Genomic DNA, 116,055 nt, shown 5'->3' with positions numbered 1-116,055 from the left:
CAATCTTATCATATCTACACTGGCTACCTGTTAAGTTTCGAATCGACTACAAACTACTGCTACTTGCTTACAAAACACTAAATGGTTTGGTTCCCATGTACCTATCCAGTCTTCTAACACATTACAATCCGTCAAGCTCTTTAAGATCTCAAAACTCTGGACTAGTAGTATTTACTAGAATAGCAAAGTCCACTAAAGGCAGTAAAGCATTCTCATATTTAGCTCATAAACTTTGGAATAGCCTTATGATAGTGTTTGGGACTCAGACACACTCTCCCAGTTTAAACACAGATTAAAGACGTATCTTTTTTTAGCAAGTCCTACACATAATACATATAACTTTGTGTTCCAGTACATCTGATCAAATGCACATTATCAACTTGTGCTTTCTCTACCCATCCCGAGGCATCCTGAGATTGCGCCAGCTCTAGTCACGTCCCACCTCATGAAGGTTACAAACCTTCAAAGAAGTAGATACTGACCCAGCACACATCCTGAACCATCTAGAGACGTACCAGTGCCAATTGGATCCCACTTAATGCAGAGTTTGTGCATTGGACCTCTTTGAATGTTTAAAAGCTCTGGCATGGAAGATTTGATGTTGGATCTATGATGATCTCAGATGTTAAGCTATTTTATGAGTTGCTCAGTAGCTCCTGGTTCCACATCATCTCACTGTATAAGACTGTAGAAAGGACATTACTTATAATCTTACACTCGCTCATGTTAGTTCTCACTCTCCAGTGTTTTGTATTGTTTTGAAGATTTATAATTACATCCTTTGATCCTTTCACCCAAATGAGGATGGGTTTCTCTTTTGAGTCTGGTTCCTCTCAAGGGTTCTTCCTCATAACATCTAAGGGAGTTTTTCTTGCCATTGTCACCCCAGGCTGCTCATCAGGGATAAATACACACCGTTCCCTTTAATTAATCAATTCTGTAAAGCTGCTTTGAGACAATGTCCATTGTGAAAATCGCTATAGAAATAATCTTGACCTTGAACAATTTTTGCTCTGGCTCTGTGGTACACTGGATATGAAATACAGAAAGGTGTGTAAAGGTTTAAATGCTTAATGTTAGTAATAATATTTAATTTGAGCTATTTAAATTTGATGAAATAATGCATATTAGTCTTTTTTTTTTGCACGCTAATTTTTATTGAAAAGACTGCCGTTTTAGACACAGACAAAACAATTTGTTGTGATGCAGATCAATCATTAGTGTCAGTTTATCTGTGAAATTTTTTATAAAGGTAATAGCATCAGTCAAACAGTGATATTTGGAAAGACCAGAAGTAATACAAAGCATGATGAATATACTGATAACCAATAGGGAAGGATAATTAATTCATGTATATTTTTGAGAAATAACAGCTGCTATTTCACAGCCAGATGTCGGAGGTGCAGTCTCCACCAGGGTATCGGACTTCATGAGCAAGAACAGGACCGTTAGGTTCCAGTCCAAAGTCCACCAAGAAATTCTCATTCAGAGTCAATCCACCTTTCACTGTGTCCACATCAATCTGAAGCATGACTGAGCCTTGCCTACAAACAGAAGCAACATTACATTAGATACTCAAGCTCTTGTCCTGTATCTGTATGATTTTATGCATTACACTGCTGCCACATGATTAGCTTGTTGGATAACCGTGTTAAGCTGCCTAATACTGCTTTGAGAAAATGTCCATTGTGGAAAGCACTATATAAATAAACTCGAAACTTGAACTTAAAGTGCACATGTTCCTATTAGAGTGGTTGGTAAATCTATGTGTGTCTCACTTTATCATCTCAGGGTAGAACTGTTTATCCCATGCACTGTATAGAGAAGTAGTCACATAAAGTCGTTTTCCATCCAGGCTCAGCTGCAGCATCTGTGGACTCCCTGGTATTCGCTTGCCCTGATTTCCAAAAAAAAAAAAAAGATTTTTATTTACAATACCAAATATTCAATTTCAAAAACAAATGGCATATTGTTTTAGGATTGTATTTTTTATAGAGCCTTTAATATGATTCAATTTTCCTTTTTAATTCGTGACCAAGCCCATATAAGTATTACATGCTATATGCATAATGTCTCAAAAACACTACTATTTTTTGTACCTCCAATCTGCACTCATGTCAAATGAAATTTTATTCATATAAGCATGCTTCTTAAATACCTTCAATATACGTGGGGCAGGTTGCCGTTTCAGTTCTTTGTCCTCTAGCACTTTAACAGGACCATCATTTTGAATGCTGCCTCCCAGAAAGATCTTATAACAAACAGTTTAAGTTCATTGATAGAAAGACCAAGTAAAAAAAAGCTGAATTTTTCATAAATACGACCATTTATTGATTCATTCATTCTCCTAGTGCTTTCATACCTGGCCCACCATACGCGGATTCCTCTTGTCAGTGATGTCATACTGTCGAATGTCACCATGTAACCAGTTGCTGAAGTACAGGAAGCGGTCATCCAGTGAAATTAAAATGTCTGTGATGAGACCTGAAGCAAGACACATTTACAGACATAAACACATTTTAACCCATTAGCACTACGTTTTTAAATAGTCTAAAAAATACTCACTTGGCATCTCAGGTAGGATCCAACCTTCTACTTTTTTACTAGGAATCTTGATGACTTTCTCTGCAGCCCAATCGCCTTTCTAAGAAACAGAAATCTTACTGGTAAGTTTAGCCATTAAAACCTTTACATAATGACCATAGTGAGTTTTAAAGAGAAGAATTTGCTGGAAGTTTAACGTTTGCTTGCCGGAGTCTTGTAGAAGCGGAACACGGTGCCCTGCAGTGCGCAGCCCACGTATCCCTCAGCTGCAGCAGGGTCATGCAGAAAGCGGATCTCCAGAGGGATTGCACCCTCTTCTCCCAGATCCAGTGTCTGCAAATGCTTGTGAGTGGTCCAGTCCCACACATGGATACTTTGTCCATAGTGACCTTCAAAGTCAAAATGACATTTTAATCAATTCATAGTGGCCACCAATCAATGAACCTTTAACAAAGAACACACACCTGCTTTGATATCTTCAGGATTAAATCCATTGGCGAGTATTTTGGGTGCTCCCCATTCAGTGCTAATCATCACATTATGGCGCGGTTGGTACCAGAAGTCATATCCAAAGGGTGCTGTTTCACCGGGCAATTCCCAGTTTCCAATCACTTCAAATGTCTCACCATCCAACAACACAAATCCACCTACAGAGGTCACACATGTCGAATGTACCCTTCATATAGTAAACATTATTAGGTACTCATACAATATAATATGTAAAATTAAAGCTAATTATTAATTGTTATTCTTTACTCCACTGTAATTATAGCATATTCATTACTAGCTTTATAAGAGCTATTATATACAGTATAACAGTCCTTTAACTGCCCACAGTGATCTATTACCCTTTCCATTTCCAGAGGGGTCGCCCAGGGTACTGATCATAATTTGGCCACTTCCCAAGCAGTGAGACGTATGAGGATTAGCCAGGCCACATTTCCAGTACATCTCCACAGGTTCTACGGTCTGTTGGAACAAATTGTTTAATAGGAAATAGTATGCCAATTTAATAGGAACACCTGTGCATTCATGCAGTTGTCCAATTAGTCAATCATGTGGCAGAGACACAACACATAAAAATCATGCAGGTTCAGGTCAAGTGCTTAACTTAATGTTCACATGGGGTAAATGCATTCTCAGTGACTTTATCCCCCCCTCAAATTAGTATCAGATATGCTGGCAGAAATGCCTTTGAAAGGGTCAGAGAGAATGGCCAGATTATTTTATGTGCTGAAAGGAAATGCTGTATCTCAACCACTCTTTAACACCATATTAAACACAAAAGGTTTCATTTGTTATGCATTCTAAGATTCTTCTAGCTGGACAACAACAATAGAAGACCACATTAAGTTTGACACATCAGCCAAGAAAAGGAATCCAAAGCAACAGCAGGCACACTCTTGGTTTTTGCTAAATTAGATTTTAGTTTTGTGACTAAGCACAATGTTTTAAATTATTATCACATTGTTACCTAAATGAATATTACTGCTCCAGCACACATTTTCTTTGCTAAAAAAAAGTTTTATGCAATTTATCTTGATACAGTGGCACTTTGCATATTGTACGCTGTACTAAAAACAAGGCATTAAACATTCTTAAAATTATTTACACAGAAACCTCCAAAGCATTTATTTTGAACACTACTGTAGAAAAGGTAATTTTTATTTTTCAACAAAGAATTTGGCAATTTTTATTCCTTCTGCACTTCCTCACCTTGTGAAGTCTTGGAGCACGGGCATCTGTTCCTACATCGATAACGTAGATCCGGGAGGATATCAGGGAGGGTAAGATAAGTCGGTTGCGTTTTTTGGAGGCATCACCAAAACAGCTGCTGCAGGCATTCCATCCAGAGTGGTGCAGCTCATCTTTCATATTAGGCATAGGCAACCTGTGAATCACCTACACCCCCCCCAATGCACACACAAATTACTAACTTTTGAATGATAAAATTAAAACAAAGCTTGGTTAATAAACAAGCAATTACTTAATCAGTAAAGCGCTGCACAGACCCAAATCTTTCTGCTAAATTTGTTTTACCTTGCAATAAGTGGGAGATTTGGGATCGACATCAACGGTTGCAAGATAGTCAGGCTTCTGGATTTCAGTATTACGGTAAATACATGGCAAGTAAACAATCTCCTCTCGAGGACCTTGGGGAATGTTCATGTTACAGGTTATTATCTTGTACCTCTTTCTTTGGATGGATTCAGTGATACCAAGCTTTATATTGCATTACCTTTCATGGCATCCAGAGGACTTTTGTAACCTGGTCCACATCCTGAACAGGTTGATGCTGTGGGTAGAAGAAAGAAAAACAACCTAATACTACAGCAAATCCACAGCAAGGTTGTCCACTAATACTTGAATAAATATGTGACAAATAAAAAAAAAAAGATTAAGGGTAAAGCACTGTGCCACCATCAGCCTCCAAAACAGTTTTAGTTAACCTAGGCACAGATTCTACACATTTCTAGAACACTACATAAAATGTTCAGAAAAGATCAGCTTAAGGACACATTGGTTTCTATAAGAGAAGCAACAGATGTGACATTTCTAAATAACTTGCAAAAAGACTACAAGGCTTGCCAAAGTATTTACAACTTCCTTCCTCTAATAAACAAGAAAAAAAAATCCACAACGGTTATTTTCTAGGCTCTCCCAAATATTTCTGGTTTTTATGCAAGTAGTCTTTAGAAAGAATTAAAAAACAATTTACAAATAGTAAAAATCTTTTTTAAGGTGTATATTCCCAGTAAGTACTGCAGAGGACATTTGTACAATTCCTATGTGCTTCAGCTCCTGCCAAAATTTGATATCAATATAAGTACATGGTAAAGCTATGGCATAAAGTACCAAGCAGTGGAGTTCTTATCTCTAAAAAAAAACAACAGTATGCAAATATTTGACACTTGTGCATTTGAAAAGGAGTATTTCACAATTTAAATGCACTGATTAAACATTTGTTAAGACCTAATGGCAAAAGCAACAGTTATAAGTAGCTCTTATAGTTTGACCATTTGGTCATGCTAGGCATTGCCTATATGCTGATTGGCATATATTGCCAATATGTGCATATCAACTGTAGGCAGTCAGGATTTATAGAAACAATAGTGTGTTTAACAATGTTTAACAAGTTTATGCCACATTTTCATGGAAGTTTTAACAGGGAAAGCACATTAGTCACAATAATTGTTTAAATTATTTATAGCATTTTTTTAAAGCATTTAAATAATTGTGCAAAGCATTTCACTGCATGTCGTACCCTGTATGTATGTGACAAATAAAATTTAATTGATATGTTTACTTTCTACATATTATAAATAATCTGTATTTTCTAATACGGGAAAATATCATTTGTTAGGTGACTTTTGCCTCAAGCAACACATTCCTTTAATGCATATATTTCTATATAAGAGATACATTTTGTGTTTGGCTGTTTGCCAAAATAATTGCACGCACAATTATTACACTTAAATAATATAAGACAAGAAAACAATACAGCCCTTAATTTTGAAGAACTCGCCATCAATTTATAAACAAACATAAACTCGCCCATATCTTAACATTAATAGACCAGATGAGTTACATTCTATCCATATTTTATCACAGCTATTAGATATTACAATTACTATTTTATACAAAGTGAAGGAATGACTATCATTAGGTAGCTGCATTTCAGTGATTTGTTGACATGCATTAACATCAGGAGCGCAAAGTGTTCGGTTCCTCTTTTGTGATTCTTTCTTGTAGCCTTTATTTTAAAATGTAAATAATAACAAACAAATTGTAAACATTTTAGATATCATAATTGTTGACATTACATTTTGCACCTCTGGCATGATTAGATTATTAGCAGATTAGTCTACATGTATCTGACATTTAATGTTATTTATCTCCAAAAGGAAATTCACTTGGTGATGTGACCATCTAAATCAGAGGTACTTCTTATAAAGGACCAAAACTCAAACTTGCTTGAGGGCTAATAAAAGCATTTGTTTATTATATTCAAATTAAAGTTTCCATGATTCCCCTGATTTATGATGTCATAAAACTGAGAACTGCATAACAAAAAAAAAAAAAAAAAGATTCCTGAAGGAATCAGTGTATTGATCTGTTAATACTGTATAGATCATGGCAGACATCGAAGATCACTACTGACCCACAGGTCCTAGTTTAGACATTTCTGATGTAAATCAATAAAAAAAAAAATGCAGATTTTCCAGGATCCAATATTGGGAGCATGATTAATAAAATCCAACACTAGCCTAAAAAACAACCCCATTTTAATTTCGAGTATTTTATTTAGGACGAAACACCATTAAAGAAACTCAAACTACAGCTCTGCCTGTACTAGTCGCAAAATGTCGCGAAAGTGTGCGTGGGGAAAGAAAAGACCTCAATCATCTAGTGTCTCGGATACAATTAGTCGTGTACTTACCCATTTTTATCAAACTCGTGAAAGAGTTTTCTGAATTCAATGAGGCGCGAAAGAGTGGCTGGATGTAGTAGAAAGTACTTGTGAAGCAGTGAAATGAGGCGCGTCCTGGAGCCTGGAGAGGAAACTAGCGGTTATGTAACAACGAGTTCTGCTAATCATTTATCAACCCAAAGCTTTCACACCAGCAAAGTTTACAGTCCTCTGTCCTCTGACTACTTTGGGCTGGGTTTTCAAATGCAAATGTCATAAGATTATATATGAAATGTCATAAGATTATATATACAAATAAATGAATACTGGAATGCAACCAATGAATAAACTTGCAAAACACAAGAAAAAAACAACTTTTCATTGATAAACTATTTTGATTTCATTAATACATTGATCTATGTTGTATCATTCAGCCATCCTGGTCACGCCATGGTGAAGTGGTAGTGTGGTTAAACACCTTGATGATGGTCCTTAATGTTTTATGGCTTAAATCCATCTTGCAGTGCAACTTGTAAATGATTTATTTAAACCCTAAGCTCTCTGTGAGTATATTCATACACTTCACAGCCCGTTCTGTTTGCTGCAGTCGTGTAAATACAATTGCATCATAAATTCAATTCAATAAATTTTTTATTTGTATAGAGCTTTTAACAATGGACATTGTCTCAAAGCAGTTCTATATAAGTGCAAGTTTGTCCATAAAAAGCAAGCCAGTGGCAGCTGTGGCAAGGAACATCTCCCCCTGAGATGGCATAAGGAAGAAACCTTGACAGGAACCGGACTGAGGTGTGCAGTGATGGTAATCAAATGCAAACTGTAGTCCTGAGTCACTGTAGCAGACTGTTGTCATCAAGTAGTGTCTAAATCCATCCTCATATCTCCTGTGTTACTCCCTAATTTCATGGATCCCCAGGTCGTTGATGTGAATGATCCCCAGCTGCACAGGGAGGCCTCTAATCGAAGAGAGCATCATCCAGAGGCAGACCAGGACCAGGACAAAGGTCCAAGGAGAGGAGAGGGGCAGGAACACTGGTCACTGGTACACCAGGAGCATGTTTAACTGGACCAGAAGTGAGAGAGAAGCGGGATGACATGTAGAAGGATACGAATTATTAAGTATGCTTATTTTTGTATAAAAGTTAAGGACACTGCAGTTAAGGACTTCTGCAAGAACAGCTGTGGCAGCATAACCAAAAGGGAAGCGCTAGAAGGTAACAAGGACATGAAGGATCTCTGGGATAAGAGTCAGATTAGGTACAGAAGTTCACTCAGATACTGTGGCGCAAGTTTGAAAGTGCTTTATATGTCAGTATTAGTATTTTTCAAACAATGTGAGATTTGATGGGGAGCTGGTGTGGACTGATTAAAACGGGGTGGTCCTATTTTCTAAATCTTATAAGGACTTCTGCTGCTGCAATGTGGACCAACTAAAGCTTATTTATGCACTTACTCAAACACCCAGACATGTAAGCATTACAGTAGTCTAATCTAAATGTAACAAAAGCATGAACTAGTTTTTCTGCATCCTGTAACATCATCATATTTCTAATTTTAGCAATATTTCTAAGGTCATGAATGTTATTCAAATGAGCCTTAAATTAAATACAAGCTCTTTGACTGCTATACACATTAAGATGACCATCCAGAGATGCTAAATAATCCAAAAGTTTACTTCTAGCTGCATGTGTAGTAGCTCCTAGTTAAAGTACTTATCAAGCATCCACTTCCTTTACACACTTCTCAACATTGTTAAGATGATTTTGCTAATCTGGCTTTGCTGAAATTTACAACTGTGTATCATCAGCATAGCAATAAAAACTAATACCATGTTCACATATAATTTCACTCAGAGGCAGCATATATAAAGAGAAAATCAGTGTGCCCAAGGTCCTTGCTGAACACCAAACTTTACTTTAGAGTGTGGAGAACTCACCATTTACATAAAAAAAAACTGATAGCAATCAGTCAAATAAGACTTAAAGCAGGAAAGAGCTGTTCTCTTTATTCCAACATTTACCCTTTAACCTGTCTCTGTGCTATGATGAGAACTAAATCCTGACTGATACATTTCCAAAATGATATTCCTAAATAGGTGTGAGCATAACTGCTGTGCTACAACCTCTTCTAGAATCTGGAGATAGAAGGAAGTTATGATTTTGGCTTTTAGTTGGACAGCTGACATGGGTCACGGTCAGGTTTCTAGATTTGGGGGTTGATAACAGTTTGAAAGATTTAGGTACATTACCAGTGCTTATGGAAGATTTATTTAGTATTATTAATATTATTTTTTAAGAACAGGTTCAATTACTTCTGGAATTATGTTTGAAGAAACTTGTAAGCAAGGGATCGAGAATACAAGTTGATTTTGATGAGGAAATAAATTAAATTAAGTCATTCTCTTAAATAGGAGTAAAACTTTGTAATTGAATGTCGGAATGTTGAATGAAGGACTGTTTGGGCAGAAAATTCGGAACACAATAGTAGGCAGGTGGTCATAATGTTATGCCTGGTCAGTGTATATCTAACTTATCTTAAAAGTGTTGCCACAAATCTGAAAGCATAACATTGTTTAGAATGTCGTATTCTAACATTAAGATTTTCTTTCAATGGAGAATGAATACCAAATATTATTGTGTTGTAATAATCTTGTGCACAAAGGTTCATAAAAACATGGTTTGTCAATGATAGTGTAAAACAATTCTAGTGGCTTGCCTAAAGCCCTGACCTTAAGCTCAATGACCACCTTCGTCCGAAACTTTAAGACCATAAGGCAAATTTTGAGCATGTTTTTGGAGGAACGGCCACAAGAAAACCCCCATGGATGCAGGAAAAATAAAATAAAAATCAGGCAACTCCAACAGAATGTAGCCAAATTTAGGATTCAAACACAGACCTATGAGATGAGAGCAATCAATACTCTCTGCTTTACCACCATGCTGACCAACTTAAGACATCAGGTGAAGTAATTGTGTATGTGGTATATGATGAACTGGTCATGTATAATGGAAAAGAAAAATCTACTATTGGGCTACACAGGTTCATAGAAAGACACCAAACAAAACATTTATAATAATTACAGAAACTAAATTGGCACAAATAAAACTAAACTCAAAATAACCTACATGTCCTACAAACTTAAGGAACAGGGGGTCATCCTCGGAATTATTTGTCCAAAAATCGTGTCATCCACAGAATTATTTGTTCAGAAACTGGGAAGTGAAGTGGGAAGCATTATTCAGTGATTAGACTTTTTAATAAAAGGTTGTCAAATCCCAGCAATACCAAGCTGCCACTATTGGTCTTTTGAACAAATCCCTTAACCCTTAACTTAATGGCAGCATAAATGACATTGCCTCTCTGGATAAAGACAACATCTAAATATCATAAATGTAAATGTATACTTTGCATAATGATAGTTGAACTCCATGTACCTTTAACAATGATAAGTTTGGATGTTTTAAATAATCTGTTTATTTTTTAAATAAATAAAAGCAAGCAGAAAATAACTCGTTTAGAGGAAGAACTGTAAATGTTTCTGGCAAAGTAAATCCAAAGCAAATAAAGTCTCATCTCTTCACATTTCACTATTTCAGTTTACACCCAGTGGTCATTATGATCATTAGCACAAAGACATATGGGTAAAAAACATGATCCATGTTTACTTGGATGGATGAAACAAACCATTTATATACAAGAGATTCACATCCAATAGCATAAATGAAAAAATAGTTACAATCTGGAAGGAAGTACAAATAGTTTAAAAAAGGATCAACACATCTATTCTCATCAACTATAGTCTTATGGAATAAAATTTGAATGGAGGTTAAGACAAGTTCAGCTCAGAATAATTATTAGCCATAATTTGACATTAAATAATTACTGGCTATGTTAACCATTTCTTTAAAATACCTGTAGCAAATTATCAATTTGATCAAACATCCATCTGTGCTAGAACAATGTCCTGACAGGGTTCTAAAGTCTCTGCTTTCTCAATAACATGAGGTATGACTGGTGACTGTGAGGAGTTTTCTGGAAGAAGGGGAAAATGTCTCTCTGACGTCTCACTTAACAACTCTAATCCAACTTTTTTCGCTTCCTGTGCTTGTTGTTCAGTCTCTATTTTCTCATTTTGTGTTATTCTGTGATGTGATTCTTCAAGTCCTTTTTGCTCTGCCTGTTCAACACTGCTTTTATTTTCACTGATTAGGTTTTCTTTTTTCTCTAGAATGCCTTTGACGTGTTTCTTTAAGGACTCCTCCTCTGACTGTGACTCAGAATCGATTGCCTCAGGCCCAAGCATGGCTTCTGTCAATGTATTCAGCAGTTTCAACTGAGAATCAGCCTCTTTTTTACATTCTTCGTGTTCTGTGATAAGTCTGGAGAAGCAGAATGAGTGCTGAATTATTTGAGGCCTGCCAGAACAACAAGCCAAGGCCTCCTCTAACCAAGACATAAGTCGTCTAGCCAGGTCTTCAGGCTTTAGATCAGCTGTTTTGTTTTGGGTTATAAAATGAGACCAGCGACACAGCAAAAACTTTTTTAGAACTGGGCGCACACACATTTCCAAAGGCTGACGTTGACTGCTGCACCCGGATGGAATTACCATAGGTAAGGTCTGGGTTCCACTCAAGGTAGACAGGAAGTCTTCCGTCATATGGCTATGATGGCTATCAATAACTAGCATGGCCTTATTTCCATTCTGAGAGTTTAAATACTGCTGCCATACGTTAGCAGTCCAGATCTCTAATTCCTCTTTTTCTGAGAAACCTCCAACTCTTGCTTCAAGTTTAACTATGTCTGACAGCAATTTGCTACAACCTTCTAAAGAGGTGCCTTCAATAAATAGCATTGTGGGCAACACTGTACCATCTGCCAGCACTGACAGATAAATGTTCATCCATGGTTTTCCAGTGCCTTCTAATTGGAATGCAGTGTCTTTGGAAGTCGATGTATCAACAAGTCGGTCAAAGTCAACAAAAATCGAAAGCTCATCCATAGTACCAACAGCAGAAAGAGGAATATTGTGTGCTTTAATCTGTTTATGCACAAATCCTGTGAAATCCCTGCAAACTTCCTCCATTCTGCATGGTAGCTGATGACCAGGTATGCCAATATAATGCAAGCCCAGCTTGTATTGAAGCATAAAGGTCACTGCCCATTCATAAGAAATACGAAAGGAACTGCTTTGATTAGTTTGACTGTGGATCTCAGAAGCTTTCTGAAACAGGTTCTCCTCTCTGATAGGATGCTGCTGCTCTCTCTGGACTAGTACCCACTCCACCAAATGATCCAAAGCATCTCCACTGTTACTGCCGAGACCCTCACAGTCTAGTCTTTTCTCTTTGTCTTGAAGCCAAGTCCTAATAAGCTGAGGTTCTATATCCATATCCTTGGCTGCTTTCTGGATTCCAGAACACAAAGCAAACAGAAGAATTCGGAGCTGATGCACAGACAGCATGTCCCCAGTTTCTTGAACAGGCTTTGGAGAATTAGGCATTGCTGCAGACTCCTTGCCTTTGTCTTCATCTTCATTCTCATGGGGCTCTTGCTGACTACTATCATCTGTCTCAAACTCTGAATCTGATGACCCCAGAGGGGCCAATTCCTGATCAATGTCTTCATTCATCCCTGAGGAATCCGCCATTAAAGAGTCACAGGGAAGGTTTTTAGGAGAAGTGGTGTCCAATGCAGGCTGATTGTGTTGCCTGAAAGAAGATACAAATGTATTATTGTATTTTCTGGACTGAGGTCTACAGAGCACTCACCTAAAGTCACTTGTATGTTTGGAATGATTAAAAATTCAAATAATATTAAGTCAGTAGTGATTTTGTGTATATGTCTAATTGTGTTCTTACAATGTGGACATAAAAAAAAACTGGCTACACATTGTACATCACCGTTTGAAATTTGCTTTATTGTCATATGATTTTTGCTTTGGCAACTAAGCTAGCATAACTAATTAGCAATATGGGTTATTATACACCATTTCTATTTAATTACTCCCATACAAATAGCAAAGATGTACCTGTTAGGCGCCACAAACTCAATTTTAGGATTACCTGTGGGGAAAAAAAGGTAAAGATATCATCTGGTAATTATTAAATAGAAAGTGTTATTACTTTTAAACTTTGTTACTTATACATTGATTTTCAGACATTAATGCAATTTGAAATCTGCAGGATAACCATGGTAGTCCCAGAAGCATCAGGTACGCTTGCAAAGCCATACACACTCTCATGACGCTGATGCTCTGGGTATCAATACTTACATTATCTTGCCCTAAAATAACTTTTGTTAAAATTGTCTGACCACCTAAAACATTTTAGAAGCTTATGTCCTACCCTCAAGTCTCCGCTGAATCAACTGGTCAGTGTTTATTTCCTTCTTAAGAGCTTGTCTTTCCGCACATTTGGCCAGCTGGTATCCCAAGCGTTTTCGGTAGTTAGCCTGAGAAAAGTGGCCTCCCTGAAGCCATCCGGGTGGGTTGCCTTTCCGAGTCTCTCGTAGTACAATAAAGGAGTTAATGATGCTCAAGTTGACAAGGAACCAGAAGAGACATCGCCAGTTTGTGTCCAGGACCAATCCTCCGAGCTGGTTGCAGGCCAGGAGCTGACTGCAGATGTCCACACCACGCATGTTATCTTGCAGCAGCTTAAAAGCTAGTGGTCTTGAAATGGTAGAGAGTTCCCCTGCCTTACTGGTGGATCTTCTCCACACTTTGTCTGGCTGGCCAGCCACAGCATTTGTAGAAATGCAGACCATTTCTTTTGCATCCTTCCATCTAGTAACCAGCACAGGGGGGTGCTCCAATTGAACATAATCCCCAGTGTTCTTCAATGCAGGCTGATCCCAGAAGTCTCCTGGAAGGACTGTGTCACATGTGGAGATGGAGCTGGAACAAAATATGTTCTTTTTGTGTAACTCCTTCATTAGGGGAAGACTTGTTAGCAGGCTTGATATATATATCTGATGATATCTACTTTCAAGGCCCTTCACAAGATATGGTACAACCAAACTCCCCAAGTCTCTGTTCTTTTTCTGTTTCGTAAGGATTAACAATTTATGACAATACCCAGACTTTGAATCACATAAGAGCCATATTCGTGGTTGAGAGTTTCTACACTTTTCCCATTCAGCCGCATTCTCATGGGATCTCAGTAAAGTTCGATCAATGGTCAAACATTTGTTTGGTTTGTAAGCTTTGCGCATGCTGGTTTCCAGGATTTTCAACATTGGCTGGAAGAAAGAAAGCTTGTCCAAGTTGTGGTGGTCCTCCTTTGCAAGCATGCTGTGCATCCGAATATGCAGGCTGATCTGCTTGAAGCGTGCTGCAGACATAGTCCTGTAGAATGTGGAACAGCTATGATAATGCTCCCAGGACCAATACATCTCTGGCTCTGGAAGAACTTGCAGCCCCATCAGAATGGACAGGCCTATGAAACCTTTGACCTCGTCACTCGTAAGTGACTGCCAAGTGGGGTCACCTCGGCCTACATAGCGCTGATACTCAGCATAAGAATTGGTCTCTTTAGCAATCTGCTCTATGAGGCCATCAGGGAACAGTAGCTGGAAGTACTCAAGGACATCACTGCTTTTAGACATTGAATGCTGTGGCCCACTGCTGTCTGTGAATTCTGGCACAGATCCTCCATCACGTGGAACACTCCAGTTCTCCAAAGATAACCAGTCAGGCTTTGCCTCAACATCATTAGCTCCTTCCACTTCCTCCTCCTCCTCCTCCTCCACCTGGCAGAACTCAATATCAGTCTCCAGACACTCTGTAGGGGAGGGGAGGGATCATAGGAACACACAGTTAGTCTTCTTTTTGGAGCCTTATGACAACTACTACTCCACTTTATAATTATATGTTTAATGATAAAGTGGTTCCCATGTGCCAGTTAGGCCTTTTTTTTTTTTTAAGAATTAGGAGTTTAAAAGCAGTTGAAAGTTCCTCGATGTACAGTCCTTTTTTAAAATTAGTCACTGATAAAGTATTTTTAGAAACACTTGTGGCTTTCTTCATTCTGATGGTAAACAGCAGGAATTGTATAAGCAACATTTTTACAGTGTATTTTACATATAGTTATGCTACTATATTATGATGCTTTTCCACTAGGATGCAGAAAATTCATGCCAATGTATAAAATTATTAAATAAAATATATTCAAAAGATGGACCAGAAACAGTAGACATCTAGTATGGCATTAACAATTTTTTTGCGGATCAGCCCAGCATGAATAATGCACAATAGTGGAAAATGTCATTAGAAAATACTACAATTAAGCTACACCTAATAACTACAAAAGGCAGAATGCATGCAAAGTTCCACAGTAAACCAAATAGTGATTCCAACAAACAGTGCAGTCTGTACATGAACAGTGCCATTGTGTTCTTTACTTGCAGAAAACAAAACAAAAAACAAAACAAAATACTCAGCATGAACAATTAAAATATTCATAACTACACATTGACCATCATAACTGACACATTTGTACATAGAATCCAAAATGGTACATTTGTAAACTGAACGCTTGTAAATGACATCTGTACATTTATTTACCATTTTTACTCTGTATATATTGCATTATTTAACTCTCTGGTTTACTATTCTGTACTACATTGTGTCTGTACTTCTCCTGCACTAGTCAAATTCCTTGTGTGTGTGTGTAAGCATACTTGGTAATAAAGCTTTTTCTGATTCTGATTTACATGAATTATTAGTGAAAAATACAGAAAAGCAGTTTACCATGATACTCAGAGAAATAAAAAAAATAAAAATATTGCTTCATTTACATTTGTGGCATTTAGTAGACGCCCTTGTCCAGAGCGACGTACAAAAGTAGCTAAGTCTGGTGCATTGTGGTAACAGTCTAGGAGATTCAGGCATGTCAGCTCAGATTTAACAAAATCGCTATAAAGAGAAACTTATTTAACTGTTTAACCTCCTTCCATCACGAAGGAGATACAGGAACTTGGGCACCAGAACCAGCAGGTTCAGGGACAGCTTTTTTCCATCCACCATCACACTACTGAACTCTACACTACACCACTAATCACTACAAAACAAAACACTGTATATAACCTTTGTACTATACATGTACATATTACATACTTTTCTATTACTCATTACATCAGCACTATTTTTAGCTATGAATCTTTATATCATTACTGTATATTCTGCCCAACATTTCATTCATTTGTGTATATAACCTGTGTATATATATATATATATATATATATATATATATACACACACACACACACACACACACACACACATATATATATATATATATAGTAGACTGTTTATTTGACTTGCTAATTACTCTTCAATGCCATAGCCTTAAGAACCATTCCTGTACTTCTTAATGATGTCCACACATCTCTGCACTGTTACTGCCTTATATTTATTCACTGTACATATGCTTCATATTATATATATATATATATATATATATATATATATATATATATATATATATATATATAGTAGACTGGTTATTTAGCTGCTAATTCTTAAATGCCATAATTTTTTAACCTTCACTTCTGCACATTACTCTTTAATGCTATAGCCTCAGAACCATTCCTGTACTCTAAATTGATGTCCACACATCTCTGCACTGTTACTGACTTTATATTTATTCACTTTACATATGTTTACATATTTATCACTTGCTGTAAATATGCCATATATTTATCTGTACTTTTGCACGACTGCTACATTTTTGCACTTCTGGTGGATGCCAAACTGCATTTCGTTGCTGTGTACCTGTACTATGCAATGACAATAAAGTTCTATCTATCTATCTATCTATCTATCTATCTATCTATCTATCTATCTATCTATCTATCTAATGGCAGAATAAACTTGCAAAATTAAAGTCGAGCTAATGTGCGAAAAAAAAAAAATCATATTAAAGTAATTGCTTTAAACTGCTGAAGCAAAATCACCCCAAAGACTGCACCAAATGTTCAGTTTCTTAAAGAATGAACTGTATGTTTGCAATATCTGAAATCATACTCACCTTTTAAACTGAAAACACAGCAAGAGTGACTTGGGAATTGGGCCAAGTGTTTGGCCATCAGATCTCCCTCAGTAGTCTTGTAGTTACACCAAACACATGTTAGCTTTAACCAACTGCAATATAAACCAACCTTCAGCAAACACATCAGAGCTCAGTTTGTTCATTTACACCTACTAAAAAGATGACCATTAAATGAAAGGCATTACCTCAAAGATCCTTTTTTAGAACGAGCTTTAGGTGTTCTGCTTGAAACATGATTGCTGAAATAAAGTTGAAACAAAACTCCAGTTACCAGACGAATAACCTGAGTAAAGATCCTCTACTTATTTATGAACATGCCATTAAACTACACAGTAAGTAGTACAACAAACACAAATGTGATATTTATGGCACAGTATAGAGGCACATAGTATTTGGTTCTTTTCTGATATTTGGTAACATGCACAACACAGCTACACTGACTTACTTGATCATGTGGTTGGCATATGCACGGGAGCAGCATGTGCTGTATTTGCACAATGAGCAGTGCACGTATGTAGGATAGTGATTGGCAAAATCAGGGATGTCAAAGGTGCACTCAACACACTTTTGTCTCCCTAAAAGTGCTCTATGGAAACAAATACAATAATCAGTTTATTAAGGAGTACCCATTCTCTCTCTCTCTCTCGCTCACGCACACGCACACACACACACACACACACACTAAGCCATACCACATCTTGTCACAGGAGAATTGGGTATCGCTTTAAAAGGGTACAAAATTTGGACCCTAAAGTAAATCCAGCCTGAGCTGGATATTAATCTGTTTAACTAAAATCTATAATAGTGTTCTAAATGTCTTAAAAGTTTTATGTTTTAAAGCATTATATTACATTTTTAATAAAAGATATAGTAAAGTATACAAAGACATACCCTTTAATGTACCACCTCTGTGACAAGCAATGATACAGTTTAATACCATATTTTCCTGAATTGTTGGGACACAACATTAAATATTTGGAGCAATATGCAGATCCTCGTCGTCTTAAATTGTAGTAGTGCTGTACTAATGAAGGAAGCTTATATCTTGTTGGAAATTTACTTCACTGTAAATTTCAACCACAACAATGCAACATTTAAGAACTCCACATGAAACAAAACAAAATAATCAGAAGATATGGGTTTAAAGAAACACATTTTCTGTTTGTTTTTTGTTTCTACAAAAATAAAGCAAGTATAAATGCTTACCCTTTTTGTCTCCTTGCTAGTCACTTTTATTATTACATCATCTTTACTTGCTGTTGTTCTCAATAAAAGATATTATGCCTTTGGAATATTACTTCATTCAGCTTTTAAAAGCTATTTCTGTCTTTCTATTTACTACTTCCTATATAACGGTATCCTGTTACAGAGGATCTTGGACGAAGAAAAATTTAATCAGGCTGCTGCTGTTGGTGCTATTTTATAAATATACACTACTAATGTATATTTTAAATAGCATTGAATTCAATGGGATATTAAAGTCATTTGAAGCAGAGAATACAGTAGGACTTGTTAAACATCCTGATATGGTCTCAGTATTAGTTAAAAAAAATTAATAAACCACTCTCAGATTAAACTACCAATACGTTTAAGTTTAATAATACATAATTTAATGCCAACCACATTTGAAGGACAAACGTATATTGCTGCCAGCCTGTTGGGATTGTACAGTACTGTATTGTATTGTTCTCCCTTTAAGACCTACAGCTCCTTCTAGTGGACAAGACCTTAACAGCACATCTGAAAGTTTGTCATTATATTTAAAAATATATGAAATTACCTATATTCCTGGAACTTGGTGAGGAAGCCATACATTTTGGTGATCTGCTTTTTGCCAGGTCCACTGCTCTGTGTTGCCAGTGAATTCTGTTCAGTAGTAGCTTCACAAGTGCTTACATTCTCTCAGTGCCTTGACTTGTTTTAGGACTTGTTAGACCTGCTGTTTTTCGGTGCCCTGCATACGCTCTAATGGTCACCTAAACAGACAGGACAATTGAAAACCCTAGCTACAAAACCAGAATAAATCCCACATACATCTCCCCAGGCTGAAATACTTTAGAATATTAATAATACAGTATGTGATAAAAAGAATATAAAACAATGCTACTGAAAGTTTAGTGTTTGGATAATATTTTGGGTATTAACACGTACTTTAGTCCCAGCCTGAAGCCCTTCCAGAGGAGCTGGCTTACGGAAAGTCTTGTGGTGATTGATTTTATGGTCAACCTTTTCTTTTGTGAAAAGAAACTGAAGTCGGCATTTGTTGCAATGATAAACTGAAGATTTCTGCAAGCAAAGACAATTGCCAAAAAAGATATACTTTTATAGGGAAAACGTTGCACCCAATTTGTGTATTTTATTTGTTGTTACAAATAACAGTTTATTTGTAAAGCTATATTTACCGTACACCCATATTTACCTGATGACGAGCAAAGTGCTGCTGGTATGTACCCGAGTTCTTAAAGACCTTCAGACAATAAATGCAGAGCAGGTAGCGTGTGTCCTCATGCCATGTGCAGAAGTGATTGTGCACATCAGAGTAGAATGAAGATCGATACTGGCACAACTGTTTAAAAAAAAGAAAAAAAAAGAACAAGGCGGTTTTTATCTATTTAAATAGATAAAACACCTACCAAAATGACTATAGGAAAAAAAACAACAACTACTTCTTCATGAAATGTAGCTCACCTGACAGACATATGGCATTTCTCCAGGTTTGTGAGTGTTCTTCATGTGCTGTAGGAAAACAGGCTCACTCTCAAACGCCCACTCACAAATTTTACACCTGGCTGTACAAAAAGAGACCCAATCATGACTCCAACAACAACGAAACAAAAAACACAGAACACCAGTGATTTACACGTGAGGTTTGAAATGATCTTAAAAAGTGGAAGACCAGAACATGATGTTTGATAGATCTGCATGTAGATAATTGAAGGTCGTTCTTTCAAACATTAAGCATATTATATAAATATATAGAGTATATAAATCGAACCCAGCCATTAGGGGGGCACAAGCCAGTGCACTCTTAGTGCCGGTCCCAAGCCCGGGTAAATGGGGAGGGTTGTGTTAGGAAGGGCATCCAGCGTAAAACATGTGCCAAATCAAATATGCGGATCACAAAGGAGAATTTCATACCGGATCGGTCGAGGCCCGGGTTAACAACGACCGCCACAGGTATCGTTAGCCGACAGGGTACCGGTGGAAATTGGGCTACTGTTGGCCGAAGGAGGAGAAGGAGAGGAGGAAGGCGTCTACAGAGACGGCAGGAAAAGGAGCAGTGTAGGAGAGTAGAGGTTCGGGTTGGTACTTTAAATGTTGGTACTATGACGGGTAAAGGGAGAGATAGCTGATATGATGGAGAAGAAAGGTAGATATGCTGTGTGTTCAGGAGACCAAGTGGAAAGGAGTAAGGCCAGGAACATTGGAGGTGGTTTAAACTGTTTTATCATGGTGTGGATGGGAAGAGAAATGGTGTAGGGGTGATTCTGAAGGAAGAGTACAGTAAGAGTGTAGTGGAGGTGAAGAGAGTTTCTGATAGGGTGATGATCGTGAAGGTGGAAGTTGAAGGATGATGATAAATGTCATCAGTGCCTATGCTCCACAAGTTGGCTGTGAGATGGAGGAAAAGGAAAGATTCTGGAGTGAATTAGATGAAGTGGTAGATGGTGTACCTAGGAAAGAACGATTGGTGATTGGGGCAGACTTTAATGGGCATGTAGGTGAAGGGAACAGAGGTGATGAGGAGGTGATGGGTAGGTATGGTTTTAAGGAGAGGAATGTGGAAGGGCAGATGGTGGTAGATTTTGCTAAAAGGATGGAAATGGCAGTGGTGAACACGTATTTTAAGAAGAAGGAGGATCATAGGGTGGCGTATAAGAGTGGAGGAAGGTGCACACAGGTGGACTATGTGCTATGCAGGAGATGCAACCTGAAGGAGATTGGAGACTGTAAGGTGTTGGCGGGGACAGTGTAGCTAGACAGCATCGGATGGTGGTCTGTAGGATGGTTTTGGAGGCGAAGAAGAAGAGGAGGAATGTAAGGATTGAAAGAAGAATAAGATGGTGGAAACTGAAGGAGGAAGAGTGTAGTGTGAGGTTCAGGGAAGAGGTCAGACAGGGGCTCGGTGGTGGTGAAGAGGTGCCGGATGATTGGGGAACTACTGCAGGAGTGATGAGGAGGCAGCTAGAAAAGTACTTGGTGTGACATCTGGAAATAGAAAGCAAGACAAGGAGACGTGGTGGTGGAATGAGGAAGTGCAGGAGAGCATTAGGGGAAAGAGGTTGGCAAAACAGAAGTGGGATCGACAGAGTGATGAGAAAAGTAGGCAGGAGTACAAGGAGATGCGGCAGCAGGTAAAAAGGGATGTGGCGAAAGCCAAGGAAAAGGCATATGAGGAGCTATATAAGAGGTTGGACACTAAGGAAGGAGAAAAGGAGTTATACCGATTGGCCAGGCAGAGGGACCGAGCTGGGAAGGATGTACTGCAAGTTAGAGCAATAAAGGATGGAGAGGAAATGTGTTGACTAGTGAGGAGAGTGTGTTGAGAAGGTGGAGGAGTATTTTGAGCAGCTGATGAATGAGGAAAATCATCTCATGTGGAGTTGGTGAAGCAGGATGTAGATAGGATTAGTAAGGAGGAAGTGAGAGCAGCGATTAAGAGGATGAAGAATGGAAAGTCGGTTGGACCAGATGACATACCGGTAGAAGCATGGAGATGTTTAGGAGAGATGGCAGTGGGTTTTAACCAGATTGTTTAACAGGATTCTGGAAGGGAGAGGATGCCTGAGGAATGGAGAAGGGTGTGCTGGTACCGATCTTTAAGCATAAGGAGATGTGCAGACCTGCAGTAACTACAGAATTAAGTTGATCAGTCACACCATGAAGTTATGGGAAAGAGTAGTGGAAGCCAGGCTGAGAGAAGAGGTGACCATCTGTAAGCAACAGTATGGTTTCATGCCGAGGAAGAGCACCACAGATGCCTTATTTGCTTTGAGGATGTTGATGGAGAAGTATAGAGAAGGACAGAAGGAATTGCATTGTGTATTTGTGGATTTAGAGAAAGCGTCGACAGAGTGCCAAGAGAGGAGTTGTGGTATTGTATGAGGAAGTCAGGTGTGTCAGAGAAGTATGTGAGGGTGGTGCAGGACATGTATGAGGACAGTGTGACGGCAGTGAAGTGTGCAGTAGGTACGACAGACTGGTTCAGAGTGAAGGTTGGACTGCATCAAGGATCGGCCCTGAGCCCTTTCCTGTTTGCAGTGGTGATGGACAGGTTGACGGACGAGGTCAGACAGGAGTCTCCCTGGACTATGATGTTTGCAGATGATATTGTGATTTGTGGTGAGAGTAGAGCAGGTTGAGAAGAGCCTGGAGAGGTGGAGATATGCGCTGGAGAAGGGGAATGAAAGTCAGTAGGAGTAAGACAGAGTACATGTGTGTGAATGAGAGGGAGGGCAGTGGGTGATGCGGTTGCAGGAGAAGAGGTGGAGAAGGTGGAGGTTCAGGTACCTGGGGTCAACAGTGCAAAGTAATGGAGAGTGTGTTAGAAGTAAAGAAAAGAGTGCAGGCAGGGTGGAGAAGAGTGACAGGAGTGATTTGTGATAGTAGGGTATCTGCAAGAATGAAAGGAAAGTTTATAGGACTGTGGTGAGACCTGCGATGTTGTATGGATTAGAGACAGTGGCATTGAGTAAAAGGCAGGAGGCAGAGCTGGAGGTAGCAGAGCTGAAGATGTTAAGGTTTTCGTTGGGAGTGACGAGGATGGACAAGATTAGAAATGAGTTTATTAGAGGACAGCACATGTAGGATGTTTTGGTGACAAGGTGAGGAGGCGAGATTGAGATGGTTTTGACATGTGCAGAGAAGGGACATGAATTATATTGGTAGAAGAATGTTGAAGATGGAGCCACCAGGTAGGAGGAAAAGAGGAAGGCCAAGGAGGAGGTTCATGGATGTGGTGAGGGAAGACATGCAGGTAGTTGGTGTGAAAGAGGCAGATGTAGAGGACAGGGTGGTATGGAGACGGATGATCCGCTGTGGCGACCCCTAATGGGAGCAGCCGAAAGAAGAAGAAGAAGAAGAAGATAGATCTCTGGAGTTTCATAGCTACCCATGGGACACAGCTTTTGCCACTATCCAGTTGAAGAAAAGTATTAAATAAGTGTAAATAAGTCTTCTTATCTCAATAGAGTAGTGAAAATAAAAAGGGCAGTAGGATTGGCTTATCCTGACTGCTTAGTCATGTGCAAAATAAAGGAAAGAGACAGTATTGTTTAATCAGCCCAAAAATACACTGGATTTCCTGGCTTGAGGTCAGAAATTACAAGTTGTGACCTCCAGCTGAATGCTGTATTTTTGTCTTTTGCTGATCATTTTCAGTGCATTTGCATATTTGTGTGTCTGTACAGTTTTCAACATTAATAATACTTATTGAATTCAGAAAACTTGATTTCCAGCCAATATAATTTACACTCCGTTGTTTGAAGTACAAACGTGCGTTGTTTTTACATACTTCCCACGTTATTTTTCCTTAAATTTTAGTTCAATATTTCTGCATTTATATCGTACAAAACATATATTTTAATAAGTGAGTACAAATTTATACTGCTTGTTTTTCTGTCTTTACAGAAACAGGTTTGAAACAGGTTTAAACTGAGATCTGAGCTGAAATCCTCTGAATATATCCTCTGCATGCGCGCACACACACACACACACACACACACACACACACACACACACACACACACACACACACACACATATATATAGAGTACAGACCAAAAGTTTGGACACACCTTCTTATTCAAAGAGTTTTCTTTATTTTCATGACTATGAAAATTGTAGAGTCACACTGAAGGCATCAAGGGCTATTTGACCAAGAAGGAGAGTGATGGGGTGCTGCACCAGATGACCTGGCCTCCACAGTCACCGGACCTGAACCCAATCGAGATGGTTTAGGGGTGAGCTGGACTGCAGAGTGAAGGCAAAAGGGCCAACAAGTGCTAAGCATCTCTCGGGGAACTCCTTCAAGACTGTTGGAAGACCATTTCAGGTGACTACCTCTTGAAGCTCATCAAGAGAATGCCAAAAGGTGTGTAAAGCAGTAATCAAAGCAAAAGGTGTATATAATTCCATATTTAATTCCACATGTGTTAATTCATAGTTTTGATGCCTTCAGTGTGAATCTACAATTTTCATAGTCATGAAAATAAAATAAACTCTTTGAATGAGAAGGTGTGTCCAAACTTTTGGTCTGTATTGTGTGTGTATATATATATATATATATATATATATATATATATATATATATATATATATATATATATATATATATACACACACACACACACACACACACACACACACACACACACACACACCTCTATCGATAGATAGATAGTCTTTTCCCATCCAAGATCTGTTCACAGTATCTCACAAAAAGTGAGTAGACCACTCACATTTCAGCAACCACTGTAGTATATCATCTCCAATACTATAAGAAAATACTATAGAAATAAAACACATAGTAATAAATATATTTTGGAGTGGTCAATGTGTGGCTTGTATAGCAGTACAGATTTACTGTTCTCTAAAAAATAACTCAATATACAACCATTATTGTCAAAATAGCTGGCAATAAAAGTGAGTACACCCTGAGTAATAATAACTGTTGCTGTGTAACCATGCAAACGTACTATTATTCATGTTCATGCTTTTGTCTTCTTGACAGGACCATACAAATCTGTGTATCTTGTATTAGAGCAGTTAAATTTGATGCTTTGAGTACAGTTCTCTCAAAGAACTCTGAGGCTTTGAGAATTAGAATTGTTGCTCTCCACAAAGATGGTAGAGCCTATAAGAAGATTGGTAACACCCTGAAACTGAGTTACAGAACAGTGACCAGGGACATACAGAGGTCTTCCAAGACAGGGTTTCAATCAGAGAAGGCCTCACAAGGGTCGATCAAAGAACTTAACTCCCCGTGCTGTGCATCAGGTGCAGCACAAGTGCTGCCAGCATTGCTTTAGAGTTTGCAGAAGCGGAAGGTCCGCTTGTCAGTGCTCAGACCATATGGTGCTTAATGTAACAAGTCAGTTTGCATGGTCATAGTCCCAGAAGGAATCCTCTTCTGAAGCTGGTTTAAAAAAAGCCTGCAAACAGTTGCTAAAGACAACCTGCCCAAAAGCACGAATTACTGGAACCATGTCCTGTGGTCAGATGATACTAAGAAAACACTTGTTTGGCTCAGATGGTGTCCAGCATGTATGGCGACGCCCTGGTGAGGTGAACCAAGAAAATTGTGCCTCGCCTCAGTCAAGCATGGTGGTGGTAGCATTATGGTCTGGGGCTGCATGAGTGCTGCTGGTACTGGGGAGCTGTGGTTCATTGAGGGAAACAAGGATTTTAACATGTACTGTGACATTCTGAAGAACACAAATTCCTCCCTTCAGAAACTGGGCTGAAAAGCAGTTTTCCAACATAATAACGACCCCAAACAGACTACCAAGATGAGAACTGCCTTGCTGAGGAAGCTGAAGGTGCCAGTGATTGAGTGGTTGCTATACCTGAACCCTATTGAGCACCTGTGGGGCATCCTCAAGCAGAAGGTGGAAAAAGTGACATGTGTCTAACATACAGCAGCTCCGTGATGTCATGATGGAAGAGGATCCCAGCAGCAACCTGTGCAGCTCTGGTGAATTCCATATCCAGGAGGATTAAAGCAGTGCGAGATAAAAATGGTGTCACACAAAATATTGACATTTGGACATGTTCATTCAGGGTGTACTCACTTTTGTTGGCAGCTAAGTATTTTGACAATACAAATGCCTATATGTTGAGTTATTAATTATTTAATTAATGTTGACTGTAAATATATTTATTTATTTATTTTTACTATTAAAAGAGAGAGAGGAAAAATAAAAAGATCGTGGATAGTAAAAAACAATAAGTCAAAACTGAATGAAAAACCTATCATGCGTGCTTTAAAATGGGTACATGTATATGTATCTTAGTAGTAAGACATTTTCCTTACTAGTTGACTCTAAAACAGAATGAACGCTCTCCACGTGACACTGAAGGCGCAATGGAGTTGGAAACTGGCGATAACAGTGCTGGCAAGATGTGTTTTCTTCACTCTGCCGTTTCACGTCTACATGGAGCTTCATGTGGTTCATGAGCCTGCAAGGAGATAAGAGGTTTGAAGTTGCTGCAGTTGACCAGACAAAGAAAACGTCACAGTTCTAATGATCGTCGTCATATTTCATACTTTTTAGCCAAAACACATTTTAATCCCTGCTTGAATTAACAATTACATCTATTTCAAACCTGATATTGTTCTTCTGCTTTTTGCCACATGTGAAGCATCTGAAGGATAAAGTCTCTTTTAAGTTGTCTGTGGGCACATATTCTCGATTTCCCTCATACGTCCCATAATAGAAATCATCCACCAACATGACAATCTTGGACTGATGTTCTCCTGGACTTTCAGTTTTTATTTTCACAATGGGGCTGCTCTTATTTTGCTCTAATTTTGTGGGTACTTCACTCTTTACACTTGTATGAGTCATGTCTGGACAGCAGAACTATGGGGAGAAAAAGAACATTTATAAAAAAAAACCCAAACAAAAAAAACCATTATGATTAACGTCTTTCACCAACCAAAACGCTATATCTAAAGTCAATCATGCAGTAGGGTACTTACACACATATGCCCCCGGAGTGCCTCCACCATTTTGAACTGGGCTCCACATCGTGGACAAGCGTAAGATGCAGATACAGAATTACCTAAAATAGGTCATTGTCACACATTTAGCTAGTTACACATATCCATGTATTAATGTTCCAAACTGACAATATATCAGACCTGCCAACTCTATAAGGCGTGGTCTGTGTAAGCCATTACTTTAACGAGATAGACTGTGATTGGTGGTACAGACTTTCCTCCTCAAAACAGTTAATCAGTGTTATAGATTTAACAAGCAACCGTTGGTTTTGATCTAAAGCACACTTTATTTATACAGTACAACTTTGTAAACATGTGTGGAAAGGAAAAAAAAAAAGAGAGGGTTTCCAGGGGTGTCAGCTAATAGAGCTAAAAATTCCTACGCAAATTTAAATCATTCCAGATTTGCAAGTAAATTGCACTAATTAAAATTTTTGAGTTATGATTCACACCAGTGTACTCAAACATTAAAAAAAAAAAAAAAAAAAAAAACCTACGGTTGTATTAACAAATACCCAAAACTGGACTTTCAAAAAAAAATATGTGCAGTTGTGTAAATACAAAATGGCAGATCTATAATTTACCCCATACATACCTTGAACAATGCTGCTCTGAGCTACAGGAATAGCTGCATGGACAGCAGCAGAGCCCGAGCAATTAGTCTTCGGATTTCTCATAACGACAATGGTCTGAGGCTGACTCACAGTAGGGATATTGACGGAGTTCATGATGTTCATCAGATTCTGCATGTCTAAGTTGACACTTCGTGGTTTGACAGTCACTGTCAAGAACATAAGTTAAAGAGATTAACATTGCACCAAATAGTTCACATGATGACCATCACAACATGTGTGTGTAAACAAGGCTCTGTGTGAAGATTGGCGTAATACAATCTATGCACGATCGCTTCAGTGTTTTGTCTCAGCCAGCTCAGTTACATCCACTTGTAGTGCTGTTTTCGCTATTGATAATTGTGTGAAGATGGTTAAGATAACATCTTACAAGAGTTTTCAGTAAATTATGTTAATCGTATCAGGAGGCAGTCATCTGTCACACCCAATCTTAAGAAAAAGAGAATTACATCGACAACTTTAAGGGGGAGATATATATATACAGTACAGACCAAAAGTTTGGACACACCTTCTCATTCAAAGAGTTTTCTTTATTTTCATGACTATGAAAATTGTAGAGTCACACTAAAGGCATCAAGGGCTATTTGACCAAGAAGAAGAGTGATGGGGTGCTGCACCAGATGACCTGGCCTCCACAGTCACCGGACCTGAACCCAATCGAGATGGTTTAGGGGTGAGCTGGACCGCAGAGTGATGGCAAAAGGGCCAACAAGTGCTAAGCATCTCTCGGGGAACTCCTTCAAGACTGTTGGAAGACTATTTCAGGTGACTACCTCTTGAAGCTCATCAAGAGAATGCCAAGAGTGTGCAAAGCAGTAATCAAAGCAAAAGGTGGCTACTTTGAAGAATCTAGAATATTACCTTTTTCAGTTGTTTCACACTTTTTTGTTATGTATATAATTCCATATATAATTCCACATGTGTTAATTCATAGTTTTGATGCCTTCAGTGTGAATCTACAATTTTCATAGTCATGAAAATAAAGAAAACTCTTTGAATGAGAAGGCGTGTCCAAACTTTTGGTCTGTACTGTATGTAATATATATATATATATATATATATATATATATATATATATATATATATATATATATACACACACACACATACACATACACACACACATACACACACACACACACACACACACACACACACCAAATCTAGCTATTTCAGCGTTTCTGACAATTCATACTTTTTTTCGGATTATTTGCATTTATTTATCTTTATCGTTACATTGTTTTTTTGCATATATTGTTTGCCTCTTATGTGCTTGTTTATGTAAAAAAAAAAAAACTGACAATAAATGTTACTAACCAAGTTAAATTCTCAGTTTCTAGTAATCAGTTGAAAGGAAAATCAGGATAAGAGAACATGTTTCGAGTCAATAAGGAATACGGAGAAGCCACTGAGCTGTAGGACACAAAAAAGGCATTAGCCAAATGCATGTTTTAAACAAGTGTTTTGTAGCCTCTACATCTGTACAACTACAGGCATGGTCACTACATGGCCTCATAAGTGAATAAGTTTTGAAATGTTGGTATAATAAGAAGTACAATATATATGTTTGAAAGCTATGTTTAAAATTTATTTACAAAGGATATTGGGTCGTTCTATTGCTATTGTTTAATTCAATTACTTATAATCAAAAGATTGTATTAAAAGGACTCTAGTTCTGTAATGGGGTCTCACAGCATTTGTTCTTGTAATGCTGGGACAGCAGTGTGCAACAACACTGTTGCGCTACTCTACCTGGTGCCACAAACCAAAACCAGGGTGTTTCAGCTAATCATCAATTGCTTATTAGAATTATATATTAAATAATAATCAATAATGTAGTACAAACATTATTAAATACAATACTCAAATATTTAACATTATTTTATGATCTGTGATATAAAGAGAATTAATAAGAAACAGAACACAGTCCCTGTTCCACCTTTCTTGTCAGTTTCTACACTTCTTTAAGGAGATCTTTAGTCTAATCTAGTGCATTACCAACCGCCACAGGTTCCAGAACTGAACAATAATCAAGTTACAAATGCTAGGCATCCATTGACACAGGGCTTTCTTTCTACTCCAGTGGAAACCTCCTGGCTCTGCCTTTAATCTGCAACAGAGTATTTGTTCCAGTGGAATAATAAAGGTCCTGCCCATTTCCTCAGCAAGCGACGCCCTTCAGGAGTTGACGGCTCGATCGGATCATCAGTAATGAAGTGACAGCTGCAGACTTTTGTATTCAGTTATTTTAAATCTCTCATGTCAAATGCTGCATATCCACTTTCTGAGCAGTTCTTCGTCCACAGGAAAAGTGTAAAAACTTATCACAGAGTTCACCTTTGAGGAGGTCAAAACAATGTTCCAAAGGCCAAAGTCTTCAGACCGTAGAACTTTCTGGAAGCCATTACTATAACGATATAAATATGTGTGTGGGTGTGTTGATTTATATAGTTTATATAAACACTATTCAAGTATATAATACTTAAAGTGTGTTTAAAATAAAATAAGTTGTATCAAAGCGCTTTGCTGATAGTACGCCACGCTATAGGAACGCACTATATGGAAGTTAAGTCGCTGGCTGGGATTCTACCGGAAATACTTAAACGTCTGTGCTTATAGTTCATTAATGTCTTCAAAGAAGTACCAACTACAATAGGATACCATTCAGGATAACAACCTAAACCTCCTAAACTTCAATATCATGCACAATACATATTAAGAAAGACACCCACATTTAAAGGTTGCTCACCAATTTTAGTCTGGGTGGTAATGGGCAGTGACTTCGGTTGAGTGGAAGGCTGGGAGCTTGGGACAGACGCTGCTTTTGGCTGGCTGGTTGGAGCTGTGTTTCTGATGGTGAGGGTGGCAGGAATCTGCATGGCAGTGAAGGAGCCTGGTGCCTGTCCCCGCGTCACTACAGGAGTGCTAGGCCTCATCTGAGCTTGAGAAGTTATTATTTGAGTTGTTCCCACTGCTGGTTTAAAAAGTCCAGGTGCACCAGCTGTTGCAAAAATTCAAAAGTTCAAACAAAAATCATAAGCAAACAACTAAAGCATGTACCAATACTACTAATAATAAAGGTAACAATAAATACAGTAATAAAACAAACTTTTGTCTACTTCTCACAGTAAAGCAGCAGAAATATATATTAGCCCGATATTACAGAACTACCATACCTTGGACCAGAGTAATGGGTCGAACTGTTTGGCCTTGCTGAACATTTAACACAATGCTCACTGGGCTTTGGCCTGACTGGATATTCTGTACAGGAAAGCTCTATCAAACCAAAAAGATTGCAAAGCCATTAAAAAAACCAAACAAACAAACAGATATTTTGCAGGCGATTTAACTAAACAACCAATGCTTCTACATTGTTCCATTAAACTGATGTGTGCCTAATTGAAAGTTCAATATTAGTCTGCACCTGTGTGGTCAGGTAGATGGGCTGGCTGCTACTAGCCCCAGATGAAGTGCCAGGAAGAATCACTGGGGATAAAGCCACAGATGTCAATCCACCAGTACCTTGAGTCAGGATCAACTGCTGCCCTGGTGTACCTTTGGAGATGCTTGCAGGTAAAGCTGCTGGCACTGGAAAAACAATAAACAAACAAACTCAAACATTGCACGTTTCTGTGACAATAGAGATCAGTCTAAATGTGCCTGAATGGGAAACTTACATGGATTAGTTAGCATCTGGACAGTATTCACATTAGTGCTGGCTGGTGAAATGCTGGAAATCACAACTGGTTTGGACGCAGATGGAGTTACAGATCCTGAGGGTATACAAAAAATGATGAAAAATTACTTCAGTGCAAAGAAAGGAACAATTAAAAACTTTTTAAAGAACCATCAGAATTGCTGATTGAAAAGAAAAAAAAATTACCCGATTCTGACTTTTAAAAGATGCTGTAACATGATGTATTATCTCTAAATCAATGAATAAATACTAATGAAATCCTGCAGGACAGAATCTTACTTTCAGCAGCGTTAAGTGAATCATGAACCCCATCCTGATTGATTTGCTGCCATGGCTCTAGCTCCTCCTCCTCACACTCCATAAACAAATCTGCTTCCTCCATTTTACTGCAATGAAGAAAGTAAGTGTCAAAAATGAACATGCATTTTAATCATTACACTTTGTTTCTGCCATATATTGTAATACTTAAACTGAATTAGAACATCATTGGAGAATATATATAATACAAATTATTACTGTATTGTGCCACTCAACACAAAATATATTCCTAATTATTGTACTATAACAAACTTACAAAACATCACAAAAATTGTTCCTAATCATCTTATTATAATAAAAACAGTCTTAATTAATGCAAATTAACTTTGACACTTTCCATTGTGACAGATTGAAATGCACACATTTATTATTTTCTTTTATTATTTTGACATTATGCACTGAACAGCACAGACATTAACTAGATTCCTGCAGCTCTCTGCATCGACCCTTTACTGTAGTCAAATCCATGGGAAATTCTGAAACGACAGAGACTGTAAAGGGGCGGAGAAAAAAGTAGTTCCTGTCCTGTATCACAATAACACAACAGAAGCTGTTATGAAGGATTTAAAAGCCCGCCAGTGTAACTTTTAGGTTGTACAACACAACGAATAAACAAGTGCTTTCTTTCTTTCTTTAACGTGTCGGAACAAGTATGTGACTCTTCCCGAAAATTGCACGACCTCAATTGATTCGCACGGCGGAGCAGGAGCCAGCGGCCGCTTTACACCGCTGTAACCCTCCGCACTTTGTTCAATGCGCAGGCTGGATAAAATTGCGAATTTGTAACGCGCGCGCAGCAGCCAATCCCCGTTACAAACAGCGCGTCGTGGACCGTTACTCACTTTCCACACGCGTGTCTGCGAAAGCACCCCACACTCGATCATAACCAAGAAGAAACAACCGGCACGTCACCGACCAGACATCGTGATGATTTTCCGTTTTCAGGAACACCGACCGACGGTTGCGTCTCCGCCTGCGTCACATCCGGCCCCGGCGCCACGTGCTGATTGGCTGCGCGCTCGCAGGAAGCGCTATTAGTTTGTTTAGGGAACAATGAACCACAATGGAAGCCTGCGCGTTAAATATCAGATTTCCAATAACCATTGTGCAGTGCACATATTCTACATGTGTGTGTTTAAATCCTCCTGATACAATCACACGGCTCTGCTCCATCACACTGTGTGTTTATAATTAGACCAGCACACCTTCCTGTGCTTGTACAGCCAAACAGCGAGCTCATTAAGACGCCATTAAGGGATGGAGGATTGTGTGTTAGGTGTGCAATTATTGGCTGAGCAATGGCGGGCCATCTTTCGTCCTTTTGACAGATACGCGTCCTGGGGTTAAAATGGCGCACACTCGGGAAGATGGTGTCTGATAGGACGAGGTCAGGCGCGACAAGAGAAAGAAGCATGCCGTTCTTCTAGTCCTCAGAGCAATCAACTGTACATGCAAATGTATACTTAGCCTGATATATCTCAATCAGAATCGTATTCAGAATCATGGCTCTCATGCGTAGACATATTTTGCATTACAAAGTATTATGCAGATGCATTAAAACCCATTAAAGAATAACAAACAATACAGTGCTAAGATGGTGATGTTTTGGAAGCCCTTTTAGCACAGGCTGATTGAATACTGTGACACAGTTGCACAGGGGTCACCAACCTTTTTGAAACTGAGAGCTACTTCTTGGGTACCGATTACATTGTAATGTGAAGGGCTACCAGTTTGATACACACAGTTTTCAGTTTGATCTGAAATAACAAATTTGCTCAATTTACCTTTTATTATATGTTATTATTAATAATTAATGATATTCATCTATGTGAAGACACTGATCATGTTAATGATTTCTCATAATAATTGTCAACAATGATTTAAAGTAGGAAACAGCTATTTTTTTTAGAAAACTCATGTGGTCCTTGCAGGCTACCTGGTGCACAAAGTAATGGTCTATGTGGGCATGGGGGGGGAAAGTATATATATATATATATATATATATATATATATATATATATATATATATATATATAATGGTTTTCCTCATAATGTATGTATTTTTGTATATATGTATATATACACACAGGTGCATCTTAATAAATTAGAATATCATTAAAAAAATTTTATTTTAAAAATTCAATACAAAAAGTGAAACTCATTGTATAGATTCATCACACACAGACTAATATATTTCAAGTGTTTATTTCTTTTAATTTGATGATTATGGCTTACAGCTAATGAAAACCCAAAATTCAGAATCTCAGAAAATTAGAATATTGTAAAAAGTTCACTATTGGAGACTTGTGGCGTCACACTTTAATCAGCTCAGTAATTCCAAACACCTGCAAAGGTTTCCTGAGCCTTTGAGTGTCTCAGTCTGGTTCAGGTGACACAATCATGGGGAGTGCAAGACACAGGCACAGAATCCAACTTGCTTGAGGTCCAGTGTAAAGTTTGCACAGTCAGTGGTGGTTTGGGGAGTCAGTAAGGCAGTAATTAAGGCAAAAGGACCCCCTTCCAAGTATTGAGTTCATATACAGTAAAGGAACATACTTTTTAGAAGGCCAACAATTCATTAAAAATGTTTTTTTGACTGGTCTTATGAAGTATTAAATTATTTTGAGATTTGAGCGAAAATCACATTTAAAAGAAATAAAAACTATATCAGTCTGTGTGTGATGAATCTATATAATATACAAGCTTCACTTACTATTATACTACTATAAATTTGTTTTACTTTCTCCTTTTGATGGTTCATTTTTCAGGGGGAATTGTACATACACTGTAAACTCAAAAAAATTGTCATTGTTTTATTTACTACTTTAAATAAATAATACAATGACAATTTTTTTTTAGTTTACAGTGTAAACAACTGCAATCAAGCATTTGAGATAATTTGCAATAAGTCTGTTACAGCGCTGTGGAGGAATATTGCTCCACTCATCTATGCAAAATTGTTGTAATTCAGCCACATTGGAGGATTTTCGCCTTTGGAAGGTCATGCCACAGCATCTCAATAGGATTCAGGTCAGGACTTTGACTAGGCCACTTCAGTCTTCATTTTGTTTTTTTTCAGCTATTCAGAGGTGGACTTGCTGGTGTGTTTTGGATCATTATCCTGCTGCAGAACCAAAGTTTACTTCAGCTTGAGGTCACGAACCGATGGCTAAACATTCTCCTTCAGGATTTTTTTTTTGGTAAACAGCAAAATTCATGGTTCTATTTATCATAGCAATTCTTTCAGGTCCTGAAGCAGCAAAACAGCCCCAGATCATCACACTACCAACACCATATTTTACTGTTGGTATGATGGTATGAAATGCGGTGTTACTTTTACACCAGACGTAATGGGACACACCTTTCAAAAAGTTCAACTTTTGTCTCATTAATCCACAGAGTATTTTTCCAAAAGTCTTGGGGATCATCAAGATGTTTTCTAGCAAATCTAAGATGAGCCTTTATGTTCTTTTTGCTCAGCAGCGGTTTTCATCTTTGGGTGTTGTTGTGGGGTCTTTTGTAATTTGTAAATAATGGCTCCGACTGTGGTTCGCTGGTGTCCCAAAGCTTAAGAAATGGCTTTATAATCTTTTCCAGACTGATCAATCTCAATTACGTTCATTCTCATTTGTATACGTGCAGAGTGTCTCAGCGCTTGCGATCATAGTGGTCGGTAAGTCATACACACTTCTTTGTCTTTTAAATCATGTACTGTAATGAGCACTGTGCCATTAAGAGGAGGATAAAGTTATGTTTTTGTACATATGGAATACACTTGTATTTATTAATCATATAACAGGCTACTATTATCTAAGCACTGGCTGCACCTAGGGCCCTTTCTTCATATATCTCTAGCTACATCCAAGATCAAATTACACATCCAAGATCATCTAATCATGGTAATAAAATTCTGGCTATTTGGGCTTTTAGAACACACATGCAATATAATAATCAGGATTAAGCTGTTTAAGATATTTATAATAATATTTATAATAATATATGTCAAGAAACCACGATCGGCATCTCTATGATTGGCTGGTAAATAGTACAATACCAAGGAGTCCAGTTTTTTACTGTTGTATAAGTGTAAAAGTGAAAATATTTGTAGATTGAATTTAAAGAATGCTTTAAATTAAGAAAATCGTTTACCTTGTATTTTGACACTGAAAATAATGTATTTCTGGATGGACTTGGATTTTGAAGGAATGATGCGAGCAAGCAGGGTCTCTTGGGGTGTGCAGAGGAGGACGGCGGATTAAAAAAAAAGAAAATAAAGTTGGAAAGAGGAGCTTGTTGGTGTCTGTAAATGTTATTAGAGAAATAATCTCACTTTAGTATCCACGCACAATTCTTACATTAATATAATTTCTAAAACATTTTTAGAGTTATAGCTCAAAGATTTTAAGATTTTGAAGCAAAAACTGGCAGAAAGTTACTGATAAAAGTAAATGAATAATTATTTTCACCATGTTAATTGAAATTTTGTTACATATTACTTTTTTAACATCAGAGCCACAACAAGACCCACTCAAACATGTGAACAATTATCAAAGCAACAGGTCTAACTCAAACCTGCTCAGGAACAGGCCTGTCTTAATTTAGCCACATGTAAGATAGGCCTGTTCCTGAGCAGGTTTAAGTTTGACCTGTTGAGTTGGACATGTGTGTATATATATATATATATATATATATATATATATATATATATATATATATATATATATATATATATATATAGCAGGGTGTTTAAATACTTAATTTCCTCACTGTATATATATATATATATATATATATATATATATATATATATATATATATATATATATATATACAGTGAGGAAATTAAGTATTTAAACACCCTGCTATTTTGCAAGTTCTCCCACTTAGAAATCATGGAGGGGTCTGAAATTGTCATCGTAGGTGCATGTCCACTATGAGAGACATAATCTAAAAAAAAAAAATCCATTTTTTTTTATTTGCATGATACAGCTGCAAATAAGTATTTGAACACCTGAGAAAGTCAATGTTAATATTGAGTACAGTAGCCTTTGTTTGCAATTACAGAGGTCAAACGTTTCCTGTAGTTTTTCACCAGGTTTGCACACACTGCAGGAGGAATTTTGGCCCACTCCTCCACACAGATCTTCTCTAGATCAGTCAGGTTTCTGGCCTGTCGCTGAGAAACACGGAGTTTGAGCTCCATCCAAAGATTCTCTATTGGGTTTAGGTCTGGAGACTGGCTAGGCCATGCCAGAACCTTGATATGCTTCTTTCAGAGCCACTCCTTGTTTATCCTGGCTGTGTGCTTTGGGTCATTGTCATGTTGGAAGACCCAGCCTCGACCCATCTTCAATGCTCTAACTGAGGGAAGGAGGTTGTTTCCCAAAATCTCGCAATACATGGCCCCGGTCATCCTCTCCTTAATACAGTGCAGTCGCCCTGTCCCATGTGCAGAAAAACACCCCAAAAGCATGATGCTACCACATCCATGCTTCACAGTAGGGATGGTGTTCTTGGGATGGTACTCATCATTCTTCTTCCTCCAAACACATTTAGTGGAATTATGACCCAAAAGTTCTATTTTGGTCTCATCTGACCTCATGACTTTCTCCCATGACTCCTGTGGATCATCCAAATGGTCATTGGCAAACTTAAGACGTGCCTGGACATGTGCTGGTTTAAGCAGGGGAACCTTCCGTGCCATGCATGATTTCAAACCATGACGTCTTAGTGTATTACCAACAGTAACCTTGGAAACGGTGGTCCCAGCTCTTTTCAGGTCATTGACCAGCTCCTCCCGTGTAGTTCTGGGCTGATTTCTCACCTTCCTTAGGATCATTGAGACCTTTGGCCTTTTGGTACTGTAGCTACTCCAAACAATGTTGGATGACCTAATCTAGGCAACGTGTTGGTGGCACGAGTTTTCTTCTTAGTGATTCTCTGAACAGTACACAGAGGCACAGCTAAAGCCTTCAAAACCTTTTTGTGGCCTTCTCCTAACTTGTGCCTTTTTACAACTTTATCTCAGAGGCTTTCTTTTCCAACCATGGCAAATTCTTTGTAGTACGAGGCACTACAAACAGTATATTCTTCAAGAAACAGCTGGTTTAATAAATGCTTTACTAAACCAGGTATTTTTATTATTTCTTAATAATTTATATTTGTATAAAAAAAAAAAAAAAAAAAAATATATATATATATATATATATATATATATATATATACAGTATATCAGAATGACAGGTGTTTACAGGTGGTATGATAAGTAAGAATCTTTATTGTTTTTTAAACTATCTAGGCCCTTTTCCCCCTCTAGGCATTTTGCTGATGCGAAAATGGATTGCTGGTGGCATGTGCAAAAGTAGAGCACGTCTTGATGGAAAAACAGTAATGATTACCGGAGCCAACACTGGTATTGGCAAGGAAACAGCAAAGGATTTGGCTCGTCGAGGTGAGAGACATAATTTAAAATTCATACAGATGCTCATCATGCAATGTTGTCATACTCCTCTGTCCCATTATTTGTGTATGTATTTAAGGTGCTCGAGTTGTGATGGCCTGTCGGGACCTGAGGCAGGCTGACATAGCTAAGCAAGAGATTCGGCAGGTCACAGGAAAGTGATCATTTGGCACATGAATTTAGCCTCCCTTTATTCTATTCATGAGTTTGCCAAAGAATTCTTAGCAACAGAGGAAAGACTGGATATTCTGATCAACAATGCAGGAAAGTCCTGACTGTATATATTTAAAAATTGAATTATAAATATATAAAAACTGTTAGGTATTTCATTTAAAGCTGTGAAAAACACAAGTCAATCCACATTTAAGCTGTATAAAATGTACCAAAATCCATAAATTTCCAGGCTGTATTTGGGTGCAAATTATTTGTTAGACATAATATTAAAATAATGCATTTTTATATAAACAATAATTAGCAATATCTATTAAGGTCAAGTTAGTAGTTGTCACAGATATAGACCAGGCGTCAGAAACCGGGAGTAAACCACAATGTCTTTACTTAACATGCAAACACAAACTTATCTTGAGTAGCCAGGAGCATGGAAGCGTAAGGAAAATGAGTGGTAGGCCGTCTGGGTGATCTATGAAAGCAACAAGTAGACCCGACAGTCAGTGAGGGGGCATTGGGACCTTATAAAGGGGATAGGAAAATGGGAAACAGGTGTCGGTGAGTGAGAGTGTGAGCCTTGGAGGGAGGCGTGGCTAGTGGTTCCCTGACAGTAGTACTACATAAAATGTATTCCACTGAAATGACGAATCTACCTGGATTTTACCTTTAGCCTAATTACCTTAATATTGTATTGTTTGACTAATAGGTCAGGAGATGATCTGTAAATCTTTACAGAAGTGTTTTTTTGTAACAGGTGTAATGCTGTGCCCCAAGTGGATCACAGAGGATGGATTTGAGACACAGCTAGCCGTCAATTAGCTAGGCCATTCCTTACTTACCAATCTTCTGTTGGGAATTCTCAAGATCTCTGCCCCGAGTCGTGTGGTGAATGTGTCCAGTATTGCACATGCTGGTGGTAATCTGTTTTTAATTAAAAGCTCAGTGAGGACAACATTCCTGACAAATATGTTTCTAGGCTACACTGTCTTAATAAACAGACCTTACTTCCATAATTCTCTGACAGCACAGGGAGAAATTACCCATATGAATAACATTTATTTTTATGTGATTATTTTTGCTTAGGAAAGATTCATATTGATGATCTATTTTTTGACAAGAGGCCATACAACTCCCTGGAAAGCTATAAACAAAGCAAGCTAGCCAATGTGCTGTTCTCCAGAGAACTTGCTCGGCGGATGAAGGGTAAAATATAGCTGAGCTAATAAGTGGTTACTGCCATAAGTTTTGTGTTAATAATATGTGGGCTATTACTGTTCCAAGAAATTGTTAGAAAGCATTTATGGTACTAAGCTTTACCTAAAATAATGCTGTTATTATTGTATGTTTACACCTTTGTGGTTTTAAAGGTACTGGGTTGACTTCCTACAGCTTGCACCCTGGAGTGATTAATACAGATCTGATCCGCCATGTGAAGTCTAAGTTCCCCCCGCTAAGTTCTGTGCTGACATTCTTTTCCATACTGCTAATGAAGACACCATGGCAGGGAGCACAGACATCCATCCACTGTGCTGTGACAGAGGGCTTAGAGAAAAAGTTTGGCTGCTATTTCAGGTAATTTCAGGTAATACTAATAATAATGTAAAATTGCCAATATTGTGGTAACACTTGGAAACCTAGACCAATGAAAACTTCTATTTAACAATTTATGAAATGATTGGTTACATAAGATCTGTCTTCTGGTACAGTGGACATATTGTTTATGTTAAGTTGGTTAAGCACAAAATCATACAAAGAAATGAAAAAATCGTATCACTAGGTTATCAACTTATTAAACGATGTATTATTTATTTAGTTTTGGGCAAGGATTTGAATGTGATGATTCTGAGCTATTTGCATTCCTACTTAGTCTACTTGTTGTGACCTGTTTTTTCTGCCTGTCCTATATTTTGAAAATTGTTCCGCCTCTTTATGACTTTAACAAAAGCCCAAACTGCATCTTTGTTCCTCTGCCAATTAACCACTACAGAAGAATTTTCAACATTACATAGATGCAGCATGGTGTCAGGGAGTTCACTACTTAAGGGCCTACAGTATAGTGAGTGAAGTGAACTGAAGCATATCTGTGTTCTTAATACCAGAGTAAGGGACCCTAGTCAAACTACTTCTCAACCTGAAAAGAAATGAAAAAGATCTGCGTAAATAGCAAGGACTCCTGGAACAGTACCCATTACTTTTCATCACAAGAAATTGAGTCTGATAGCACCCGGTCTGTCCATTGCCAAAAGACCCACAAATGTAGCTTGTTACCATAGCAACAATCCCAATAGAAAGCCCCAATCAGTCCACATTGATTCATAAATGTTGCTCTAAATTCTAAATAAAAAGTCAAATCCAAGTCTGCCTGCATACCTTTTGACTGAGCAACTGGCCTTCTCTCTAACATAACCCAACTTGGTTTTTCAATAATCTCTCTGAAAAAAACAACAAAAAAAACAAAGAAGGGAAAAGGCCTTCATCAAATTACAGAGATGGGAAGTAACGAAGTACAAAAACTTATTTACATTACTTAAGTAGATTTTTTTGGTATCAGTACTTTAGTTTACTATTTAGTTATCTTTTTAAATTTACATTTTGACACAATTATTTTTATTATTATTGTTGTTATATTTGGTGAAATAATATTTCTCTTCTCATTGCATGCCGTTTTTATCCTATCAACCTATTTCCTGTCATTGTGTTTTTTTTTTCATTCTACCACTGGTGTATCATTTTCTATCACACACCACAGATGTAGACATCACACATCTCCACATAGGCTAACGTGGATGAGACAGAGGGAGTCAGTGATGTAAACATGACTGAGAACAGAGACATTCCTGATCACCTGATCATCATCATCTTTTCTCTGCTTGTGTTCTATATAGTGGATGTTCAGCCTGGACACATTAATTAAAGAACACAATTTTTTATTTATTTTGTATTGATATATTGATTAGGGCTGTCAATATTAATTATTATTATTATTCACAGTTGGTTAATTAGTTAATCATTAGTTAAAAATAAAGATAAATAAATATTAAAGAGGCTAAATTAAATGGAACACACTCAAAACAACCTGAATCTCAGTGAATACTTGATTCACAGGCATAATATATATATATATGAATAGAAAGCTAAAAATGTCTACCAGTTTACATTTAAAACAAATATTTTCTGATTATGTAATCAATATTATGTAATTATAACCTCATTAACTGTCTGTGTGGAAACATAGCAAAGGTTCTGTTTGGTGTCCTGATGATTTACATAATTGCTTGAAAACATTTACAAGAAAATTTAGTCGTCATGCTCTATGTTGAGTCTGGTTTCACAAATAATAAAGATTCATTTGCATAAAGCATAACCCAGCCATTAGGGTTGCACAAGCCAGTGCACTCTTAGTGCCGGTCCCAGGCCCGGATAAATGAGGAGGGTTGCGTTAGGAAGGGCATCGAGAGTAAAACATGTGCCAAATTAAATATGCGGATCACGAATCAGAAATTAATACAGGATCGGGCCAGTCCCGGGTTATCAACGACTGCCACAGGTTTTGTTAGCCAACAGAGTACTGGTGGAAATTGGGCTACTGTTGGCCGAAAGAGGAGAAGGAGAGGGGGAAGACGTCTACAGAGACGGCAGGAAAAGAGTGTAAGAGAGTGGAGGTTAGGGTTGGTACTTTAAATTTTGGTACTATAACTGGTAAAGGGAGAGAAATATCTGATATGATGGAGAGGAGAAAGGTAGATATGTTGTGTGTTCAGGAGACCAAGTGGAAAGGGCCAAGAACAGGAAAGGCCAGGAACATTGAAGGTGGGTTTAAACTGTTCTTGATGATGTGGATAGAAAGAGAAATAGTGTATCCTGACGGATCTTGAGGAAAAAGTTTAGTAAGAGTGTAGTGGAGGTGAACAGAGTTTCTGAAAGGGTTATGAACGTGAAGCTGGAAGTTGGTGCCTATGCACCACAAGTGGGTTGTGAGATGGAGGAGATGGAAAAACTCTGGAGTGAGTTAGATGAAATGGTAGAAGGTGTACCTAGGAATATACGATTGGTGATTGGGGCAGACTTCAATGGCCATGTAGGTAAAGGGAACAGAGATGATTAGGAAGTGATGGGTAGGTATGGCCTTAAGGAGAGGAATGTGGAAAGGTAGTTGGTGGTAGATTTTGCTAAAAGGATGGAAATGGCAGTGGTGAACACTTATTTTAAGAAGAAGGAGGAACATAGAATGACATAAGAGTGGAGGAAGGTGCACACAGGTGGAGAATGTTCTATGTAGGAGATGCAACCTGAAGGAGATTGGAGATTGTAAGGTGTTGGCAGGGGACAGTGTAGCTAGACAGCATCGGATGGTGGTCTGTAGGATGGATTCAGACAGCATCGGATGGTGGTCTGTAGGATGGATTCAGAGGTAAAGAAGAGGAGGAGAGTGAGGACTGAAAGAATAATAAGATAGTGGAAACTGAAGGAGGAAGACTGTAGTGTGTGGTTCAGGGAAGAGGTCAGACAGGGGTTCGGTGGTGGTGAAGAGGTGCTGGATGATTGGGCAACTACTGCAGAAGTGATAAGGGAGACAACTGGAAAGGTATTTGGTGTGACATCTGGAAATAGAAAGGAGGACAGAGTGATGAGAAAAGTAGGCAAAAGTACTAGGTAATGCAGCAGCAGGTGAAGAGAGATGTGGCGAAAGCCAAGGAAAAGGCATACGCTGCATGAGAAGTTTGACACTAAGGAAGGAGAAAAGGATTTGTTCCGATCAACCAGGCAGGGGAACCGAGCTGGGAAGGATGTGCTGCAATTAAAGGATGAAGATGGAAATGTGTTGACTAGTGAGTAGAGTGTGTTGAGAAGATGGAGATAGTATTTTGAGAAGCTGATGAACGAGGAAAATACGATAAAGAGAAGATTGGATGATGTGTAGATGGTAAGGCAGGAAGTGGATAGGATTAGTAAGAAGAAAGTGATTAAGAGGATGAAGAGTGGAAAGTCGATTGGACCAGATGACATACCGGTAGAATCATGGAGATGTTTAGAAGAGATGGCAGTGGAGTTTTTAAAAAGCATTATTTGCTTTGAGAATGTTGATGGAGAAGTATAGATGAAGGTCAGAAGGAGTTGCATTGTGTGTTTTGGATTTAGGGAAAGCATACGACAGGGTGCCGAGAGAGGATTTGTGGTATTGTATACAGTAAGGAAAATAAGTATTTGAACACCCTGCTATTTTGCAAGTTTTCCCACTTAGAAATCATGGAGGGGTCTGAAATTGTCATCGTAGGTGCATGTCCACTGTGAGAGACATAATCTAAAAAAAAAAAAAATCCAGAAATCACAATATATGATTTTTAAACTATTTATTTGTATGATACAAATAAATAGTTTATAGATTTGCTGCAAATAAGTATTTGAACACCTGTCTATCAGCTAGAATTCTGACCCTCAAAGACCTGTTAGTCTGCCTTTAAAATGTCCACCTCCACTACATTTATTATCCTAAATTAGATGCACCTGTTTGAGGTCATTAGCTGCATAAAGACACCTGTCCACCCTATACAGTAAGAATCCAACTACTAACATGGCCAAGACCAAAGAGCTGTCCAAAGACACTAAGGACAAAATTGTACACCTCCACAAGGCTGGAAAGGGCTACGGGGAAATTGCCAAGCAGCTTGGTGAAAAAAGGTCCACTGTTGGAGCAATCATTAGAAAATAGAAGAAGAAGCTAAACATGACTGTCAATCTCCCTCAGACTGGGGCTCCATGCAAGATCTCACCTCGTGGGGTCTCAATGATCCTAAGGAAGGTGGGAAATCCGCCCAGAACTACACGGGAGGAGCTGGTCAATGACCTGAAAAGAGCTGGGACCACCGTTTCCAAGGTTACTGTTGGTTATACACTAAGACGTCATGGTTTGAAATCATGCATGGCACGGAAGGTTCCCCTGCTTAAACCAGCACATGTCCAGGCACGTCTTAAGTTTGCCAATGACCATTTGGATGATCCAGAGGAGTCATGGGAGAAAGTCATGTGGTCAGATGAGACCAAAATAGAACTTTTGGGTCATAATTCCACTAAATGTGTTTGGAGGAAGAAGAATGATGAGTACCATCCCAGGAACACTATCACTACTGTGAAGCATGGGGGTGGTAGCATCATGCTTTGAGGGTGTTTTTCTGCAGGAGAGGATGACCGGGGCCATGTATTGCGAGATTTTGGGGAACAACCTCCTTCCCTCAGTTAGAGCATTGAAGATGGGTCGAGGCTGGGTCTTCCAACATGACAATGACCCGAAGCACACAGCCAGGATAACCAAGGAGTGGTCTGTAAGAAGCATATCAAGGTTCCGCCGTGGCCTAGCCAGTCTCCAGACTTAAACCCAATAGAGAATCTTTGGAGGGAGCTCAAACTCCGTGTTTCTCAGCGACAGGCCAGAAACCTGACTGATCTAGAGAAGATCTGTGTGGAGGAGTAGGCCAAAATCCCTCCAGCAGTGTGTGCAAACCTGGTGAAAAACTACAGGAAACGTTTGACCTCTGTAATTGCAAACAAAGACTACTGCACCAAATATTAACATTGACTTTCTCAGGTGTTCAAATACTTATTTGCAGCTGTATCATACAAATAAATAGTTTCAAAATCATACATTGTGATTTCTGTATTTTTTTTTTTTTAGATTCTGTCTCTCACAGTGGACATGCACCTACGATGACAATTTCAGACCCCTCCATGATTTCTAAGTGGGAGAACTTGCAAAATAGCAGGGTGTTCAAATACTTATTTTCCTCACTGTATGTTGTATATAGTCTGGTGTGTCAGAGAAGTATGTAAGGGGTGGTGCAGAGGGAGGGCAGTGGAGTGGTGCGGTTGCATGGGGGAAGAGGTGGAGAAGGTTGGAGGAGTTCAGGTACCTGGGGTCAACAGTTCAAAGTAATGGAGAGTGTGTAAAAGAAGTAAAGAAAAGAGGCAGGGTGGAGTGGGTGGAGAATAGTGGCTATTGTGATATGTGATAGAAGGGTATCTGCAAGAGTGAAAGGGAAAGTTTATAGGACTGTGGTGAGACCTGCGATGTTGAATGGTTTCGAGACAGTGGCATTGTGTAAAAGACAGGAGGTGGAACTGGAGGTAGCAGAGCTGAAGATGTTGAGGTTTTTCCACCAGTAGGGAGGAAAAGAGGAGGCCAAAAAAAGGAGGTTAAAGGATGTGATGAAGGAAGACATGCAGGTAGTTGATTTAAAAGAGGCAGATGTAGAGCACAGAGTAGTATGGAGACGGATGATCCGCTGTGGCGACCCATAAGGGGAGCAGCTGAAAGAAGAAGAAGAAGAAGAACATTTGCATAAAGCATCCATATTTGTTCATGCCCATGTTTATAAGAGTATTAACAACCTGAAACCAATTATATAAGGTACATTTAGAACAGATTAAAATGTTCGATTAAATTGCGATTAATCTAACTAATGACAATCATGCGATTAATCATGATTAAATGTTTTAATCGATTGACAGCCCTAATATCTATATGACATGTGGTCCAGTTAATAGTGTGATGCTTAAAAAGGTAGTAATAATGGCTACTTTTTAATTAATTACATGTCAGAGCCCAGACTTTTTTACTTTATCTTGAGTAAAAAAGTATAGTCAGTACTTAACATTATTTTCCAGAGTATTTTAAAACATGAGTATCTGTACTTCTACTTAAGTGAAGGATGTGTGTACTTTTGCCACCTCTGTCCATTTACTGATTATTGTGGTCTTAGAGCATCCACTGCCTCTTGTTACTGTAGCCTTAGGACAATTTGCTGATTTTAAATTAATTTAAATTTGTAAACGAGATGAGTTTGAAGATGGCTTATAACACCTTGTCTTAAACCTACATATATTTTGTAATCCCATATAGCCTAGTCTGAGTCCACATTGTCTTCCAGGAGCTTGTGAATTGCTAAGTGGACTGTTGCCCACAACATACAGGAGTTCTGCCTAGAAAGAAATACAGACGCTTGTAGAAGATTATAGAAGATTTATTATCTTTTGCTTATTCATTGGACCCATTCACAAAAAGGAACACATAATTTGAGATGCCATTTACCCTCAAAGTAATATACCTCAACTGATATCTTCAATTAGCAAGATCTAGTGTGCCAATTGTAGAAGACTGGTGGTTCTCAAAGTGTGGGGTGTGCTCTTCATTTATGATTTTCTCTATTAAGTCCATACACTCAAAGCAATCTCTCTCTCTCTCTCTCTCTCTCTCTCTCTCTCTCTCTCTCTCTCTCTCTCTCTCTCTCTCTCTCTCTCTCTCTCACACACACACACACACACACACACACACACACACACACACACACACACACACACACATATTTTAATTGATACTACTGCACAACACACAAAGCTCTGCTTCATGATTAGTTCCAAACATTTAAACTTGTTACTTTATGAATTCCCTCTAATCATTAAAAGACTTATTTAGGCCCATTTGTAAGTCTTGCATTGCTGAGGGAAATTATTAGTTTTTGGATAGCTCAGTGAACCACTCTATTTTCCCAAATAGGCCACCTGGTTGAGTTTGGGCAGTGCAAGGGATCTATGAAAGACTAAAAGATTAGCAAATCATCGTTCTTTATTACCCCTGCTGTGTGCCACTCTACTAAAATGGGGCTACAGGATACCTTTTTGTAGTTATCCAGTTGTCTTTACAGTCCATCTATATCTTTCAGTGAATTTTTTCCAATGGCATTCTGTTGGTTATGGTTTCTTGAGAAACTTGAGGCCTGTGTTTACTGTAAGGAATGTTTATCTAAATTATGATACATTTTAACTAAAAATGATGTAAAACCTATTTTCATTAATCATTTGAATAAAATAATAAACATCACTCGTCTCTCAGTGCTAACTAAGCATGGACATGTAGACAGAAAAGACATATACAGTAAAATGTGTATAAATAATTTATATCTATAAGTGTGTCTATGCAAAAAAAGAAAAAAAACAAAAACATACTGGTAGTGATGCTCTTTTATTAAAAGTTGTATTGAATTGCATTAAGTTGTACTGAGTATTGTGTGCCAGGCGCATTAAGAGATTATTAAGGCTGTGTGAACCAATTCTGACCACTAGATGGAAGCAAAGTAAGGCAAAGCAAACAGTTTGCATCAAGATTTTTTGTATATACTGTATGTGTGTGTGTGTGTGTGTGTGTGTGTGTGTGTGTGTGTGTGTGTGTGTGTATACTAGGCATAGCTTTATGGCCACTGATCAAGCATAACATTTTGTCCACCTGCCTGATATTGTGTTGGTTCTCCCTATGCTGCAGTCGTGACCTGTCGAGGATTAACAGCATTAAGTTCTTAAGCAGTTTGAGCTGTTGTAGCTCTCCTGTTGGATTGGACCACACGGGCCAGCCTTTGCTCTCCACGTGCATCAGTGAGCCGTTGCCCGGCCATGATCCAGTCGCTGGTTCACCACTGTTCCTACCTTGGACCACTTTTGATAATTATTGACCACTGAAGACCCAATAAACTCCACAAGTGCTGCAGTTTATATAAGCATATATTAGGAGTGTAACAGTGCACAAAATTCATGAATCTCTATACGTACCTTGTTTTTTAAGTCACGGTTCAGGTAAATTTCGGTGTGTTAGTGGGAAGAAATGCAAAACAAAATTGCTTTTAATGCATGCGCAAAATAAATCCTATTTCCGGTAGAGAGTAAGTAGCCACAGTGACACTGTGCTTTTTTTTCTATTTTTATACCCCTGACTTTGTTGTGCATGTTTAAATATAGCTGCAAGCACTGATTACTGGGGTTCAAGCACTTAAGGCATTGAGGCTCATAAGAAAAAAACATTAGGAACATGCCCATCTAGTTTCATTCAGATCGACCTTGTGTAATAGGTGCTTGAAATTCATTGGCCAAAAGCGGCCATGTTTTTTGAGCTACACAAACGTTCTCTTAGACCCTGTGGCACATTGGACACAGACACTGCATGCCAGGTTGATTAGTTATTGCCCTTTTTATAGCGCCACCAAGCTCTGCATTTCTTTCTTCTTTTTTTTTTATATCAAAGATTGAGCTCATACACGTGTTCGAAGATTGGTGAAGATATCTTATTCCGCTCATGAGTTATAGCCATTTTGATAAAAGTGGGCCCGCTTTTGGCGACCCTTTGCAACAATGAGTTGAAAGTCCCTGTCCAGTGAACATGTCTGCACTGGTTTGGTTCTGATTGGGCAAAAAAACCTAGGACGAGTTAGCAAAAGAAGGTTTTTAACACGATTGTGAATAATTAATGAACAATTTGATTGTTTATAGTTTTGTTTATATTGGCCTTCATTAGCCTTTTGGAATAGGTGCTCAAAATCATTGACCAATGGCTGACATGTTTTTTTTAAGATATGTGAAGGTCCGAATAGAGCCTTGTGGCACATTGGACAGTGACACTGCATGCCAGAGGAAAGGGTACGTAGTTATATATTTTCTTTGTTTTGACCCAACTTTTTGTCAACAGCAAAGTGTATGAACTAGGGCCAAAAAGGTGGGAAATTATGTTGTTTTGGACTGTAGCGCCCTCTTTGGCCAATTTGGTTGATACTTTGTCAACCTCTCCCCAAATTGAGCTCTACCATCTGGCCAAGTTTTAAGTCTCCAAGCCTTACAGTTTAGTCTGCACGAACGGTTACAGGGTGGAAAAATAATAATAAAAATCCCTACAATTACAATAGGTTTTTTTGCACTACAAGACCTGTACCGAAAAATTATATATATGTATATATATAAATAAATTATTTATATATATATATATATATATATATATATATATATATATATATATATATATATAATTTATTTTGTAATAATGTTTCTCAACATTCATTTGCAAAGACTCCAGTGCTGGAAAGTGTTTACAGGACTTAGAACAGCATATGCTTCTATCCGGTCAATGTCTTTTTCAGAGAAGGCCTTGCATATTTCAGCAAGACAGTGCTAAACTGCATACTGGATATATTTGATATATAATTTTGCCACATCATAAAATGTAAAATATATCAAATAAGCGTTATTTTATTTACATTTTACACTGCATCCCCCCCTATTTTTAAATATGGGTTGTATATATTATATATATATATGTGTGTGTGTGTGTGTGTGTGTGTGTGTGTGTGTGTGTGTGTGTGTGTGTACACTGTATACACTGGAGCATCAAAGCCAGAGTCCTGACCCTGACCTTGTAAAAGGATGTAGTGTCCACAGGGAAGTTCTTATTCTGATGAAGAATGAGTGCTAACAAAAGACCCTGTAGTGGTTTCTATTCCACAATAGTGTGTATTGCAACATTGACAATTTACATTGTCTGTAGGGTTCCTCTAATTTGAATGATTGATAAGAGTTACAGGAACAATCTACAAAATATAATTGGGATTTGGTTCATGCGGTTATCTTATGTATTGATATGTCCCACAAATAAAACAGTAACTGAAATAGGACTTGAAGAGCTTTATTTTAGCTAACCCATTACTCATTTGCTCGATTGTAAATAACCTACTCACCTACTGGCAAGTTGTTTTCTGGAAGGAGGGAGCATAGCAGAGTGACTAAAGAAAACACAGTGAGAACATGCAAAACCCCACACAGACAGTAATCTGAGCTCAGGATCGAACCTCAGAAGCTGGATGCAAAAACACATCAATTTAGGTGCTACGTGTCAGAGAAATAAAAGGAAAACATTTATTTATCTATTATAAACATTTAAGTGCTCATATTCTACCATGCAAATTTAAGTGCATTAGGATTGTACATTATGGTTGCAATAGCACTACTTCCTCAGACTGTAACGTGTCTGGTTTCATTTAAGAGATCATGCACAATCAATGAGCTGTCTGTACAGACTATCACACTAGGGACTCTTGCTCTCTGTCTTCATGCACACTGGACAGCTTTGACTAGAGGGCCATGATTTCCTGACTGCAGTTTTATTATCAGTTATCAAGCATAAGAGAGAAAGACATATCAAATAAGAGATTATAAATTATCTAATGCAATGGATAATGCATGCAGTATGCTTGTAAATTGTATATTTATAATGTAAGTGGATCATAATTCATCTATATTTAACCTTCAAGACTGGCTTCAGGCTTCCTGGAAACAATGGGAAACAATCTAAAGTTGCTTGTGTTGAATTGGCTTATGAAATCAGGTCGTTTGTGCTCTTTTTTTTTAATTAAAGCTGTTTTTGTCTTGATCTAAACTAATTTGTACAAAAAAGGAACAAAAAAATGTATATGGGCAAAGTTTTCCGTTTGCCTTAATTTTTTTTACCTGCTTCAGTATTTAGGAAGATTTTATATATTTCATGAATGTATACATTTTTTTTCTTCCTATTTTCTCTCCAACAGAGGTGAATCAGTATCAGAATGTATTTATATAGAAATTTGTCTAAGTTGCCCTTGATAAGGACATCTGCCAAATGCCATAAATGTAAAAAGACCACATTTATAGACAATGGTGGGTTACATAATACTGAATAATGACCTTGAATCCACTCAGAACATTTATGGGGATTTGAGCTCCAAAAATGAGCCAGGAATCCAAAATTACAGTGCCTCAATGTTGCTAGTTCCAAGAAAGTGGAAATATAACACTTAGTAACTGCTGACCCACTCAACTGCCTTGCTTGTTATGGAGTTCCCACTCCTTCAGCCATTAAACTTTCAATTTCCAAATGAAACAGAAAATAATGCTTCTGATGTAATTCATCCACATATTCTGCAGATTGAATACCACACAATATGTTCAAAATATGTTTATAATATGATACAAATTTTGAAATAAAATGTATTTTATATTAAAAGTGTGAACTTTAATCATACTGTAGGTGTATATAAGGAATTACATTTACAGTTGTATTAGTAAGTAATAATCCTGAGACCCCTTTTTTACTTTATTTTTATTTTAAAATTTTGTGATTACTGATTTTGTCTACAGATTTAAATCAGTTTAAACCAGTTGAACATCTGTGGCATGATCTCAAAATACTGTCTACTGACTCATTAATTATAATTGGAAAAAATATAAATATCTAAGATAACAACTATATAACTGCTGTAAAATTCAAGTCACTCTGAGATGGCAAATACTTTCATTCAAGCAGCTTTTCATTATGTTTTTTATGGACCTCTAGAGTGTGGATTTTTGATTGTGGCTAATAGATTGTCTATACAATCACAATTCTGATATGCTTAATTTCGATGTTGCAACAAACAAAAAAGAAATTATCATCAGACAGTGAATAACTTCTGGAGGCACAGTATAGTCAATGAGACAACAAAAGCAAAATAGTACAAATATACTATTTTTCTCATTGATGGACAATTATATTAAACAATTCTTTTTTTAAGTTTGCACACTTTACACATCAAACTCTTCAGTAAATTAGGACCATAGTGTTTAAAGACGCATTCATTTAACAGCTATAAACAAGCGAGCTGCCTTTAATCAAATATTGCTTATCTTTCCAACTCTAAACAAGGTTTCTTATATTCAGAATAGCTATGTTTTACCCTGCAGCTGCAGAGACAGACTGAGATAATGGAAGCTGAAGTTCATGCTCAGTGAAGGAGGATATGGAGATCATGGCTGGGGTGTAATTAACACCAAGCTTGTATGGCAGCTTATAGTTGGTGGGGTGCAGTAATCACTGCTCTGTATTACACTACTGCATGCTGCATGTAGACACACTCTAATCAGTGCTACTCACAGAATCAGTGGGATTGTACAGACAGCCTACGCTTTGAGATACATACAACCAATTCAACAAATAAACTTGCTGTGAGTAAGACAAACCATGGCATTCCATTTTGACCACATATCCAAAGAAATAAAAAAAAAAAGTGTCAAAATTGATTTTCAACAAAAATGTGTGGTGTGGTTCTTTTTAACTCAATGTAAGAAGTACTTATTTCCAAAAACTTTATGAAATTAATGATTACCAACTGAAAATAAGTTGGTGGGTGGATTGACTGCTCTGAATTGCCTTTGGGTATAAATGAATTTGTGCTTGTGCTTGTGTGTATTTTGACTGGTAATGTTTTCTGCCTCATACCCAGTCCACTCAGCTCTAGATCAACTATGACTTTTGATGAATAAATGAATAAATGATTATTGTTTTCTGTTTATTTTAATAAGCAAACTCCATATGCAAGTATCACTGTGCAAATTTATTTTTATAACTGCCTTGGTAGTATTAAAGCACATTAATTCATCTGCATTAACCTGCCATTCATATTCAGTTGTCTGATGTTTGATCCTAAATGACTTACAATTACAAGGCAAGCATATAGCTGAGCAGTTCCTGGTTGAGGTTTTTGCTCAGGGGCCCAGCAGTAGCTATTGCAATTTTCTCATTGCCTTTACACTGCATTAGAGAAATCATTACCACTATTATAAAGTACATCCCTAACTATTTGTGCAAAGCCGTGTTCATTTTTACTCATAAGAGGCAAAAAGTCTTTTACAGTTCTAATGGACCATGAAGAAGAATAGTTGCTGGTCATCGTATTACTTCCTGCGTTATATAATCGATGTAAATGCACTTTCATGTTCCATACTTAAGGTGCTTTGAGCAAAATGATTCTTGTAGGCAGCTATAAATACATCAAATGTTTTACTTGAACAGAATGTTATGAGAGTTACTTGTTATATTCGTTTTTTCGTGGATTATAAAGCAATTCAAATTTGACTTTCAACATTAAACATTGTACCACTCTAAGTATAGCTTTATTACACTGTATTAGATCAAATCTTGCAAAGTAAAATTGAATTATGTAATGAACTAAATGTCACAAATGTCACACATTGTTCTGTAGGCCATTTCCTTCTAATTGTAGTAAGAGAGCAAGAGAGATTATTGATCTCAAAATCACTGATTGTGTTATGTAACGTAATGTGACTTCTGGCTATTTCCAATGCGTAACATGGCACACAGTGTTTCCTAAACAATGCCAAATCAATCCATTAAAGGGAACTCAGACATGCAAACATGTGATGTGATGTGTCTGAACCAATCAATATCAAGCTGCTGTCCTGAACTGACAGTCTAGCATGTGTGTAGCTGTGAAAAGGGCCTATATAATGCTGATACGATGGCTCTCTCAAATTAATCTTCAGGCAGGAATTACTGAAGATAACAGTGTGTTTTTCAGACTCCAGAAACATATATTTGTGTATATACAACATATTGTTATTGTTATTGAATTTTTACACCTTCTATAACACTTAAGCACAATCGTTTAATCCATTTCACAATTTCTACCCAAGTTAAGTTCATTTGAGTGTCAAAGCTCTTTTTTTTCTGTAGAGCTTAAAACGCAGACCACTATAGATAAAAACTTGCACTGAATTCATTAGACAGCTCCTAAACCTTTACAACAGCTCGAAAGGGAAGACATAGCATATTTATGCCTTATGAATAATAGCCAAACCAATAAAAGATGCTTTAATTATTGATAAGATGCACTCAGATCTCAGTGTAACCTCCAGTTATTACTTGGTATTTAATGCTAATACACAATGCAATGTATGCTACAGTGTATAATAACGATTAAAGAATGTTCATTAAATCTCTATTCTTTTTTAACCTGGTTGTATATATATATATATATATATATATATATATATATATATATATATATATATATATATATATATATATATATATATATATAACCTAGATTTCTAATAGGATTTTACAAAAAACATTTGACTTACTAATACCAAGTTAAAGAAACTGCACAGAACATGGCCACCCAGCAAGGGCCATCAATCAGCAGGGAAAATGCAGAAGAACATATAAAACCTAACATAGCTGTTTAAAGGGCTGCCTTGCAGTAAATGTTTGACAGTGTGAACTGTTAAACATTTCTCTCAATGTGTATTGCAAAAACACGAATTCTTAATCGTTTGAGATTAAAAGGAAATTAGGATCATGCCAGTGCATGAAATAGTTTCAGGTATATTTTTTTTTGGAAAGATGGTTCTATGACAAGAGAGTGTCAGTGAACATTCCTGTTGTTGGCTCTCTCCATAATTGATTGGTGTACAGAGTAGAGTTTCAGGGATAGCATTACAAGACTCGGGTGCAACTGAATTGGCCAAATATAGTGTCAACATTCATGCAAGAGTGCATTTAATTGTTAATGGTGTCATAAATCCAAATGCAAAAAGGTCAAATCAGTTTATATCAGAATACTCTACACCTGACTTTTTCTACTGGATTTTCTAAGAGGTCTTGCAACAAAATAATTACTCAAGAATTAATGAATCTTTGAATTCTTAAAAAAAATAAATACATTTTGAAGTGCAAGATTTACATATTTTAGTGCATCCTGTGCTTTTTTGAAGCTTTTAATACTTCATAACACAATTTTAACTGAAGTACACATTGTTGTACTCGAGTAAAAGTTAAAATACGCTTAACTATTTCTAAAGTAAAAGTATTCCTGTATATTTGTGTAAGAAAACAAAATTTTATTTTTTTAACACACTGAAGTATGAAAAGAAAAAGTAATTATCTGTGAAAAGTACATTAGTACATTTTTTTATTGTTACAAGTTCAAGGAGATGGGAAGTAGCGAAGTACAAATACATAATTACTGTTCTTAAATAGATTTTTCTGGTATCAGAACTTTACTTCACAATTTATTTTTCGGACAACCTTTTACTTTCACTCTACATTTTTTTTTTACACAGTGTACACATTCTGTACTTTCTACTTTTTACATTTTCAAACCAGGTTTGTTACTTTAGTTTTAATCAATTGACATAATCAATATTTATTCTTTTCATTGCACACTATTTTCAGCCCTTCAACCTATTTTTTAAAATTGTGTGGCTTTTTCAACCTGCCACTGGTCTGTCATTTCGTGGCTATCACGCACAACAGATATAGGCTAGCCTATGAAGCTAACAACAAGCAAGGCTGAAGGCAACATGGATGAGACAGAGGGAGTCAGCGATGCAAACAAATCTGAGAACAGAGAAATTCCTGATCACCTGATCACCAGCACCATCTTTTCTCTGCTTGTGTTCTATATGATGGATGTTCAACTTAAATGCATTCATTAGGTAATGAAATTTGAAATCCTTTTGTATTATTATATTAATATAATGTGAGGTCCAGTTACCAGCATGACACTAAAACAGGTAGTGGTAATGGCTACTTTTTTACTTAAGTACATGTCAGAACCCGGACTTTTTTACTTTAACTTTAGTAAAAAAGTGTAATCAGTAATTTAACTTTTACCAGACTTTTTAAAACACGAGTAACTGTACTTCTATTTGCGTGAAGAATGTGTGTACTTTTGCCATCTCTGCAGGTACACAGTAAGAGTACCCTTACTCAGCATAACTGTGGTGTTATGGTTGTAGTCTCATGACAAGATATCATTATATCAATTTATGTATTCACGTCATTGTAGCAAAGTACAGTACGTTTGTCTAAAATGTAGTGGAATACAAAGTAAGAAACTACACATTAAAATGTTGTAAAGTAAAAGATTCCCGAAATAAAATACTCTGATAAAGTAATGATACTTAAAAAATGTACGTTTACCACCCCAACACATTTTTCCTATTATTTATTTATTTATACTTCCAAAACGTTTGGACACCTTCATATTAACTGACTACAAACTACTGCTTCTTACTAACGAAAATGGTTTGGCTCCCAATTATTTTTCCAGTCTTCCAACACGCTACAATCCATCATGCTCCCTGAGATCTCAAAACTCCGGATGTTCCTAGAATAGCAAAGTCCACTAAAGGCAGTAGATCATTCTTACATTTAGCTCCTAAACTTTGGAACAGTCTTCCTGACAGTGTTCATGGCTCAGAAACACTCTCCCAGTTTAAGTGCAGATTAAAAACGTATCTTTTTAGCAAAGCCTACACACAACACACATCGCATCATAACCTTGTGCTCCAGAACATCTGATCACATGCACATTATCAACTTGTGCTGTTAATATCATGAACACCAGCTACGCTAATTCCTCTCCAATGCTTTTTTTTCTCTCCCCATCCCGAGGCATCCTGAGGTTGCTCCAGCCCCAGTCACGTCCCACCTTATGAAGATTGTAAACCTTTAAAGAAGTAGCTGCCGAACTCGCAAACATCCCGAACCATCTAGAGACGTACCAGCGCCATTTGGATCCAACTTCATGTGGAGTTTGGACACTGGACCTCTTTGAGTGTTTAAAGGCTCTGGCATGGAGAAGCTGATGTTGGATCTGTGATGATCGCAAATGTTGAGCTATTTTTTGTTTTGTTTAGTAGCTCCTAGTTTTATAACCACAAATGACTGTAGGGGACTGTAGAAAGGACATTGCTCAAATCCGTACACTCCAGTGCTAATGTTAGTTCTCTCTCCTGTGTTCTGTATTGTTTAAAGATTTGTGATCACGGTCTTGGTGTCGACCAGGTGAGAATGGGTTCCCCTTTTGAGTCTGGTTCCTCTCAGGGTTTCTTCCTCATAACATCTAAGGGAGTTTTTCCTTGCCACAGTCGCCATGGCTGCTCATCAGGGATAAATAAACACCATTCACCTTAACTGTTAATTTCTTTAAAGCTGCTTTGAGACAATGTCTGTTGTGAAAAGTGCTATATAAATTACATGACTTTACTTGACTTGAATTGACTTAATGAAGACACTGAAATAATTACAGAACACATATGGAAATATGTAGTGAACAATAATGTTGTAAAAATGTGTTAAATCACACAGAATATGTTTTTATATTTTCAGTTCTTCAAAGTATCCACCTTTTGCTTTGATTAGAGCTTGGACATTTTTGGTTTTCTCTCAGTCAGCCTCATGAGGTAGTCACCTCTAATAGGTTTCTAACATTCTTAAAGGATTTGCCAGAGGTGTTGAGTACTTGTTGGATGCTTTTCCTTCACTCTCTAGCTTAACTCATCCCAAACCATCCCAACTGAAATTAGATCAGGTAATTGTGGAGGCCAGGTCATCTGATTCAGCACTCCATCACACTCCTTCTTGGACAAACAGCTCTTACATAAACTAGAGGTGTATATCGGGTCATTGTCTTGTTGGAAAACAAATGATGGTCCCACTAAGTGCAAACCAGATGGGCTGGCATGTCACTGAAAAATGCTGTGGTAGCCATGCTGGTTAAGTGTGTCCTCAATCTTTATTAAATCACCAACAGTGTCACCAGCAAAGCACCCCCACACCATCACACCTCCTTCTCCACGCTTCACAGTGAGAACCACACATTCAGGAACTGTCTGTTTACCCTTTGTACTTCTAATGAAGGTGCGGGGGTTACCAAAACTCCAGAAGCAAAAACCAGAAGCAAAAATATAAAAATCTAGACTAATCAGAAAAAAGGACAGATTTCCACTGATCTAATGTCCATTCTTTGTGTTTCTTGGCCTAAGCAAGTCTCTTCTGCTTGTTCTTCCAAAGTAAGTAATTTTTCTTTGCTGGAATTTGACCATGAAGGCCTGACTCAAGCAGTTTCCATTGAACAGTGGAGGTTGAAATATGTCTGCCACTTGAGCTCAGAGAAAAATGAATGTAAATTGGTGGTTTCTAAGGCTCTAATAAACTTATCCTCAGCAGTGGACGCTATTGGACTTCCTTTCCTAAGAACCTGTTTCATCAAAGCATTTGAAGGTTTTGGTGACTGCACAATACATGACAATTCAGTGACATTAAAGTGTAGGTGATTGGATTTTTTTGCCCATTTGGACCAAAAAAATGGGTTCAAGTATTAATTTAATTGTAAGGGGATATTATTTTTTCTTAATTTACTTTAAATTGTTTTTACTTTACAATGTAATAATATTTACAATGACTTTTAATGCATGATGCAGATGGATGCAAACCTTGAACATTTGAGGTTATCCTTCCATTTAGTAATATTCAGATATTTTTACAAATAAAAACTGGAGCTACATTTTGGAAATCAAATATGAAACATTTATTTTAAACCATTTTTTAGATTTTTTTTAGGAAAATGTAGGTTCATCTAAGAGGGAGCTGTCTATGACTGCATTTTGATGGTGAGCCTGGCCTAATATTAAACAATTACAAAAACCCCGGGGAATGTCTGTAACATTTTGCAATATTTTAAAAGTCCACAACCAGGCTTATTTTGGAAACTAGCCAAACAGCTAATAACTAAACTATCTCACAAAAATAGCCAAATGTTCTTTTCTCTTAAACTAATTAAAATATTAATGTTAGTTCAATTCTGCCTATTTCCATCATTCCCACAGCAGATACTACCTGGAGTTGATGTTTGGTCGCATTCTTTATGTTGAACCTACTATTTTTTTTTTTTTACATTTGGCATTCACATGTCAACATAACCTTCTTTTATGCCTAAGGTTGTGAAACGTGGGCAGCAGGTAACTGAACAATTTGTGCCATATCTGACCTAAAGGCTGTGCCTTTTTATGAATATTTGAGGCTTTTCTGAGTATGAAATGTTCATGCCACAGAGTAGAGTATCAGAGTACACAACTCACAAATCACTGATGATTCATCTTGCTATTTAAATAGTGTAATCTAATCAATGTCTAAAACTGTCTTGTTATTAAATGTCTTTACTGGTTTTACCACTGGACACTGTCCATTATGTTCACCCTAATCCACCAACTCACTTATATAATACCGATGAAGCTTCCTGGATATCTGAACTTGACCCCATTCTTTATGAGATTAGTGATGTGGACACACAAGATATAATATGATTGTAAGGTGACTTTTTGTTTGGCCTGTACATTTTCATGCAATTCAGGCAACTGCTTTTGTTACTTCGGAAAGAAGAAGCATGACTTTCACACAGTGGTTTTGCTCTATTGTTCATACACACATAACAATGGCTCAGTTGTTTCAATTACACTATGTATTTTTTTATCAAGGAAACAAGGGAAAAAGCAGTATGAGTATGAGGAGTATGAGTTGTTTAACTTCTGCAGTCTGGTCATTCAGATACTTGCTCAATATTCCATGTGAGATGGGGTTTCAATGAATCTTTCATTTGCTAGTGTAAGGTAACAACAAGGAAGAGACTGCAACATTCCTTGTGTAACTCTCATACTGAAGGCATCACTTTTAGACGTATACATATCTAATAGTTAACACTAACTATCTTGATTAAGTGCATTTAAGATCACAATTTGAGCAATATTTATGCAAATGAAAAATTTAAGTAAAAGAGATACGAGCAGAATAATAATAAAAAAAAAGTATGACAAGACAGGCAAGTGTATTGAGACACATTGTATATAAAAATTTTCTACTAAAGCTAGATCTTTATTGCAGACAGATGCCACAAGTAGCCAATTTAAAGACTTGTGGTTGCAGCACATTCCTCGAAACAAAGTACAGACTGTCCAGTTCTTTCTGTGTATATGCATTCAGGGCCACTTTTACAGTTTAAAGCAAGATTTTACATTGTAAATAATCGTAATTGTAAAGAAGCAAACATCACGTTTTTTTCCAGCTTTGAAGTTGAAACGCTCCCATTTCAATACTGAATTTTCTTTAGAAAACAAACAAACAAACAATCAAGCAAGAAACAAAAACACATATCTGTCAAGAAAGCAGAATGTCAGAGAACTATAGCAGGAACATAAATCATAAAAAAATTTTGCCTGTAGTCCTAGGGCATTTCATAAGAGTAAGCTGTTTATATGCATGAACTTGGCTAGCTAGTGTAAATGCTTTAGACTATAACCCTCTTGGTAGACATACTTTTCTGACACTATTTGAGAAATGAAACCACCGAAATTACAAAGATCTCTTTTAATAGAAATTCAAGCCTCAACATGATACAGCATTGGTTATTGAAAAAGTTTAGCCCTGGGGAGCAACATGTTTGTGCTTCCGCTCCAATATATAAAGTGAAGTGCTGTGAATTACTGATGATTCTCTGTCTGGAGGAACAAGTAAAGAAATTGTCATTAAGTATGATTATTTCAGTGAGAGCTATAAGGCTAATGCATAGGCTACACAGTAATGAAAGTAAGTAGAATCTCAGTTGGGAAGTCAAATGCTTCTATATTCATCATGTTATTGCTGTTGCTACTTTATCAGATCTGGTGTTCAAGGTGAAAATGTAAACACTGCCGAAAAAAGCAAAGTGTTTCTCCAGTACAGGGAAAGCTTTATTTGACTTTTTGAAACATGCATTTGTTTATTCAAATCTGTGGAATGCACCCAGATTTCAGAACATTTCTTCTTCTTGATTTATTAGCTAAATAGAGATGTACTCAAGGAAAATTAGAATAAAAGTGAGGCTCTACCTAATTTAAACATTAAAGTTGCCAAATCCATTAAATGGGTTCACTATCTATCATATTTCAATTTGTTCTAATTTACCGACTAAACTCTGATTTTATTTTGCTGAAAGAATTTTTCAGAAAAGTATACATCTATACTGTATATTAAGTAAATATTTTATTGGATAACACATGGAAGAAAAATGCGGGTGTAATGGAATTTGTGAAAATGCATAATGCATTGTGTAATGATGTAGTGAAGTTAGATCTGCAATATAAAAGCCAAACCATTTCCAAGATCTAAGTATGCTGTTAAATACTAAGACATTTTGTCTCTTTCCCCATGTTTCCATGCATACAGGGATGCAGTTATTGCTCAGATTAACATTACCACACAGACTCAAGTAGTTTAAGTATTTGGTTCCTTTAATAGTGACTTTAGTTTTTAAAAAACACAGTGGACCAACACCAGCAGATGACATTGCACCCCAAACTATTACAGGCTGTGAAAACTTAATACTGGACTTCAAGCAACTTGGGCTATGAGCTTCTCCACCCTTCCTCCAGACTCTAGGACCTTGGTTTTCAAATTAAATACAAAACTTGCTCTCATCTGAAAAGAGGACTTTGGACCACTGGGCAACAGTCCAGTTCTTCTTCTCTTTAGGCCAGGGAAGATGCCTCAGACATTGTCTGTGGTTCAGGAGTGGCTTAACAAAAGGAATAAAAACTGCAGACAAATTCCTTGACACGTCTGTGTGTGGTGGCTCTTAAAGCCTCGTAAAGTTCATCCAAATTCTTTTTGGATCGATTTTGCTTGACAAGCCTCTCAAGGTGCGGTTCTCTCGGATGGTTGTGCATCTTTTTCTTCCACACTTTTTTCTTCCACTCAACTTTCTGTTAACATGCTAGGATACAGCACTCTGTGAACAGCAGCTTCTTTGGCAATGCATGTTTGTGGCTTACCCTCCTTGTGAAAGGTGTCAATGATTGTCTTCTGAACAACTGTCAGATGGGCAGTCTTCCCCATGATTTGCATGTCACCATATTAAAATTTTTGTGGTCAACAATTCACTAAAAATGTTTTTTTTTAATTGGTCTTATGAAGTATTACAATTTTTTTGAGATGGTGGGTTTTTGTTAAATGTGAGCCAAAATCATCACAATTAAAAGAACAAAAGACTTAAACTACTTGAGTCTGTGTGCATTGAATTTATTTAATACATGAGTTCCACAATTGGAGTTGAATTACTGAAATAAATGAACTTTTTCCAGATTCTAATTTATTTAGGTGCACCTGTAATGAATATATTAAAAAGCATAATATCTCAATAAGCTGTAAGTACTTTCCCCTCAAAGGAAAATGAACTAAATATTGTTTTCTTGTATCTTGTTAGACTCTCTGAACATTCTGAATCTGATTAGGCAATTATGGTAAAGAGTCAACTTAATAGAGCTTAGAGATTCACTGTGAGATTGCCAACTAGCAGAGCACCATTTCGCTGACAGGTCTCTCAGAAGACTACCTTCTATTTATAGATGCGACCTTTTCCGCACAACAAAGTGCGATGTGTAGGTGAGAAATTTCTAAAAGGATTTGATGTTGTCAGAATCTGAACTATTTAGAGAATAGACACTTAAGAGATCTACAGATTGTAAATCAGAATATCCTTTTGTATATGGTCAATACATAGTCATTAATCATTTATGTATTTCTTTCTAAAGTGGATCTCCTTGTTCCACCAGCAGTCTGAAATAACTCGAAACCTCTTATGGCTTTTTTGTTTATTGACTGGCTTGAGAGAGGCTTCATAAGCGCCTTTCAGCCTTGGTTGTGCAACAGGCCTACTAAAACTGGGACAGTGGTACTGGATTAGTGAGTGTCATTTGTCTGATGGCTCTATGTGATTACTTTTGTGTCACAGTACTTGATATTTACACATGGCAAATAAAAAAAAACTATTTCAATCAGGAATAAATGACATTACACATTAAATATTTAACTGAAATCCAAATTCAGCTTCGTCAGGTTACAACTCCTCAGCTAAATGTTACTATTACCAGCTGTATAGGCTTGGAACATGGTCTTATAAAGAATTGGAATAGGAAATCAAGCTAATTTCTGAAAGGATGCAAACAGGATAAATTAACCAGCTGTCCAACAAACATAATGCATGATTATATGCATTTATGCTGTTAAATGTATAAATGAAATAAATTAAAGTAAACATAATTAGCTTCAATTATCACAGCATGTGGGCAACAGTGTAGTAGGCAGTACTGCTATCTCACATTTTCAGGGTCTCTGGTTAATATTGGTTTATTCCAACCTAATACTGAGTTCTCTGAATTGAACAGATAAGGTTATATCAGGTAGTGATCATTAATCAACATATGAATCAAGGCAATGATTCTCTTTACTACACAAGGCTTGATAAATTCTGCACCTTGGGCTACTTTGGGTATGCTGCTGCAGACTGATTTTCATGTCCATGGGTTGGGAGTTGAATCTAGTCTATCAATTAAGGCAATGTTTTGCAAGCCAAATTACCTAAAATTGTACTGGTCATTGTCTATTCTAAAAGCAGCAAATAGTTAAGTGAGTATCTGAATTACTTCCAACTTAAGTAGGATGAGTTCAACCTGAGTAATTGATTAGAGATGAATGACTTCACTGTTACACCATGGGAGAGCAATCAATGATTCCTGGAAACATAATTACATAATTAAAATGTACAACATTCAAAGGAATACATTGCAATGATCACTGCTGAACTAGAAACAGTTTATCACACATACTGAGCTGGCAAATTCACTTGCATTGTATTTTGTTAAAATACAGTATGTGTAAATCAGAAGTAAAAAGATGCGCCATCTTGAAACCACTCAGTAAAGTCTAATACAAACTCAGACTCACACTTGGTGTCACACAAAGAATGATATGAGTTCCATGAAAAATACAGTTTACCAAAGACAAAATGCTTTTATTTTCTATAGCCTATATCCTGGTACACTACTCCATACAATGTTTACCTATAAGAAGAGCACACTAGTAAGCAAAACTGTAATAAATATTCATTATCGTAACTAAAATGCTTAATAATGTCTACGTGGTCACTAGTGGTGTCCAGCAGATGCTGACATGTGCTCTACAAAGTTGGCAAAGTTGTTCTTTTGGTCGTTAATAGTAGATTACAATGATCTTGAGCAGTCTATAATTAAAGAGGCACTGGCAGTAGTGGCAGCACTGGAAGCTTGGTGGTGTATGGATTTGAGCTAATGACCTTCTGATAGGAGATGCAACGTTCTAACCAGGGTATGTGTGAAAGTGGCCTTCACAAAATGTTGTATAGCAAATTGAGTGTGCATTTTTCTCCTCCTCCAGAGGCGCTGGTATGAACACAGGGGGCGCTGTGGAGCATCACGCGCAAGCAGCACAGCGGCAACTTCTTTAAACCGATAGAAGTGTGAGAACACACTTGTAACGGGCGGAGGACAGAGCGATGGCTGCACCGCTGTGTGCGCAACCACAAAGCTGATCTCTATTGTCAGGAATGCGCGAGACGGCGGAGGTGCAAACGCACAGCACAGTCCGCACAGCAGCGCACAGCACCGCACCCGTGAACCGCTGCTCCTGCGAGAACCAAGGCGGGGTGAATGAGACACGACCCTGTAGTTAGTTCCCCCTACCTTCGTCTTTCATTTTCCTCCAGACTGGACTTATTTCGGAAAAGCAAAACCATAGAGAACAGAGTGAAGAAACCGGATTACTCGGAGGGAACTCGGGCGATCTCACCATGAAGAAGAACAATTCGGCGAAGCGGGTACGAGCCCCGAAACACTGGCCGCTATTGTCACTGTGGCTTTAACTAACACGCGTCTTTGTGTTTTTAACACTTCGTCTTTGGATACATTTTTAAAACATAAACACACACACACACGTTCTAAGGCTCGATCGGTCCGATCATGCGCCATTGTAGCGTCTATTGTTATTTCTTGTGGTTTGTATGGGCTGCTGGACTCCATCATTAATACCCATCTGTTATTGCAGAACTGACGTTTTCCATCCACGTTGCTTTTTTCCCCCATTTTTTTCACTTGCACGTTTCTTGTTGTTGTTCTATGCGTGTATAGTGGACTGCATAAAGTCAAGAGCCTTTGTCTTCTTATACTGATCGCTTGTGGAAAGTTCACCATCGACTCAAGCTCGCAGTTGGTGTTGCACAAAGAATGGGACGATCTCCATGACAAAGGCAATGGTAGTGTTTTGTGTGTGTGTGTGTGTTTGTGTGTGTGCATGTGTGTGTTTTGTATACCATTTCACCTATGCAGATTTGTGGAAAAAGGCTACCTAGAGGAGCAGTTCTCTGGGCTGTAGCCTAATTGCTTAGGATTTTGTTTGTTTGTGTGTGTTTGTGTGCGTGTGTGTTTGAAGGCTTTGCAGGACTCCAGCCAGCAGCCTGCTCAACCTGACAAAGTGGGATGGATACGGAAATACTGTGGCAAAGGCCTTTTCAGGGAGATCTGGAAAAACAGATATGTGGTACTGAAAGGAGACAAGCTGTACATCTCCGAGAAAGAGGTCAGTTTTGAGAACACTCTCAAGCACTCTCATACAAAAGCTTTTTTTACATTTTTTTTTTTAACATCAGTATTATAAATTATGGTGATGCTGCCTACTTTTGCAGCTCAGATACACATTGCCTAGTGCTTAGTGTAAAAGGTTTTAAAGGTTAGAGGAAGTACTAGGGTTAGTACTCATTTTGCGAAAATCCAGTGACCACATCTGTTTGTTCACATTCTATGTTTGCTTCTCACCAGTGCTTGAAATTTGTTCATCCAATAATCCCTAACTTCTAGGTTTCTGTTTTTGGAATGGAAACAAAAAGAATAGTAACCCTGACATTATTACATTGTCTTTTTTTATTCATTATAACACCTTCACATAGGGAATTATTTACTTGTAGTTCTTAGGATAAAAAATATAACTTCTTAGTAACACTTGAATATTGGTAATTTGTACTTAATAACTAGTAGAAGCTGAACTTAAAAATATTTTTCATGAAGTTTGCAGAAATGCTTGAGATTTTCTGTACATGGTATACATTTATAGTGTGAAGCATACTCACATTTCACACAAATGCAAATTTTAAACTATGTAAAAAAAAAAAAGCATTAAATATACAGACATAATTTACATTGTAAATAATTTTTCCATTTTTGTCCGACAGTTTGGATATTATTTTCTTTATCAGTTTCGCTAAATTTTCTTGTATGAAAACTTTTAAGTGTTCCCCCTTTGCTGTTAAGTTGAAAAAAGTTGACCAGTTCATTGCTGATGCAGTAAATGCGAAGTCATAACTTTATGACTAATAATTTTGCTTATAGTAATTGTGTATCCACAGTAAAATTATTCTAGTTTCCCTAAGGTTAAATGGAGGGTATCTGTGTGTAGAGTGTAATTTGCCTGTAAACCCTGCTGCCAAACTTCTTGACAAACACAGGCTCTTAGTGGGCAGTAGTCATCTGCCTTACACCTGGTTTGGGGGTTGTTTAGAATTTGTCAGTTGTATGTTACAGATTTGGGTTTCTCTGCAACTTTTTTCATTTCCTGTGCCTTTTCTAGTGCACCTGTTTTACTTTGCTGAGCAAGCAAGCAACTGTCCTCCCCTCATGTCTAAAACAACATTGTCCATGGGAAAATGTAAGGAGTTGAGCAGAGTTAGCCAGCAAACATCATGACCCTATCTTAATTAGCTGTCTTGTAGTGAAAAATGCAGTATGACTGAAAATTGTGAAATTATGATTATTGCAACAGTAAATCTTAAATTATTGTTTACCTTATTTAAACAAAATTTAAAATGTTCTTTTATACCAGGTAGGATTTGTTACATAAATGTGTGATAATTACAATTTTAATTATACAAAATTAATTCCCAGAGATGGAAAGTAATTAATTACAAATACTTACTATTTAATAACTTTTATATATTAACATTTTTTACTTTTTCACAAATATCTGTACTTTCTACTTTTCACACATTCAAACTAGGTTTGTTACTTTAGTTTTAATCTATTTGGTGACATAATCAATATTTTTTCTTTTTTAATTGCGAACTGTTTTCAGCCCATCAACATATTTCTTGTCATTGCGTGGCTTTTTCAACCTATCATTAGTGTGTAAATTCCTGGCTATCACACTCCACAGATGTAAGCTGGCTTACGAAGCTCACAATGAGCAAGGCAGAAGGCAACAAGAAATACGTGGATGTATTGAGTCTACCTTATGATTGGCCATAAACTGCTTATTAATGTAGTATTATATAATTAATAAATAAAACAGTCCAAATCTCAGACCTCAAAACATTTTAACTCGTGTTTATATAATGCTATTGCATTTTCAGCATGTGGATGAGTTAAAGGTAATATTGTCCCTGGTATATGTAAGAAAAATAGTGAAGGGATGTGTTGGAAAACAGGAAGCATTTCGTCTGGCTAAAGGACTTAAGAGGCTTTTAGCATTGCTTTAACACCTTGATGCAATTGCGAAAATAACATTATTCCCAATTTGCTCTTATAATTCCCTCCACTCTTCTGGGAAGATGATACACTAGATTATGGAGTGTGCTTGTGGACATTTATGTTCAGCAGCCACAAAGGTGTTAGTAAGGTATTGATGTAGGGTGAGTAGGCCTGGGGTGCAATCAGTGTTCCAATTCATCGCAGAGGTGTTTAGTAGGTTTGAGATTAGAGCACTATAGCAGGCCACTCAAGATCTTCCTCTACAAACCATGGAAACCACATTTTCATGGAGCTTGCTTTGTGCACAGGGGCAATGCCATGCTGGAAGAGGTTTGGGTAGACATCCTGTACAATTATGTGCCTCCATCTTTGTGGTAGCAGTTTAGAGAAGAACCACATATGACAGGAAAGGTCAGGTGTCCCAGTACTTTGGTCCATAAAGTGTATATAAAACCACTCTCATCTCAGTAAATGTAGATGTTGATGGTTTTTGTAATGCATCATTTCCCCCTAAAGCTTTCACAGGCTCCAGTAAGCATGCCCAATATAAATAGGTCATTATTCATCTAGATTTTTTCCACTAAGGGAAGGGAAGATGGAACAAGCTTGAGTCATGCTCACGCAGAAAGCTGTTTGCTGCGCTCAGCATCAGATCAAACAATGCCGAGCCAGCATATGGCCTATGGCTACAGGGAGGAATGACCCTTTAAGTGCTTAGCACACTGATGTTTCATCATGCTGCTGACTGTTTTCTGCAGCTGTCTAGACGGATGCCATTAATCAAGCAGCTACTGTTGCTTTGGTGTCATTTTTATTAAGTGAAGGACAAATGAGAAACATTTTCTAAGGACCCCCAAAAGAGATATTTGATAGATTGCTCTTTAACTCCAGCAGACATCTGGAAGCATACCAGTGAATCACAGTTGACCTGATGTTTACCCTAACACCGGAGGAACACCAGAGATGACAGATTATTTTGTTAATCTGTTTCACTAACAAAATGCCTTATGAACCATCACACCTGATAGAATGACTGATAGTCAGTGGGTCACTGTAAACTGAGATGGTGTCCTCTGTTTCATTTGAGAAGGGTGTGGGAACAAACATGACCTCAGCACTGGAGTGTCTCCTCATCTGTGCAAGGGGATCAGATGTCCTGGGCAGAGTGGTGTCCACTGAGTGGGACAGCTGTCTGTGGGGAGTGGACACAGATGGGGAGACTCTGTTTGTTCTCTCTACTCTGTCTGACTCATCAGTGTTGTCTGTTTGTGGTTAAATAGAGGCTTGCATGCAATTATTACAGCTATTTTGCTTTTTTGCTTTTTTGCAAAACTTCTCTTGTGCACGGTCCAAAATAGTGTCTTAAAACTAGAGGATGCGATACAATGCAAATGGTGTACTTCACTTGACAGTAAAGTTTTATATTCCTGGCCATAAGAGGGTTCTCTCTCTCTCTTTCTCTCTCTCTCTCCCTCTCTCTAATTACTCTCCATTACTTTTCTGTCATTTTAAAATAGTCTTCAATAGTTCACCAATGCCAACATTAACACGCAACATATTTGGCATACTTTTTGCATCCTCTAAACTTGACATTGTTTTAATGTTTCCTACAAATCCAACCCCATCACTTAAAGTAAACTAGATGTTTGCTGAAAACAAGTTAATTTCAAGTAAGAACTATTTGTTTCTACAATTTATGAAAAATCATTTTGATTCAGAAATGCTTGATAAGTTAACAGGAATGTAGCAAAATGTTGCACATTTTTATCATTTATGCCTAAAGCCGCTGAGTGTAAGAGATTTTGCTAATGTCTTCCACTCTTGGCCAAAGAAATCCACCCACACTGTTCCGACCCACACCCTTCAGCCAAATATTCCTCCAGAGTCTCTCCCTTCATAAACATTCACAAACAGAGCATTGGAATCATGATGTAATATTATGATTCAGAAAGAGTTAGTGTGGTTGCAAACCTTTATTCTCTTCAGGCTGTTACTCTAATTCCTGATTGAAAAGCTTAGGAACATCTAAACTGAGCCGATTTGTAGTATTGTCTTACTGTGCTGCTTGGCGAGTAAGAAAATCTGCATCCACACAATGCTATATCCAAACACTTGAAAAAAATGATAGCAGACATCCTAGTGGGTTTGTTTTGTCGAGCTAGCTTTGCTGAAGCTGACAGTTTTGCAGGATAGCAATTTTTGGAAGGATAAATAACACATATAGCAAATTAAATTCCTGTCATTCAAAAGAAAAAAACAAATTGACAACAGTTGTTAAGCCTGGTGAGTCTCTCAGGTCTCCATCTTTTCACTTTTAAGCCTTCTCTGCCTTTAACAAAAACTCCAAGATTTGTTAATCTCGTGATTAAATGGAACAAACAGCAAAAAAGGATGTATAAAGCTTCATCCATATAAGGCTAGATTCTTGTAGGTTTGTATGTTGAAATACTCTCCTGATCTCTGTTCTGCTTTTGGAATGTATTTCCACATTTTTAGTTCTCCTTTTTTAATATACTGTTCTGTTTTTAGTTTTCTACACGTATGGCCAAATGGGTGTGACACAAATCCCTTTTTTCCTGTGCGCTAGTTATTTTATAATTCCATTACAAGACGTGCTAGCCATTTGTGATTAGCAAAGTATTAAGAATTACAAGCCTTTCATGCGTTTGCAGAAATGACCCACATTCAAAGTTCAGAAGATTGAAAATAAATGATGTGATGGACACAAACCAGAATTAGATTCTGAAGTGCAAACTAAAAATGTAAAACTTTATGTTGTAGACTGACCCCTCTAATTTTGTTAAGCAAAGCTAAGTGCTATTTATGGCTTAGCCCATCTTAAATAGTGATACCTCATCGGTATTTCTCATGGCATGACGCTTTAGCTGTTTTACTGTAAGTGCCATTATCATTTAGCACTCTTTAGCAGACTGAGACAAAGTATTCAAATTTTTCATTGATCTTCACAACAGTAAAGACAGTGAAATACCATTAGGCTACTGTGAGGCAAGGGTGCTGACAATAAAAGTTGATAAAATGGTCTGTGACTTTACAGGCGATTCATTCAATTCCTATCTATTTTTTTATTCATATAATAAAAAATATAATATAATAAATTAACAAGAATTATATGAACAAATCCTTACCTGTTATTGAATTCTGATTGGTGTTTTTGCAGGAGTTTAGGCAACACAGGGACTTGTCCAGAGAATGCTTCACATAAATGGAAAAAAAAATAAACAAAACATAGAATTTTAGATAATGTGATGTTTTCTTTGAAGAAACATTTATTTAGTATTCATTTATTACCATTTATTAACGCCGTACCAGATGATAATATGCACATTGTATTAGTGATAATAACAAAAAACAAAAAAAAACACTTTTGTGGATGTTTCATAAAAAATAAAATGACAAAATCTTTACAAAGCACATTTGAACCATATCCTGTTATTGAAATAAATAATCAACTTTGTATTGATATCAGCTCTCTACTTTATACCTGGCTGAATCAGACCACTCTACCATTGATTCATTTACCTTAACCCTATTGTGTTTTATTACTAAGTTACAACATTGCATTTCCATAGAGGATATTATTAGATGTCATGTGACACAGCATCAACTGTGCAAGAATACTGTTCATTTGCTAGAAGAAATAGACTAGCTTTTAGTGTTTTGTACTTTCCCCATCACCTTGTTTAAAATAAATCCCGCTTAGATGTACATTTTGTGATATTGTTATTCATGCCAGAATAGTTGTAGTAGTAATTCTTTACTAGTTCTACACCATTGTTCTATTATACTATCACTCTTAAGGTGGAATAAATACGTTTTTGTATTGATGTGGAAAGATTTGGTGCAGTAGACATATGAGGTTTTGAAAGATATGGATGCATTTTGCCGATGAGAGATTTATCGATGAGTGGGTTGAATGCTAGTGCGTGGGCTCTGAGAATGATTCCAGGAATATAAGATGAGTAGCTTCACAGGGAAAAGTGTGAGAAGACTTGTTTATTACAGGGCAGTGGTACATACCATTTAGAAATAGCACTGAATAAGAACAACTGCTACATGTCTAAATGTAGGTGTAAACAATGTCAGCTTTCAAAGACATTGATGAGTTGCTGATACTTAGTATTTGTCCAAACATATTGCTGTCCACTGATGTCACCACAGTCACTATAAGTGAATTTAATTTTAAACAGTTATTGCAATATATGTGTAATGCAATAGATGACACAACACTTAGCATCGTTATTTATTCTCCTGCTCTTAAGCTAATAGGTTATTTGATTGTGGAAAAAGTGGTCAAAACAGCTGTCACTGAAAGACTGAAAGCGTTTACAATTTAGGTCCTAATAAGTGTCAGTTTTCATATTGTTTAAACAGTGATACTACTGCAGCTTCAAAAACAAACAGAGTCCAGTTTCAGTATCTGACCGACTGTCACGAGCAGCTTTGTGCATCTAAGCTGACTGATAATCGTCCCTGTCTCGATGGCCAGAGCTGAGGGTGATAAGCTTCAGGCTGTATAAATATTGCAAATGCAGCTTTGTCCTTAGATTGCCTTTTGGCAAGTTGGATATATCTAAGTAGTGTCATTTGCACTGTGACTTTTGCCAGGGACTGAAGCTGGCACACTGAAGGCCAACTCATTTACATATTGCCATAGTTGTGGCTGAAGACGTAATTGTTAAATTAGGACCATGCATCGGAAATCAGTGTGGAGTAATTCATTTTTTTCTAGGGGATTAATCTGGATGTTTTAACCACAAACCACTGTCACTGTCCCTGACTTTTTACACATTGTAATATTTAGTAAAAGCATAATCTGATCCTGTGGAGTCTATGGCTGGAGAAAAAAAAAGCAAATAACATGACCCTTCAACATAAAACCAATCCGGACAAGAAGGTTTCTCTTTCCACTTGCCATTTTATTGCCTGTTAAATCTTCCACTAGAATTCAGGTGTTTAGAGCGTGACCTTGGTGTGTTTACTGACATGAGGCATTAGATTTGTTTAAAGTTTGAGTTTCAAACCAGCTTTAGATGGATGGCAAGCTTAAGAAACAAAGCTGACTACTGAGCTTTTTTCTAGTATGGTTTGTGTCCAAGTAATATATTTTGTTTTTTTGGCCCATAAATAAGCCAATTTAACAGATAAACTGGTTTGGTTCAGAGCAAGTGAATGTGGCCGAAAGGTCTTAGGAAAACACAGTAAGACTTTCATCTCAGTTTGGCACAGGCATTTAGGCTTGGCACTAGCCAAGATTCTGCTATAGTCCTACTCAGTCTAAAGGTCAGGACTCCTCAGGACTCCAGCATTATTATCAAATGCAGAATAAAAAAAAAAAAGCTGTTAAATAGAAATAAAACAGAATGTAATTAAATCTATTGTCTTCCTTAGGTGAAGGATGAGAAGAAAATTCAGGAGGTGGTAGATCTTACAGACTATGAGAGGTCTGAGGAGCTTCGTAAGGCCAAAAGTCGGACCAAGAAAAATCACAGCAAGTTTACGCTGCTGTGTACACACCAACCAGGCAATACGGTAAGTAATACAGTCTCTTGGTTAATGCTTGGAAAGGGTTGGTGATCACAATAAAACATGACAAATAAAGATTCCAGTGCAAAGTTTGTTATCTAGACATTCAGTGGAAATAATGACACACTGAAATTGTAAAATATCAAAAAGGTATCTTTTTTTAGGGTCAATTTCAAGTAAGTAAGAGTATATAAGCAACAAACAAGAACTGATGCACACTCTTTGCTATCAGCTTATACCAGGTAATTAGCTTTTAGTAAAACTACTAATCGCCTTTCGCAAGTCTTAACTCATCCTGTTCATGTGACAAGAGCCTTGTTCTTTGAAACAAAACATATCTGATGTGTGTGACACCACACAAATACAATCCTGTAATATTCAGCAGTTCTCTTTTCTCTAATCATTTTAACCAGTCACATGTTTAGCATTAAGGCTGATTTATAAGAATTCAAAACTGAGGCAGGTGGTTAATAGTGAAGCCTGAGGTGAACCAGTCAGCTGCACACGCCACCATGTGGCTAATGTTTCCTACTGCTTTATAATAGCTTGGTGTAATGACCAAGTACCAAATTGCAGATCATAAGATAGTATTAGTTGGCTGTGTTCATTGCAAATTATGGGCTCAAAGTTAAAGGCCAGTGTTATAAAACTACTTAGACAGCATATATATATATATATATATATATATATATATATATATATATATATATATATATATATAGTGTAAAGCACAAGTGAGTTTATATTTTCTGCAACTTGACAGCACTGAGCTATACAGTTGAATTTGTGGAAATTGCTGCAGTCTCTGAAAATGTACATTTATAGTTTTGTACCATAATATTGTTGCCTCTTGCTCTTTTTTGTTGTGTGAATAGACTGTAGCTTGAACTACATGACTCTATATGTTCAGGTTTTTTTTGGTGGGTGTAAGCTTGAATTGCAGTACAGTATAATGATAGAAGCATAGTGCTAAATTGGTGTATGCACATTGTTTCCTGTTTGCACTCATTTAAAAATACACACATCTGACTTTAGAAATTGCATGCTGTAGAAGGATTTCAGGTCAGAATTGTTTTTATGTGGAATGGATTTTACCAGACAGTAAAAAGAACAGTCTGTTCCACCAGTCTTACTACCTTAATACATTGAATTCAGTATATTATCTATAGCAAACAAGAACAAACAACTCAGTTGTAGTTATTATTAATTTTAGTAGCAGCTATCAATACAATGTCCAAAAAAAAGTTTTTAAATTCAAGACTTAATTGTCAATTGCAAATTAATTGAGACAAGTAAAGCACGGCAATTAAAAAATGCTCACAGTGGTGCACTAGAAGAATGAAAACACTCTTGTTATGTCCGTCAGCAAGTTATTATTTTTTTTGACCTATTTACATTATTGCTGTGAAGCACATAAGTGCACACTCTAAGGGAAATCTAAATGCATTTTGTATATATTTTATATTCAGTTTAAATTGCTTGGATAGTAGCTACCCCAGTTTTTGTAATGTGTTTGTTCAGACCTGTGATTAACTATGCTCAGTAGCTAATAGGAATAACAGGATGTTTTATGAGATATTTTTTAGCATCTTTAAGATGGTGCTAGATGCAGAACAAAAGACTTAAAAGCCGATGTATCATGTTTCAGGTGTAGATTTAACAGCTATGCTTGCATGTCCCCATAGGTTCCAAATCTGGTCTTCCTGGCTGTCAGTCCAGAGGAAAAAGAGTCATGGATCAATGCCTTAAACATAGCTATCACCAGGGGGAAGAACCGAGTTCTGGACGAGGTGAATTAAATGTGCAAACACAAAAAAAGCACACGCATATCTGTCTGTGCTGCAACTGATGTGCATTTTGTGAACAAATACAAAACGCAGGGTAAGGTACAAAGGTACAAACACACTTTGTTGTCATCACATCCTCTATTTTTCAAGTGAAGCATTTTCATTTATAGTGAAGGCATCTACAGTATAATTAGTTACTACAATGAGCTGTAAGATGCAGCAGATTAATACACAAGTTCTATATATAAAACCGCTGAGTCAACATGGCATTTTAGAGTTGCATTTGTTTCCCAGCTAAACTGTTCATTTCTCAGATTTAGTAGCAGTGACTACAACTATTATATGATGCTGTACTGAGCAGCAAAATGGCTGCAACACAGTGTTCCAATAGAAAAAGAAATCTTGAGTTAAGAGAGCTAAGAGAACATTCATAGTCGAGTCATCACTGTTTGCTGATTGAAGAGCATCTCCTGACTGGCATGAAAACTTTCCACTAGAACCGACTTGCTACTTGCACTGCTCATACACTCATCAGGAGAGGAAAGGATGGAGAGGATGGATTCAACACACAAAGCCAGGTCTGCTGTAAACAGATTGTCATTGTAATCTAGGAGTTAAAACTCACAGAATGCAGTTTCACAAATGACTGCCTTTACACTAGAGCAAAGGCTGTACGGGCTTAGCATAACACCCCCTCTTATACTGCTCTGTGGCATATAAACAGCATAGTAAAATTAAAGGTCATAATAAAATTCATCTGATCCTTAACAGGTCTTAAAATTTGGTTAATACAACCTCAGATGAACATATTACACCTTGTCTTTATTTATCTCACAAAAATAAAGAAAAACATCGAGAATCCATGTGTGAAAAACTAAATTTTACTTCTTTCAAGAGAATTAAGAGAATAAGTAGAAGCCAGGTGCTGCTAATCAAACGCTCTATATCTATAAGTGTGAACACATGTATACTGTAAAAACTTAACTATTGGCACTTTGCTGGTCTGGAAGGGTTCAAGTAGGTTTTTACACAATACCTGAAAGAAAAACATCAGCAATGTCCCAAACTCACTCCAAGGTCAGACTGTGCAATGCTCAGAGAAATAGAAAAAAACCCAAAAAACATTTATCTTCAGACTCTGCAGTCTTCAGTTAGCATGTTAAAAGCAAAATTACAGTTGACAATTAGAAAAAGGCTGAATAAGTATCGTTTGTTTGGAAGGGTTGCCAGGTATTAGCCTATTCTTTTTTAAAAAAGAATATGGCAGCACAGCTTTGCAAATCAAGTCAAGTCAAGTTTATTTGTATAGCGCTTTTCACAACAGACATTGTCTCAAAGCAGCTTTACAAAAATCAACAGTCAAGGTGAATGGTGTGCATTTATCCCTGATGAGCAAGCCGTGGCCACTCACAGCACAGGTTTCAAATGTTGCATTAGAACAAACCACAAAACATCTGGAACAAGGTTCTTTAGGGGTGTAATGGTACACGTATCAGTACCAAAATATTTCAGGGCTTTCAGTTCAGTACACGCATACCAAATGCAATCCTTTTAATATGCGGAACATAATTAAAATCTGAGTTCCATCAGGAATGTATTAAGTGGCGGACTGCAAGTTTGTTTAGTCTCCGCTATTTATTTATTTTATTCAAACTTGAAAACAGACACAACAGTGCTAGGGGTATGAAAACAACAACAAAATCACAGTTAGCACAGTGTCACTGTGGCTACTCGCTCCATATCGAAAATAAGATATGATATTTGCAAATACCAAAATGGGGTCTAACAAACTATTTAATTACATTTTTCTATATATATATTTTTATTTAATCAATTTAATTTGTGCCAATTTAATTAATTACTCAATTTAATTAATACATTTTTTTGTATTAATTAGATTTATTCTATTTCATTTTTATACAATATTATTTTACATATTATTTAACCAAAGAGAATTGTTTTAAAAAACTGTAAACTGAAATGTTGATGAGCACAAATGTTAATAATAAAATGTGCTAACAAAAAACGACAAGCAATTTTATGTATTGCATTTCTTCAACCTGATCATATCAAAATTGAACCGTGACTTAAAAAACCAAAGTATATACTGAACAGTGAATTTTGTGTACCGTTACACCCCCCAATGTCTTTGGGACAGACGAGACCAAAGTGGAAATTTATGGTTGAAAGAGCCACATTTGGTAAAAATCAAACACAGCATATCAGCACAAACACCTCATTCTAGCTGTCAAGCACAGTGGTGGAGCGGTGATAATTTGGGCTTGTTTTTGTAGCCACAGAGCATCAATGAGTCAATCATAAACTCCTCTGTATATAAAAATACAAAAATAGCTCGGTACTCGTCGGCTGCAGAACCCGTTGGTACGGTACTCGTCAAATTACGACAGGTAAAAAATATTTTGCATACTAGTAACCCAACACTGACTCTCACGAGGAAACTTGTGAGTGCTTCAGTCTCGTGGTAAAACAGATGTATGCAGAGTCTCATGATAGCTTGTGAACAGTGCCATAGATTTCTCTTTTGTGCTGTCTGTGCATTTTAAGCTTAAATCATGGGTCCTAAAGTGGTTAAAAATGCTACCACCTACACATCAGGTTCAGCATTAGCCACGAGTTCCAGTATGAATTACTGACCGAGGTATTCCTGTATTCTAGAGTCAAATGTGAGTTCATTTGACAGCTAAAGCTAAAGCGCCTAACAAGTTGAGATGTGACGTCAGAATTTCACTGTGCTGTAATGTATATGTGACTAAAAAAAACCTCTATAAATCTACAACAGATGGATAAAAAATAGCAATATCAATGTGTTGCAAAGGCCCAGTAAAAGTCCAAATCTCAACCTGACTATAATCCTGAGGCAGGACCTTAAGAAAGCTGTGCATAAACAAATGCTTGCAAACCTCAATGAACTGAATCTAACTTGTAAATAAATGTTGATGTGAGAGACTAATAAAGTCATACAGAACAGGAATTGCTGCTAATGATTGTACAGGTTATTAAATCAGAAGGTGTACTTAGTTTTTCACACATGCTTAAAAAAAAAAAAAAAAAAATCAATAAAGACAGTAATATGTCACGTGTTGTTCATCGGAGGCAGCATTTACTTAAGTCTAAGACCTTATAAGGACCAGATAATTCATAAAATACATAGAATTATTACTTAGAATTAAATAGGCCAATAACCTTATTTTAAATAGACAAATAAACTTGATTATATAAAGTTTGCTAATTTACTCATTAAATATATATATATACATTAATTAGATTTATTTGTCATATAAAATATTTTTGTATGATTGCATTTATTTGTGGGCTAGTTATTTTAGAAGTTATTTTTACATAATTGCATAATATGCATGTGGCTGATTTATTTTAATCATCTCTTTGTCCAACTTTCCAGGTTACTGTGGAAGGTGAAAGCTGTTTGGTTCATCCTACGCGAGACCGAGTTAAAATCCCACACACACGCCGACTTCCCACCCGTGGGCACCTTTTGGCTGTGGTGGGCTGTTTATTTTTAAATAAAGCTAAAGCTACACTAATTCCATAAATAGCTAAGAAACGTTAGCATAGATGTTACAGTACGTGCAAAATTTCTTCTTAAACATTTTTCACCAGAAGGTGTATGTGCAGTATGTGCAATTTCTTAATTTCTTATTTATATATTTTCAGGCCTCAACATCAACATCAGATGGTATGTTGACCCTTGACCTTATTCAGGAAGAAGATACGCCATCTTTAGTGAACCAGAACAAATCTGCAAACTCCAGTGTGGACACCTGTAAACTTGTGCCTGATTGTGAGGCTCCAGTTAAATCTCAGAGTCTGCCACGCAAATGTGAGAATTCTTGGACCTGGTGCGAGAGCCAAGCACAAACGCCCAAGGCTGGAAAGAAGTTCCAAACCACGGACAAGAACCGATGCGCCTCCATGGATGAGATTCTCTCAGCCACTAAGAGATCAATCCCACGCTGCTCAGTCTCAGCCCCCGCACACTCCGTCTGCCAGCTACAGGAGCTCATCTCGTTAAAACTGGAGCGAACTCAGGAGCTGCTGAGTGAGGCAAGGGGTCACAGCCAGGGTCATGGTGCAAATTCTACCCCTGGCAAGGAGGCAGAACGCCTGCTGGAGGAGGCGGCGAATGCCTGGGGACAGGCCAGAGACGTGCTGGAGGAGGTAAAGGAGATCCGTGTGCTGTGCAAGCAGCTGGAGGGGGTCTCCAGCTCCAGTGACAAGCTAAAGAGCCCACAACAAAATCAATACAGGAAGAGCATGATGTAAAAATGTGGACAAGGTGATGCTATAAAGCCTGGTAATGCAGCTAATGGACATAAAAATAAATACAAATTGGACCATGAGACTGATCAATATTCGATTTCGACAGAAATGCCTCTAGTTTGTTAGGCTACACACATTCACCATTGTCCCAGCTTGTCAGAAACTTTGCGAGTCTTCTTGAATGTCAGAGTGTTTAAAGACACATTCACTCTACTTTCTTCTGCTACCTACCACAATGGTTTTTCTATTACAGAACCTTTTAAAATGGAACATCTGGAGTCATGACACTTATAGCACATAACAGAAATCACTGAAGACCTTATTTATTTTGCAGTAATGGATTGTTTTGATGCCACATGCCTGAATTTTGTAAATTTTCTCAGAGGTCTTTCACAACCAATTTCTTACTAATTGACATTACATGACAGCATGTATGTAAATGTTTTACTAGTATATGCAGACTTGGGTCCCTCATACTATGTAGAAAATTCTGTCCAAAGCCAGAATCAAAACATAATGCCATAATCTAGTCATATATGAAGTTACAGAAAGTGCATGTTGTAGCCATTGAAATATTCTGTCTACTTTACAAAATACTGATTTGTTCCTCTTCTCAGTAGCAGAATGGAGCCATTAATATATATTTACTGGCCACTTTCTTAGGGACACATTAATACCTGCTCAGCCTATGACATGGCTACAGTGAATGCATACAATTTTGCAAATGCAGATGTGCACATCAATTATTAGAATGGGAAGAAATATGACCTCAGTTACTTGGATTGTGGTATAGTTGAAACCGCTGATGTCGTGAGGGTTTCATACAACATAAAAGTGTTTACACGGAATAATGCAAAAAACAAAACTCATCCAGTGTTTGGTGATTCTGGGATTAGGTACCTTATTGACCAACAAGGTCAGAGAAGAATAGTGGTGAATTGTGGTGAGCAGAAAAACATTTCAGAATGCATAGCATAATAAGATGGATGAGTAAAAACAGAAGATGGCTACTGAGCTTACAGTGAGCACAGGCTCATTGAAACTAGACAGCTGAAGACTTTCTAGTTTCTGTAAGCCTGTGCACACTGTATGCTCTGTTTCTTGTTCTTGTTAACAGATGTTGTGACCCAACTCAAAGACTGTTGTGTGTAAAAATAACTAAAGTTCTGAAGTACTCAACTCAGATGGTTTGGCAACAACAACTGAAATTACATGATTGCATAAATGAGCAGGGGTACAGATGTTTTTTTTAAGTGGCCAGTGAGTGTATGTCGGTTCAAAATATAAGGGTCAGGCAGACAGAAATCTGCTGTTGCTTTGTTGTTTTGTTTTTTTGCTACACTCAAAACCAATATAGAATATTTAAGGGTATTTTAGAGTGTAAGCTCTGCTGTCAGGGAGCCCTTTATGAAGCAGATTAATACAGAGGTGAAAAGCATACTCTCTACTGAGAAAATCACAGGCATCACCAACCTGCCCCAATGTGAATGTTTTATTTTTCTAACTAATACACTGGAACAGCTCTGGTTCATTAAGGATGAAAGTCTCCAAGGCTCAGGACATTATGTGGCTGGGAGAGTCTTTGCTGCTTCTCTAACGTTTTCCTAATAATGCTCAGCACACATGGTCCAGTATATACATACAGGACATCAGACATTTACACAGACTGATTCAGATACAGCCAATAGCAGCGGCAGCCATTGTGAAAAGGCTTGCTGCGATCGTGCAACAGAAAGCTGATGCTGAATTTTATAATGTTTGCTGATGTGTACTTTCAAAGCAGGTGGACTCAAAATAGCCATGTGTAGATATATAATCAGAAATGCAGATCAAATCTGGTGCCAGTGTTGCTGTAGGTTTAGGAGGGAGGAAGAGACAGAACTGCCATTAGATCAGAGATTAAATTTTTGGACGCTTGAAAGCTTAAAGGAAATGGATAATTATCACAAATTTGCACTATTGAATGCTGTAAAACTGAAGTGTACCTGGCAAGCTGACTTTTTTATCCTAAGGCACTGAGCAGACAATCTCACAGTAGCTAGCTCATAATCACTTACCAAAAATGTTGGTACAAGGATTAAAAAAAGATGCTGCCTAAGTGTACTTTCCAAGGGCACATGCAATTTGCATGTCAGTTTAATTGAAAAGATTTTTGTGCTTTCCATGAACTAAATTTCACCTTCAAGTTGCCTGAACCATTAAGAGGTGAGATGGCGTAGTACAGAGGCCTTTCACATTGCACCTAATTTGCTTAAGTGAATCTCTGCAGATAGAAAACTATGCAAAATTGCATACAAGCTTGAAATCAACAGTCGTCAAGACTTAACTGGTGATGTAAAGTGGGGTACTGTAACAGACCAAAGGGTATGTGCTGCCAGTATCGAACATTTTGTTTTACAGTTAGTAGCTAATTAATGTGTTTGCACAATTATGTAGATATGATTGAAATATTTTCTGTTATTTAGACCTGATTACAAACAGTGTTATTTTTTGTACAATTTATTTTAAAAAGCATTTTTTTGTAGAGTCAGTAAAGATTCTGAAAAGGTCCCCCCCTACAAAATGATCAACTCGTGTAATGCTTACCTGGACAAAACACTCAAATCACATTGATTGCATCTAAGGCACTATGGTGTGTTGTGGAAAAGCTTTTAGCATTTAAAAATGTAACAAAGCACAGTATGTTTTTATGGCTCCCACTGCTTTTTTATGTCTTTGTAATAGATACAGATATAATCCAATTCCCTTTCTGCATGCAATGTTCATGCTGCAGTAATGGCTGTGTCTAATACATTTGAACATGTAACAACAGTGGAATGACAACAGTGTATCCACTAGATTATGATTACAATCTAATTTCACACATTATTGTATTTGACTGTAAACAAAATTGACCACAGATGATAATTATTTTACATTAAACAGGTTGTAGACATGACAAGGCCACAGATGAATAACTTTTATGTTTATAGTAATAATGCTATTATCCCTTATTTACTTTCCTAATAACACTGCAAAAAAAGCAGGAAAAAATTTCTGAAGAAAATCTGATATTTTTTATTGCATTACAGTCGACCAAATCAATGCTTATTAAACCTATTTCTAGACATGTTTATATTTGTTTTTAGCTTAAAATGTGCTTGTTTGATTGGCAGATATTTGATTTATAATAATTTCATAATCAATATCAAATTGCAATATCACTAAGACTTTATTATAAAGTGTGACCACACAAAGTTTTTCTTTAAAAAAAAAAATCCTTCCTGTAAGCCATATAATCAACAAATTGTAACAACTGCTAGTGCTTTTTGGAATACTTTATTTTTATTTCATTTTTATTGCAGAATTAATGAGTGAATGTCTCTGGACTAACTGTCATGTCTGTGGTCCCAGGAGAGGCAGTAACAAGTTACAGCTCAACTCTAGCTCTGTTTTCTTTTTAAATTTATATGTCCTAGAATAAATCTTAAGATGGTTATGTTTTTTGTTTGTTTGTTTTACTGTGCTTGTAGAGCAGTGAATGTTGATACAGGGGTTGTGAATATTGACCATGTTTATTCTCTGGACTAGCTCTGATTCTCTGGTTGATGTCAGACCGTTGCTGAGATGCCATGCAGTCATTGACTGCTGGAAATACCTCAGAAATGCATCTATGTACCTCGAACACCTTAATCATTTCAGATAATTTGCTTAGTGTTTTTATTTTTTAAGTTGATGGCGTGTTCCCTTAAGTCCCTTATCTTTGTGCGTCAGGTATAGCATAGCTGGATACAGTTACCTGTGAATATATAATTGTAGGTGTTGGACTTAATTTTTTTATGCTTAGGATTGGTGAATCTCTGACATACTTGAGACAGACCACTTGTGCAATTAAAAACCATTCTAACTTCATAACTACATTAAATTCTGAGTAAATGTCTGTTTTTTCCTCCCATTGATAGCAATAGGACAATATTCTGCATTCACAGAAAAAAGGTTCTCTTGAATAGTTGTCTTTCTAAGCTCCCGTAAATGTAAAATGACCTTTAATTATTCTTTTGATTTTTTTTTTTCTAAGAGTGCAGATCTATGCCAAAGACATTTTCATTTTCAAGGCAGGTATATGCATAATTTATAACGTTTATGGTTTAGCTCTAGCACAGTGTAAAATGGCCAAATACATTATTTTGGTTAGGTGCTATATGAATACACAGGGTCTTAAATATACTGAAGGAATTTATTTTTTACTGCTTCCCTTTTTCTCTTTAAAATGATGAGTAATGGTTAAACAAAAGACATCCTGTTGCATTTCACTGTTGCACAGTAAATAAAAAAGGAACTGCTTGCCATTGAACAAGGTTTCCTTATGACAAAATGAATCTGTACACATTGTTTGGTGAAGGCCTTTCACAAAAATCCACACTTTATAAATCTGATCTTTAGATATTTGTTTGAAATAAAAGAATTAATGAAATGTATCTCCATCTTCAGTAGTTCATTAAACAGCCCTAGCTTGTACATATGATATATTCACTAAACAATGAAAAAGGTTTTACTAGATTTTCTGTCCCAGGGAATGTCTGTACACAAGACTGATGATTTAATAACAGCACTGACAGACTTTAAATGGAATAAAATGTCAAGAGAGTAATTTAGCTTTTAATGAGAGCTGCACTTGGTGTTGTGAACACAATTTGGCGATGAGGTGCCACTCTGAGTGAATCCCTGTAAATTTGAGAAGAGTGAAAGTCAACAAAATCATCAAACTTCGACATACAATATAATGTTGCTTCCTGCATACTGTGTTATTATACATACATTTAATTATTAGGTTACATATTAATAATGTGTTTGTTATTATTAGTAATTAAGTATTGTGCAGTATTAAGTATTAATTTAAGCAATTTAACACAATTGAAACAAAATTTAATTGAAACAAAAATAAACAAAAGTCATAATAACTTAATGAATGAATACATGAATTAAATAAATGAAAAATACAGTGATGTTTTTATCAACTAATTCAAGCAGTGCTCATTACCAAGATTAAATTTCATAAACATATTATTCTACCCCCTTATCTTTTGTCCTTGATCTTTATAAAATTTGATTGCAATATGTTCTGGTGAGTTACTTGGCAGCATTTGTTTTGTTGAAACAATTATAAATTATCTTAATTTCAGTGAATTCTAATGTATATTTAAGATGATAAAAATGTCTTCCCATTTTGCCATCAATACTGTAATTACAGCACTCAAAATTTCCTAGACTACTTTGAGAAATATATGCATGTTTAAATAACAACTTTCTATAAGATAATCTTTAAGGGGTCAGCTGATAACAGCCCCTCAACACAAAGAGAACCTGTTTTTGTGACACGTTCTCACTCAACTTGTCACATAAGGACAATTTCGTCAGGATCTCTTGGCATCACCGGGTACCCTTTTGGGGTTATTTTTAAACGTGTGGGGATTTCCAAGGACTTCCATAGAACTTTGAAACAGAGACTGCAGCGTTAAAATTTAGCATGTGAGGTAAGCAGACAGCCCCAAGGTCATGCTTATTTATCTCTCCAAATGATTTTCAATGTAAAAATTCACTCATTTGCTGTCTGATATCGAAGTGCCATCTGTGAAACAACGTTCAGCAACACATTCTCACTCCCAACTAACCCTAACCTGTTCTCACTAACCCTAACCCTACCCATAACCTGTTCCCATTAACCCTACCCCTAACCCATTTTTACTAACCTAACCCAAACCCTACCCCTAACCTGTTCTCATTAACCCTAACTCTGTTCTCACTAACCCTAACCCTACCCATAACCTGTTCCCATTAACCCTACCCCTAACCCATTTTTACTAACCCTAACCCAAACCCTACCCCTAACCTGTTCTCATTAACCCTAACTCTGTTCTCACTAACCCTAACTCTACCCATAACCTGTTCCCATTAACCCTACCCCTAACCCATTTTTACTAACCCTAACCCAAACCCTACCCCTAACCTGTTCTCATTAACCCTAACTCTGTTCTCACTAACCCTAACTCTACCCCTAAACCATTATTGCTTACCCTAACCCTACCCCTTACCTGTTTTTACTAACCCTTACCCAAACCCTACCCCTAACCTGTTCTCACTAACTCTAACCCTACCCCTAACCCATTTTTACTAACCCTAACCCAAACCCTAACCCAAACCTGTTCTCACAAACCCTAACCATAACCTGTTCTCACTAACCCTAAATCTACCCATAACCCGCTCCCATTAACCCTACCCCTAACCCATTTTTACTAACCCTAACCCAAACTCTACCCCTAACCTGTTCTAATTAACCCTTACTATGTTCTCACTAACCCTAACTCTACCCCTAAACCATTCTCACTAACCATAACCCTACCCCTAACCTGTTCTCACTAACCCTAACCCTAACCCATTCTTACTTACACTAACCCTACCCCTAACCCGTTCTCATTAACCCTAACTCTACCCCTAAACCATTCTCACTAACACTAACCTACCCCTAACCTGTTCTCACTAACCCTACTCCTAACCCGTTCTTACTAACCCTAACCCCACCCCTAACCCATTCTCACTAACCCTAACCCTACCCCTTACCCGTTCTCACTAACCCTAACCCTAACCCTACCCCTAACCCGTTTTTACCGACCCTTACCCAAACCCTACCCCTAACCGTTCTGACTAACCCTAACACTACCCCTAACCGTTCTGACTAACCCTAACCCTGCCCCTGCACATTGAAAAATTATGCTGAATGGTTACCCAGGGTGTCAAAAAGTAACGCTAAGGGATCCTGACGAACACGTTAGCATGTGTAGTTTTTGCACAACAAAGCTCTTATTTCCTTCACCCAAACATGACTGCATCCCATTTTTGGTAAAGTTTTTTTTCCAGGTTTAAAACACAACTATGCCACTTGGACAAAAGTGCACTAAAAACATGTTCAATATAAAACAAGAAGAGAAATCACTGAAAAGAATTGAGTATGTGTGAATCCTGAAGTTGTTGACAGCATGATTTATACTCTGGTTTATGCTCTGGGGTCTAGCAAGTCTTTCCTCAACATCTGTTCCTTCAGATCCTGCCTTATGCTCACAGAAACCATGAATGTGCCCTAGTGGAGTGTCTTGACTAACTGTAATTAAGCTATTGTGAAATCAGGGGAAATAAACAAATCGCGTCTAATTTATCATTTTGGCAAGAGTGTCGAGGGATACATGGATTCCAGAATACGTTTGAGATTCCTTTGAGATTTTGGTTTATGTTGAGATCACACAGCTTGCAGATTTCATTATCTAAGGGTAATTGGACTCAGATCCAGTAACTGAGCAGGCCACTGAAGATCATTAAACCTAATTGCTATGTACAAAAAACAAGTATCAGATCACTTTTGCTTTGGGACATGGTACATTATCATACAGGAACAGCATGATTGATTAATGGGTCTAAAGTATGCCTAAGAAATTCTCCACACCATTGCACCACCATCATCATCCTTGACTGTTGACACAAGGCAGGTTGGGTCTGAATTCATGCTGTTGGAGACAAATTCAGACTTTATCATCTGTTTGCCTTAGCAGAAACAGATATTCATCAAATCAGGCAATGTTTTTCTAGTCTTTCTGTCCAGTGTTGGTGAGTGTGTGCCCACTGCCACCTCAGCTTTCTGTTCTTGGCTGACAGAAGTGGAAATTGTCATGGCTTTCTGCTGTTGTAGTTAATTAACCTCAAAGTTTGATGTGCTCAGATGCTTTTTTGTCATCAAAAGTATAAACAATGGTTATCAATCAGAGATAAAATTATCCTTTATGTCAATTTGTCTGTTGACCTCTTCCTCAACCTTTTTTTCCCAATGTGTTTTAATCTAAAAAGCTCAACAACCATTAATTATGTTTATTTGGGCCTAATGTTTCTAGTCGCTTGAGGTTAAAAAATAGAAAGCTCATACAATAATTAGCCAGAATATTGCTGTGCAAAGTTAAATAAAGAAGCTAATAATATATACTGAGGAGTAGCAGAAGACTATTTACTTACCTAAGACAGGATTTTAACTACTCTCTTTATATGTACCCAATTCATCCACCAGAGCGCGCAATTTTCTCATATATTGCACCAAATAAGAGCTCTCTGCTGAATGTTTTGAAAATCAACTCTTTTTTAACTGTGATCATTTATTTGCATCTATATGAAAGTTAAACAGATAATCAGACTGCAAACAAATAAGTTACCATGAATAGCATACATTTTTACCCCTCTTTCTTCAAATGTACAAATTGGAGCTGAAGTCGAAGATGAAATAACTATTTGTAACTGGAATTGCATTGCTGTAATCAATACAAATAAATACCTTTAGTGAAAAAAGTACCATAACAGCATAAATATTATTAAAACATCGTTGGCCCTGCTTTTATTGCTTTATTTTTGCCCACTAGTGGCAAAACGGAGTCTAGCGGTTTCCAATCTGGGTCCCTTAAAGCGATTCACGTTATGAGCAATTCTAAATGAATTTTAAGTGAACAGGATTGCAGCCTTCACACCAAGCACCAAGTATTTGACATCCTTGTAAATGTCAGGTGCAACTCAACTGAGATTCAGCTGCACAAAGACAGAAAAAGAGTCAAGTCAAGTCAAGTCAAAAAGCTTTTTTTTTCATTTCAACTATATATAGCTGATGCATTACACAGTGAAATGAAACAACCTTCCTCCTGAACCCTGGTGCTACATACAACAACAATCACAGAAACCAGAAAACACAGGGCTAAGGACTAGTAAGTGTCCTCGCCAAGGATTAATAAATAACCCAGGATTAATAAATTCAAGTCAAGTCAAGTTTATTTCTATAGCGCTTTTCACAACAGACATTGTCATTGTCATTGTCACCCGGTTACACTCATAACATCTAAGGGAGTTTTTCCTTGCCACAGTCACCATGGCTTACTCATCAGGGATAAATGCAGACCATTCACCTTGACTGTTGATTTCTGTAAAGCTGCTTTGAGATAGTGTCTGTTGTGAAAAGCGCTATACAAATAAACTGTTTGTTTCATTTAACTCTTCATTCACTGAGGAAGGACTACCAATATGTTTTAGGTGTCAAGTAGCTGGACATGTTGCAAAAAATTGTACTTAGAGGCCAAGTACTCCGTTCTCTCAGCCTGTTTCCCCTGACTCTCAGGGAAGTGAGACCCCCCCAATCATCGCAAGTCGGGCAATTCGGGGAAGGCAAACTGACTTAGAGGATGTTCCTCCCTCTTGTGACCGGTTGATGCAACGCGCTGTAGGTTCATGTCCTGTAGTTGAGCTTTTGGTTGGTGGTGTTGCCACCCAGTGCCTGCTGGACACTGGTAGTCAGGTGAGCACAATGACTGAGCAGAAATTTCGGAACCATCTGTGTGGGGAAGATGGTGACATGCTCTCCACCACTGGCTGGCTAAAACTCACAGCTGCCAATGGGCTTGACATACCCTATCTTGGCTACCTGGAGTTAGAGGTTGAGGCCATGGGAATTAAGATGCCACACTGTGGCTTCTTAGTTGTTAAAGACATTGTTAGCCCTGATAAATTACTGCCATGTATTATAGGCATGAACATAATCAGTCATTGTAGGCAGCTGGTCAATGCAGAATTTGATACTACCTTGGATGCAAAAGTGGATTCCGATTGGAGGGATGTTTTCCAGAAGGCACAGACGTGTACTATTGAAAGGACCTGTGTTGCAATGGTCGCTGGGAAATGGACAGAGCGACTACCTGCTGGGTCAGTAGTGACCATCTTGGCAAGGGCGTCTAATAGAGATCTAGGAACTGGACAGCTTAGGATGTTAGAACCTTTGAGTACTCCATTGTCAGGGGGTCTGGTAGTCATTCCCACGCTTGTTGATGCAAATAATTTTTGTATACCTGTTGAGATTTTAAATCTTTCTCCGGAGGATGTGTTCTTGTCTGCTAGGACATGGCTGGGTATTCTGTCAAAAGTAGGTTGTGTAGAGAGTTCACAGCATTGTGAAGTGAAATTTCAGTGAATCTTAGCTGACACTGAACAAGTGACTGTAGATGTAAAGGGTGAGTCTAATAGAAACTGTTTACAGCTGATCTTGGATAAGATTGACGTGGCTGGTACTGAGGACGAGCAAGCTCAGTTCAGGTAATTATTAACAAAGTACGTTGATGTATTTGCTGTAGAGGATGAGGACCTGGGGTATACTGATATGGTTAAGCACGAGATTTGCTTGACAGGTGATGATCCTGTTAAACAGCCATATCGTAGGATTCCACCAAATCAGTACGGTGAAGTGAGGGAACATATCTCCAACTTGTTACGGAAGGGAGTCATAGAGGAGAGTAACAGTGCCTATGCATCACCTATAGTTCTAGTGCGTAAGGCAGATGAAAGCAACAGGTTATGTGTAGATTACCGGAAACTAAATCAGAAGACCAAAAGGGATGCATTTCCTTTACCCCACATAGATGAGAGCTTTGATGCTCTGCGGGGAGAATTGAAGATCATTCCTTGGGTTCTGCAGTTACTATAGGCGATTCATTCAGGGGTTCTCTAAAATAGCTGGTTCCTTGCATGATGTGGTAAATTCATGTTTGAATAGCGGAAGTGGAAACAAAACTAATCAATTGCTGCGGTGTCTGTGGCCTGAAGAATGCCAAGCTGCTTTTGACAGTCTCAAATATAAGCTTACGTGTGCACCTATACTAGGTTTTGCTGACTTTACAAAGCGTTTATTGTGGAGACGGACGCCAGCAGCCAAGGGCTCGGTGCTGTTCTGTACCAGCAGCAAGGAGACACCAAGCGGGTGATTGCCTTTGCAAGTAGACGACTAAGGGATGCCGAAAAGAATGATAGAAACTACAGCAGCATGAAGCTTGAACTTCTTGCTCTTAAGTGGGTGATTGCCGAAAAATTTCGAGGATATTTATTGGGTTCCAAGTTCACTGTGATTACAGACAATAACCCTTTGTGCCATCTGAAAACAGCCAAGCTTGGGGCAATTGAGCAGAGGTGGGTTTCACAGCTGTCTGTCTTTGATTTTGATGTCCAGTACTGCCCAGGATATCGAAATGTTGTAGCTGATGCACTCTCTAGGCAGCCATTTGCAGGGGAGCCAGAGCCTGTCTCAGTTGATTCTGAGTATGATGGTTTTGTGGCAGTTTGTAGTTTGATTAGACCACAGGTAACGCTCAATGTGAGGGGTTCAACAGGACACTGCATGATCTGTTGCGCACTTTGCCACCGGAAAAGAAGCGCCGTTGGCCAGAATATCTGCCAGAATTAGTTTATTCCTACAGTGCAAAACTGCATGCAACGACAGGCTACTCCCCACATTATCTATTGTTTGGTGTTAACCATTACTTGCCAGTGGATGTGCTGTTGGGGCGAGAGCAGACATTTGACAAAAAACATGACTGGTTAGCAATCCATCAAAAACGCCTGAGTGATGCGCACGCCAGGGCAAGGGAATATTCTGAACAGAAAGCTGCTGAACGTATTGAATTGCAGAAAGACAGAATTTATTGTCCATGAATTGAAGTAGGTTTACTGTTGTAGTTAAGAAACAGGCCATTAGGTCGCAACTAAATTCAGGATGCTTGGGGACCGACAGTCTTTCGAGTAATAGACATTCTTGGAAATACTTATACGGTAGAGCCTCTGGAGGGAGGGCCAACAAAGAGGGTACACAGAGATGATGTAAGGATGTGCGTAAATCTTCCTGTGCCGACACCCAGAAAAAGATCCAAAGCTCCAGAAGTTAAGTCTGACCTCTCCAAAGAATTGGAGTCAGAAGATTCAGATGAAGACATGGTTTTGATGGAGATGAGTAATGGTAACGCAGTGCTGAGACTAGGCATTCAGTCTGTCTGCCCTCAAGGTGTTGAGTTAGTGATGTTGCTGATGCTGACCATGCCAGTTTAAGTGTGTCTGATTTTGCTAGGACCTCCGAAACAGAGGAAATGTCTGACACCACTAGTGAGACAAAGGGTCCTGTGGCTGCACTATGTAGAGACCAAATGCAGGTCGGCAATCAAATATGTACCATGAGCCCAAGTCTGTTTTGGACACCGCTACTGTAACTCAATCAACTAGTTCTACTGTATTCCATGAAGCAGTAAAGAAGGTTGAGCGGAACCTGGTCCTGAAGGAGCAATCGAGGGCGCTTATTTTGGTGCAGGGGAGAATGTAACCGGGTGGTAGTTTAAGGTGCGTTCATTTCTATATGCTACAGATTATGCCTGCCTGGTAAGAATGAACACAGGGGCTCTTTAAGAGATGCTTGGTGACGTCATCGCATGTGCGTGTGGCGCGGTGCACCTGAGAGAGGAAATCGGGGAGTTAATACGGATGTAGGCCTTACTTGTACTGTTTTTCTAGGGTGATGTACAGTATGTCTGCAGTAATTTGTGCGGATGCACAAATTTCGAGGTGTGACGGTTAGCATAGTGTGAGCTAATGCATCAGCACGTGCAAGCCATACGAGTTCTCTCGGTGTGTTCGGCCTATCGGAGCATAAATAGCACTGAAGGCTAAGTTTGGAAAGTAAGTAGACCATGCCAAAGGATCTTGGAGGAGTAATTTACTTTTCCTTAGTTTGGTCAATGATGTAATCTTGAGTCATTTGTTTATATTTTTTTAGAATTGCCACTGCCGTATTTTGTTTACTGGATAAATATTGGTTTATTGTTTTATATATTGCACACACAAAAAAAACTGATTCTGTATATCAGGTAGTACTTTATTTAATTTTTATGATATATATTTTTTGTGTTTAAAAATATGTCCTGTAATTTTGTTTCATTTACCTCCTCATTTATCTTTGTCCACATAAAAATTAACAAGCAGGATATTTATATATTGTTAATTGGAATAAAAGAACCCCAGTGGAATTTGTTGGTCTTCTGCGTATCATTGCAACGGCCACATGAGGAAGAAACCTTGAGAGGAACCAGACTCAAAAGGGGAACCCATCCTCATTTGGGTGACATCAAGAGTTTGATCATAAATCTTTTAACAATACAGAACACTGGAGAGAGAGAACTAACATGAGCACTGGAGTATAAGATTAAAAGTAATGTTCTTTCTACAGTCTTATACAGTCTTTGTGGTTATAAAACTAGGAGCTACTGAGCAACTCATAAAATAGCTCTACATTTACGATCATCACAGATCCAGCACCAGCTTCTCCATGCCAGAGCCTTTAAACACTCCAGGAGGTCCAATGTCAAAACTCCACATGAAGTGGGATCCAATTGGCACTGGTACGTCTCTAGGTACGGGATGTTTGCGAGTTCGGCATCTACTTCTTTAAAGGTCTATTAACTTGTTTAGGAGCTAAATGTGAGAATGCTCTACTGCCTTTAGTGGACTTTGCTATTCTAGGAACTACTAGAAGTCCAGAGTTTTGAGATCTCAGGGAGCATGACGGATTGTAGCGTGTTAAAAGACTGAATAGATACATGGGAGCTAAACTATTTAGGGCTTTATAAGTAAGAAGAAATGAACCTACTTATTATTGATAAATGTAACATTTAAATAGCTGTTCTCAGGTAAAATATAATCCTGCATAATCACCATTTATGCATACATTTTGTATATTCTAGAAACTACTGAGCATCAGCAAGACAAAAGAGCTGGTTGTGGACTTCAGCACGAAGCTGGACACAAGCTACCACTCAGTGAAGATCAGCTTTGATACCATTCAGTGCAAAACAACCACTCAGAGCATCCTGTAGGGTATTACAGCCTGGTTTGAAAACAGAAATAAGATGGTCTGGGGACATCTCCAGAGAGTGGTTTGATCAGCTGTATGATCTGTAGTCTATATACAGCAAGTGGTGCTGGACTAAAGCCAACAAGATATTGAAGGATTTCAGCCATTATCTCTGGTGCATTCAGGGAAGCACTTCTGCTCCTTGAAGACCAACACAGAAAGAATGAGGAGAAGCTTCAGATCACATACAGGTCAGGCCCTCACCCAGGAGAGCACCACAGGCTACAGCTTGAACTTACACAATATCCACTACCTCAATATTTCTTATTGAAAATTCTATTTGTATTTTATTACAGTTTTATTTTGTTTAGTTGTAAATTCTATTTTCTTCTTCCCATTTGTTTAATTCTTTATCTTTTAAATTCCCAGTCTTGCATTTTTTTCTTTTATCCTACCCCATTAACCTGAGGACCAGTACAGTGTATGGTAATGTGTGTGACAATATTCAAAATGAACTTTAGGTTACTTACGTAACCCCGGTTCTCTGATAACATGAGTGAGGTATCTCACTATGGGAATCGCCTCGGGCGTGACCAATCCTGGAAGCATCAATCACACCACGTCTGTCGGCTGACAGACCAATCACAACAGTGATGCGGGAGTCCCGCCTCCCTATATACACCGCTGCTGGCGGTCCCTGCCTCATTCTCACATATCTCTTCTCCGTGCACTGCAAGGAGGGAAGTGTGGTGAGATACCTCACTCATGTTATCAGAGAACCGGGGTTACGTAAGTAACCTAAAGTTCTCTTTCAAACATTCGCTCGGTATCTCACTATGGGATATAGACAACTCCCGTATTGCAGATATGCTGTCCGAAGCAGGTGTCAACCAACTCCCTCTCACTGAAGAGAGTGGAAAAGTGAGTGAAATGACAAACATCCGAACCACAATGTCATCACCCGTTGTCATTCCCTAACGTATACACGTATACATGACCAAACACATAAATATGGACAAATACATGTATATATAATCATACCTACAATATATACACAATATATATTACACACTCAGGACTGAATGAGCCAGCGAAGGCTCCGTGACATCCAGCCTATAAAAACGGACAAAAGTGTGCAGCGAAGCCCAGCATGCTGCCGCACAGATGTCCTGAATAGAAACACCCTTAAAAGCGCCCACGGCGGCCAAGCCTCGGGTACTATGAGCCCTCAGTCCTTCCGGAGGTTGAGACCCACGCTATTATAACACATTATAATAGCCTCCACGAGCCAATGGGACAGGCGCTGTCGGGAAACGGGACTGCCCTTACGGGAATCGACCCATGAAACAAACAGCTGATTACTCCGTCTCAAACCTTCCGTCCTGTCAACATAGTGACGTAACGCACGGACAGGACACAGACAGTGAAGCCGCTCCTCCTCCGCTGAGGAAAAGGAGGCGGATGAAAAGCCACCAAATCCACCTGCCTGCAGGCGGCTGACTCGCACACCTTCGGGATAAAAGCCGGATTAGTCTTGAGAGCCACTCGAGAAATCCAAGCAAACCGCATACAGGAGTTATGAACTGACAAAGCATGAAGTTCACTAACCCGCTTCGCGGTAGAAAGAGCCAATAACAAAGCGACCTTCAGCGACAGGAGCTTTAAATCAATACTCTATCGGCTCAAAGGAGACTGAGAGAGCGCTCAGGACCACTGACAGATCCCATGGCGGAACCAGCGGCTTTGAGAACGTGCTCAGACGCCGCGCTTCCTTCATAAACCTGCACACGAGCGGGTGATGACCGATAGTATTACCGTCAATCCCTCGTGGCAAGCAGAAACAGCGGCGAGATAAACCTTAACGGTTGAGAACGCCCTGCCCTTATCCAAAAGTTCTTGCAAAAAGCACAACACATCTGCCACAGAACAGTGAAAAGGGATGATATGTCTCTGAGCACACCATAGTTCAAACACACTCCACTTCCTATCATATGCAGAGCGCGTCGAGCTGCTCTCGCATTCTGAATCGTCTCAATCACCCTCGGAGGCAAACCAGCGACACTGAGATTCATCCTCTCACGAGCCAGGCCCAGAGAGCTACTCTGTCCGGTGCGGGTGAAAAATCTCTCCAGCGCTTGCGAGAGGAGATCCCTGCGCACGGGAGAGGCCAGGGTCGATCGTGCAGGAGTTGGAAAATCTCCGTCAGCCACACTTTCCTGGCCAGTTGGGAGCGATTAGTATGACAGAGTGACCGCCTTCTCTTACTCTTTGTAGAGTCGGCACGATCAAACTTAGAGGAGGAAATGCGTAAAGCAGAACGTTTGGCCACGGGTGGGCTAACGCATCCACACCCATAGGTGCACCGTTTCTCGCCAGAGAAAAGAACAGAGGGCAATGAGTGTTTTCGTGCGGCGAAGAGATCTCGGCGGCCGGCGAATCTCTCCCATAACAGGTTTACCACCTGAGGATGGAGAGACCACTCTCCGTACAGGGGATTTCCCCTGGACAAGAGATCCGCCCCCGCATTCAACATTCCCGGCACATGAGTCGCTCAGCGACAGGAAATGCTCCATGCCCCACACCACGAGATCTCGCGCTAGACGGTGAAGTCGAGGAGAGCGCGTTCCGCCCTGGCGATTTATGTACGCCACCGCCGTCGTGTTGTCTGATCTGACCAATACGTGGTGACTCCGAAGAAACTGCACGAAATGTTTCAAAGCTAGAAACACCGTTAACAGCTCCAGAAAGTTTATGTGCGCGCACCGAAGCGAAACGGGCCATTTCCCTTTCGCTATCCTGCCTTCGCACACCGCACCCCAACCTGCGGTGGCGCATCTGTCGTCACTACTTTCCTCAGGGAAACAGCCCCCAGCGGGGTTCCCGACTCGAGAAAAACGCGATTTTTCCAGTGATGGAGAGCGCGTAAGCACAGTGACGTCACCATCACTCTGCGATTGAGGTGGCGCTTCGGACATAAGCGCTGTGCCGTAACCCAGCATTGAAACTCTCTCATTCGCAACAGTCCCAGCGGTATGACAGACACTGCCGAAGCCATCAGCCCCAGCAGGCGTAAACAGAGTCTGAATGGGACTTTCCTTCCCTCTGGAAAAGAGAGAGACAACTGCGAATCGACCTGATGCGCTCTTCCGATAGAAAAGCCTGATAACGGTCTGAGTTCAATCTGAGACCCAGGTATATTATTTCCTGTGTGGGCACCAAGCAGCTCTTTGTCTCGTTTATCCTGAAACCCAAGCCAGTCAGGTGAGACAGAAGCACACTCGTATCCACCTCCGCTCGCTGCCGTGACGGAGCGCAGAGGAGGAGATCGTCCAAATACGCTGACACTCTGAGACCCGATGCTCTCAGCGGCGACAGTGCAGCTTCGACACATTTGGTAAAGATCCGCGGAGCTAGAGCTAGCCCGAACGGAACCGCCAAATATTCGTAGGCTGTGCCCTGATAGGCAAAGCGTAGGAATTTTCTGTGTGCCGGATAAATGCTTATGTGATAATACGCGTCCTTCAGATCCACTGACGTAAACCAGTCTCTGGGACGAATAACACTGTACAAAGCTTTCAAAGTGAGCATCTTGAACTTGTACTTTCTGAGGTGTTTGTTGAGGTTCCGTAAATCCAGAATGGGACGGAGACCCCCCCCTTTCTTGGGAACGACAAAGTACCGGGAGTAAAAGCCGAGCTGGCTGTCCTCTCGCGGCACCGATCGAATTACCCCTTTGCTCAGTAAGGAGGTTATTTCGCCCTCAAAACCTGAGCAGATTCGCCTCTGCTGTCGACCAAATCACGCGCTGAAAAGCGGTGGTCTCACGGCAAATTGCAGGCGATATCCCGCTGTATTGTGGAATACACCCAATGACGAACTGCGCATGCGCGCCAACTGTCCGCTGAGCAGAGAGCGGGCCTCTGCCTCGCTGACACTCTGAGACCCGATGCTCTCAGCGGCGACAGTGCAGCTTCGACACATTTGGTAAAGATCCGCGGAGCTAGAGCTAGCCCGAACGGAACCGCCAAATATTCGTAGGCTGTGCCCTGATAGGCAAAGCGTAGGAATTTTCTGTGTGCCGGATAAATGCTTATGTGATAATACGCGTCCTTCAGATCCACTGGCGTAAACCAGTCTCTGGGACGAATAACACTGTACAAAGCTTTCAAAGTGAGCATCTTGAACTTGTACTTTCTGAGGTGTTTGTTGAGGTTCCGTAAATCCAGAATGGGACGGAGACCCCCCCCTTTCTTGGGAACGACAAAGTACCGGGAGTAAAAGCCGAGCTGGCTGTCCTCTCGCGGCACCGATCGAATTACCCCTTTGCTCAGTAAGGAGGTTATTTCGCCCTCAAAACCTGAGCAGATTCGCCTCTGCTGTCGACCAAATCACGCGCTGAAAAGCGGTGGTCTCACGGCAAATTGCAGGCGATATCCCGCTGTATTGTGGAATACACCCAATGACGAACTGCGCATGCGCGCCAACTGTCCGCTGAGCAGAGAGCGGGCCTCTGCCTCGCTGACACTCTGAGACCCGATGCTCTCAGCGGCGACAGTGCAGCTTCGACACATTTGGTAAAGATCCGCGGAGCTAGAGCTAGCCCGAACGGAACCGCCAAATATTCGTAGGCTGTGCCCTGATAGGCAAAGCGTAGGAATTTTCTGTGTGCCGGATAAATGCTTATGTGATAATACGCGTCCTTCAGATCCACTGACGTAAACCAGTCTCTGGGACGAATAACACTGTACAAAGCTTTCAAAGTGAGCATCTTGAACTTGTACTTTCTGAGGTGTTTGTTGAGGTTCCGTAAATCCAGAATGGGACGGAGACCCCCCCCTTTCTTGGGAACGACAAAGTACCGGGAGTAAAAGCCGAGCTGGCTGTCCTCTCGCGGCACCGATCGAATTACCCCTTTGCTCAGTAAGGAGGTTATTTCGCCCTCAAAACCTGAGCAGATTCGCCTCTGCTGTCGACCAAATCACGCGCTGAAAAGCGGTGGTCTCACGGCAAATTGCAGGCGATATCCCCGCTGTATTGTGGAATACACCCAATGACGAACTCTCGCTGCGGCTCTCGCTGACAGACGGCACGGTGGCACCATCTGGCGGCGGGCGGGGTTGCAACTCTGGTTCGAGTGTTTTTATTGTGTGTGTGGATTTTTTTACTTTTCTCTTTATCACACACGCCTGTGCCCTCGGCCCACTGCCTGGATGCACAGAACAAATCTTTAATAATTTGAACGAACATGGAACATTCTGCTCTCTCTCTTGCATAACCCCGGGCGGAGAGGGAGAAGTAACTTTCCGGGCACTGGGGGAACTGGTGCCAACACTCCAACCGGAGAAATTTTGTTCGTCGAACACAGTCTTTGAAACGCTCCCCAACGCCTTTTCGCTGGAGGGGGAGGACAAGACTCCTGATATGAGTCGAGGGGTGCTACAGAAACTCCGAGAGTGCTGCCACCTCTCTTTTGACCCAAAATCAGACCACAGGCTAGGTCGCCCGCCTCTTCTTCCCTCCCTGAGGGTCCGCTGGGCGATGTCTAGCAGCTGCCTCTGCAAAGAGGTCTTTTTCTGGGCTGGGGCTGTTTCTGGCGAGCCTCCCCGCGCATTGACTGCTGGGGTGGGGGTTGCCTAGGAGCCCTGAAACCAGGCTGTCTCTCTCTGGATGCAGGGGTGAAGTATGAACGTGCGGGTTGGGAGGCGAGCAGGAGGCTTTCTTGGGAGGCATGCCTCAAACGCTTCACCATCCTTCTTGCGAAGGTCGCATTGCTGGCGCATATTCGCCACCGCAGCCCGAAAGGGCTTTTGGCTCTATCGGGGCATCAAGGAACTCCACCTTCTCCCTCTCCGATAAGCCCGTCAAACCCAACCACAGGGCCCTTTCGCCTACCACAGCGAGGCCCATGCTGCGGCCGCAGCTCTGGACCGCTCCCTAGAGGAACGCAGGTTGAGATCTGCAATGACGCAGATTTCTTCCCACAAGGTAGAATCTGGTGACCCAGCATCAATCTGCCTCCCCATCTCTTCCATGAGCTCTGCCTGGTAAGCCGTGAGCATGGAGGTGGCATTCAGAGCTCTGACTGCCAGGGCCGAGGCGGTAGATCTTCTGAAAAGGGAGGCGGACAGCCTCTCTGTACGTCCCGGCAGAGAAGGGGAGGAGGAGGATAGAGCAGCTCGTCGATTTGGGTGGAGGTGGCTAGCCACCGACAGCTCAACGGGGTTGTACATCCCCAAAGCCTCCATATCGTGCACCTCCAGTCTAGAGAAACCCTTAACGGGCACTCTATGTGAGAAAGGTTTATCCCAAAAGCAGCGCATTTCTGTGACACACGCGGTACAGCAGGAATCAGCTGCTTAACTGGGGAAGTGCGCGATGGCAGCCTCTTCCCGTCATATAAATCCCTCTCAGCATCGGGATGCACCTGCTGAGACGGCCATTCGATGGAAAGTCTTTTGGCCGCTCTCCTACACACCTCCACGAGGTCCAGCTCACCTGGCATGGGGGAAGGGCCCGTAGCACTTCCAGGCCTGGAGAGAAGATCAGGAGGGAGGATAGCATCCTCCTCATCGTCGTCCAAATCCTCCTCCAAAAATGAGCGACCTAACCGGTGGTAGTTTAAGGTGCGTTCATTTCTATATGCTACAGATTATGCCTGCCTGGTAAGAATGAACACAGGGGCTCTTTAAGAGATGCTTGGTGACGTCATCGCATGTGCGTGTGGCGCGGTGCACCTGAGAGAGGAAATCGGGGAGTTAATACGGATGTAGGCCTTACTTGTACTGTTTTTCTAGGGTGATGTACAGTATGTCTGCAGTAATTTGTGCGGATGCACAAATTTCGAGGTGTGACGGTTAGCATAGTGTGAGCTAATGCATCAGCACGTGCAAGCCATACGAGTTCTCTCGGTGTGTTCGGCCTATCGGAGCATAAATAGCACTGAAGGCTAAGTTTGGAAAGTAAGTAGACCATGCCAAAGGATCTTGGAGGAGTAATTTACTTTTCCTTAGTTTGGTCAATGATGTAATCTTGAGTCATTTGTTTATATTTTTTTAGAATTGCCACGGCCGTATTTTGTTTACTGGATAAATATTGGTTTATTGTTTTATATATTGCACACAAAAAAACTGATTCTGTATATCAGGTAGTACTTTATTTAATTTTATGATATATATTTTTGTGTTTAAAATATGTCCTGTAATTTTGTTTCATTTACCTCCTCATTTATCTTTGTCCACATAAAAATTAACAAGCAGGATATTTATATATTGTTAATTGGAATAAAAGAACCCCAGTGGAATTTGTTGGTCTTCTGCGTATCATTGCAACGGCCACATGAGGAAGAAACCTTGAGAGGAACCAGACTCAAAGGGGAACCCATCCTCATTTGGGTGACATCAAGAGTTTGATCATAAATCTTTTAACAATACAGAACACTGGAGAGAGAGAACTAACATGAGCACTGGAGTATAAGATTAAAAGTAATGTTCTTTCTACAGTCTTATACAGTCTTTGTGGTTATAAAACTAGGAGCTACTGAGCAACTCATAAAATAGCTCTACATTTACGATCATCACAGATCCAGCACCAGCTTCTCCATGCCAGAGCCTTTAAACACTCCAGGAGGTCCAATGTCAAAACTCCACATGAAGTGGGATCCAATTGGCACTGGTACGTCTCTAGGTACGGGATGTTTGCGAGTTCGGCATCTACTTCTTTAAAGGTCTATTAACTTGTTTAGGAGCTAAATGTGAGAATGCTCTACTGCCTTTAGTGGACTTTGCTATTCTAGGAACTACTAGAAGTCCAGAGTTTTGAGATCTCAGGGAGCATGACGGATTGTAGCGTGTTAAAAGACTGAATAGATACATGGGAGCTAAACTATTTAGGGCTTTATAAGTAAGAAGAAATGAACCTACTTATTATTGATAAATGTAACATTTAAATAGCTGTTCTCAGGTAAAATATAATCCTGCATAATCACCATTTATGCATACATTTTGTATATTCTAGAAACTACTGAGCATCAGCAAGACAAAAGAGCTGGTTGTGGACTTCAGCACGAAGCTGGACACAAGCTACCACTCAGTGAAGATCAGCTTTGATACCATTCAGTGCAAAACAACCACTCAGAGCATCCTGTAGGGTATTACAGCCTGGTTTGAAAACAGAAATAAGATGGTCTGGGGACATCTCCAGAGAGTGGTTTGATCAGCTGTATGATCTGTAGTCTATATACAGCAAGTGGTGCTGGACTAAAGCCAACAAGATATTGAAGGATTTCAGCCATTATCTCTGGTGCATTCAGGAAGCACTTCTGCTCCTTGAAGACCAACACAGAAAGAATGAGGAGAAGCTTCAGATCACATACAGGTCAGGCCCTCACCCAGGAGAGCACCACAGGCTACAGCTTGAACTTACACAATATCCACTACCTCAATTTTTCTTATTGAAAATTCTATTTGTATTTTATTACAGTTTTATTTTGTTTAGTTGTAAATTCTATTTTCTTCTTCCCATTTGTTTAATTCTTTATCTTTTAAATTCCCAGTCTTGCAATTTTTTCTTTTATCCTACCCCATTAACCTCATGGACCAGTACAGTGTATGGTAATGTGTGTGACAATATTCAAAATGAACCTATAATACTCAGGTCTATGTGTGTGCGTAGTGGTGGATACTTATGCAACACACCACCCTCTATCTGTCTCGCATCGAATTGATTTTTTAAAAATGTTTTAGATTAGACAAATCATGATGTTAACCTGGCATAAAACAACCTTGTGTGTCTACTTGGGAAAACTTGTTTCTGCAAATATGAGGAAGTAATTTCAGATTTGATTTTATTCACATTATAATATTCCACAAACGACATGACACTACTGTGTACAGAGGATGTACAGAGGATTGTGAGGATGCTTAATGTTTTTTTTAGGAAACCTGAGAAGGAGTGACAATAGGATCAGCAAAAGTATAAGAAAAGGGTATCTGTACTGATAAAGAGTGTGAGATACACAAGATTCACCTCATCAAGCAGAATGCATGCACACACACACACACACACACACACACACACACACACACACACACACACACACATATACCTGACTATAACTACAGTTCTGGAAAATATACAGTAGGTCAACATATATAATGTACTTAAAGTATTGTTTAAGAAGGATTTTTTATAATGTGAAAGCAATTCATTATTTTATATGCAAAAAAAAAATCAGCTGTACACAGTGTGTCAATATATCACAGGAAAATCACATTACCCTATCCCCTATAAGGTAAAACCAACAAAATTGCCACAAAACCTGTTCTATATTGTAAAGTACCTACATGATCAGTGTTACATGTTAGCTCAGTGGAAAAGCAAAGAAAAGAGAAAGTAGGAGCAACATAATGGCAGAGAAAGAAGGAGCCATGTTTCTTTTCCAGCTCTAGATAAAAACCACTAATAGATATTAACATGACTCTTGCTTCAGTTTCCAAAAGGTATACACCAAAACCAGCCCATTCATCATCATCATCATCATCATCATCATCATCATCCATTAATTCTGGATATTCTAGACCCGATTAAACCCAATCAGAGATCTGCCCAACACCTTAGTTAAGACTTACTTTAGACTCGCCATTTCCTTTAATTTCTAATGTTTCTATCAGTTTATAACAGATAAAGGACCAATAACAGAGATAAGTTTGCATTAGCAGTCTGTTCTAGCCCAACCTATTCGCCTCCACCCTTTGACACACGCCAGTACAGAGAGTCAAACATGTGTCTCCTTGCTCATTACAAACACAGACACACAACTCTGCAACAACACATCTCAATCATGCATGCAAGACTAACCCTAACCCTACCCCTAACCTGTTCTTACTAACCCTAACCCTACCCCTAACGTGTTCTTACTAACCCAAAGCCTACCCCTAACCTGTTCCTACTAACCCTAACCCTACCCCTAACCTGTTTTTACTAACCCAAACCTGTTCTCACTAACCCTAACCCTACCCCTAACCTGTTCCTACTAACCCTAACCCTACCCCTAACCTGTTCTTACTAACCCTAACCCTCCCCCCAACCTGTTCTTACTAACCCTAACACTACCCCTAACCTGATCTCCCTAACCCTACCCCTAACCTGTTTTTACTAACCCAAACCTGTTCTCACTAACCCTAACCCTACCCCTAACCATGTTCTCACTAACCCTACCCCCACCTCTAACCCGTTAAACCCAATCAGAGAAATATACCCCCTCTCATGTACATCCTTCTGAGTAACCTGACAATATTTGCATGACTAATTGCAGCTAATGAACTTACTAAACCAAAGACGTAGTTCAAAAGCAGCAGCCTGGAACACAGAATGACTGCAGGTCAGGTTTGGTTTATTTTTAGCCTTTTCCTGGAGACATGCATCAAACAGTGCCAGGTGTTTTAGCATGCCAAATTCAGTATCCACTGTTGCACTGATCTGTTGGTTTATTGTTTGTATAAAATAAACACCATCATTTATTTATCATAATTTATTTATATATTGTTCTTACAAAGAATATATATAAAATAAATGTATATGCTCTCAAAATTATGTGCAAAATGCAAAAACATTCTTGAGTCATTCTTGAACAAATCTATGCACTTAAATATGTTAAGATGCTTGTGATTTAAAAAGGTTGCAAGGTCCTGTATATAAGGTGGCAGTGGTTAGAAATAATGTTGTAAGGGATATTTGACTCATTATTTGATATAAATGTTCCATTGTTTTTGGAAGAACAATTCTTCAGTTGGGCAAGAATATAGCTTATTTATTTAGAGATCTAAAGCTAACTTTGACTATTTACTTATTCTTGTAAATATGTGAAATAATCAGTTATTGGTTTTCTTACTGCTGATGAATATTTCTTGGCTGTGACACAGCTGTGCCTCAATGTGTCTTGGTCATGCAATTAACTGGCTGAAAGCACAAGAATGACTCACTGCTCTTATATTATTGACAGAAATGAATGAAATTTCCTATTGTATCCTCAAGGAAACCAAATGCATTGAGATGACAGACTGCAATAAGATGGCCGATTGGGAGGTCCAGATTCAGCTTGGCCACTACATTCAGTTTAAAAATGGTTTATCTACTCGCAGAATATTGTATTAACCTTCCTTCTAAAATGAAGAACAGAAACTCACAAACAATGAATTTTTTCCCCTTTTTTTCTTTAAGAAATACAGTATAGGCTTCCTCTAGCCAAAACCACAGTCATATGATTCATCACAGTCATATGATGAACACAATTTACTTATGTACGAATGAGCTGAAAGAGTAATTTATGAAACCTAATTCATAAAAAAAAATGCTAAAAAACACACTGATTTTGAAAGAATTTGGAAGGTATATACTTAACAGAAAATAAGAATATTAAAAATGGGAGTTTTCTTAATAGGGAAAATGCAAGAAGGAGCATGGAATTTACCCTGCAGATTTCTTGTACCATGTCTAATCAGTTATGTTATTGCAAACATGTACATGACATAATTTGAGCTCAGTTAGAGGGAATAGTTGTTGCAAATCATGACATAGTAAAGCACTTGAATTGTTTAGTTGTGGATAACAGTTGTGGAAACATTCATAGCTTTTTCCTTCAGTTACCAGATCTTATAAAATTAAATAACTATAGTAGATTTATTTTTTAAGATGTTAGACAGCACTTTTCACCAGCTGAGGGAAAATTTATTTAAAGAATGCTGTTCATGCTTCAATATACTTCCAGAGATTTGTGGTACACTTTTCGTAGGCTTGTGGTAGCCCAACACATTAGTTAAGGCTTACTTTAGACTTTCGCCATTTCCTTTTATTTCTAATGTTTCTATAAGTTTATAACAGATAAATGACCAATAACAGAGATAAGTTTGCATTAGCAGTCTGTTCTAGCCCAACCCAGCCCTCTCCTGACACACGCCAGTACAGAGAGTAAAGCATGTGTCTCCTTGCTCATTACACACACAGACACACAACTCTGCAACAACACACTTCTCAATCATGCATGCAGGACTACTTTCTCTGTGGGTAACAGGGGCTTTGTTGTTGCATCAATGTTTCAGTAAGTACTACATCCCCTTTTATGTTTTGTTAACTTATTAACTTCTGAAATTAAAACTGTGATTTTAAATTAAGGGAAGTTACAATTTATACAAATTGTTTTCAAGAAGGTTTAAAATATACTTTTAAAATGCATTTTGTTAAAATTGCAAAAGCTGTCATAGTAAAAAAAAAAAAAAAGAAAAGAAACACACAGGTGTTCAAAAATTGTGGGACAGATTTCTTTTTCAGAGTTGATATAAGGTGAAAAAAACAGATATTAACATTTTTTTTATTACTCTATTGCCTCTATTTGAAAGCTTAATAAAAGCTGCTTTTCATTCATGTTCAGTTTATAACTACAAACAAAGATAGGAAAAATTGTGTGGCGGTCTGGAAAACCTTTTTTTCTGCTGTTTTGAAACATTTGATTAGACTGGATCCCTAATTATTTGAAGAGATTTCCATAGACCATTTACAAGTTTGAAGAACATTTTAAGCAAAAATCAAGGACAGGTATCAATGTGTGTTTTGTGCAAAAAAAGTAATTGGTCTGAAAAACAAGTTAGTTTTTTTTTGGCTGGTTGCCAAAATGTAGTTTGTTTGACATTGGATGGATTTTCCCATAAAGAGTACGAGGGGATGGAAATTTCAACACTGCTTATGTCAAAACATTTACATTTTAATATGCAATGTTGCACACTGCAAAACACATCAGACCTCAGTGTGAATATCTTTTCAAATTTATTTTTTATTAAGTATTCTTCTGGAAGATGCTTAACAGTTCTCTTGTCACGGTAGGAAATAAGAGAGCAAGCAGAAAAAAAAGCTTGTCCAAGCATGCACAAGTGTGACCACGGACACCCACAGACATACGCACAAACTCTCACACACAGAACAAGCACAGACAATCTTTTAACTTTTAAACAGTTCATCCTGTCGTTTAATTTAAAAAAATCTGATTTAACTCTTACTGGCATTTTCCCACTGTATCAAAATCAGAGAGGACGATAAAGGTTGCAGCCCAAGCAATGGAGTAACTTATTTATTTCACATGATTATATAAGGACTAAAGAACTAAGTAAAAAGGAGAGTGAAGACAGTGCAGAATTGCTTTTGCCAATTATTCAAAGATGCCAGGAAATAAAAACAACTTTCACCAGATGTGAGGTGTAGATATGAGTGGCGTTAAGCCAAAAGTGCAGAGCATATTAAGATCTTGTCTATACGTGTTCTGTATTTGGGTAAAACATTGCGCTATCAGGTTTACTGAGGGGAAACTTTATGCCTGACATCATATAAGAACTGGTTTAGACTATCACAGTGTTGGAGTTGGTTGGATGCAAGTGAATAGTTTCTGCAACTGTTTCCTGGCAGGTTTTATTACCTTGTGTCATCTCATTGTTTTCCATTCACATGCCATGACTTTTCCATACTTTTAGCCCTAAACATTAGGACACAGCATGAAATGAACAAGCTCTGGTTATTCTTAAGGAGACTCTGAGAAGAGTTACAAAGTTTGCCTTAATAACAATATTATTATTCAAAACCATTAAAAATTATAAAGAGCTTTAAAGAGGAATAACTTCTTCAAACACACCTCTATAGAACGATTTTCTGAGTGTTTGTTCCCCCATTTTTTCGCAGGTGATCCAGATGATAGTGAATATGAGTATGTGACCGGAGATGATATTAACTATATAGATTACATCGATTACAATGAAACTGATTATGGTATGCCAAGTTATTATATAGCTATACAGTAATTCAAATTAAATGCATTATATACATATATACATTTTCCTTGTTACCATTAATACATCTTTTGTTACAGAAAATACAACCTTTGTAGATTATAATTTGTATGCAACTCCCAAGAAAGGCATCAGGAGCAATCAGGAACAATCCATTTCAGAAAAAGATGGAGCTGTTAACTATGGCACGAACCAAATAAATGATAAGGTAAATAAAAACTTGAATCAAAACACAAACATGATGAACAACCCCATATCCTATATTCCCCCCAACACACACACACCCTGCGGCATTTTGCACTGTACACAAAACCTAGTTTGGCGATGTTGGTTGTTTCTTGAATTAACATATTTTTCTCATCCATCAGGCCTCATCAGTGTTCAGATACTGTGCTCTAGGACTGGGACTTATACTGCAACAGTTCTGCCAGTAAACGTGACTGGGATTTTTACACACAATGTTGAACAGAGGTGGACTATCCAAGAACACTCTATGATGCTAGTTTTGCAGTATACTGTTTAAAGTAAACTTAATTACATATAAGAGAAAAAATGCACACATGAAAATGGCTACACTGCGAGCATTTCTTTATTTTTCTTTCTTTTTAGGACTGAAAGTATTTGAAAGTATTTTCTTCAGAGATTGCACTGTGGGTCTTCTTCTTTTTAACTCGTCTTTTTTAACATGTATTCTGAGCTTTGTAAAAACTTCATTAAATATATAGATTATACAGATTGTAGTATTTAGCAAAGTGTGACTTATACGTTGAGTCATGAAACAGCTATAAGAATGTACACTCTCAATTACCCCTTCCTAATTTACTGTCATTGTAATTTAGCCCAATAGGCATCATAACATATCATTATGTGCCTTTTTTTAACCCAAATATCATGGCCAGAAATTCTCAGAATTTGCTTGCAGCATAGTAAATTATAGAGTCAAATAGGAAAAAGGAAAATATTAATACTTTATTAATTTTAATAATAAATTGGGCAGAACAATCAGTATTACTTCAGAAGCGTTAAACACTCATTAGTTCACTATTTGGAATAAAAACCCACACAGTTTGTTTAAACAAACAAAAAAAGGTTCCTCAGGGGATTTCCGGAGTTAAAGGTTAAAGTTAAAGGTTCTCTAGTTCCTAATGTTTTGTAGAGTTCCCTGAAAGTCTCTATGTCTCTAAGTTGCTATGTTATGGTAAAAATCAATGCTTCATTACTTTCAACTTTAAATATTTCACACTGTTTCTATTTGTGAGATTTATTGTTCTTGCTTTGGCACAGTAAAGATTTTTGATTTATTTACCCTGAAGCGATTATTTGAAAAGGATTTGCAGACTAATGCTATTTTAGACTCAGGTTTGATCTTGTTTTACATTGTTTACATGGGCACAGCTACCGTTCTTTCTGATTTCTTAAAAATGTAAACATGTTCAAAAACATACTGAATCTGCCACTTAAACAGCATCATACGCTGAAAGACTTTTTTTCCCTGACCATTTAAAGCATTTCATTTGTGCATCAAAGTAAAATTTTCAAATGCAACTGTTAGATGGGAGTAAAATTGTTACAAACATTCCACAAGTGATTAAAAAAAAAAAACAATAAATGTTTTAGAAGCCATTTGGAATAAATAATAGATTATTTAAAGAACTGTTAATTAAAGAAAGATTTTTGCATTATTTTAAAATGCGAGAAATTTGTGACTTTGCATAACTAAGGCTAATTTTGTTTAGTGAAATTTAACTTTACCCTTTCAGTTACTAAAATATTGTTTGCATTTTAATAAAAAAATAACCTAGTTACATTACCTCAGACACTATAAATGTGCATTGACAAATCCTGGCATTTCTAGCATTGGCACTGTGTGCTATATCCGTATAAAATTAAGGAGATGAGATTTAATTTATCCTAATTGTTGATTGCCACCTAATACATGCTCGACATCTTCAACAAGCAGCAGGTGTATCCTTTGCCTCATACACACAGCTGAGTGTCAAACACACAGTCCACCATTCATGCTAACAAACAGTTCAGATGATGAAAAGTGGTTTCCATGGAAGCATATTGATTAAATTACACCAGAGAATAACAGCAAGAGTACAAGATTAACATCACTGCCTATATCTATATATTAAAAAAAATCTCAAAAGGATCATCATCATCATCATCATTACTTTTAGATTTTATGTTAATGGAATTTTGCAAATACCCTTATTCAGAGCGGCTTACAAGTTACTGCTGCATATTATTTCATTTAAACTGCACTCAACTGATTTAAAGGAAAATAACTGTACTTCTATCACATTTAATATCTCATTCAGCCCGTCATCAAAATATTTCCTGTTGAAGAGAGTAAAAGCTCTATGTGATGTCTGATGCAGTCAAGCTTTATTGCAGGTCATAGCCTAGATAAGAGAGATGAACCCATGGAGTAATAAGTCAAGTCAAGTTTATTTTTATAGCACTTTTCACAATGGACTTTGTCTCAAAGCAGCTTTACAGATTTTAAGAATTAAGGTGAATGATGTGTATTTATCCCTAATGAACAGCCCGGGGAGACTGTGGCAAGTAAAAACTTCCCTAGATGACACGAGGAAGAAACCTCAAGAGGAACCAGACTCAAAAGTGGAACCCATCCTCATTTGGATGATATCAAGTGTGTGATTATAAATATAAAATAATACCAATGAAAAGTGAGAACTACCATGAGCACCAGAATGTAAGATTGTGAGTAATGTCCTTTCTACAGTCTTATACATTTAGTTGATATTTTGGAAACAGAAGCTACTGAGAAACTCATAAAATAGTTCAACATAGATCCAACACCAGCTTCTCTATGCCAGAGCTTTTAAACACTCAAAGAGGTCCAATGTCCGAACTCTACATGAAGTGGAATCCAAATGGCGCTGTTACGTCTCTAGATGGGTTGGGATTTTTTTGCGGGGTCGGCATCTACTTCTTTAAAGATCCATAATCTTCATGAGGTGGGACGTGACTGGAGCTGGCGCAACCTCAGGATGCCTCGGGATGGGTAGAGAAAAAAAAGCATTGGAGAGGAATTACCATAGCTGCTGTTTATAATATTAACAAGCACAAGTTGATAATGTGCATTTAATCAGATGTACTGGAACACAAGATTATGATATGTGTTGTATGTGTAAGACTTGCTAAAAAGATACGTTTTAATCTGCACTTAATCTGGGAGAGTGTGCCTAAACCCCGAACACTGTCAGGAAGACTATTCCAAAGTTTAGGAGCTAAATGTCAGAATGCTCTACCACCTTTAGAAATGTAGAAAAACGGTCACTGAATTGGAAATTTCATGGGTTGGGATGTAGGGTGTAAGGGGTGTATAGAATAGGGGTGCATATTTTAACACAGCACACATTCTGCAGGTCGACAAAACAAGAATCAAGTGAGCATATTCTCCCACAGAAGTAACCAGATTAAAAAAACCTGTTCTGATGTACACAATTAACTGAATTTATATCTCTAAGCTACCAAATAAACTCATAGTGGATCTCCATCTCTTTTGTTTTCCAAAAAGTTTTCTTTTCTTGCTTTAATGTCTTAGCTCATCCCTATGAGGATATAAGAATTGATGCAGAATTAAAAAAGCATTACCAGTTTTTTTTCTAGGTAACAAAAACTGACAAATGTGTACAGTTATTCACATCATACCAGAAATGTTCCATCAAATTCAATGTAGTGTTGATGTTTGCTGAAATGTTTATGCATTTCATAGCAAAAAGTAGGCATCATATTATATAATGATACCTTAGTATGAAAGCTGAATGTGCGGTGTTGGAAGCACCGAATTGCATAGGATTGTTTTTGTATGCTGCAGCATTACTGTTTCAAAGGGTCCCAAACCTGTTTGAGCATCTGATTAGGCCTTTGCGAACAAGGTGAGGTCGATAAAGACAGATATGGTTTGCCCAGTTGTTGCGAAAGAAACTGAGTGTTCTGCTCACTGTGACCTCAACCTCACTGAACACTGTTAGGATGAATTGGGAGGCTGACTTCAAAATAAGACTGCTTGCCAAACATCATTGCCCAACCTCAGTAATGCTCTTGTGGCTAAATGAGCACAAATACCTACAACTTTACTTTGAGATATAGTAGAAAAACTTCCCACAACACCAAGGGTACACTATCAGTAAACTAACCCCTAAATGAATAACAATGGAATTGGGATGAAAAGTTTAACAAGCATATATGGTTTTGAAAATCAGGTTTCTATAAGCTTTTGGACAAACAGTATATAAAAAATAAACAGCCAAAACTAAAATTCTCTATTAAAACGTGTAACAAATCATACCGATCCTGCAAAGATACAAATTTATCTTAAATCCCTACATACAATATACATGACTTGTAGATATGCAGCAACCATTTGGCATTAATTATATATATAATAACAATATAATAATTGCCTATAACTCTGATGCTGTTAAAAAATAATGCAAAATTGGAAAGGAAGGACAAATAATCCTATATAATAGGTATGATAACACCATCCCTAACCTAAACCCTAGTAAAGGGACACTCACCTTTCCTTGGCTCCTCTAAACACACACATAAAACCAATATAAATATTATTTTAATGATATTGGACATTTGGACCACAATGGATCAGTTTCTATTTTATAAAATGTAAAATAATCATGGTGCATCACCAGTCTTAATGGCTAGTTGAATAAATGTAGTTGGTCTGTCAGTGCAAACCATGTCTTGTGATTCTCCTTTGATTGCTTTCATTAACAAGCCATTTCCATACACAGAATTTCCTTTCACTGGATTTTTTTTTGCATTATTCATTGTATACTCTAAATACTTGTGCATGTTAAAAACCCAACCATCAAGTCTGTGACCTAGAAATGACATGGAGAACCTCTTTAAGAACATGGCAAGTACATAAATGCAATCAGCGTAATCAATTAGAAAGAAGGCTTCTTTAATGAGGATAAAGGGGCAATCTATTCACGTATTTAATAATGTTTCTTGGTTTATAAATGTGTAGGATTATTGTAGTGTAACAATATTCTTATATGGGGTACTAGGCTATTTTTTATTACAATTGTTACATGCCTATTTGAAATAAATAAAATATTTTAAAATGCTTCAGTAAATCCTGCAAATCCTGCAAGGCTACAGCTTTATATTTCATGTCTGAATATATTATAAATTGCTTGTGGATACGCAGTAAACTTTCTAAGTGAGCTCAAAATAAAACTGAAATTTGAAACATTCATGAATGAGCGGCTGGTTTTTTCTAGTAGTGGACTGCATTTAGTAATTTAGTATAGTGTCAACCTCATGTGTTTCATCAACTGTAGCACTGATAACAATGAGTTTTTCCTTGCCACAGTCGTCACTGGCTTGCTCATCTGGGACAAACTTACACTTATAAATCACCACATTATCTGTGTAAAGCCGCTTTGGGACAATGTTCATTGTTAAAAAATGTAATTTTATATATATATATATATATATATATATATATATATATATATATATATATATATATACGTGTGTATTAAAAAAGAAAATACACAAAAAAAAAGGCGCTTCTTCTGCCTTAGGATGCCCCACAGGTGCTTAATAGGGTTCGGATCTGTAGACATACATGGCCATTCTATTACCTTTACCGTCATCTTGCACAGCAAGGCAGTTGTCATCTTGGCAGTGTGTTTGGGGTTGTTATTATGTTGGAAAACTGCTGGAGGGGGTGTCATCATGTTCTGCTTCAGAATGTCACAGTACATGTTGGAATCCATGTTTCCCTCAATGAACCGCAGATCCCCAGTACCAGCAGTTCCCAGACCATGATGCTATCACCACTATGCTTGACTGTAGGCAAGACACTATTTTCTTGGTACTCATTTAGATTTACATTTACATTTGCGGCATTAAGCAAAGCCCTTGTCCCGAGCGACGTTCAAAAGTGCTTTGAGTCTCTAGCAATTATTAAATCTACACTGGTACGCTAGATTACAAACTTAAGATCAGACTATAACTCTTGATTTTTACAAAGCAAACTTGGAAAGTGCTAATTTAAGTGTTTCAAGAAGAGGTAGGTCTTCAACCGTCGCGTAAAGACAGCCAGGAACTCTGTTCGGACATCTAGGGGAACTTCATTCCACCACCTTGGTGCCAGAACAGAGAAGAGCCTTGAAGTATACTTATCTCTTATTCTGAAAGAAGGTGGTATCAGTCGAGCAGTTCTGAAGGATCTCAGACAGAATCAAGTCTCTGAAGTAAGATGGTGCTGGTCCATTTTTGGCCTTGTAGGCAAGCATCAGTGTTTTAAATCTGATACACGCAGCTACTGGCAGCCAGTGAAGGGATTGCAGCAGTGGGGTGTTGTGGGAGAACTTTGGCAGATTGAACACAAGTCATGAAGCTGTGTTTTGGTTGATTTGCAGTGGACAAATAGCATTCAGAGGAAAACATGCCAGCAAAGAGATGCAGTAGTCCAGTCTCGAAATGACAAGAGACTGAACAAGCACCTGGGCAGCCCGAGTACTCCTCACCAGGGTGTTGGTACACATGCTGGGCACCATTTGAGCCAAACAAGTTTATCTTAATCTCATCAGACCAAGGGACATGGTTTCAGTAATTCATGCTTTTGAACAGTTTGTCTTCAGCAAACTGTTTGCTGACTTTCTTGTGAGCCAGTTTCAGAAGTTTCCTTCTGTGATGACGGCCATGCAAGTCGACTTATTGCAGTGTGTGGCGTATCGTTTGAGCACTGACAAGCAGACTTTTCGCTTCTGCAACCTCCAAAGTAATGTTGGCAGCACTAATGCATCTATATTTTTTTAAAGCCAGCTTTTGCACCTGACACACAGCATGAGGACTAAACTTCTTTCATGGACCCTTGCGAAGCATGTCCCGAGGTGAACCATCTTGAAAAACCTCTGTATGTCACTGACCACTGTTCTGTAACTCAGTTTCAGGGTGTTACCGGTCTTCTTATAGCCTCGGCCATCTTTGTGGAGAGCAACAATTTTTATTCTCAAATCCTCAGAGAGTTCTTTGCTATGGGGTGCCATGTTAAACATCCAGTGGTCTTTATGAGAATTGTACTCAAAGCACCACATCTGAACTGCTCTAATACAAAAGACACAAATTTGTATGGTCATGTAAGGCAGACAAAAACAGGAACATGATAAAAAAGACATGTGGCTTTGCATGGTTACACGACGTACAGCTGTTATCACTTAGGGTGTACTTACTTTTGTTGCCAGCTATTTTGAAATTAATGGTTGTATGTTGAGGACAATAAATCTATACTGCTATACAAGCTGCACATTGACTCTATCCAACTTTCATTTCTACAGTATTGCACCTTGAGAAGAAATACTAAAATGGTTGCTGAAATGTGAGGGGTATACTCACTTTTGTGAGATGCTGCACATAACCACAGGTACCAGCAATATTTCAGGACTGATAATACCATTGACATACCTAATGGTTACCTAATTTTTCTGGATGTGAATTAAACCTGATGTGGTCACAGTCATCTGTGGCAATGAGTAGCATACATTATTGTTCCTGTCAACCATATTATCACTACCTGACACGCTTTGGGTTGGTAAGTTTATGCATAACACTTTACCCCATATCACAGCTGTCATGCTTTATAAGCTTTTGAGGACCCATCCTATAACCTTCACCCTTCCTGGATGCTAGCGTATGTTTTGATGTATTGGCTGAAATACATCAAAATTAAATTTGGGGGTTAGGACTATTTTATTAAAAAGCACTTTACTTGTGATATATTTGACTACAATCTAGATTCTGTGAACCCTACTTGCACATATCCATAATAAGACTCAATAAATCTGCTGAATATTCAACTTGTAGGTTTGTTCATTGTCCCATCTGGCTTAATAAATCAGGTTGCTGATCTGTGTTGTGAATTCCCAATTATGGTGATCTGCTGAGCCTGCTGTGAGTTCTTTAATAATGAATACAAATCTGAATGAGTCACAAGGCTATCGCACAGGTTACTCAAAGGATACTGTGTCACAAAGCAACAGAGGTGGCAAAAATACACACATCCTTCAATTAAGTAGAAGTACAGATACTCATTTAAAAAATACTCTGGTAACTGATAAAGTACTGACTATAGATTTTTACTCAAGTTAAAGTAAAGAAGGTTGGGCTCTGACATGTACTTACGTGAAAAGTAGCCATTAATACTACCTGTTTTAGTGTCACGCTGGTAACTGGACCTCACGTTGTATTAATATTAAGTTTCAGGAAAAGGTAAGTCTTCAATCGTCGCTTGAAGATAGTCAGGGACTCCGCTGTATGGACATCTAGGGGAAGTTCATTCCACCACCTCGGTGCCAGAACAGAGAAGAGCCTTGAAATATACTCACCTCTCATTCTGAGAGAAGGTGGTACCAGTTGAGCAGTGCTGGAGGATCTCAGACAGCGTGGTGCAGTGCGAGATGTGATGAGGTCACTGAGGTAAGACTGCACCTATTCTAACTTTCATAATCAGAGAATATTTGTTTTTAATGTAAATTATTTTATTTAAAAGTAGACAGCTATCTATTCACATATTAATTATGTCTGTGAGAAAAGTATTCAGTGAGATTCATGCTGTTTTATTTGTCTGTGAATAGAGATGACAGAAACGGCAGAGAGCGCCCCCTGTCTGTTTTCTTTATTTAAAAAAGCACAGTGTTTTGTTGTTAATAAGAGTGTATACAAATAAAGTAGATCCTTTGAAGATTCAAATAAATTATTGCTCTTATCTGTAAAATGACAGAGTAAAGACCAAGTAATTTAACTTCGTTTTGTCATTATGAGGGGAAAAAATGCACAAAACAAAACTCTGGTGCATTTGTCGATCGGGTTAATTGTGTGTATCATGGCATTTTTTGGTGCTGATTTGAGACTTGAGCCACGTCAGTAAAACAAATGTTTAGTGATTAAAAATAATTTTTAGTGGAGTTTATTTTCTGAACAACCACCATATAGAACACAAGCAGAGAAAAGATGATGATCAGGTGATCAAGTAATCAATCATGACTTTCTCCGTCTCATGCATGTCAGCCCCATACTTCTTGTTGCCTTCTGCCTGTTCCTTGTTAGCTTTGTAATTTAGGCTAGGTCTGTGGTGTGTAAAAGGAAATGATACACCAGTGGTAGATGGTGATAAATAGTGAAAAAGCCATGCAAAGACAGGAAATGGTTGATGGGGTGAAAATTTCACGAAATGAGAGGAAAAATATTGACATTTCAACAAATAGATGAAAACTAAACTAATGAGCCTGTTTAAAAATGTAATAAGTAGAAAGTACAGATATTTGTGTAAAAGATTTAATGAGTGAACTAGGTCACCCTTGGCTAATTCTAAATATCTAACAAGTCTAACATCACAATTGCTTAGATGTAACAGATATAATTGAAATATATTCAAAATATAATGTAAATGAATCCCCTGAATGTTACAAAACTATAGACCTAACAAGAAACCTAAAACAGAATGGCCATTCATTTTCCAAATAGAATGAAATATTAAATGATCAATGCAACGTAGCTACAGATAGCCATCTAGTGTGCTATCGACCCATCTTTCCTCACTACCTCCTGCTGGAAAAGACTAATCAGAATCAGAGTTTTAAATCTTGCTTTGCAGTGATGGGAAGTAACATAGTACAAATACTTTTTTACTGTTCGTAAGTAGATTTTTCTGATATCAGTACTTTACTTCACTATTTATTTTTTGAGCAACTTTACTTTACATTTTGTCTACAATGAAATGCTTATTTAAAAAGTCACATTTCTATTTAATATAGTCAAAACATAATGTGATAATTAGAATGAATAAAGCACAATTGCATGTTCTGTCATAACAAGACTTAATTGCTAAGTAGTGTTTTAAGGCCTCTATTAAATTCATAAGACAAAAAAATAAAAAATAAATAACCAAACCAACAAATATACTAAAGGAAATATAGAATATAGATAAAATAGCAAAAATATTTAAGACTCTTTAATGCAGGAATTCATAC

At 38.1% G+C, this 116,055-nt stretch overlaps 4 protein-coding genes across 7 annotated transcripts; 2 read left to right on the top strand and 2 right to left on the bottom strand.

Annotated features, from left to right (window-relative positions):
- Positions 1 to 1,133: 1,133 nt before the first annotated feature.
- selenbp1 (selenium binding protein 1) lies at positions 1,134 to 7,138 on the bottom strand. Its single transcript, XM_046848581.1, has 12 exons — positions 6,986 to 7,138; positions 4,784 to 4,840; positions 4,585 to 4,697; positions 4,261 to 4,446; positions 3,393 to 3,513; positions 3,009 to 3,191; positions 2,752 to 2,933; positions 2,566 to 2,644; positions 2,363 to 2,484; positions 2,159 to 2,251; positions 1,779 to 1,897; positions 1,134 to 1,544 (listed from the first exon to the last, which is right to left on the bottom strand). Exons 1-12 carry the CDS (start codon positions 6,987 to 6,989, stop codon positions 1,382 to 1,384), a joined length of 1,422 nt encoding a protein of 473 aa, XP_046704537.1. The 5' UTR covers positions 6,990 to 7,138; the 3' UTR covers positions 1,134 to 1,381.
- A 3,291-nt stretch (positions 7,139 to 10,429) lies between these two features.
- pogzb (pogo transposable element derived with ZNF domain b) lies at positions 10,430 to 32,718 on the bottom strand. The gene is given in 21 exon segments (XM_046847219.1): positions 10,430 to 12,681; positions 13,002 to 13,035; positions 13,318 to 14,754; positions 17,002 to 17,114; positions 17,208 to 17,261; positions 17,468 to 17,608; positions 18,803 to 18,920; positions 18,923 to 18,998; positions 19,174 to 19,308; positions 19,442 to 19,588; positions 19,711 to 19,811; positions 26,057 to 26,202; positions 26,350 to 26,606; positions 26,726 to 26,808; positions 27,342 to 27,527; positions 30,128 to 30,379; positions 30,555 to 30,654; positions 30,803 to 30,966; positions 31,056 to 31,151; positions 31,355 to 31,461; positions 32,236 to 32,718. Coding segments are annotated over 20 exon segments (5,517 nt in total). The 5' UTR covers positions 31,458 to 31,461; positions 32,236 to 32,718; the 3' UTR covers positions 10,430 to 10,907.
- A 5,002-nt stretch (positions 32,719 to 37,720) lies between these two features.
- On the top strand, positions 37,721 to 63,778 carry si:dkey-23o4.6 (retinol dehydrogenase 12). Its single transcript, XM_046846132.1, is given in 7 exon segments — positions 37,721 to 37,844; positions 37,933 to 37,995; positions 37,998 to 38,114; positions 38,773 to 38,937; positions 39,105 to 39,224; positions 39,389 to 39,593; positions 63,709 to 63,778. Coding segments are annotated over 7 exon segments (864 nt in total).
- Positions 63,755 to 82,932, top strand: plekho1b (pleckstrin homology domain containing, family O member 1b). 4 transcript variants are annotated; one of them, XM_046847257.1, is made up of 8 exons: positions 63,755 to 64,147; positions 64,458 to 64,582; positions 64,759 to 64,905; positions 72,255 to 72,395; positions 74,075 to 74,179; positions 74,674 to 74,754; positions 77,598 to 77,699; positions 77,870 to 82,932. In XM_046847257.1, exons 2-8 carry the CDS (start codon positions 64,568 to 64,570, stop codon positions 78,476 to 78,478), a joined length of 1,200 nt encoding a protein of 399 aa, XP_046703213.1. In that variant the 5' UTR covers positions 63,755 to 64,147; positions 64,458 to 64,567; the 3' UTR covers positions 78,479 to 82,932. The 4 variants fall into 4 exon arrangements, with proteins under 4 accessions (XP_046703213.1, XP_046703212.1, XP_046703214.1 ...); XM_046847256.1 differs by having other exon boundaries at positions 63,755 to 64,582; XM_046847255.1 differs by lacking the exon at positions 64,458 to 64,582 and having other exon boundaries at positions 63,757 to 64,147.
- Positions 82,933 to 116,055: the final 33,123 nt, after the last annotated feature.

This window comes from Silurus meridionalis, chromosome 4 (assembly GCF_014805685.1).
Source record: "Silurus meridionalis isolate SWU-2019-XX chromosome 4, ASM1480568v1, whole genome shotgun sequence".
NCBI lineage: Eukaryota > Metazoa > Chordata > Actinopteri > Siluriformes > Siluridae > Silurus > Silurus meridionalis.
This window is presented reverse-complemented; position numbering and strand designations above follow the sequence as displayed.

Coding starts and splice junctions, on each gene's coding strand:
- selenbp1 (XM_046848581.1), bottom strand. Junction 4,447..4,584: donor AATCTCCCACTTATTGCAAG/GTAAAACAAATT, acceptor GGGGGGGTGTAG/GTGATTCACAGGTTGCCTAT. Junction 2,485..2,565: donor GATCCTACCTGAGATGCCAA/GTGAGTATTTTT, acceptor GTCTTGCTTCAG/GTCTCATCACAGACATTTTA.
- plekho1b (XM_046847255.1), top strand. CDS start 64,121: ATGAAGAAGAACAATTCGGCGAAGCGG. Junction 64,906..72,254: donor TGTACATCTCCGAGAAAGAG/GTCAGTTTTGAG, acceptor TGTCTTCCTTAG/GTGAAGGATGAGAAGAAAAT. Junction 74,755..77,597: donor GATTCAACACACAAAGCCAG/GTCTGCTGTAAA, acceptor CCAACTTTCCAG/GTTACTGTGGAAGGTGAAAG.